The sequence below is a fragment of the Equus caballus genome, chromosome 7, assembly GCF_041296265.1.
Source record: "Equus caballus isolate H_3958 breed thoroughbred chromosome 7, TB-T2T, whole genome shotgun sequence".
NCBI classification, from domain to species: Eukaryota; Metazoa; Chordata; class Mammalia; order Perissodactyla; family Equidae; genus Equus; species Equus caballus.
Genome location: NC_091690.1, coordinates 4,421,624 through 4,554,918, shown reverse-complemented (window position 1 = coordinate 4,554,918; position 133,295 = coordinate 4,421,624). Strand labels below are relative to the sequence as shown.

At 55.4% G+C, this 133,295-nt stretch overlaps 12 protein-coding genes across 32 annotated transcripts; 7 read left to right on the top strand and 5 right to left on the bottom strand.

The window, feature by feature from the left end:
* Positions 1 to 12,885: 12,885 nt before the first annotated feature.
* TNFSF9 (TNF superfamily member 9) lies at positions 12,886 to 22,428 on the bottom strand. The gene is made up of 3 exons (XM_023644587.2): positions 15,675 to 22,428; positions 15,064 to 15,094; positions 12,886 to 13,981 (listed from the first exon to the last, which is right to left on the bottom strand). Exons 1-3 carry the CDS (start codon positions 15,942 to 15,944, stop codon positions 13,512 to 13,514), a joined length of 771 nt encoding a protein of 256 aa, XP_023500355.1. The 5' UTR covers positions 15,945 to 22,428; the 3' UTR covers positions 12,886 to 13,511.
* An 8,824-nt stretch (positions 22,429 to 31,252) lies between these two features.
* On the top strand, positions 31,253 to 36,580 carry TUBB4A (tubulin beta 4A class IVa). The gene is made up of 4 exons (XM_023644586.2): positions 31,253 to 31,507; positions 32,042 to 32,150; positions 32,241 to 32,351; positions 34,899 to 36,580. The coding sequence occupies exons 1-4, from the start codon at positions 31,451 to 31,453 to the stop codon at positions 35,954 to 35,956; spliced, it is 1,335 nt and encodes a 444-aa protein (XP_023500354.1). The 5' UTR covers positions 31,253 to 31,450; the 3' UTR covers positions 35,957 to 36,580.
* Positions 36,581 to 41,618: 5,038 nt separating this feature from the next.
* Positions 41,619 to 51,201, top strand: DENND1C (DENN domain containing 1C). Its single transcript, XM_001916888.6, has 24 exons — positions 41,619 to 41,814; positions 42,002 to 42,119; positions 43,476 to 43,540; positions 43,623 to 43,666; positions 43,759 to 43,808; positions 44,167 to 44,286; positions 44,370 to 44,439; positions 44,624 to 44,698; positions 44,794 to 44,859; positions 44,948 to 45,001; positions 45,115 to 45,225; positions 45,946 to 46,046; positions 46,145 to 46,190; positions 46,326 to 46,427; positions 46,517 to 46,642; positions 47,498 to 47,602; positions 48,463 to 48,553; positions 48,642 to 48,682; positions 48,902 to 48,973; positions 49,624 to 49,668; positions 49,738 to 49,845; positions 50,011 to 50,075; positions 50,217 to 50,424; positions 50,523 to 51,201. Exons 2-24 carry the CDS (start codon positions 42,103 to 42,105, stop codon positions 51,144 to 51,146), a joined length of 2,406 nt encoding a protein of 801 aa, XP_001916923.3. The 5' UTR covers positions 41,619 to 41,814; positions 42,002 to 42,102; the 3' UTR covers positions 51,147 to 51,201.
* On the bottom strand, positions 48,698 to 55,983 carry CRB3 (crumbs cell polarity complex component 3). 11 transcript variants are annotated; one of them, XM_023644585.2, is made up of 10 exons: positions 55,330 to 55,983; positions 55,167 to 55,259; positions 54,954 to 55,032; positions 54,482 to 54,669; positions 54,235 to 54,373; positions 53,929 to 54,156; positions 53,549 to 53,708; positions 52,753 to 52,823; positions 52,072 to 52,215; positions 48,698 to 51,722 (listed from the first exon to the last, which is right to left on the bottom strand). In XM_023644585.2, exons 7-10 carry the CDS (start codon positions 53,637 to 53,639, stop codon positions 51,651 to 51,653), a joined length of 378 nt encoding a protein of 125 aa, XP_023500353.1. In that variant the 5' UTR covers positions 53,640 to 53,708; positions 53,929 to 54,156; positions 54,235 to 54,373; positions 54,482 to 54,669; positions 54,954 to 55,032; positions 55,167 to 55,259; positions 55,330 to 55,983; the 3' UTR covers positions 48,698 to 51,650. The 11 variants fall into 11 exon arrangements, with proteins under 11 accessions (XP_023500353.1, XP_070128678.1, XP_023500352.1 ...); XM_070272577.1 differs by having other exon boundaries at positions 55,151 to 55,259; positions 55,366 to 55,983; XM_023644584.2 differs by having other exon boundaries at positions 55,151 to 55,246; positions 55,316 to 55,966.
* Positions 55,984 to 56,609: 626 nt separating this feature from the next.
* SLC25A23 (solute carrier family 25 member 23) lies at positions 56,610 to 70,453 on the top strand. Of its 3 annotated transcripts, none has more exons than XM_023644576.2 (10): positions 56,610 to 56,903; positions 57,991 to 58,117; positions 58,697 to 58,784; positions 59,056 to 59,167; positions 60,116 to 60,274; positions 60,361 to 60,513; positions 60,670 to 60,777; positions 61,562 to 61,729; positions 65,262 to 65,412; positions 70,110 to 70,453. In XM_023644576.2, exons 1-10 carry the CDS (start codon positions 56,748 to 56,750, stop codon positions 70,349 to 70,351), a joined length of 1,464 nt encoding a protein of 487 aa, XP_023500344.1. In that variant the 5' UTR covers positions 56,610 to 56,747; the 3' UTR covers positions 70,352 to 70,453. The 3 variants fall into 3 exon arrangements, with proteins under 3 accessions (XP_023500344.1, XP_023500345.1, XP_023500346.1); XM_023644577.2 differs by lacking the exon at positions 70,110 to 70,453 and adding an exon at positions 66,414 to 68,330; XM_023644578.2 differs by lacking the exon at positions 70,110 to 70,453 and adding an exon at positions 65,606 to 65,995.
* A 1,738-nt stretch (positions 70,454 to 72,191) lies between these two features.
* Positions 72,192 to 78,086, top strand: SLC25A41 (solute carrier family 25 member 41). 2 transcript variants are annotated; one of them, XM_023644579.2, is made up of 7 exons: positions 72,192 to 72,549; positions 72,733 to 72,888; positions 73,393 to 73,545; positions 73,806 to 73,868; positions 76,453 to 76,620; positions 76,718 to 76,865; positions 77,641 to 78,086. In XM_023644579.2, the coding sequence occupies exons 1-7, from the start codon at positions 72,337 to 72,339 to the stop codon at positions 77,811 to 77,813; spliced, it is 1,074 nt and encodes a 357-aa protein (XP_023500347.1). In that variant the 5' UTR covers positions 72,192 to 72,336; the 3' UTR covers positions 77,814 to 78,086. The 2 variants fall into 2 exon arrangements, with proteins under 2 accessions (XP_023500347.1, XP_001495747.3); XM_001495697.6 differs by having other exon boundaries at positions 73,761 to 73,868.
* A 1,299-nt stretch (positions 78,087 to 79,385) lies between these two features.
* KHSRP (KH-type splicing regulatory protein) lies at positions 79,386 to 90,813 on the top strand. 4 transcript variants are annotated; one of them, XR_011440395.1, is made up of 20 exons: positions 79,386 to 79,763; positions 81,471 to 81,567; positions 82,208 to 82,246; positions 82,599 to 82,638; positions 83,539 to 83,588; positions 83,840 to 83,911; positions 84,706 to 84,763; positions 85,043 to 85,217; positions 85,420 to 85,518; positions 85,902 to 86,000; positions 86,136 to 86,238; positions 86,954 to 87,054; positions 87,164 to 87,308; positions 87,395 to 87,555; positions 87,643 to 87,752; positions 88,152 to 88,240; positions 88,326 to 88,526; positions 88,617 to 88,694; positions 88,770 to 89,203; positions 90,674 to 90,813. XR_011440395.1 is itself a non-coding variant. In XM_023644573.2 (20 exons), the coding sequence occupies exons 1-20, from the start codon at positions 79,506 to 79,508 to the stop codon at positions 90,011 to 90,013; spliced, it is 2,145 nt and encodes a 714-aa protein (XP_023500341.1). In that variant the 5' UTR covers positions 79,386 to 79,505; the 3' UTR covers positions 90,014 to 90,813. The 4 variants fall into 4 exon arrangements, 3 of the variants coding, with proteins under 3 accessions (XP_023500341.1, XP_023500340.1, XP_070128670.1); XM_023644573.2 differs by having other exon boundaries at positions 88,770 to 88,930; positions 90,005 to 90,813; XM_070272569.1 differs by lacking the exon at positions 90,674 to 90,813 and having other exon boundaries at positions 79,387 to 79,525; positions 79,670 to 79,763; positions 88,770 to 89,224.
* Positions 90,034 to 106,172, bottom strand: LOC100065586 (adenylate kinase isoenzyme 1). Of its 2 annotated transcripts, none has more exons than XM_001496127.5 (6): positions 106,058 to 106,172; positions 104,142 to 104,341; positions 103,186 to 103,299; positions 92,714 to 92,908; positions 91,822 to 91,970; positions 90,034 to 90,304 (listed from the first exon to the last, which is right to left on the bottom strand). In XM_001496127.5, exons 2-5 carry the CDS (start codon positions 104,307 to 104,309, stop codon positions 91,902 to 91,904), a joined length of 546 nt encoding a protein of 181 aa, XP_001496177.2. In that variant the 5' UTR covers positions 104,310 to 104,341; positions 106,058 to 106,172; the 3' UTR covers positions 90,034 to 90,304; positions 91,822 to 91,901. The 2 variants fall into 2 exon arrangements, with proteins under 2 accessions (XP_001496177.2, XP_005611547.1); XM_005611490.4 differs by lacking the exon at positions 106,058 to 106,172 and adding an exon at positions 105,550 to 105,821.
* On the top strand, positions 105,710 to 116,375 carry GTF2F1 (general transcription factor IIF subunit 1). Its single transcript, XM_001495585.5, has 12 exons — positions 105,710 to 106,411; positions 106,495 to 106,541; positions 107,081 to 107,153; positions 110,952 to 111,145; positions 111,943 to 112,113; positions 113,721 to 113,905; positions 114,488 to 114,641; positions 114,728 to 114,909; positions 115,030 to 115,103; positions 115,180 to 115,318; positions 115,524 to 115,641; positions 115,732 to 116,375. Exons 1-12 carry the CDS (start codon positions 106,400 to 106,402, stop codon positions 115,934 to 115,936), a joined length of 1,554 nt encoding a protein of 517 aa, XP_001495635.1. The 5' UTR covers positions 105,710 to 106,399; the 3' UTR covers positions 115,937 to 116,375.
* A 2,280-nt stretch (positions 116,376 to 118,655) lies between these two features.
* Positions 118,656 to 119,900, top strand: PSPN (persephin). 2 transcript variants are annotated; one of them, XM_070272572.1, is made up of 3 exons: positions 118,656 to 118,773; positions 119,192 to 119,360; positions 119,447 to 119,900. In XM_070272572.1, exons 1-3 carry the CDS (start codon positions 118,720 to 118,722, stop codon positions 119,752 to 119,754), a joined length of 531 nt encoding a protein of 176 aa, XP_070128673.1. In that variant the 5' UTR covers positions 118,656 to 118,719; the 3' UTR covers positions 119,755 to 119,900. The 2 variants fall into 2 exon arrangements, with proteins under 2 accessions (XP_070128673.1, XP_070128674.1); XM_070272573.1 differs by having other exon boundaries at positions 118,683 to 118,876.
* A 123-nt stretch (positions 119,901 to 120,023) lies between these two features.
* Positions 120,024 to 121,813, bottom strand: ALKBH7 (alkB homolog 7). Of its 2 annotated transcripts, none has more exons than XM_023644569.2 (4): positions 121,503 to 121,813; positions 120,654 to 120,827; positions 120,435 to 120,559; positions 120,024 to 120,248 (listed from the first exon to the last, which is right to left on the bottom strand). In XM_023644569.2, exons 1-4 carry the CDS (start codon positions 121,704 to 121,706, stop codon positions 120,086 to 120,088), a joined length of 666 nt encoding a protein of 221 aa, XP_023500337.1. In that variant the 5' UTR covers positions 121,707 to 121,813; the 3' UTR covers positions 120,024 to 120,085. The 2 variants fall into 2 exon arrangements, with proteins under 2 accessions (XP_023500337.1, XP_070128672.1); XM_070272571.1 differs by having other exon boundaries at positions 120,454 to 120,559; positions 121,503 to 121,770.
* Positions 121,814 to 123,554: 1,741 nt separating this feature from the next.
* CLPP (caseinolytic mitochondrial matrix peptidase proteolytic subunit) lies at positions 123,555 to 132,973 on the bottom strand. Of its 2 annotated transcripts, XM_023644568.2 has the most exons (8): positions 132,879 to 132,973; positions 130,780 to 130,884; positions 127,631 to 127,963; positions 127,449 to 127,520; positions 126,852 to 126,948; positions 125,895 to 126,082; positions 124,979 to 125,084; positions 123,555 to 123,901 (listed from the first exon to the last, which is right to left on the bottom strand). In XM_023644568.2, the coding sequence occupies exons 3-8, from the start codon at positions 127,814 to 127,816 to the stop codon at positions 123,732 to 123,734; spliced, it is 819 nt and encodes a 272-aa protein (XP_023500336.1). In that variant the 5' UTR covers positions 127,817 to 127,963; positions 130,780 to 130,884; positions 132,879 to 132,973; the 3' UTR covers positions 123,555 to 123,731. The 2 variants fall into 2 exon arrangements, with proteins under 2 accessions (XP_023500336.1, XP_070128671.1); XM_070272570.1 differs by having other exon boundaries at positions 127,631 to 130,884.
* Between the last annotated feature and the right edge of the window lie 322 nt (positions 132,974 to 133,295).

Here is a 133,295-nt window from a genome sequence, read left to right as displayed (position 1 = left end):
GCTTCATGGAGGTGGCTTTTTTTCTCTCCAGAAAAGAATTTCTGCCTTTTCTGCCTCGGTCAAGACTACCCTTGGTGTGGGGGTTCTTTTTATCCAGTTTTCAGTTCTCTCTCAGGGGCAATTTTTCCAATAATAGTTGTAACCTGGTTGTGTTCATGGGAGGAGGTGAGTTCAGAGTCTGCCTATGCTGCCATCTTGACAGGATGTCTGCTCAGATTTTTCTATCTCTTCATGATTCGATCTTGATAGATTGTATGTGTCTAGGAGTTTATCAATTTCTTCTAAGACATACAACTTATTAACATACAATTGTTCATAGTAGTCTCTTAGGATCCTTTATATTTCTGTGTATCAGTTATAATGTCTCCTCTTTCATTTCTGATTTTATTTATTTGAGTCTCCTCTCTTTTTTTCTAAGTCAGTCTAGATAAAGGTTGTCAATTTTGTTTGTCTTTTTAAAGAAACTACCTCTTATTTGTGTTCATCTTTTCTATTGTTTTTCTAGTGTCTGTTTCATCTGTTTCATTTATTTCTCTCTTATCTTTGTTTTTTCCTTCCTTCTGCTAACATTGGGCTTAGTTTGTTATTCTTTTTCTAGTTCCTTGAGATGCCAAGTTGGGTTGTTTATTTGAGATCTTTCTTCTTAATGTAAATATTTATCCCTATAAACTTCACTCTTAGAACTGCTTTTCTGAATCCCATAAGTTTTGGTATTCTATATTTCTATCTTCACTTATTTCATAATATTTTTATATTTTCCTTTTGATTTCTTCTTTGAATCATTGGTTTTTCAGGAGTGTGTTAACTAGTTTCCACATATTTGTGAATTTTCCAATTTTCCTCCCATTACCAATTTCTAGTTTCATACCACTGTGGTTGGAAAAGGTACTTGATATGATTTCAATCTTCTTAAATGTGTTAAGACTTATTTTTTGGCCTAACATATGATCTGTCTTGGAGAATTATCTGTGTATGCTAGAGGACAATGTGGATTATGCACAATGGATGTGTATTTCACCTATTCTATTAAATGAAATATCTTGAATATTCTGTTAGGTCCATTTAGGCTGAAATATAGTTCAAGTCCAATGTTTTCTTATTCATTTTCTGTCTGGATAATCCACTCATTGTTGAAAGTGGGGTATAAAATCCTCCACTATTATCGCATTGCTGTCTATTTCTCCCTTCAGACTTTTAAATGTTTGCATAATATATTTAGGTGCTTCGATGTTCAATTATATTTATAATTGTTATACCCTCCTCTTGTAGGCAACACATAGATGGGTCTTTTCATTGTTATCTATTCAGCCACCCTATGTCTTTTGATTGGAGAATTTAGTCCATTTACAGTTAGAGTAATTATTGATAGGTAAGGACTTACCATTGGCATCTTGTTGATTGTTTTCTTGCTGTTTTGCAGTTCCTTTCTTCCTTTCTTCCTCTCTTACTGTCTTCCTTCATGATTTGATGATTTTCCTTAGCGCTATGCTTTGATTCTTTTCTCTTTATTGTTAGTGTATCTACTATTGGATTTTGCTTTGTGGTTATCATGAGGCTTACATGATACATTTTATAACAGTCTGTTTTAAGCTGATTACAATTTGCCTTCAATCACATAAAAAACTCTATTCTTTTACTTCCCCCTCACCATATTTATGGGGTTTTTTCCTGCTTTTTCTCTCCAATTCCCCCCAGTACAAAGTTGTATATTTTTAGTTGTGGGTCCTTCTAGTTGTGGCCTGTAGGACGCCACCTCAGCATAGCTGAATGAGCATAACCATGTCCGCGCCCTGGATCCGAACCAGCAAAATCCTGGGCTGCCAAAGTGGAGTGCACAAGCTTAACCACTAGGCCACAGGGCCGGCCCCCATATTCATGTTTTGATATCACAATTTACATCTTTTTATATTGTGTATCTATTAACAAATCATTGTAGCTATAGCTGTGTTTAATACTTTTGTCTTTTAACGTTTACACTAGAGTTAAGTGATTTACATACAAACATTACAGTACTGAGGCATTCTGAATTTCATTATATACTTAACTTTACCAGTGTGTTTTATATTTTCATGTTTTCATGTTACTAATTAGCATCCTTTCACTTCAGCTTGAAGAATTCCTTTTAACATTTCTTGTAAGGCAGTTCTATTGGTGACGAACTCCCTCAGCTTTTGTTTGTCTAGGAAAGCCTGTATTTCGCCTTCAAGGCTGAAGGACAGCATTTCCAGGTAAATTATTCTTGGTTCGTAGTTTTTTCTTTTAGTTCTTTGACTACATAATCGCATTCTCTCCCGACCTGCAAGTTTTCTGCTGAGAAACCTTTTGATGGCTTTCTGGGAACTCCCTTGTATGTAATGAGTTTCTTTTCTCTTGCTGCTTTCAACATTCTCTCTTTGTGATTTTTGAGAATCTGATTATAGTGTGTCGTGTCAAAGACCTTTTTGGGTTGAATCTGTTTGGGGATCCGTGAGTTTCATGTACCTGGATGTCCAATCTGTCCCCAGATTTAGGAAGTTTTCAGCCACTATTTCTTTAAATAAGCTTCCTTCCCCCTTTCTCCATCTCTTCTCCTTCTGGGACTCCCATAATGCATAAATTGTTTCATTTGATGGTGTCCTGTATTTCACATAGGATTTCTTCAATCTTTTTCATTCCCTTTTATCCTCCGACTGTATAATTTCAAATTACCTGTCTTCAAATTCACAGATTCTTCTGCGTGATCAAGTCTTACGTGATGCTCTCTACCGAATTATTTCATCTCAAATATTGTATTCTTCGGCTCCAGAATTTCTGTTTGGTTCCTTCTTATGATTTCTCTCTCTTTCTTTCTCTCTCTCTCTCTCTCTCTGTTGAGCCTCACATTTTGTTCATGTATTATTTTCCCAGTTTCATTGAATTCTCTATCTCTGTTCTCTTGTAGCTCACTAAGCTTCCTTAAAACAATTATTTTGAATTCCCTGTTGCGCAATTTGTAGATTTCTATTTCTTTGGGATTGGTTACTGAAAAATTATTGTGTCCCTTTGGAGGTGTCATGCTTCCTTGAAGTCTTGCGTTGATATCTTCACATTTGTAGATGGAGTCACCTCCTCCAATCTTTACTGACTGGCTTCAGGAGAGAAATACCTTCACTAGTCAGCCCAATTAAGGATTCTGAGGCTTTCTCAGACTTTTTCTTTGGATGTGCACACTCCCCACTTTGTGTTCCCTCTTGGGGGGTGGGGGTGGATTCTTAAGATTCAATGCCTTCTCTCGGTCCTGCAAGCCAGTCCAGGCACTGAGAGCCTCTTGTCTGCTTTCCCTAGGGTGACACCCTGAAGTGCTCGAGCTTGATGTTTTTCTCCTTACTCACACATATTTATTGAGATGCATCAGGCACTGTTCTTGTTGCCTGGGATTCACCAGTGAACTTCAGTGAACAGAAATTCTTGCCCTCACAGAACACACACTCTAGCAAGTCAAAGGTTGGTCTAGCTGGTCGAAAGCTCATCCTACATACTAGACTCTGTCACCTCCTAGAACAACAAGATGAATCACCTCATTAAATCTTCCTAACAACTCTTCAGGGTAGTATGGCAGATGGTGTTTTCCAAAGATGACCGCCATAACATCTCCCATGCCAACAGGCCTTTCTGCGATTGGAACTTACCCCTCCAAAGCCAATTTCTCCACTTGTTGAATCTGGGAGGGCCCTGAAGAAGGTTAGCTCAACAGCAGAAGGTGAAAGTGACTTTTGAGTATAGTGTTGAACTGTTCTGGAGACTTTCACTTCCTCATTCTTGGAATCCAGCTGCAAGGCGAGCCCATGATGCTGCAAGAAGCCCAAGTCACATAGAGAAGACAAGGGTGGGTGCATCATTTGATACTCCCAGCTGAGCTGAGCCTTCACACCATCCAGCTTGGGTGAAACACACCTGTGAGTGAACAAGCTACCAGATGATTCCAGCTGCCAGTAATTCAAGTCACCTCCAACTATTTGAATCATCCTAGCTGAGCCCTAGACATTGTGGTGAAGAAAATAAGTCATTCCCACTCTACCCTGCCCTGACTCCTGACCCACTGAATCCCTGAGCATAATAAAATGGTTGTTGTTTTCTGCCACTAAGTTGGAGGGATTTGGTATGTAGCATTGTGTAACTGGTATACACTAAAAAGATAAAACAGAGCCAGTCGTGAATAGTGAATTGATGGGGGAGCTCTTTTAAATTGGGTATCAAGTAAGGAGATGGCTTTGGAGCTGAGGACTAAATGATGAAAAGCAATCTACATGGGAAGATCTGAGAGAGGAGTTTTCCAGGCAGAAGGAGCAGCCAGAACAGAAGCCTTGAGGCAGGAATATACCTGGCATGTATAGAAACAGCCAAGAGGCCCATCATGGCTGGAAGAGACTGAGGGCGAGCGTAGGAGGAGGTGAGGTCAGGGGGGTGAAAGGGGAAAATGGGGCAAGATCTTATGGGCTGAAGTGAGGAGCTGAGTTTTTTTTCTATGGGTAATGGAAATCCATTTAAAGTCACTGAAGCAGCCCCTAATGCTAACCAGTACTGCCCACATTTCTCCACTTCTATCAAGCTGCACAATCACCATGCAAGCCCAAGTCAACAAAATCTTTCTCCTAAAAGCCTCCACCAGCCTCCCAAATGTGTTCCTGCTTCCAATTTCTCCACCACAGTCCTAGCTTAAAATACTCCACTGGCTTTATACTGAAGGTAGAAAAATGGCTATGCTCCTAAATTCACACAGGAGGCCCTCATAATATCTCTAACCTCATTCCCTAACACTATCCACCGCACTACTCCCCTCTAACCACACTGGTTTTTCTGGGCCCCTAACATACCTGGCTTGTTCCCACCTCAGGGCCTTTGCACTTGCTGTGCCCTCTGCCTGGAATGTTTTCTTCCAAGATATTCCCCTGGCTGAATTTTCGCCATCATTCAAATCTCAGCTCATCTGTTTCCTTCTAAGAGAAGATAGCCCAGGCCACTATTTAAAAACAGACCTCCTTCACTCTCTAGGACATCCTCCTGTATATTTCTTTCATAACATTTGTGATAGTTAATTTTATGTGTCAACTTGGCTAGGCCAGGACACCCAGATATTTGGCTAGACATCATCCTAAATGTTGTTGTGAAGGTGTTTTTTTAGATGGGATTGATATTTAAATCAGTAGACTTTGAATAAAGTAGATTACCCTCCATAATGTGGTGGGCCTCGTCCAATCTGTTGAAGACCTTAAGAGAAAAAAACTGTGGTTTCTGGAAGGAAGAAGGAATTCTGCCCCCAGAAGGCCTTTGAATTCGAGACGGCAACATCCACTCTTCCCCGCGTCTCCAGTCTGCTGGGCTGACCTGTAGATTTCAGACTGACAAGGCCTCACAGTTGCGTAAGCCATTTCCTTAAAATAAATCTCTATCTATATATACACATCCTATTGGTTCTGTTTCTCTGGAGAACCATGACTAAGCACTTATACAATTTAAAATTATTGTATTTAGGGATTATCCAGAACAGAGATCAGCAGCGTTTTTCTGTAAAGGTCCAGATAGTAAACCTTGTAGGTGTCATGGGCCATCCAGTCTCTGTCATAGCTACTCGACTTTGCCGCTGTAGCTTGAAAGCAACTACAGAAAATATATAAACAAATGATCAGGGCTGTGTTCTAATGAACCTTCACTTACAAAAACAGAAAATGGGCTACAGCTTACCAACTCCAGAATTAAACCACCTGAGAACACCAAGTCTTTCTTCCTTTTTTTTTTTTTTTTTTTGTGGTGATAAAGATAGGCCCTGAGCTAACATCTGTTTCCTCCCCAAAGCCCCAGTACATAGTTGTATATCTTAGTTGTAAGTCCTTCTGGTTCTTCTATGTGAGAGCCCCCACAGCGTGGTTTGATGAGCGGTGTGTAGGTCTGTGCCCAGGATCCAAACCCGGGCCACTGAAGTGGAGCACATGAGCTTAACCACTCGGCCACTGAGCTGGCCCCCCAAGTCTCTCTTCTTTACCCTTATTGCCAGCACCTACAAAAATGCTGGCACATTAAAAACCTTCAGTAAACATGTGTTGAATAAATAAATGAGTGAATGAAAAAGTATTCTTTAATCTCTCTCTGGCGAGTCAACTCCTTTGCACATTTGACATCTTTAAACTTTAATGAGCAACGGTATTTAATCTTTAAACTTTCATAATGTCCCTGAAAGCTTGATAATGGAGGATTTTACTCAGATTTCAAGGAGTGTCCTAACAGATTTTATTATTGGTGCTTTTAAATATCTCTCAACCTAAAATAATATAAAACCTTTCTAGGGAAATGAGTTAAATCTATTCTGGGGTCTTTTGTTTGTTGTATTAGCTCTGTTTCTTCAGGTATCGGTTCTTTTCTGCGGTTGTGGAGTTCGGAATGTCTCGTTCATGGTGTTGATTTCGTCACACGCCTGGCAATACTTTGTTGTCTGCTCATTTTTGTGTTTGAAAATTCCAGTTCTCTCCTCTGTGCTATTTACTAGAACTTGACTCAGGAGAGGAATACTGGTAACCTGACATTTTATATCCACTGATTTAGCCTGAGGGTGAAATATATCGTTGGATCTGTTTAAAAGATGGACCAGAGAATAGGGTAAAGCGAATTCACCCACCTTCCATGTCTTTTTCTATGTAATCACCTTGATAAATGCCCCAAAACTTCCTCCCATTTCTCGAATCCACTCATGCTACATTTGGAATTTCCTAGAACTGCCCCAGCCTCTCAGGTTGTGCTTCCCTCTGCTTTCATTCTTAGTCATCCTCATCTTGCCTAACTCATCTTAAATGAACGATTCCAATTTACATTCACAACATGGTGGGAGGAAGGAAGGGGAGACAGCAAATGACAGAGCAAACGGGGCAAAATATTAACAACTGGTGAATCTGGATAAAGGATATCGGGGTGTTCTTGGTACTCTTGTCACTCAAGCAACTTTTCTTTAAATCTGAAATTGTTTCCAAATATTAACTATTTTTTTTATAAAACTGTCTCTATAGGCAATCTCAAATTCTTCACTTGTCACTAGTTTCTCAGACCACTCTGATGCAACTTGATCCACTCACGCCCCTGAAAGCAGCTCTTATAAAATCACTCGTGATTCTGATGATTCAAAATCCGGTAAATATTTTCAGTTCCATCTCAACTGACTCTCAGCAGTACCGGACACCAATGACCACGACTTCCTTCTCGAAACAGAGTCGTTGGAATCCGACTTTCCTCCTTCCTGTCTGGCTGCCACTTCGCAGGGTTTTGGGCATACCTGACCTCCCACGGAAACTACATATATTGGAGTTCCTCAGGGCTTCATCTCAGACCCTCTTTTCTGCTACCTTGTTACTTGTTTTTCTAAGAGATCTCATCCTTGCCCAAAACGTTCATTCTATAAATATAGCAACAACTCTCAAATTTCCATCCCAGCCAAAGAGCTTTCATAGCTACAGAATCGACTCAATATTCCCACATGGTCACTTCAATGGCACCTGGAAAGTCCACATATCCCAAGCTGGCCTATGATCTTCCAGGATCCCCAATCCGTAAATGCCTCCACCTTCTATCCAGTTGTATGAGTCAAAAGTCTAGGCTCGCCCCCTCTTCTCCATCTTGTCCATATTCAAAGTACGGCCAATGCCTATTCCTTCTATTGTCTATGTCTTGTATGCATTCATTGCCTCTCCATCTTCAAAGCCAGCACTCCAACCCAAACCTCCCACCATCTCTCACTTGGGTAATTCCATGGGCCTCTTTGTCTCCACTCTACCTCCCATCCAAACTCTTCACCCCTGCCAGATCGATCTAGTTCTAACAAGCTACTCTGGTTTCTTGTCTTCATAATACTCCGTTGCTTTCAGGATAAAGCTTTGGGCTGGCATCCATGAGCCTGCATGGGCTGACTCCCTTATCCCCATCGCACACCACTCAAATCACTCTCCTACTTCTGGCCCTTTGCACGTGCCAGAACTCACTACCTAGGACTCACTTCCCCAAACCCTCTCTTAACCTGATGCACTTCAGACCTTAGATGCCATCTCTCCATGACCCTATCGATGTAATAATAACATCAGCTCCACGTATTGAATCAAGTGCCAGGCACTGTGCTATTTAACCCTTTAGCTGACTTAATACCCCCAAGAGACCATGAGACACAAAATTTTTTCCAGTTTTACAATTGAAGACACTAGGCCCAGAGAGATAAAGTCACTTGCCCAATGATGCACAGCTTAGCTAGCACTGGCAGAACCAGGGCTTGAACTCAGCTCTGCATGACTCTAAAATGCATGCTCTGCATGATCCAGCAATCCCACTTCTGGGCATATATCCAAAAGAATTGAAATCAGGATCCCAAAGAGATGTCTGCATTCCCATGTTCACTGAAGCATTATTCACAATAGCCAAGATATGGAAGCAACCTAAATGTCCATTGACAGATGAATGGATAAAGAAAATGTGGTGATCCATACAATGGAATATTATTTGGCCTTAAAAAAGAAAGAAATGCTGCCAAATGCCACAACATGGATGAACCTGGAGGGCGTTATGATAAGTGAAATAAGCCAGTCACAAAAGGACAAATATTGCATGCTTCCTCTTATATGAAGTATCTAAAATTTCAACTTCATAGAAACAGAGAGTAGAATGGTTGTTGCCAGAAGCTGGGGGAGGAGAAAACTGGGAGTTGTTGTCCAACGGGTACAGGGTTTCAGTTATACAAGATGGATAAGTTCTTGAGATCTGCCCCACAACATTGTGCCCAAGTTAACAATACTGTACTGTGCCTTTAAAATTTTGTTAAGAAGGTAGGTTTCATGTGAAGTGTCCTTAGAACAACTGAAAAAAAGAACTATGCTCTACAGACCTATCTCCATGTCTTCCTCACTGTACTGCTCTCGACACACACACACGCACATGAGAAGCAGGTGCAAGGCTTGGGGCTCTTCCGCTCTGCCTCCCTCATTGGAGACTCATCCTACAGGGATGCTGGGATGGGAGGAGCTAAGAGCGGCTCCAGACTCATCCCCATCCTGGGCAGCAGGAGTTTCCTGAGTAGACCAAGCCAGAGTCTGTGGGTAGCAAGAAAGGGACGAGAAGCAGCCTTGACCCTTTGCAGAAGGATTGGACAAAAGGGCTTGGGAAATGCCCTCTGAGAAACCTCAGACTGGAAACGCCCCCTCCAGAGGAGTACACCCACTCTGATGGTGTGGGCGCATCATGGCGCCATAACACCCCTACGTCTTATAAATGATCTTAATTCGCATGCTAACCCCTCATACAAGTCCACATTGCCTGATCCCAACCTCCAGACACCAGACGTGTTTTGGAATCCAGAATTTACAAGAGGAGTATATTAGCCCCTCCAAGAGCTTCTAGGATAGCACTCAATAATCAAGCATATTCATATCCCTGCTTATATGAGTATTCAGGCTCAGGAATAAGTAACGACCATAAACACATTCACATGGGTTCGGTTAATTTGGGCTTCCAATGGAGTCATGCAAATTTTTCTGTTTGGGGATTTTTAGAGTCGTGGATGCAGGATTATGAAGCTGTGCTTGTCTTTACAACACCTCATCTTGGTGTAATTGCCTTTGTTACTTTGTAAACCCCATCTTGGCAAGGGTGTCTTCCCAACGTCACAGTTGTGTCATCGTAACCCCCTCTTCTGTGAACTGTTGCTTCTTTGTAACACACCCGTGTGTCATTGTAGAACTCCGTCTGAATATTGGTGTGTCACTACTTGAGAATTCCGCATTTGCATTGTTTTCTTTTTGTTACAACTCCTTAGCGCACCCTCCTATTTTCACTACATACTGTCTCTCTATTGCTGGCTTTGTCGATCAACTTTTCAACATCCCAGTTGTATCCCTGTGTTTTCGTAACATCATTTCTGTATATTTGAGGGTCCCTCTAATAATAGTCAAAATTTATTGAGTGCTTATCAAGAGCCAGGCACTGTGCGCTGAGGGTATATTAAAGGTATCAACTTCTGCAACCTTCCGTATTGGTCTGCTAGGGCTGTCATAACAAAGTGCCACAAATGGGACAGCTCAAACAGCAGAAAATGTTTTGTTTTTTTTTTTTTTTGCAGTTCTAGAGGCCAGAAGCCCAAAATCAAAGTGTTGGTAGGGTTGGCTCCTTCTGACGGCTGTGAGGGAAGATCTGTTACAGGCCCGACTCCTTGATCTTTAGATGGTCATTTCCACATTCACGTGGCGTTCTTCCTGTGTTTGCATGTGCGTGTCCATCTCCAAATTTCCCCTTTTGACAAAGATGCCAGTCATATCGGATTAGGGCCCAGTCTAATGACCTCATTTTAATTTAATTATCTCTGTAAAGGCCCTATCTCCAAATACAGTCACATTCTGAGGTCCTGGGGCTTAGGAATTCAACATACAAATAGGGGTACACAATTCAACCCAAATTTTTGTGTATTCTATGAGGTCGCCTGGAAGTGACCAGGGTTGCAGGAAGTCCAGCTGTAGAATTCACACTGCCAGTCACTCTACCCGTTATTGGCTGTGTGACTTGGGCTGACCTCCCTGGGCCTCAGTTTCCTTGCTTGTGAACTGGGGCTAAAAATGGAATCATACCTACCTGATGGAGTCGCTGAAAAGCAGTCAGTGTGTGGGACCAATAAGCATGAATAAATGTCAACCGTGGTTATTGTCACTATTGTAGAATTCCATCTGCACACCTTGGGTCTTGGTAATATCCTACATTATGGGGCCCAAGCATCCTTACTGTGTCCTCCCAAAATTCACATCTTTCCTGGAACCTCAGAATGTGACCTTATTTGGAAATAGGGTCTTTGCAGATATAATTAATTGAATTAAGAAGCAGGCATACAGGGGTTGAGTGAGCCCTGCATCCGATATGATCAGTGTCCTTATAAGAAGAAGAGAAGAGAAACAGACAGAGACACACAGAGGGAAAATGGCCACACGACAGGATGGAGGCAGAGATGCGAGTGAAGCAGCTAGCTGCAAGGCATGCAAGAATTACCAACACCCACCAGAAGCTGGAAGAGGCAGGAAAGGATTCTTTCCTAGAGCCTTTGCAGAGGGCATGGCCTGGCTGACACCTTGATCTTGGACTTCCAGCCTCCAGAACTGTGAGACAATAAATGTGTGTTGTTTTAAGCCACTCAGTTTGTGGCACTTTGTTAGGGCAGACATAGGAAACTAATGCATAGGTATCTCATGTCACTGGGAAGAGGCAGGTCAGAAACTAGGTCGCTCCTCGGTCTCCCTAGAGCTCTGTGGTCTCATCTGTGAATTCCTGCACGCCTTCCTCCTCTCCTCTCTCTCTGCACATGGGACATTCCACGCTTATCTCTCACATACACCTTCCCATTCCTGACTAATACCGTCTCTGAGGCCAGACCTGCCCACATTCCTGCAGAGGAGATCCGATTGGCCCAGCTTGAATCATGCGTCCCCCCGGTCCAATCAGCTGCACCAGAGGAGTAGCATCACCTGGTGCCAAGGATGCTATGCAAAACAGGCAACAACCACAGTGTAGCCAGTCACTGACCAATCAGATTTGACGCTGGCCCCTGGACCAAGAGTTCTCAGGACCACTCTGCCTCCATCAACCCCGCAGGTGCACTGGCTTTTAAGGCTTTGGATGCTGGGTCACAGGGCCATCCTAGGGGTCCAGAGGAAGCCTCCAGCAATGGGGACGGGGAGTAACGGGCACTTGCCAACTAGTATGGGGCTAGTTTAATAACTTAATGACCGGTATGGCCATACTCATGGGTGTCAGCTCAGTGTCAGCTCTGCCCACTCAAGAGGGAGTAGGGAAGAAACCCTTTGAGAAGGGGTAGCGATGGGTCAGGCAAATGACATTTACCTCCACATCGAAATCTTCACTTCCCATCCCATACACTCCTGTCTCGCCAGTGCAGGCCAAGCTCTCTCACCTCTGCTTCCCTCATCCCCATCCTTCCTAAGTCCCATCAAGGTCCCCTGCTCCATGGAGATTTCTGTCCACCCCAGCCCCTTTTGTCCTATGTCTGTAAGGAGCTAAGTCCAGCTGGTTTATATGGGCCAGTGGGCAGAAGAGCCACATGGCAGGGAAATTATGGGGCTGGGGGAACTGGCCCCATCTGGAGATAAAGAGGGACAGTGGTGTGCTGGTAAATGTTTAACAACCAGCTCTCTCTGGTGGAGGGGGGGGGGGGGACAAATTTATTGGCATAAGTGATGTGTAGGACGCAATTTCCAAAAATAAAACGTGAAATACTCTGCATTGCAAATTCCATACAATCAACTGATTCTCACAGACGGCCTTCTGATTGTTCCTCCTTTTGTCCCCAGAGCCCACCTGTAATTGCAACTGACAAACGAGTGAAGGTAGGTTGATATTTTCCTTAAAGACTAAGAAGAAATGGAACAACAAAGATGGATGTCCGTATTCACTTGCTTGTCAATGACATGAGGCACTTCTTTGCTAAATCAGATGATGGTTTGAAAACTCTAGATGAGGACTTCCTCAATTTTTTCATGTGCTATTCACAAGGCAACAGCTACAGACAAGACACACTTTTAAGTCTGATCTCCATAATAACATCCCTTTCTCCAGCACTTTGAATATAGGCGATCAAGAAACAATAAATCACTTGACTTGGTTCCCAGGGTGTAAATACTCACCATGGCCAATTGTAAGTGGCCAGCGTGATGTCACTGAACGCACATTGGCCATCAATGTCCTGCAGAACAGCATTAGGCAGGATTTCCAGAACCAGGTACGACAGAGGCAAATCACAAATGAGAATAAATAACAAAATCCCGAAGGCATAGGGTAGTTATGAAGTCTCAAGATAACTCACATTGTCTGGCACAGAGTAAATAAATAGTCAATACAGAGTGGTCATTAGGTTTATAAATATTTTATTATCCAGTACTTTGCACTATCTCATGCTCTCCCATCTGGCCCAGACACAAGGGGTTGCACACAATCAGTGTCAAGCCAGCTAGCTGACTGTCAGCTTGGCCAAAGCTGGGGGTTTTGTCTCTCTTGTTCACAGCTGTGTCCCCAACACCTAAAACAGTGCCTGATACACAGTAGTTGCTCAGTAAAAGTTGCATGAATGAATGAAGCTCACACAGCATAGAGCTACGCAGACCCCCAAAAGCTAGCCCGTGAATCCCATAGGGGGGCTGGGAATGAGTCTTTATTTCTCATATATTAACATAAATAAGGATGGGGGGGGCTGATGTTTCTCTAGCCCTGCACAGTGCCCAGCATGTGGCAGACGCTCAATAAATATAAACCGAATGGATTAATATAAAGTACACCATCTGAGCTCAGGCTCAGAATAAATACCAAGAATGAGGCAGGGGTGATAAAGTGATCTGCAGAGTCCTCGAGGAGGGGTGAGCAGCAGGAAGTCCCTGCCCGGCCTGGTGAGGTAGAGTAGCTGGGCCCCATCGACAGGGGCCCCAACAAAGGCAGACAGGATTCAGTCTCCATCCAGAGGATGGTACCCAGGCCCGGTGTCACGTGGGCAGCGGTGAGGGGAGTCCAGCGGGGGCCACGCGGAAGAGGCCCAAGAAGGTGGCGCCTTGTACAAGCTGCCAGGTAGGGGGCGCCCCAGCCGCCGCGGGCAGGTGGACGTTCAGCAGGTGGACGCTCAGGCGCTGGCCGGCGCCCAGATGCAACAGACTGCCCCGGAAACCGACCGCCCGCGAGTCCCGGGCACCCGAGGAGGGAGGTGGCAGGTCCAAGGTCATGGCCAGGGCGGCGGCCCCAGTGCGCGGCGGCTTCAGGCGCAGAGCAGCGGAGACCGAGCCGGAGCCAGCGCTGGCCACCACGCGTTGCAGTTCCAGGTGCAAGAAGACATAGTAGACGCCGGCCTCGGCCACCACCAGCTCTTGCGTGCTCTCGTCGTAGCTCAGGCCAGGTGCCAGGGACACACCTGCCAGGCCCGGGTCGCTGTGCCAGCGCAGGAGCCCTTTGGTCAACCTGACTGTGGAAGGAAAGGAGGGTGCACTGAGCGTGGCAGCGGGACAGGGCGCATGCAGCCCTGGGGATGCGGACGGGGCTCTGAGCAAAGGTGGGGAGGGGTCTCTGAGGGAGGAAAGAGGTTCCCAGGGGGAGGTGGGGCTGGGGAATGAAAAGAGGGGATAGAAAGGAAGAAGGGCTTTCGAGAGAGGACTGTGAGGAAAAGAGAGGGTGGGGAGAGGAGGGGACAGAGGGAGAGATCCCTGGGACCCAGGAAAGCAGAAAGGAGGTGAGCAAGAGAAGATGCAATGATGCCATGCAGAAGGAGGGAGGCGAGTCTGACGGGGGAGGGGCTGAGGGAGGGGGTCAGAGGACTCCTAGCGATGGAAGGAAGGAGGCGGTTTGGAGACGGAGGTGTGGGTGATGGGGGAGCGGGGGAGGGGAGGGAGGCAGGCTGGGGGAGGGGTCAGAGGGAGGGTCCCGGAGGCTGCCACGAAGGAGGAAAATTTCGTGAGGAAGGATTGGAAAACTAGGGGACTTTGGGGAGGGGGCGGGGGGGAGAGAACTGCGAGAACACTGAGAAAGGAAAAGGGACAGGAAGAGGGGGGGAGGAGGGGACTCCCGAAGGAGAAGAGAGGATGGGGAAGAGGTGTCTGTAAGAGAGGAAGAGGGAGGGGGAGGGGTGGGGAGGAGGGTCTCTAGAAAGCGGAGGAGTAGAGGGGAGGGGAAGGGATGGAGTCGAGGGTCTCCAAAAAGGAGAAAGGCAGGGGGAAGGGGGTGGGGGGGGGAGCGTCTCAAGAAAGGGGAGATGAAGGGAGTTAGGGGAGGGACTCTGGAAGGAGGAGGTGAGAGAGGATGGCGGGAAGGCCCCGGATCTCTGGACGGGCGCGCGGCGGGATCTGAGAGAGCCCGGGTCTGAGGTGGGCACAGACGCGGGTCAGAGGAGGAGGACATCCAGAGAGGGTCAGAGTTCAAAGAAGAGCGGGGACAGCTTTCAGAGAGAGGGGAGAAAGGGTCAGATTGGGGGGGTCTCCCTCTCCCGGGACTCCTCCTTAGGGCCCCCCCCCCCTCCAACCCAGGCGGTAGGAAACAGCGCAGGACACTCACCATCCTGAGCCACCAGCTGCGCGAACACGCCCTGCGGAGGGAGGAAAGGCAAAAAGTGAGTGGCAGCTCCCCCTTCCCGCGCCTGCATCCCCTGGAAAGTGGGGGGGGGGGGGGGGTCCCCGGGGTCTGCGCAGACCTTGAGCCTTCGCTCCCCTCCAAAAGAACACACCCACACACACACACACACCCGAAGGTGGCAGCCCAGCTAGCCCCAACCCGTGCCGTCTGCAAGGACAGCACACGGAGGATTCCGGAGGGAAAAGAGGACAGATTCCCTCCAGTGGCCCTTGGAACAGGGAAATCTTGGGAGGGAAAGGGGAGACCCCAGGGGTCCGGAAGAAAACTGAGGCTCTCCGGGAGTCCCCTCAGTAGTTCGGAGAAGTGCGCCGCGGGCTCCGCGATGGAGAAAGGGGTCCCCTCTGAGGCCCGGGATACAGATGGGCTTTCACAGGGGTGTGGGATGAAAAGGGCGCCCCCTGACGTCCTGGATAAAGAAAAGGAGCCTTCGGGGGGTCCTTCCACCCTTGGCCCCGGGGGTGCGGGATGGAGAAAGGGTCCCAGACGGGGAATAGGGGGTCTCCCCACGAGGCCCAAGTCGGAGCGTGTCTCACCTGCAGCGTGTTGGGGAGGCGGGCGCTGGCGTCCGGCGGCAGCTCCGGGACCTCGGGGAGTCTCGAGCTGGGCGCGGGGCCCGGGCTGGGGCCGGACGAGGCGGGGGCGCCGGGCAGAGCCCAGGCGCGGACCGCGCAGAAGGCACAGGCGCCGGCGAACAGCAGTAGCGCGGCGCTCAGCGCCCAGGGCAGCGAGCGCCAGGCGCGGCCCGGGGGCGCCGGGGACCGCTGGGCCTCGGGATCCGGGTTGGCGCTGGTGTTGGAGACCATGGCCGGCGGCAAGGGGCTGGAGCCAAGGTCGGGTGCTCCTCGCTTTATAGCGAATCCGGAAGCCCCGCTTTCCGGGGCGGAGCTGGTGGGGATGCGGGCGCCCCGCCTGGTCCATTCCCGCGCGCCCCGCCCAGCCCCCTCCACCTTCCGTCCGAACTCTCCCTGACTTTCTCTCTGGATTTCTCCAGCTCTCCGTCTCCTTTCTCCCTCTCGCCCTCCGTGCTCTGGCGCACTGCTTCCCCTTGGTCTCGACTAGTTACCCGTCTCCCCAGTTCTCTCTCCGTCTCCTCCTCTTTGTCCCTTGGGGTGCCCCTTTGTAATTCTGTGTCTTTCCTTTTCTCTCTTGCGTGTCTCGCTCTGTCTCTACTGATTGTCTCTGCGTTGGGTCGCAGGAATCTTTCTGTCCCTCTGCCTCATTGTTTCTGTGTTTGTGACTCTGTCTCTGACCCTCCCTGTCTCTGTCTCTCTGTGTCTCTCCTTGTCTCTCTCTGTCTCTGACTCTCACTTTCTGAGTCTCTGTGACTCTCTTTGTCTCTTTCCCCTCTTTGTAACTCCCTAGCCCCCCATCACTGGGGCTCCCCCTGGGAGCCCCAAAATCCAGCACTTCTGCAAAGGGGTCTTCAGAGGACAAACCCCTTCTCCTCCGGAGCGTAAGCCCCGCAGCGGAACCCTGAGTGCCATGCTCAGTCCTCCCCCCACCCTCCCCCACCTTTCCAGGACCCCTGGGCCTTCCCAGGCCTGCCCACACCCACCCACCCAGACACTTCCCGTCAGGAGCCCCCTTTGGACCCCACAAGCAGAAGGCTGGAGAGTCCAAGTGGAGAAATTCCCCTCGCAGGAAAGGGACAGTCTTGAATGAGGCAAAGGAAACTCAAACTTCCCTTTGCTCTCCCCTGGTGGAGGCGGGGGCGGGGAGGAGGAGAGGCAGAGAAGCGGCCAAAACTTGGCCCCAAAAGAGGAAGCAACCCTAGATTGAGAGATGGACAGCCCTGGAAAAGTCCTGGCCTCCCGCAGAAGCCCTGCTCTGCCTAGACCACCCAGGTGGATACTGGCCCACAGCCTGACTCTCTCAAGGTCTTACTTTCCCTTTGGAAAATTGGAGGGCGGACCAGGCAATCGATGTCAACCCTCCGCCAGCAGCCCAGGAAATGTGGGGGAATTTTGGTTCAACTAAACAAGTATGGATGCTGGCCCTGTGGTAGATCCTGTATCAGGCCTCGCTGGGGAATTACCGGGAGAAAGCCATGATGACGTTGATACACAGGTGTTAAGTACTTCCGTTATCAGAAGGGTTGATAAAGCGTTGATACACAGGTGTTAAGTACTTCCGTTATCAGAAGGGTTGATAAAGCGTGAGCCCCAAGCCAGCATCGCCTGGGGACTTATTAACGATGCAAATTTCTAGCACCTTAAATTAGACCTATTGACAGGGATCTTTGTTTGAATGAACGTTCCAGAAGGTTCTCAGGCTCCCTCAAGTTATAGAACTCACTGCATGGTACCAAGGTTATTCCTTTGCACCTGCTGTCCCCCTGCCTGGGATGTCCTTTCCCCAGACGGGCGGCCAACAGACACCCTCTTGCCGCTCACGTCTCCGTTCCGACCGCCCTTCTAGGTGAAGACGATGAATTGGGCACCAGCGTCTACTTTCACTGTCTCCTGAGACCCCATTGCAGTGACAGTTAAGTCATTGTTGTCAAGCCTAAACCAAAATTGGAAGCCAGCAGGGCGGAAAGCCAGAAAAATTTTCCTAGCAGAATCCTACCACCGATACCGGTGAAGACTGGGGTAGTAGTGACCTCCACCAGCTCCGAAAGAGAGTGTGGTAGGTGGCAGCTAAAAATAGAAGACTTGTCTGAAAGTAATTACCCAATAGCCGCACCAGCTCTTCTTTCCATCAGGGTGGAAAAGAGCTGTCCGGTTTTGGTTTTTCTGTTTTTGTTTTTTGTTTTGTTTTGTTTTTTGGTGAGGAAGATTGGCTCGGAACTAACACCTGTTGCCAATTTCCTCCTTTTGCCTGAGGCGGATTGTGGAAGAGCAAATATCTGTGCCCATCTTCCTCCATTTTGTATGTGGGACGCCACCACAGCGTGGCTTGATGAGTGGTGTGTAGGGTAGAAAGCAGGAATGTTAAGCAAAATTGTGAATTTGAATGCAGGAGCTGAAAATTCCTGTACCTCCACCCTCATCCTCACTCAGCATCCAGGACCTAGAAGATGGCATGGAGAAAGACTCCCCCCGCCCCCAAGAAATCTGACCAACGAGGCAGAAAGACTTAAAGATGCTGAGGCCAAAGGACCCTCCCCTGCTTTATCACGCTGCCAAGAAGCTCACAGGCCACCAGCCAATCTGTTGGTTATTCAGCCCCGCCATACAGTAGGTGAGAGCCAAAAAGACAAAAATGAAAGTGTCGCTCCCTTAGGTCCTGGTCACACCATCAAATTTCCTTACTAACAGTTTCCACCATCTAAAATATTTTTGTTCATTCGCTTACTTGCTTACAATCATTTTCCACCACGAAATTAACTGCTGAAGAGAAGCATCCTAGTCAGTCACGTTCCCACTCGACCGCCAGTGCCTAGAAAATTGCAGACTTCAATAATAATCATCGAGGAATGAATGAATCAATGAAATCTAGCATAATAGTTAACCGCATGGGCTCCAGACGTCAGTGAACTACCGCTCTTGAACTAGGAATTTTTCCTTTGACTGGTTTTGGCTTTAAGTGGCTGGAAAAAAAAGTCAAAAGAAGAATATTTGATGACCTCTGCAAGGTATATGGAATTCACATTTCCATAAATAAAATGTTATCGGCACAAAGTCATGCTCATTCATTTGCATATACAATACTCTAGCAGAGTGGAGTAGCTGCCACACAGACTGTCTCGCCAGCAAAGGCAAAAGTATTTACACTCTCTGATCCCTTTCAGGAAAATATTTGCCACCTCTGTTCTAGAATGTTGAATTTCAGTTCTCAAATGTCTTGCTGTGTGATCTTGGGCAAACTGCTTCACCTCTCTGAGCCTCACTGCTCACATCTGTTCAATGGGAATAACAGTCAATCTCAAAGAGTGGTTGAGAGCTTGCTGTGGGCAGAGCCAGGCATGTAGTGAATGCTTAATAAAGGTGAGCTGGCATGGTTATGATCACTGAATCTTTTCTATATCTCTGGTACACCAGCACCCCCAAAATGGGGATGCAGAAACCAAGACTCCAAAAGCTGAAGTCACTTAGCCGGGGACTCACAGCGACTGTTCTGAACAGCTCTCTGTCCTCCGAAAGGCTTGGCAGAGTTCTGTACGCCCCCTCGACCGAGGGGAAACAAGGCCTAGCAGCCCGCGGAAGGCTCAGGCCGCAGCCAGGGAGCACCATGACGCGCTGCTGTGGTCGGCACATATGAGCCAGGTGGCCCCACCCACCATAAAGCTCTCAGCATCATCCTTCTAGCACCCCCACGTTCTGTGGAGTCACACCTCTGTACTCAGCTGTCTCCCCAAGGCGAGCGTGGGCTGGGTCCTCACCCTCCCCACCACAGGGCTCAAGAGAGCCATTGGGCAGGAAGCAGTTGGAGGGGAGAGCACCCCTATCCCACTCGGAGGCCCAGGGAACAGGTGCCTCCTCCGGGAGGTATGCCTTGATTTTTTTCTAGCAAAACTCATCTCCTCTCTCTGGGTTCCTGACTGTCCCCCATCCCATATGCGGCCTTCCCCAGTGTCAACCCTTAGCTGGCCTGGATCCTCTGGCTCCCCCAGGGCAGAGGCAAGCCTCATGGAGGACGTCAGTGATGTTTGTTGAGTAAGATCACAAAAAAGAGAGCCAGCGAGTGAGCGAGGGGCCAAATGGGGGTGTGAGAACTGAGCAAAGAAGAAAAAAGGGAAGGAAAGAATCAAGGGAGATCGGTCTTGAGCTGTGGGAGGGTTAACAAGGGTTGAAGGAGGAAGGAGATACAGAGAGGGGGATTGTGTGGTCAAGTTAAGTGAGTTGCTGGAACAGCCGGATCCCGAGTCTCCTGGGCCCTGGAAAGGGCAGGAAAATCCAGGCTCGCATGTGAGTGTGTGCACCCTTGTGCAGTATTGTGTAAATGCTGCACGGCATGGAGGTGCAGAGCAATTAAGCCTTGCAGAGTTGGGGTGCATACTCAGCTGCCCTGGAGATGTGTGTTTCCAATGCAATGTTGTGTGTTCAGGGTTGAGGAACGGGGGTCCATATGTGCACAGCTGTGTTTCTAGTTGAGGAACAGCCACAGCACGAGATCCAACCCACCTGGCTTCAAATCCTAGCTCTGCTTGTTGCTAGTTGCATGATCTTGAGCAAATTCTTTCCCCTGTGTGTGCCTCAGTTTCCCCATCTGTGAAGCGTGCCTAACACCAGTGACCACCTCACTGTGATCACAGGGAGAACAGAGAGCCAGAATAGCACCTGGCACACAGTAGTGCTCTCAAGGGTGAGCCATCCTTGCTGCAGTGTGGTGTGACACTGTAACAGTTTGGCATCTCCGTGTGACCGTGCATAGGGGTTGATCTCGTGAATGGACCACCAGTGTCCAAAAACTACTGTGGACATCTGGGCAAAAAGATAGACAGGCAGGAATGTCTGCTGCCAAAATGTTCAGAAATAAAATGAGCAAAACAGTCATCGAAAGAGAAATAGTCATATGATGGCTCGCAGAATCAGTTCTGCGATCAGTCGTGGAATAGGTTGAGTCATCTCTTTGGGGCTCGATAGAGATCTTTAAGAACTAAGAAAACAAAGATGCAGGATGCTAAGCATAGAATGCGGCTTTTGTTTCAGAGCAGAGATATATCTGCACAGCACATTGGTGGAAGGGATATAAACAACTGGGGGACTCGGGGGTGAGAGAACGTGGTCCTTTCACTATGTATATTTTTTGCTCACTTGCATTTTCCGTGTGTTACTGTTTTGCATTGTTTTGGTTTTTTGATGCCTAGCGCAGAATCAGGTGTGCACACATAAAGAAAGAAACCAGTGGCCTGAGCTGAGTGGAAGAAGGGAAAATTTAGCACCAGTGACATCAAAGGCAGGAAATAGTGTTTTCCTGATAAGGGGCAGTGGAAGGACATAGGAATGGGGAAGACCCAAGCAGACCAGGGCGGAGCCCTGGGGACACCTCGCAGGGGCCAGAGCATGAGAAGTCAGCTCATTCTGCTGGGAAGCAAGCCAGACTTCAGGGGAGGAAGTCCCAGCAGGGCTGGCTGCCACCTGGAAGGGACTCTCCGACTCCGCCAGGGAGGCCACCAGACAGACAGTTAGACACACGGGTCCAAAAGACACCCCCCATATACAATCACACAAACTGAGACAGATACACACTCACACTCTCCCACACACACAGAGAGACACATAACTGAACACATAATCATAGATACACAACAGCAGCCACCAAAAGCTAGCCAACAAGCACACACAAGGACACACACTGGGACACAAGAGATACATATTCTGGGCATATACGACCAAACACACAGAGACGAGAAGCACAACTGCAGACACACAATCGCACACCTACCAAAACAGATGTGGAGATACACAACTGGCACATACAGTCGCACACTGAAACACAAGCACAGGTGCACAAGAGCACACACGTGGACACACCCACACCCACTAACCCATAAACAGCTTCGGAGAGACTCAAACGCCCTGGGCTATGCAGAAACACACAACATCAGACACCCAGAGACCACTGAAGGCACCCATGTCACACGCTAAAGCAGGTTGACCTGGAGAGACACCCAGAGCACTTGAAACGAAGACACAAAGTACAAGGGAACAGGGGCCAGCTCCGTGGCCGAGAGGTTAAGTTGGCGCGCTCCGCTGCGGGCGGCCCAGGGTTCGGATCCTGGGCGCGGACGTGGCACCACTCGTCAGGCCATGTTGAGGTGGCGTCCCACATCCCACAACTAGAAGCACATGCGACTAAGATATACAACTGTGTACAGGCGGGGTTTGGGGAGATAAAGCAGAAAAAAAAAAAAAGATTGGCAACAGTTGTTAGCCCAGGTGGCAATCTTAAAAAAAAAAAAGTACAAGGGAACACAACCAACGGAAACCCAGGCCCCATCCTTCGAATCGCCCAAGATCCACCATCCCCTAGAGGGGACTCTGGCTTTCTTTCGGGGGACCCGTCCCTCCCTCCCTTGAAGAACCTCTGGGTCCGTTTTCCTGGCAGCGGCCCCGGTGGAGGCCGCGGGCGCCCCCTGGTGGACCAGGCGCCTCAGTCCAGGGCTTTACGGAGTCGGGGGATGGGGGTCCAGGCTGAAGGGAGGAAAAGGTGCTGCCAGGTCTTTGACCTCAAATGCAAAGCGGAGCGGAGAGAAGGGCGGTCGGAGCCGCACCAGACAGCGCCTCGGACTCGGGGACAGAGCCGGGGAAGCGAGATTGGAACGAAAGACCCTCACCCGCCTCCACCGGTGCAGCTCCGCGTCCCCGCCCTAAGCGCGCAGCTCCCGGGACAGCAAAAGCTGCAGCGAACGGCGAGGTGGATTCCCATTGGTCGGCGCCCGGCGGGGCGGGGCGGCCTTTGACGCAGAGGGAAGGGTCCCCGCCCACCCAGCCAGGGCTCTCAGCCAGAAAATGACCACCAGGGAATCGCCCAAGATCTGGAATGCCCCGCACGGAGACCGCCGGCCCAGAAGGATTATCACTAACTCCGATGTGACTTTGACCCGCGGGACCCTGAGAAAAGTGGCCTGCACCCTCCAGGGCAGACCCCCGTCTCCCAAGCCCTGTCTGCTCCCCAGCCCCGCCCACTTCCCTGTCAATCTCCCTAGGCCACTCCCACTTCCCCAGCCATCAGCTTCCCAGGCCTTACCCACTCCCTAGCCCCGCCTACTTTCCCGTCATCCTCCCTACACCCCGCCCACTCCTCAGCCATCAGCTTCCCAGGCCTTGCCCACTCCCTAGCCCCGCCTACTTTCCCATCATCCTCCCTAGGCCCCGCCCACTCCCCCAGCCATCAGCCTCCCAGGCCTTGCCCACTGTCCAGTCCTGCCCACTTCCCTGTCAATCTCCCTGGGCCCTGCCCACTTCCCCCCCACTCCCTAGCCCCGCCTACTTTCCCATCATCCTCCCTAGGCCCCGCCCACTCCCCCATCTATCAGCCTCCCAGGCCTTGCCCACTCTCCAGTCCCGCCCACTTCCCCGGTCAATCTCCCTAGGCCCCACCCACTTCCCCCACCATCAGCCTCCCAGGCCCTGCCCACTCTCCTGCCCCACCCACTTTCTATCTTTCTCAGTTGAGCACCACCCTCTCCCCAGGCTCTGCCCTTCTGTCGTCTCCTATGTAAAATCCTCGCCCCTTTCCTGGGTTTCACCTTTCCAGAGCCCTGCACCCCCTTCCCAGTCCAAGCCTTCGACCCATCCCCATCCCTAGTCTGACTTCCCTGGGGACTTCACGACCCGTGGGTCTCTGGCCATTTTGTCTCCTTCCATTAGGCCCTGCCCCTTTCGTCCCGCCCTACCTTCTTCCAGGCCCCACCCACAAAATCAGACCCTACCCCAAAGCCGTCAAGTCCCTGGTGTGGGATGGGGGCCCCTCACTAAGGTGAGGGAGAGAGATCTCAGCTTCACCGGCCCCGCCCATCCTGGGGAAGGCCACGCCCCTTGGCCGTCTAAGCACCGCAGTGCAATGGGACCCCGCCCCTGCCCACCTGGGTCTTCCCCCTCCGGGCCCTCCTCTCCCACTGTGGCCCCACCTGGCTCAGGAGTTCTGATCCCAGTCGGTCCACACCGTCGCCCACCACGCACGGTCTTGGCCTTGCCCGAACTGGTGATCCGGTACCAGTGCCTGTGGCCAGGGGACCTGCACGGACACCCCTGGGCCATCAGCTCCTGACACCCAAGGGGCGTGGCGAGGTCTGTCTGCCTGGCTGTCTTGATCCGAGGATCGCTGGACTGGAGGCTGGCTGTCTGCCCTGGTGTGTGTACTTGAGCCGTGTGTCTTCACATCTGTGTGTTCACCAGCGTGTTTCTGGGACGGTGCTGACGTCCACATGTGGCTGTGCATCTTTCTTTTTTTTTTCAGACTATCCTATGACTTTATTTTCTCCCTTCCACCATTTATTTTCAGTCTTTCACATAATTGTATTTACGATATGTCTTTTGGAGTTGTGTATCTGGGTCTGTCTGTGTGTCTGCAGGTGGGGAGGATGTCTATTTGCATTGTGTATCTCTGTGTATGTTTGACTGTGTGTATGTTGTTCGCGAGTCCCTGGTTCTATCTGTGTGTCTGTGTGTCTGGGGGTGGTCTGTGGTGTACTTATATCCATGTGAATGTATGATTCTCCGTGTGTGTGTGCTTGTGCATGTGTGTGTGCACGCGTGCGTGCATCTGAGTCTATATTTAGGTCTAGCCATGTCTGTAGTGGGGTCTGAGTGTAGAGCATATCTGTGTATATCTGTATGTGTTTGTGTGTGTGTGTGTCTTTGGGTCTCTGTGTTGTGTTGTTGTGTTATGTGTTGTACTGGCTTGGGGGAGGTGTGTTTACTGTGGGTGACCCCTATGTGTGCACTTAGTCTATGGGAACCTGTGACTATGCATTTGGGTTGGGGTGTATCTCACGGCATTTATGTAACTGGGTGTGTGTCTGAGTCTGTATGGGCCTCTGTGTATTGTGGGTATATGGTTGCATTGTGTCTGTATGTGTGTTATCTGAATCTGTGTGTCTGGGTCAGACTGTGCGGTTGTATTGTGTAATTGTGTATGTCAGACTCTGTGTGTGTGTATCTGTGTGGCCTGAGCTTGCCTAGGGTCTAGATGTGTGGCCGGCATATGCCAGCACCCCCCAACTCCCCAGTGGGCAGAGCTAGTGACCAAAGCCCCCTAGCCAGGGACGGGAGGCCAGGCTGGGACACTAGTATTGTCCTTTCAGTGCAGGAAGGGAGTTGGGGGCTGTGGAGGCTGGGTTCCAGCTGCCTAGCTCCACCAGACTTCAGTGGTGACAGAATGACAGAGTCAAGAGAAGGGTGGGAGGCCTGGGGTAGGCTTTTAGGGGTGTGAACCTGACAGAGAGCCCGGCACCTGCTGAATACAGGCCCCCCTGCCCTCCTGACTTGAGGATGGTGATGTCTGGTGAGGGGCCCCGGCCCCTGCTCAACACAACATTCGCACCAATATCTCTCAGCTCAATCAGCTACAGAGCCTTAGATATAGGCATGAACACACACAGAGCCCAGACAGAACCACACTTGCACACCAGCACAACCCACACATCCATGGACACACTGCATAATCTCACACACGCACAGATCACAGACAGATGCACACCCATCCAGGTGTGTACCCGTGTGCACCACAAACACCTATTCACACCACATATACACATGGTGCATGATATGTGCATGCACCAAGACACACACATCTCCATTCACGTACATCCCTGAGCCCACAGGTGCACATACCACGCCATACACACACACACACACACACACACTTCCACAAACACATGGTCACATATGTGCAAAGACATGAAGATTCACACACACCAAGAAAGACACACAAGAAAAATCAAAGCCAGACTCACAGCTGTGCACAAATACACACGCACCAGGAAACATCCATCCACGTACACCCGTATATCCACACTAGGAAACATACATGCACGGAGACATACTCAGGTAGCAGGTAACATAGACTTAGATATCCATAAGCACATACACACATGAACACATATTCACAGATGCAGAGACACACAGAGCCACCACCACAGCCTTGCTGCCCTCCCCCCATGACCAGGCTGTGGAGACACAGGAAGGACAGCCTGGCCAGAAGACCTAAGGAGAGTAAGCCTCAGTGAACCACCATGAGCATGGTCTTCTCTGACCCTACAGTCAGCATCCCCACCGTGCTGAGCGAGAGCGGTCTGCTAGCCCCCCACATCCGTGGCTTCTTTTGCAATGACACCATTATCAAATACCTCCCGGGTGGCCCATTACATCATCAAGGACTCGGTCCCCATCACCATGAGCTTCTTCATCTCCATCTTCACGGTGAGGACTGGTCATTCTTACCGCACGTGGTGGTGACATGCCATGGGCAAGCTTCACCCCCTTTGCTGGCAGAGTGAAAGCCCTGCCCACTGTAGGCCTAAGGAAGGACGAAGGACTACCCCAGTTCCTACTGAAATGGGAAATCTCGTTGCTCGATGGCGTGGAAGAACTCTTTTCCTTGAGGAAGACATAGGGCTCACCCCTTGTTGACATAGACTAGAAGAAACCCTCGCCTCTCTGCCTTGGGCCTGGAGCAGAGGGAGTCCAGCCCCTTCCCCCAATGGACAGGGAGCCCTCATCCCTTATATTCCTAAAGCAGGAAGCTGTCCTGCCCCTTTTCTGGGGAGTTGGGAAAGCTCCCCCTTTCAAACACAGAGGGAACATCCTGCCTCTTTCTCCTGGTGGAAGGGGAAGTCCCACCATTTTCAGGCATTTAAGAGGAAGTCCATTTTTTTCCTGGTATAACAGGAAGTCCCGCTCCTTTAGATATCGGATAGGAAGTCCTATGTCTGACATAAACTAGGAAGACGTCTCACCTCTTTTCCTTGTATAACAGGAAGTCCTGCCCCTTTAGATATGGGATAGGAAATTCTATGTCTGACATAAGCTAGGGAGATGTCCCACCTCTTTTCTTTATATAACAGGAAGCCCCGCCCCTTTAGATATGGGATAGGAAGTCCTGTGTCTGACATAAACTAGGGAGATGTCCCACCTCTTTTCTTTATATAACAGGAAGTCCCGCCCCTTTAGATATGGGATAGGAAGTCCTGTGTCTGACATAAACTAGGGAGATGTCCCACCTCTTTTCTTTATATAACAGGAAGTCCCGCCCCTTTAGGTATGGGATAGGAAGTCCTGTGTCTGACATAAAATAGGGGGATGTCCCACCCCTTTCCTTGGTGAGATGGGATGCTATGTCCCTCGCCTTGGTGAAATAGGAAATGTGTCCATTTCAGGTACAGCGGTGGGAGAAGTCGCCCATTTTGGTGGCGCGATGAAATGAGAAGCTGCACCCTTGTGCCCCACTTGGTGGGAAACCATACCGTCCTTTCTACACAAAGTGGGAAATGCAACCTGTCTGAGAGCGAGGGTTGGGGATTTCCCACTCTTGCGGCCTCTCCCCCCAGCACTCAGCAGCGATCCCTGCCCCCTCCAAGGCGGCCCCACAGATCAGCCTGGGAGAGATGATCCGTGTCCCGAGCCTGCAGCTGAGCACAATGGCCTCCATGAGCAGCGCCTCCGTGGCCATGGTCTACAAGCAGCTGGGAGCCTTCCTGTTTGGTGGCATGGCCACCTCCTCCCTGACCAGCATCACCAAGAGGACTACAGGTCACCCTCAGCCCCACTTCCTGGCCATTTGCCTGCCAGAGCCGCCCTCCAGAGTACCTGCATGACCAGTTACACCTGCACCAGGCACCCCAAAGATGTCCTCCATGGCAGGCGAGCAGGTGGGCGGGGAGGGAGACCCAGGAAGCTCCCAATCCCAGCTGATGTCAGCACTGCCCACCCCCCATCCCCCAGGAAATCCTTCTGCTCTGAGCACGCCTCCTTCGGGATGTACTCCATGGTGTATCTGGTGAGGAGTGTTGGCGGGAGGCAGGCCACATACTCAGCATGGCCAGAGAATGCTCCATTGTCCCCCCCCCCACCCACCCCCCATGCTTGGTGCCAGCAGCGCTGGGCACGGCTTCCAGAGAGCTTCTGTGTGCTCCCAGAGTTGGAAGGGCAAGAACAGGGAGGGCCTATCTTCTCTTAAGACTTATTCAGCATCTCTGCCTCAGAACAGCTACTTCCAGAACCCTGCGTCTCCCCCTCCTTGCAGCTGGAAACAGCCGTGCCAGGCTAGGTCCATGCCTAGGGATGGGCTCTGCCAGGAGCAAGGGGAAGGGAAATAGGACCCAGTAGAGGTGTAAGGCTAAGGTCTGGGTGGCGAGGTGGCCGGAGGAGCGAGGGAGCCTCTGGGAAGTAGCTGATGACCCACGGACCCAGTGGACAAAGAGAGCACAGATTCGTGGAAGCAGATGGCACACACTGGAGCCAGCCCAGAGCACCCGGGCACCATGGTGGGCAGACACAATGACACAGACAGAGGCCCAGGCCACGGAGCACGTGACAGTCACCCGGCTGCCTTCACAACAGCAACATTTTCTTCCTGAAAGATGACCCATTCAACTGCCAACCTATTTTTTTTTTAAGACCAAGTAACAAAATAATTTCAGCTTCCTGTAGCGATAAAAGAGCAAAATCTTTGAAGCTGGCATGTAAGGGCTCCATTCCCAGCCTTGACTGCGTGTGACACTGGGTGAGATATTCAACCTCCTGCGGCCTCAGTTTCCTCATCTGTAAAATGGGCGTGCAAACAGCTCCCGTCTCCCAGGGTTGTGGTTTCATGAGTTAAAATATAAACAAGCTGATATACTCGAAGCACATAGATCTGGCTTAAAGGTCACTGTGATTAATAACAGGCAAGACAGACTCCCTCTGTCCCCTGGGGGGGTTGGGGGATGGGGTGCATGTCAGCAATGCCTAGAGGCACACAGATGGGGCGACAGTGTGGCTCCCCGTGTGGCAGACCACACACAGCTAGGAGACAGGTCTTCCCCCAGTTTTGCAGACCCCGGAAAAGGCGGCAGTTTCACGAGCAGAACGTTGTGTGTCTCGGGGAATTCTCTTGCATCTTGAGTCTTCCCCGGGTCTCTCCCTAGAGCACACAGCAGCCCCTTGTCCATTCTTCTTGCTCGTACCGAGGAAGTAAATTTAGCTCGGTGTTTCAAAATGAGATTTTTCTTTTTTCTGTTTTCCATTTCAAAATCAGGAGCCCAGCCCCTGCTTTTTGAGGGCTCCCCGGTTCCCACGCACAGGGTCTCGCTTGCACTGCTGGGGAAATCTTTCAACATCTTACCATTCTCCCGACACTAGCACGTGGTCAATGGCATCAAGCTCTCTTAAGGTGATGGTTGTGGAGGCCACAGCCAATACCCTCTATAGAGGCTGAAATCCGTTTCTATACAAAACTGGCAAAGTAGAATGTCTTACCTCAGGCCATGGCTGCCCAAGGTCGGAAAGGCAGGGGTGGCACAAAAAGGCAGCCCCGGGGTGGAGTCCCTGGTGACTGGCTCCCAGTGCTCCAAGGAGCTGCCCGCCCGCCCTCCAGCTCTAGGATGGGGACCATCCAGCTCCTTTTCTTGTCCCTGGCTCTGTTCACCCTGGATCTCGGACTATCGGCACCACCCCTCTGATACGACCTTTGGATTCCTACAGGGAGCCCTGATGGCTTTCTCCGGGGTAGATGATGCTATGCGGCGCTTGGGTACCAGGGGGGGTCTGCCTGCCTGGGAGCCATGGGTACACCTGGCCCTCCACCTGCCAGGTTAGGAGCCGAGCAAAGGCCAGACTAGGGAGGGGCCAGTCACGGGGTGCAGGTAAGGTCAGCCCACCCCAAACCCCTCCCCCTTTCATCCCCAAAGGCTTTCTACATCTCCAGCCTTTCTACATCTTGGGCGATGCCAGGTCCCAGCAGCTCCAGATGCTAGAAGGCCGCCTGGCTCCTGCTCCCCAACCTCTTCCCGCTTCCCCCACCCTGGATTCCTCCCCTGAGGGCCATCAGGGGAACACAGCGATGCCCTGAGGCAGAGAAAGATAGAGGGTCCCCATGGCAAGGCCTGTACTCTCCCAGGAGCGGTCCCTTCCCAGTAGACGCAACCCAAGAAGCTCCGCCTCTCTGAAGCTAGCCCACGCCCCACATCAGCCCCGCTCTAGTGGAGTGACACAGGGAACCCCATTTTCCCAAATCAGCCCCTCCCAGCAGGGCCACTTGCACTTTTATATCTTTCTGACTCTTGATACATTAAAAAATGAAGAGCGTTTACGAGTTTTCGATATATATTAATATGGGTGGGTGGACCTTGTTTTTCCATCTGGGCACCATGCCTCACGGGTCAATTGTAACATGTGCGTTGGGTAATAACCGCCAAAGTCCAAATCAGGGTTTCTCGACCTTGGCCTTGGTGACGTTGTCATTTGGGGTGAGATCATTATTTGCCATCGGAGGCTGTCCTGTGCTCTGTACAATGTTTAGCACCATCCACCCACTAGATGCCAGGAGCACACGCATGCACCCCATCCAGGCACGACAACCAAAAATGTCTCCAGACATTGCCAGGTGTCCCCTGGGGGCAGAATCACCCCCGGGGTTGGGAAACACTGGTCAAAATTAAGAGGTCACTGGTGAATGTGTTGTCCCAGCCATAGAGCGGACCGGGCTGGCCCCAGCCCCACCCCACAGTAGCCACGGGGAATGAGGAGGAGGCTCCCGGGCAGCGCGCTGGAGGCTGCCAGCAGAAGGTGGCCCCAAGAGGCCTGGCCTTTGGTTCAGGGGCAACACGGGAAGTTTTATCCAGCCCCCGATAATAATTGTAACCCTAGTAGCTACAATTTATCGTTTATTCCCGGCGAGGGGGAACTGGGCCCATCTTGATAACCGGGCCACCTCATTGGACGGTTCCAGCCGGCCCAGAGGGCGGGCATCCTTGGCTGCCCCATCTTGCAGAAGAGGAAATTCAGCCATAGAGAGGCAAAGCGGCCCAGCAAGGTCACAGAGCTAATAAACGCGAAGGGAGTGCGATGACTTGGAATAAATTACAACACTGGAGCAGAGAGGCGCCCGATCCGAGGGGAGCAGGGCAGCCCCTCCCAACATGTCATCCAGCCCTATGTCTGCATTAAGCCTTGATGTTCGACCCCAGGCAAGGCTGGAGGTGACCCCACCCGCCGTGGACCCCCAAGCCCAACAGAGGTGTCCTGGGGGAGCCATCGGCTCCCACAAGCATCCCCAGACGGGGAAGGAAAATCGAGGACCCCTCCCCCCAAAACAGATCGCAACGCCAGAGCTCCCAGCTGGGCTCCACGAGGAGCCCTCCCAGTTAATGCAAGGGTTCTGGCGAATGAGACCTAAATGGAATGGGGAGGGTTGCTGCGGACAGGGAAACTGAGGCAGGGCCGCCGAGGGGGGCGGCGGGGGGAGGTGTGGAGGAGAGGCAGGACCGCCCCGCGGCTTGTTCACTGGGCGCTCTCCCTCCCCCGCCCGATTGTTGCAAAGCCCGGGTCGCCAAGCCAGGCTGGGGTCGGGGAGGGGTGCGGTGGGCAGGGGGAGATGATACTGACGGCGCCTGAGGGGGCTCACCCCCACGGCCCGGGTTGGGGGCGCATGGGACACCAGCAAGCCCCAGCCTGCGACCCCGGGGGTCTCCAGGCTGCTGGGGAGGGAGGTCCCTCCACCCCCCGCCCCCGCCGCACCCTCCGTCCGGGGGCGGGACCAGGGGGCGGAGCGGGCCGGCGACCGGCCGTGACGCGGGCCCCGCCCGCTCATATAGAGGCGGCCCCGGGGCGCAGGGACCGTGCTTCGCCGCCGCCGCCGCCGCCGCGTCCACCACCAGCCCCGCCGCCGCAGCCCCAGCATCCGCATCCCCGCCTACGCGTCCCCCACCAGCGCCACCGCCATGCGGGAGATCGTGCACCTGCAGGCCGGCCAGTGCGGCAATCAGATCGGAGCTAAGGTGCGCGGGGGACGGGCCCGGGGAGACGACGGAGGAGAGCAGAGCGGAGCCCTCGAGCCCCGCAGAGCTCCCCCACCTTGGGCCTTTTGGGGGACGGGGTCCCCAGGAGGCTAGCACCCCGGGGACGGTGGGGGAGGGGCGCGGGGGGAAGGCCAGACTGGGAACAAAGAGGCCGATGGGGGTGGGGCCCAGGCTCCTGTCCGCTGGCCGCAGCTGGCTTCACAGCTGGCCCTCTGTCCCCTGCACACGCACAAAGAGACCGCGCCCCTCCCCGCGGCTGCAGTCAGGGCGCGCTGACACCAGCCCACTTGGCTGGGGTGGTGACTCTGCTCCACCCCGCCCCCACCTCTCCCTTCTTGCTGCCTCATCCTTGTCTCCCCCCTCCACCCCTTGCCTCTAAGTCCCCCATTCACCTTGCTGGGGGGCAGGTGGCAGCTAAGGAGGTGGCTGGGGGTCCCGCGCCCAGGGAGGCAGGGGCAGGCCTGACGGTGGCGGTCCCCGTCTCTCCATCCTTACCACCACCACCCTGTCTAGTTTTGGGAGGTGATCAGTGATGAGCATGGCATTGACCCCACCGGCACTTACCACGGGGACAGTGACCTGCAGCTGGAGAGGATCAACGTGTACTACAATGAGGCCACAGGTAAGACACAGGGGCATCTGCGGGGCTGGGAGGGGACGGGATGCTGGTTCCTGGCGCTCGCCCCAGCTGCCGCCATCTGCTTCCCTGCAGGAGGAAATTATGTGCCCAGAGCCGTGCTGGTGGACCTGGAGCCGGGCACCATGGACTCCGTCCGCTCCGGCCCCTTCGGCCAGATCTTTCGGCCTGACAACTTTGTTTTCGGTGAGTCATCAGCGTGGAGCACAGGCATGGGTGGGCCCTCGTTCCTTTCGCCTCCGAATGCTTGATGAAAGTTCTCTACCCCCAGCATCCGAGATGACAGCGACCGCGGGGGCCCAGTGCGGGAGGCGGGACGGGCAGTCAGGGCTGTGATGGGGGGCACACACACACAGGCCGCTGTGGGAGCCCAGGGGAGACATCTGATGGGGGGGGAAGGCTTCCTGGAGGAGATGGCATTTTATTTAACAGTATGGACAAGGGCCGTCCTGGTGGTGCAGTGGTCAAGTGCGCACGTTCCCCTTTGGTGGCCCGGGGTTCGGCAGTTCGGATCCTGGGTGTGGACATGGCACTGCTTGGCAAGCCGTGCTGTGGCAGGCATCCCACATATAAAGTAGAGGGAGATGGGCACGGATGTTAGCTCAGAGCCAGTCTTCCTCAGCAAAAAGAGGAGGATTGGCAGCAGATGTTAGCTCAGGGCTAATCTTCCTCAACAAAATTAAAATAAAATAAAACAGTATGGACAGGAGCCAGACTGCCCGGATGCAAATGTCACCTCTGCCCGTTTATGCCTTCGACACTTACTGAGCACCTCCTGTATACCATACCTACTGTATCTCCTGGGGATACAGCAGAGAACGACCTGGACAAAGCCGTCTGTCCTCCTGCAGCTGACAGCCTGGTGGAGGGAGATGAGATGCGAAGAGACATAAGTAAGACTCAGCCATTGAGTGAGCTCGGTGACTTTGGGTGGCCTCCTCAATCGCTGTGTGCCTCAGTTTCCTCACCTTTAAAACAAAAATTACAAAAAGACCTACTCTTGTCAGGATTGCAAAGCTTAAACCTGTTAATACGTGTAAAGAACTTAGAATTGGGCCTAGCCCAGGGGAAAAGGTAAATAAGCATTGGTTGTCGTTTTTATTATCCTTATCATTATTAATGTCTGCAGCCCTGAAGATGAGTAGGACGTGGGCTGACCAGGGGACATTAAAGGGAAGAAAGTGTGCAAGACAGAGGGAACAGCCTATGCGAAGACAATGAGCACATTTGCAACACTCAGATTCAAGGGGCACGCACACTCTATGAACCTCCTTCTAGGAAACCCTTTCTGGGCCTGCTAGGTCAGGCTGGCTGCACTCCCCGACTTGGCCTCAGGCCCCAGGCTCCACCCTCCCCCAGCACCCCAGCACCTCTCCTCCTTGGAGCACGGTAGTTTAGAGTCTGGAGTCTAGAGTTTGCTGGGACAAGCTGTGTGACCTTGGACAAGTGACTTCCCATCTCTGGTCTCTGCAAAGATTCAGCAAGATAATGACGCTGCTGTGTGCATATGGCGCACAATAGGTGCTCAAGAAATGGATGTGGAAAGACTAAATGAGGTTGGCCAAAGGATGTGAGGGCTCCTAGGGTGACCATGGGTGGCCCCAGTCGGGCCTCTGGGAGGCAGGGCTGGGGTGGGTGGTGATGAAAGTGCTGACTCAGGAGCCAGACCACCTGGTTCAAACTGTTCTCTCTGAGGAGATGACGTTAAACAGAGACCTGAAGGAAGAGTCAGCCATGTGAGTACCTGGGGGGAGAGCATTCCAGGCAGAGGGAACCGCCAGTGAAAATGGCCTGGGGCCAGACCGGGCCTGGCATGTTGGAGGAACAGCGAGGAGGCCCGTGTGGCTGGAGCAGAGAGAGTGAGGGAGGGCAAGGAGGGGACGGGGCAGGTCATGCCCGGCCTGGGGGGGCTACAGGGAGGACTCGCTTCTCCGCATCACGGGAGGGGGAGCCTGGAGGGCTGTGGGCAGAGGAGGGCGGCCGACCCAGGGCTCCCGGGCGCCCTCTGGTGGGGGCTGCAGGGAGGACAGACCATGGTAGGGGCCAGTCCAGGTGAGGGACGATGGAGCCTGACCAGAGTGGAGGCAGAGGAAGGGGCGAGAAGAAATGTTACCTGTTCACAAAAATACCAGCCGATGTTCTCACGCTCATCCTTGTCCTCCTGGAGCGTGTGCTCCCCTGCGCGATTACAGACAATAATCATGATTAGTAAGACGACACAAGTTTGTTGGGGCAATGGAGAAAAATAAAGCAAGGAAGAGGAATAAGAAACGGGAGCGGGTGCCGTTCTGTGTAGGGTGATCAGAGAGGGCCTTGCTGAGGGGGACAAAGTCCTGAGGGAGATAAGAGAGGGGCCATGTGGGTCTCTGGGGGAAGAGCATTCCAGGCTAAGAGAACAGCCCGTGCAAAGGCCCTGGGGCAGGACCGGGTCTGGCATGCTGGAGGAACAGTGAGGAGGCCTGTGTAGCTGGAGCAGAGGGACTGAGGGGGCAAGAGGGAGGAGAGAGGGCAGGGCCTGGTGGGCTTGTGCTGGAAGATGGGAGTCCTGGGGTGATTTTGAGCTAAGGTGGGACATGATTCGATTTAGGACCCTTCTGGCTGCTGGGCGAAGCGGGGCAAGGATGGAAGCAGAGAGAACAGTTACCTTATGCCACTCCTAGGATGGCTGTGGGTGCGGTTGAGGGCGGACTCTCCCCATAACTGCCCGCCCGTCCCCTCGCCTTCCCCCTCCAGGCCAGTCCGGAGCCGGCAACAACTGGGCCAAGGGCCACTACACAGAGGGCGCGGAGCTGGTGGACGCCGTCCTCGACGTGGTCCGGAAGGAGGCGGAGAGCTGCGACTGCCTCCAGGGCTTCCAGCTGACCCACTCGCTGGGCGGGGGCACGGGCTCGGGCATGGGCACGCTGCTCATCAGCAAGATCCGGGAGGAGTTCCCGGACAGGATCATGAACACCTTCAGCGTGGTGCCCTCGCCCAAGGTGTCGGACACGGTGGTGGAGCCCTACAACGCCACCCTGTCCGTGCACCAGCTGGTGGAGAACACCGATGAGACCTACTGCATCGACAACGAGGCCCTGTACGACATCTGCTTCCGCACCCTGAAACTCACCACCCCCACTTACGGGGACCTCAATCACCTGGTGTCGGCCACCATGAGCGGGGTCACCACCTGCCTGCGCTTCCCAGGCCAGCTGAACGCCGACCTGCGCAAGCTGGCCGTGAACATGGTGCCCTTCCCTCGCCTGCACTTCTTCATGCCCGGCTTCGCCCCGCTGACCAGCCGGGGCAGCCAGCAGTACCGGGCTCTGACGGTGCCCGAGCTCACCCAGCAGATGTTCGACGCCAAGAACATGATGGCCGCCTGCGACCCCCGGCACGGCCGCTACCTGACGGTGGCCGCGGTGTTCAGGGGCCGCATGTCCATGAAGGAGGTGGACGAGCAGATGCTGAGCGTGCAGAGCAAGAACAGCAGCTACTTCGTGGAGTGGATCCCCAACAACGTGAAGACGGCCGTGTGCGACATCCCGCCCCGCGGCCTGAAGATGGCCGCCACCTTCATCGGCAACAGCACGGCCATCCAGGAGCTGTTCAAGCGCATCTCGGAGCAGTTCACGGCCATGTTCCGGCGCAAGGCCTTCCTGCACTGGTACACGGGCGAGGGCATGGACGAGATGGAGTTCACCGAGGCCGAGAGCAACATGAACGACCTGGTGTCCGAGTACCAGCAGTACCAGGACGCCACGGCCGAGGAGGGCGAGTTCGAGGAGGAGGCCGAGGAGGAGGTGGCCTAGGGCCCTCCGGTTCATTTCATGTCCGCCCCCCTGCTAGGCTGCCGACCTCTGACCCCCCAGAGCCCCCCTCCCACCCCGTGAACCCCACTTCCCCTCTGGCCCTATGACCTTCACTTCTCCTCCGACCTTGACCGACCTTTCACCCTTGAGCCCCACTTTCTCTCCAGCCCCCTTGAGCTGTTCCAACTTCCACCTCCCCGTGAACCCTGCTTCACCTCTGACCCCGCAAACCCCGCCTTTAACTCCATGAACTCTCCCTCACCCCTGACCTCCCCATCACCTTTGACCTGCCCCACAAACCCCATGGCACCCGCAGGCTTAGAAGACCTAGTTTACTTTTGACCCCTCCCTCTGAGCCTCCCTTCGCCTCCAGCCTTGCCTCCCCTTTGACCCCTGGGCTCCACCTCCCCTCTGACCCCACCTTCTCCCTGGCTCGTTTGAACCCCCTGTTTCCTCCCTGAACCCACGCCCCTGAGCTCCCACCGACCTTGGCTTTCCAGGGCTGGTGGAAGGTTGCAGCTGGGAGAAAGAGAAACCCTGGAGCATGTGGGCAGGAGAGGCCGTGCCCCCGACCCGACCCTCTCTCTTCCCCCCATCTCACCTTCAATAAAGAAATTAACTGTTGTCCTGCTGTGTTTCCGCGGAGTGCATTTTTCATCCCCCCGTGGGAGGGCTGGCAAGTGAGAGCTGCCCCCTACGGATGGAGGTGGACACTGAAGGGACATCTAATCTGGGGGTTGGGGGGAAGCGGGGCAGAGATTTCAGAGTCAGACAGGCCAGGCCAGCTCTCTGGTGCTGAGTAAGCCACTTGCCCTCTCGGAGCCTCGATTTGCTCACCAGGAGAATGGGGTCACAGGGGATCATTCATGATCCCCACACACCCACCTCCGGGATGTTTGTGAGGATTCTGGAAAAGTCGTGGGCACACAGCCTGGCATGGAGTGGGTGCTTGGCGAAGAAGCTGCTACCGTTCTCTATGGGGCATCTTGCAAGTATGCAAAGCAGGAGGGGCGAATGTCTAAGGAAGGATGCTGGGAGATGGCAGCCTGGACCAGCAGCCGAGGAACAGAATAACAGTCACTAACACATAGGGAGCGTTTCGATGGCCTGGTGCGTGCTTCATCTCATGAGACCTCACACCGACCCCGTGAGCTCTGAGCTTTTATCTCCTTTCAATGAAGGTTTAGAGAGACAAAGTCTATCAGTTAATTTTCGCTGCGTGACAAAGTATCCCCAAAAGTCAAGGGGCTTAAACCAACCACAGTTATTTATTTTGCTGCCAAAGCTACAACTCGGTCAGGGCCTCAGCAGAGCAGCTTGTCTCTGCTTCCCGTGGCATCAGCTGGAGAACCTCATCTGGAGGCCGAGGGATCTATTTTCAAGGGGATTCACTCACGTGGCTGCCAAGTTGATGCCAACTATCGGCTGGGGGCTCAGCGGGGGCAGGTGGAAGGAGGGCGCCAGTATCTCTCCACAGTCTCATGACCTGGCAGCTAGGTTCCCCAACAGCAAATATCCCAGGAGAGCAAGGAGGAATGCATTGCATTTTTCTGACCTAGCTCCAGAAGCCACATAGTGTCCTCTGGCTTTCTGATCAAGGGGGTCACAAGGGCTTGTCCAGGTTCACAGGAATGGGATATAGACTCCGCCTCTTGAAGGTAGAGAGGCAAGACTTCAGAAGAGCATGTGGGGCGGGAGATAGGCTGTGGCTATCCTTGGAAATCACAATTTGCCACACAAAGTCTCTTGCCCACGGTCCCATGGCTATGAAGTGGTGAGCTGGGGTTCAAACCCTGACAGTTTCATTCTAGAACTCCGATTCAACTCTGTCGGCCAGAGTTCAGTGTGGGGACAATTTGAGGCATGTTAAACAGAAAGGGATTCAATACAGGGATTGATGGACTTACACTATCGTTGCAGGGGCTGAGAGAGTGGGCTGAAGGCCAGTGCTTCTTAAACTTTAGTGTGCAAAGAATCACCCAGGACACAGCTTCCTGGGCCCCATCCTAGAGTTTTTGATTCAGTAGATGTGGGGAGTGGGGCCCAAGATTCTGCTTTTTTTAAATATATATATTTTTTTTTTTTTTTTTTTTTTTTTGCTGAGGAAGATTAGCCCTGAGCTATCATCTGTTCCAATCATCCTCTGCTTTGTATGTAGGTCACCACCACAGTGTGGCTGATGAGTGGTGTAAGTCCACACCTGGGATCCGAACCTGCAAACCCGGGCCACCAAAGGAGAGTTCGCCAAACTTAACCACCACGCCATGGGGACAGCCCTGGACTTTGCATTTTTAACAAGCTCTCGGGTGATGCTGATGATGCTGCCTATGAGACCATGTTTTGAGTAGCCCTGGAATAGGTCAAAGCGCCACAGAGCTGAGCCACCAGGGGGCTGCTTCCCCTGCTCGGTGAGAAAGGCAAAGAATCAGGATGCTACCAGAGCTAACGAGTTCAAGAACACCTCCCAACACCCACAGAGCCGAGATAGGTCCACTGGAATGCCGAACAGAAATTACTAGAATGAACATAAAACAAATTTACTTAAATATCCAGCAGGATACACACACACACACAGGGTTCTGCCTCACTTCTACCTTCCAGATCTCTCAGGAGCATTTCTGATTGGTGGAACCAATTCTCCATCCGGGACCAGAGCTGCAAGGGATTCTGGGAGATGTAGTTTTGTTTTTTTCATTTCCCAGCTTCTGCCCTACAAGGAAGGCAAATCAGAAAGGCTAGAAGGCGGAGAGGAGAGATGCTCAGAGCCAATCGACTGTTTCCACCACACTCTAGGCTAGACCACCAGACCCAGACTGGGGCCCCAGCACTCTTAGTGGGTCCCACTGCAGCCAGGAGGAAGGAGAAGCCTGGGGAAGACATCCATCCCACAGTAACTGTCCTCTCAGCAGGCCCAGCACAGCGCTGGGTGGGAGAGCAGAAAGACAATGGACCAGGCAGTGGACTTGGCTCTCTTTATAATCTCCAACCTAACGTGGTCACACAAGAACTCCCTATTCTGCCCCCAAAACATCCCCTTCCCCTGATAAATGGCACCACCCCATTGCTCAAATCCCAAACCAAGGAGTTCAGCCTTGACTCCTAGTTTCCTATACGCAACACACTCTTTGTATCTTTTGCTGAGTCCAGTTGCTCTGTCTCCAAAACGTATCCCAAATCTGATCTCTTCTTTCTACCTGTCTATACTCTGGTATAAGCCACCATTATTGCTCATGACGACAACCCCTCCAGTCGCTTCCCTGGGCTCTCTGCTGCCACCCCTGCCCCCTGCAGTGTGCAGGGTCCTCCTTCCACAGCAGCCAGAGAGGAGCCTTTACACGCAGATAAGTATCTATCCTTCCTTTGCTCAAAACCATCCCACGACTCCTATCTTACTCAGACTGAAACCCAGTTCCCACCTTGGTCTCCACCCCTTGCTGACTACATCCCCGTCATCCTCCCCCTCATCCATTAAGCTGAAACTACAGTGGCCTTCTTTCTGTGCTCGACCATATCAAACTCAATTCAACCTCAGGGCCTTTGCACATGCTGTTCCTGCTGCTTCCTTCCGCAGATGCGTGCATGGCTGGCCCCTTCTCATCTACAGCTTTCAGTTTGATAACGGCTCCTCAGAGAAGCCTATCCTGCAACTCTGAATTAGCACCCACTCGCTCTCCATTAGCTATCTCGTTTCATTTTACTGATAGCACCCATCGCTAACTCAGATTATCTTATCCATTTGTATACTTGTTTCTTTTATCTGTTCCCTTCCTTCCCCACCGGAATGTAAGCTTCATGAGGACAGGAATCTTGTCTACCTTGGTCACCACGTGGGTAGGACAGCTTGATGTAACACAGGCCCTCAGTAATTATTTGTTGAATAAATGAGCAAGTGAATGAACAAGGCTTCATGACATCCAGGAGGTGTTTTGTTTTTCTCATTTTAAAATGAGAAAATGGAGGCCTAGAGAGTTTAGAAGGGGACTTCTAAGATGACCCCTAATGATCCCCATCTCCTTTAGTCATGTTCCTCTGAGATTCCCTCTCTTGAATGTGGGCTGGACCTGATGATGGCTTCTGACCAACAGGATATGGCAAAGACGATGGGCTGACACTTCCAAGACTGGGTTCCAAAAGATTGTGACTTCTGTCTGGATGAAGTCTCTATTCCCTTCTCACCTTGCTCACTTTGGTGAAGCAAGCAGTGTGTTGGAAGGTCCACGTGGCAAAGAAGGGAGGGCAGCCTTTGGCCAACAGCCAGCAAGGACCTGAGGTCCTCAGTCCAATAGCCCGCAACTAACTGAATCCTGCCAACAGCCACAGAGTGAGCTTGGCAGCACGTCTTTCTCCAGTCGAGACTTCAGACGAGACCACAGCCCAACGGACACCTTATTACAGCGGAGAGACCCTTCAGCAGAGGACCCGACTGTGTGGTGCCCAGAGTCTGACCCATAGAAACTGTCAGACAACATATTTGTGTTCTCTTAAGCCATTAACTTCAGGACAACTTGTTACATGGCAATAAATTACTAATACAGAGAGACCAAATGACGCCTAAGGTCACACAGACATTAAAGAACTGAGTCAGGTCTTGAACCCAGGTGTCTCTGACACCAAAATCATTCTCTTAACCACTTAGCTGAACTGCCTCCCATAATAATAGACAGAACATATAAAAAACTTGATTCAGGGGGCTGGCCCACTTGGCATAGAGGTTCACGTATTCTGCTTTGGTGGCCCAGGGCTCACCAGTTCGGATCCCGGGCACAGACCTACACACTGCTCATCAAGCCATGCTGTGGCGGGCGTCCCACATACAAAGCAGAGGAAGATGGGCACGGATGTTAGCTCAGGGCCAGTCTTCCTCAGCAAAAAAGAGGAGGATTGGCAGCAGATGTTAACTAAGGGCTAATCTTCCTGAAAAAACAAAAACAAAAACAAAAAAACTTGATTCAGGTCTGCTCTCAAAAACATTTTCCTTGAATTCTCTCATCGAACCTTTATGGCATCTCTGAAACAGGCACCATGTCTACCTATGTTACAGATACAGCAACCGACGTGCAGAGAGCATTCTGCTTTGAGGTCACCCACCAGAGATATGAATTCTTTTATCCCCACCCAGTGGGTTTGCCATTGGGTATTTGTCCTGAATTGGAGTGAACTGCAGACATGAAGCGGGCCTCAGAGGTCTCTGCAGCCTCCATGCCCATCTTACTCCATTTAGACTGCGACAGCAGAATACCAGAGACTGAGTGGTTCATAAACAATGTATATTTACTTTTCACAGTCCTAGAGTCTGGAAGGCCAAGATCAAGGTGCTGGCAGATTCTGTGTCTGGTGAGGACGCACTTCCTGGTCATAGATGGCGTCTTCTTGCTGCGTCCTCACAGGTAGAGGGACAAGGGAGCCCTCTGGGGTCTCTGTTATAAAGCCACTAATCGCATACACGAGGGCGCCACCTTCAAGATCTAATCATCTCCCAAAGGCCTCCACCTCGTAATCCCATCACCTTGGGCGTTAGGATTTAACATATAAATTTGGGGGGGACACACATTCAGTCTGTCGCAAGGTCCAAGAGTAGGTCTCTGTGCCCGTCTGCTGTGTGTGACTGTTCTAGCCTGTCTGTGTTCGTCACTTCCTGGCTCTGTGTGTGTGTGTGTTGTCTGTGTGTCCCTGTTCTGACTGCTGTCTGTCCACCTCCGGAGCTCCCCTGTGTCCACTCTCAGGCCCGGCTCCCTCTGGTGGTCCTACAGGGAATGGCCAGTGAGGATGGACCAAAGGAAAGAAGTAAAGTTGAGAGAAGAGGAAGCATTTCAGGCAAAATCTGAATCCTTGGCTGCCATAGAGAGGAGAAGCCTTGGGTGCGATGGCGGGCATCAGAGGTGGCCCGGGCTGGCAGGATAGGGCTGGGGGTCTGCCCTGGAGCCTGCATCACCTATTGCCCACCCATCCCGGGGAAGGCTCCGAGGCAGGATGCCTGGGTCTCTCACAGCGGTGGGGGCGGGGGCCTCCCTCTGGGGACGTCACCCGTTAAACTTCCTCTCTCAGCCACACAGGAAGCTGAGCCGGCTCAGGGCTCAGCCCCGAGCAAGCACGGGCCCCCAGGACCCCCGGGGAAAGGGACCCGCCGGGCCGGGCCTGCAGGGACCATGGGATCCGAAGCTGAGTAAGAGCCGCCCCCTCCCCCATCTTCTGGACCACGTTTCCCAGACCAGGCCGGGGCTGGGGCCAAGGGGAAAGGGGCTGGGGCAGGCCCCGGAGGGACCAAGGGCTACAGGGCAGGTGGCCGGAACTGGGGCAGGACTCCCGGCTGGCCTATAGGATGGACTTAGGGATACTCAGGCCACTGTCGGCCGCTCCTCTCTCTCTCTCTCTCTCTCTCTCTCTTTCTGGCTCTGTGTAACTAAGCTTGTAACTCCCAGCATGCACCTCTTGGTGTATCTGAGTGATGGAGAGCATGGCTTCCGGGGGTCAGCAGGGTAGGGGGAGGACTGCGTGTGTCTGTGCGCATGCATGATTGTGTGGGACTGGTGTCAGCTTGAGAACAAAGTGCCGGGGGGTCCCCATGGCAGGGGCTGTGTATCAGCAGTCAGACCCCAGCCTCTTCCTCTGTGGCCCTCCAGGTCTCACCGTCGCTCTCTCTGAGCCCGCCTCCCAGCATCCTCTGTGCCGTCGGTGGAGGGGGGAACAGGGGAAGGCAGAGATTGCCGGGCTCACGGAGGGAGCAGGCATGCCGCCCTCCGTTCTCTGATGAGAAATTCAGGGTCAACCCCCGGGCCCCCGTGAAGTCTCCCACCCAGAGACGCATGGGCAGGGCTTCTTGCCTTTAAGACCAAGGGGTCTGCTCGCATTAAGCCAGTCACACTCGCAGCCACGCAAGGAAGCGTGGATGTTATTTGCCCTCACACCGGCTCAGTCCCGCCTGACACATACACTGGACAGTGTCATCCCTTCAGGCAGACACGGGAGAGAACGACAAACACACACACACCTGCATGCTCACATAAGTCATGCACACAGCCACACACACACACACACACACACACTCATGTAAGTCATGTACACACACATGAAAGCTTACCCAAGTCATGTACACACACACAGCTGCGTGCTCACACAAGTCATGCACACAGCCACGCGCACACACACACATGCTCATACAAGTTACACACACACACACATGCTCACACAAGTCATGCACACAGATACACACACACTTGTATGCTCTAAGTCATGCACACACGAGCACATCCACATGCTCACACAAGTCATGCACACACACACACAGTCACACTCTCTCACTTCAGTCCTGCTCCCAGTTGGGCACACGCAGTCAACAGCATTGCATGCACAGCCAAACACAGCTACACCCTCACTGCCACCACCCCAAGGGGGCATGCACACACATTTGCACCAGTCACACACGCACACATAATCACACACACATGCAGACCCCACACAAACACAACCACACACCCAGAAGCGAGTCCCTGGACCCACTGAGCCCTTTCCTGTCCCACAGAGGGGGTCCCCCAGCTGTGTTTGACTGGTTCTTCGAAGCAGCCTGTCCTGCCTCCCTGCAGGAAGGTGAGTTGGGGGCATCAGGTGGGGGCGGGGAGATGGAGGGTGGGCCGGGGGCCCTGAACATCAAGGCCTGCTCTCCCTGCAGACCCCCCCATCCTGCGGCAGTTCCCCCCGGACTTCAGGGACCAGGTACGCAGGCTGGCTCCTTGCTCCCCTTGGGGGAGGGGCCTCCATGGCTCGGACAGGGAGGGGCCAAGCAGTGCGTGCTTCTCTCCACGCAGGACGCTATGCAGATGGTGCCTAAATTCTGCTTCCCTTTTGATGTGGAAAGGTACGAAAGGAAGCGGACACCCAAGGACCCAGGGACTCAGACCTCTCAGGGAGCCCCAGGTTCAAACACCCAGGGACCCTAGGGGCCCTGAGACTCAGACACCCAGGGACTCAGATGCTCACACTCGGGGGCCCCGACAACTAGCGACCTACACATGCAGGGACCAATTTACCCAGCTACTCAGGTACCTAGGACTCACAGATCCAGGGCCTCAGGCACTCAAGGACCCCAACAACCAGGGACCTCTACACCCAAGGCCCCAGACCAGTGGACACAGTACTAGGAGCATTGTTGAGGGGTAGGGTGGGGGTCAAGGAGCAGGGCCTGCCAGGTTTCTGAGAGCCTGTCCTGCCTCCAGGGAGCCCCCCAGCCCCGCTGTACAGCATTTCACCTTCGCCCTCACGGACCTGACCGGCACCCGCAGATTTGGTTTCTGCCGCCTGCGGGCTGGCGCCCACAGCTGTCTCTGCATCCTCAGGTGTGGGATATGGGGTCTGGGGGGAGGGGCCGGAAGGGCCTCGGCGAGGGGCACTTCCTGGAACCTGTGTCCTCTCTCCACAGCCACCTGCCTTGGTTCGAGGTGTTCTACAAGCTGCTGAACACAGTGGGGGACCTCCTGGCCCAGGACCAAGTGAGCTGAGCCCACTTCCCGCTCCCACGGGAGTCCCCGCCCCCGCCCCACCAAGCCCCCAGCCAGGCTCAGAATCCCCAGGCCTGGCCAGAGCCCCTCGGCTCCTCCCAGACCACCCAGCCTGAGTCCAGGCCGTCAGAATCCCCAACCCATATTCGAGCTCAGACACCCCACCCCCACCCAGGTCTCGGAGGCCGAGGACCTTCTTCTAAATCTGCAGCAGCAGCCCCTGCCGGGGACCTCAGTGGGGCCGGAGCTGGTGAGTAGTCCCCAGCGCCTGGGCTTCGAACCTCAGGCAGATGGGGAGGCTGCACCCCAGCCCTGAGGACCCACACGGCTACACTTCTCCCCCAGGGAGGCGAGGTGACGATCTCCAGCGCGCACAGCATCCCGCCCCCTGCCCCGGGGAACAGCAAGCCGGTGAGCCCAGTTGGGGACCTGGGAAGGTGGGGCACCCAGGTGAGGCCACCCCCTGACAGATCGGTCTCCCCGCCAATCCGCCCACCAGCTTTCCTGCTTCGTGGCCCCCGACTCCGGCCGCCTGCCGTCCATTCCTGAGAACGTGAGTGGACACCTGGGAGGGGGACATCTGGGGGCGGGGAGAGGTCCCGAAACCCGGAGGGGGCTGTCGCATCCTGTGGTCCCCCGCGCCCAGCGCTCCTCTCTGCTCCTCAGAGGAACCTGACGGAGCTGGTGGTGGCAGTGACCGACGAGAACATCGTGGGGCTGTTCGCCGCGCTCCTGGCGGAACGAAGGGTGCTGCTCACCTCCAGCAAGCTGAGCACTGTGAGGCGGGGCCAGCCGGACCCAGGGAGGGGCCAAGGCCTGGCTAAGCCCCTGGGGGCGGGACAACGGGGGTGACTCCTAGCTTCAAGCCCACCGCTTGCGACCCTAGGGCAAGGTCCTGACTCTGCCCCTAGCGGGGGAATCAGAGCTGGCTGTGCTGTGGCTCCTCCTCTTTGGGAGCGCTGAGTCCAGATTCCACCCTACTATGGGCCAGGACAAGCCTGGCCCCACCCCTCTGCGGGGTGAGGTCGAGGAACGCTGAATTCCAGCTCTGACCCTGGGGGAGGATGGGGACCAGGGTGTGGGGGGGCGGGTGGAACTTACACGCTGGCTCCACCCCTAGGGGCGGGGCAAGGGCGGGCGCAATCCTAGCTCCACCTCTTTTGGGGGTGGAGTCCGTGGGCTGAGTCGTTGATCTACGCCTACCGATTGGAGGGTTGCATATTAGCTCCGCCCCCTAAAAGGAGAGATTAGGATTTGCTGAGTCCTGGCTCCACCCGCTCCAAGCACCCTCGTTTGTTGAGTTCTTGGTCTCCACATTCCTAAAGAAGTCTGGGTTTTCGCCTCTTACCCAGTAGAGGGTGGGAAAAGGGTGGGGGCGGAGGGGACAGGAGACTGGAGATATGCGAAATGGAGCCGGGAGAACCATCATCCCAGAGAGGGTCCTTGAAGCTGGGGGTCCAGGCCCTGACTCCACGGCCCCCCACCCGTCGTCTCCAGTTGACCTCATGCGTCCACGCATCCTGCGCCCTCCTGTACCCCATGCGCTGGGAGCACGTGCTGATACCCACGCTGCCGCCGCACCTGCTGGACTACTGCTGGTGAGGGGCGGGGTCTGGGGAGGGGCAGGGCCTGGGGTGGCGAGAGTGTCAGACCCGGGAGTGGCGCCTGCATGACCTGCCCCCTCGGTGGTCCGCAGCGCGCCCATGCCCTACCTCATTGGAGTACACGCCAGTCTCGCCGAGGTGAGTGGGAGCGGACCTGGACCGCGGGGACGGGCGGGGATCCCTCCCTCCGCATCCCCAGATACCCTCCCCCGCCAGGGATGCTCCGATTCTGAGCGGCGGTCCCTCCTCCCCACCTCCCCGCACCTCATACAGAGAGTGCGGGAGAAAGCCCTGGAGGACGTCGTGATGATGAACGTGGACTCCAACACCTTGGAGACGCCCTTCGATGACGTGCAGGCGCTGCCCCCAGACGTGGTCAGTGTCGCCCCCTTCCACCCTCCTGCCGCGTCCGGGAGGCGGACGCCCCACATCCGCCCTCTCAGCGCCGCCCCCTTGTCCTCCAGGTGTCCCTGCTGAGGCTGCGGCTAAGAAAGGTCGCGCTGGCGCCCGGGGAAGGGGTGTCCCGTCTCTTCCTCAAAGCCCAGGCCTTGCTGTTTGGGGGCTACCGCGATGCGCTCGTCTGCAGCCCGGTGAGCAGTGGGGACGCCGAGGGAGACGCCTTGTGGGTCCCTGAAGGGTTCAGAATAATAGTGACACCTAGCTTTATGGCGTATTTACCCTGTGCCTCCATTCGCTCATCTGTAAAACGGGATCCCCATGGCACCCACCCGAAAGAGTGGTATGAGTCAGTGAATAAGCCTATGCAGAATGCTTGGACAGTGCCTGGCACATGTGAGCACTCGAAAAATGCCAGGTTTTACTATTCCTATCATCTCATCGAATGCTCACAACAGTATTATGAGAGGGACACTCTTACGATCCCGTCTTACATATGAGGAAACCGAGGCCTGGAGAGGTCCCACCGCCGGTGACTGTTGAAGCCAGGACTTCGGTCTGCTGACTTAACCTTCCCCTCCAGTTTCTCACAGCTATTCTATAAAAACTTTGGGGCATTCTATCCTTTGAGCATCTGATGTTCCTGTCAGCTCTGCCCTGACAATACGTCTCGAATCTCCCCATTTGTCCTCCTCTGTCCGCCCTGGTCTGGTCCGCATTATTGCTTGCCTGGATCAAGGCGCTCGCCTCGCCCGTGAGTCTCCTCTCGCAGGCTCCCACCTTCGCCCTCCACCATCTCTCCTCTCCGCAGAGGGCTCCTGGGAGTCCCTGAGCCAGGGCTCCGCCCTCCTCTGCCCACAGCCCTCCAGGGCTCCCACCACCCTCGGGGTCAAAGCCCAAGTCCTCCTCGCGGCCCAGGAGTGCAAGGAGGGCACTGCACAAGATCAGGCACACAGCAGGAGCTCAATCAATGTTTGCTACATAGAAATATGGTAGAATGAGGGTCCAGGAGAACAGCGGGGAGCTCGGGACGCGGGTCCTTCTTCCAGGGCCAGCCTGTGACATTCAGCGAAGACGCCTTCTTGGCCCAGAAACCCGGGGCGCCCCTGCAGGCCTTCCACCAGCGGGCTGTGCACCTGCAGCTATTCAAACAGGTGCGCCTGAGGGCGGGGCTGGGGCCGGAGGGGTGGGGCTGGGGGCGCAGACTCCCGAGTCCCTGAGGGCGGGGCTGGGGCCGGAGGGGCGGAGCTGGGGGCGCAGACTCCCGGGTCGCCGGGGGCGGGGCTGGGGCCGGAGGGGTGGGGCTGGGGCCGGAGGGGCGGGGCTGGCGGCAGACGTCTAGGTCCTATGGGCGGGGCTAGAGTTGGTCCCTCGACATCCCCCACCCTAGGGCCTCCAGGTTGCAGGAGGCAGGACTGAACTCTTGGGTTCCTAAAGATGGGAACCCCCAACCTGAGTTCCTGAGGGATAAGATCTACTTCTAGGCCCCTGAGAAGATTGGGGTGGGGTCAGATTCTTGGGTCCCTAAAAGGGGAGCCTCCTGGGTCGAGGGTGGGGGTCCAGACAGCGCTCCCTTTGAGGGGAGGAGGAGGCGGGCCGGGACTCCTGGGCCCTAGAGACGTGGGAGGAAAGTGGAGCCGAACCCCTCGGTTCTTGGGAGAAGCTGGGCTGGACTCCAGGCTCCTTCAGTGCGGGGATGGGTCGTAGGGTCCCTGCAGGTGGGGTCGACTTCTTCCAGGGTCACTGAGAGGAGGTGAGCGGGTCTGGAGTAGCGCAGTCTGACTTCCGGGTCCCTGTGAGGGGCGGGGTTTGGCCCCTAAGGACAGGTCCCGACTCTGGGGGTGGGGAGAGTGTTGGACCTCTGCCTTCCTGAGGTGGACTCCAGATTCCTGGGTCCTGGGGGTGGGCCAGGGATGGCTTCTACGCCCGGAAGACGAACGGTCTCCTAGCTCTCAAATTCAGACGTGTCGGTGGCAACCAGGCTTCTGATTTTGACCCATCCCTCCACCCTCAGTTCATTGAAGGCCGGCTGGAGAAACTCAACACAGGAGAGGGCTTCTCAGACCTCTTTGAGCAGGAGATCACCTGCACTGAGGCCTCCTCAGGTGAGCCCTGCACCTAGCCCGGAGCCCCCACCCCACCAGCGCCCCAGCCAGAGCCTGCGTTCCATGACCACCTCTTCCCTCACTCCAGGCACCCTTCGCTCCTATCAGCTCTGGGCGGACAACTTAAAGGTAAGTAACACCAAATACTTGTTTAGGGTTTATTATTGAATTAATTTAATCCCATAACAGTCCCCTGGTAGGATCATCATTTTGCTCATTTATACATAGATGTGAAGAAATCAGAGACGGTGAGGGCCTTGTCCAGCGTCACACAGCCCCGGGTGGGGAGGTGGGGTCTGGGGTAACCCCAGATGCCCAAGCCTCTCCCCCTTGGTGTTCTCTTCCCAGAAAGGTGGTGGCACCCTCCTACATTCAGTCAAGGCCAAGACTCAACCAGCCGTCAAAAACATGTACCGCTCGGTGAGGCTAAGCTAGACAGGCCACTTATGGGGATGGCAAAGGCGAGGAGACAGAGGACATTTCCACCCCTCACAGAGACATTTTAACCCCCCATTTAAAGTGCAAACATTTTTATCTGAACTGAACCAGCAGTTAAACCATTAACAATTCTTCCCACTTTTATTTTCCATTTACCACACTTGTTTTGGTCAGGATCCTCTGTCCTGTTTAAAATGGACAACCAGGATTCATTGGCGAGCATCTTTTGTCCTTTGCGGGCACTACCATCCCAGCTCCCGCCCTTGTGGGTTTTTTTTCCTCCCAAGCCCAGAAGTTTCCCAGGGCCAACATTCACAGTTCCCAACGTCTCCATTAGATTTTCTTCTTCGCCTGGTTTTTGAAGACTGACGCGTTTTTATGATGCTCTGTTTTTGCCACTCCCCATTTCATTTGGGGGTTATTTCCTCCAGGCACATTCCTTTTGTATTAGTCAAAAGGGTGAGAGTTTGGGCGGACTTCCTAGGTGGGATGGGGGAATTGTGAATATATTTATGACACGCACCACAAATAGATGGCAAGACGTAGCTGTCCTTGGGGACGGAGGTGCTGGGTCCCCGAATGTCTAGGGTCAAATCGCTCTTGAGTCTGATTCTCTTTTGGCTCCTCCGTAGGCCAAGAGTGGGTTGAGGAGCATGCAGAGTCTTCTGATGTACAAGGTAAAAGCCGATGACCAATGGGCAGGGGGGAGTGGGGTACGGGCTCCTGGCTTACCCACCCTCTTCTAGGATGGGGCCTCTGTCCTGCACAGAGGGGGCTCCATGAGGGCCCCAACCCTCACCAGCCGCTCAGATCGCCTGCAGCAGCGCCTACCCATCACCCAGCACTTTGGACAGGTTAAGACTCCCCCACCCCCATCCCAACACGCCCCTGGAAGTGCCACCAAGTCCTCTCCCATCATCAGCCTCCTTCCAGTCATCTTGCCCCACCCACATCCCACAGGCCCCTGATCCCATAGCTCCTGGGGCCTCACACCCACCCCTCACATCTGTCCTTTGCAGAACCGGCCTCTTCGCCCCAGCAGGAGAATCCGGCTGGAAGAGAGACCTGAATCGCTGGGGGAGAGGTAAGGTTGAAAGATGGGGAAGGGGGCAATGTTGCAAGCGGGAGGCCAGCACTGATGAAGAGGGTGGTCCCCCTCCAGAGTAGCGGGACCAGGCCTGGGGATCTCAGGCTGGCATATCCGAGGCTGTCCATCTTCCCTCAGGACACCCCCTCTGAGCCCTGAGGATGCTCTGGACCCGTGGGCGGAGGAAACTCTGGACAGCAGCTTCCTGGGGTCCGGAGAAGAACTGGATTTGCTGAGCGAGATTCTGGACAGTCTGAGCATGGGAGCCACGAGGACAGGCAGCCTGCGGCCCAGCCAGAGTTTAGACTGCTGCCACAGAGGGGACCTGGACAGCTGCCTCAGCCTGGTGAGAGCCCCCAGTCCTCTCCCATCTGCCCAGCACGCTTGCCAGCCCCTCCGGCATCTCAAGGCCAGCAACTTGCTCATCTCCCCATCCCCACCCAGCCTGACATACCAGAAGGACCAAGATGGCAAGCAGATGATGAGAAACCGCCAGACCCCGAGCCCCTGTCCCTGCCTGCTAGACTGTCATCGCTGCACACCCCCCAGCCTTCGGACGCCACAAGCCTCTCCAAGAATCCCAGTTCCCAGCTGCCCTCAGAGGCCAGCCAAGAAACCTTTTCTCCATCTTCAACAGCATCGACAGACCCCAGCAGCCAAGGGGACCCCGAACCCTCTCTCCCGGAGCCCCATCCTCTAATCCTGGATCTCTCCCCTCCCCACAAGGCAGTCGAGGATCCCACAGCCCAGGAGAGCCCCTGCTCCCAGCTGTCCACAGCATGCCCCCAGCCCAGCCCTCCAGAAGACCCCCATATTCTAGTCCCCACAAAGCCTCTCTTGGATACTCCCCGGACATCCGCACCCCTTCATTCTTCCTCGGATCCCGGTTCCCTAGAAAACTCCAGAGCCCAGCCTTCTGAGGTCCTGCTGGCAGAGCACGCTCACCTCCAGCCCCCCAAGGAGCCAGAAGCTCCCAGATCCTCTGCTGCACCGGCTAGCCACGGTCAGGAGCCCCAGGCCAGGAGCCGGCCCCGAGTCGCTGAACTCAAAAAGTGTTTTGAAAGTTAAGGAGCAGGGTCTGGAGGACACTCCAGTCCCTCAATAAAACAGCAAGAACCCAAAACTGGTTTTTTTTCTGGTGAGTTTATCTGGGGGCCCTCTCTTAGCTTAAAAACCCATCGTATCCACCATCTTCCCTTCTGGAGCAGCCACCAGCTGGCTCCTAGGTAGGGTTAAGAGCACCTCCCTTCCAGGAAGCGCTCCCAGCCCCTAGGACCCTCGAAACCTGACCATCCATCTCTCAACAGCCTACGAACCCTGCATTGGTCACCTCCATCTAGGCTAATTCCTGCCCCCAGCAGATCAAAAAAAGGTTTAATTATATCTCACTACCAATTATATATATATATATATATATAAAGTGAGCAGTCTTGCCCTCAGGGGCAAAGTCTATGAAGCACCTTTTTCCCTTCTATTCTTAAGTGCTGGGTGGGTTTTTGGCCCAGAGAGGGCTCTACCTTCCCCCAAGGTCACACAGCCAGGAAGGGTGATGGATAGAGAAAGGAGACAGCCCTAGATGGGCAGGCAGCCCCGCACCGTCTCCTTGGAGTCCTGGGCAGCCCGGGCCTCGGCTGCGTGGGAGAACTGAAAGGAAAGGAGAGGCGGTGGTCGGGCCTGTGTGGCAGCAGGACAGACGGCCGGGTGAAGATGGTACAGCAAGCGGGGAGGCGGGTCCCCAGCCCCGGCACCCCCAACTGCAGGCCAAGGCAAGCAGAGGTGGCATGCTTTGCAGAGCCCGCCCAGCAGGTGCCCCGTGGCCCCCCAAGTCCTCCAGAATCATCAGAAGCCGGTGTCTCGGTGGCGGCGGCTGTGCGTGAGCGAGCGCCGGGCAGTCCTGGGTAGGGATGGCGGCTGCGGCCGGCACCACCATTCAGATGAGCCGCTCCTCGGGCGGCAGCTTGAGGTTGGGGGGTGGTGGCACGCGGGCACCCACCTGCTCCTCACTGCTGGGCCGGTAGGTGCCCTCTGTCTGCCGTTTCTCCCGCAGTTTCCGCACCAGCAGGACCAGCCCCACTGCCAGGAGCAGGACGGCCAGGAGGGAGAAGACCACGATGATAGCAGTGATGGCCCCCTGAGACTGAGGGAGAGGGGACAGGGGTGACCCACCTCAACCTGGGATGCCCGCCCCGCCACCCCCTCCCCCCGACCTGACCTGAGAAGCATTCAGGGGTCCTCATCCTCTAACACCTGCCACTTTTCACGATCTGGCTCCTCCACCCAGGATTCCTGATCCCCATCTCCCATATCTGGGCCTCCCAGGCACCCCCTCCTGCCATGTCTGGGATCCCCCTTTGAAGCAACCTGCTTCAAAGTGGGGCTTCTAGCTCCCCCCTCCCCCATGCCTGAGAGGCATATGGGGCTCCCACCCCCCTACGCTTACCATGTATGGTATTCATGTCCACCCCTTTCCTGGGGCTCTTGGTCTCCCTCATCTGGGGCCCTGGGTCTCCCCATTCATCATGCTGGTATTCAGGTCTCTCCCACTTGGGGCTCACCAATGTCTCCCCCTACCCTGACCTGCCACCTCTGGGGGTCTGGGCCCCTCCTCCTGTGACATGTGGGACTCCTGAAGAACATCCCTGCTGCCCTCCTCCCACATATACCCCCAACTCACCAGGGCCCTATTGGAGCCAGGGTCAGGGTCGGGGGTCGTAGTGGTGCCGTTACTTGTAGTGGAGCTCGACACTGTGGGGAGCGGGCATGGAGAGGATAAATGAGCCCCATTTATTCCTATCTAGTCGCATCTGCACCTTCCTTGGGCATGCCCCCGTCAGAACCCTGCCCGAGTCATCCACTCTTGTAGTAGAGACTGGATGCCTGGCAGGTAGGGGCCGGCTCAGCTGTTTTTGCTTCTCCAGCGGCCGGTAGCCCAGCAGAGTCCAGCAGCCGGTAATCAGTGGGGGCTGAGTTGGGGGCTATTAAAATGGATGGTGTCTGGAAGCCCAGAGCTCCCCTCCCCACCCCCACACCTCTCTGGCTGTCCCTCGGCCCTTAAGGATCTGGGCGGATGCTGCATTTCCCTGGAGTGTCTGACTCACACCTCCCCGAAGGCTGAATTGGACTAGGACCGAATGGCCCAGTGCACACCTATGGCCAGCCTTGGGCAACCTGGGCTGGGGGCCCCAGGCAGGGCTCCTCCTGGCTCCCAGCCTGCCAAAACCCTCAACCAGCCTGAGACTCAGGTAGGCAGGCCTCCACGCCCCCCTGCTCACAATCCCACCCCCTCAGGAACTCAGGAATTCTCCTCGACCAACTCTGACCGACCAATTCTGACCGTCCGAGGAAGGACTCTGAAGTTCTAAGTCCCCAGTGACCCTGTAGACTTCTGCCCCCAAGGCACCCCCCCCCCCACCTGCACCTCCCCATTCCTCGACTTCTCAGTGTCCCAGGTACCCAGCGTCGGTACCTACTTTGCCCCCAGACCTGGCCCCAGCGGGCCGGCAGCAGCGGCAGGCCGAGCGCCAGGAGCAGCCCCAGGCCGGGGCGACGGGCTGGTGGCATCGGGGACGGGGCTTCTCGCGCGCGCAGCTCCTACCGCATCTCGGGCTGGCGGTACCTGCGGCCCGGCACCTGCGGGCGGGAGAAGGAGAAAGGCTGGGACGTGGGGGAGGGGGCTGGACCGGGCGCAGGCCCAGAGGAGGGGCGACCCGCGCCGGGCACCCTGGAGTCCCGCCCCGCCCCCGCGGCCAGAGGTCAGAGATTAAAGATTAACTTGGGGCGGCGCGTTCCTGGTCTGGGGAAAGGGGAGAGGAGGGGGCGGCAGGCCACGCCGCGCACCCTGCCGCCCTACCTGGCCCTGGCGCCTTCGACTTCGCTCAGGTTCTCGATGCAGGTCCCTCTCTGGACCCCTCGGTGCGTCCGTCGGTGGCTCGATCGGGCTCCTCCAGCTCCGCCCGCTCACGTGACCCGGAAAGTTTAGTCACTCACCTGGGAGGGGAGCGCACTTCCGGCTTGTGCACCTGAGCCCAGATGAGAGGGCGGAGCCAAGCTGGGGGGTGGGGCCGCGCAGCAGGCGCACCTGTAACAGGAATCCAATCCTATAAGGGGGAGGAGTCAAAAGGGGCGGGAGCGCGCAGGTTTCAGAGGGACCTCCTACCTGGATGGCGGGCGCGTCTGTAAGATCGCACAGGTGCGGAGACACCCTGGGCACGGAGACATCGGGGTATGAGGCACTGCTGTCTGAGGCAGACTCGGATGGGGAGCCTCTGATGAAAAAACACCCGGGTGGTACACACCTGCGTGGGAGCAAACCTGTATGGAAGACCTCTGCATTGAACCATATCTATTTGGAGTATAGCTGAATGGAAGCACACCTGTGTGGGGAACAGCTGTAGCGAACACACCTGCGTTATAACACCTGGGGCCAGCCGGGTGACACTGGTTAAGTTCGCGCGCTCCGCTTCAGCGGCTGGGGGTTCGCCGGTTCAGATCCTGGGCGCAGACTTACACACAACTCAAGCCATGCTGTGGCGGCGTCCCACGTAGAGGAACTCGGGACGCTTACAACGAGGATACACAACTATGTACAGGGCTTTGGGGAGAAACAAAAAAAGGAAGGTTGGCAACAGATCTTAGCTCAGGACCAATCTTCTTCACCAAAAAAAAAAAAAAAAGACCACCCTGACATAGGCTACAGCTGTTTTGGAAACACATCTGTATTCCCACTTATGAAATGAACAATACTTGTGTGAGGAATTCCTGTGTGAAAAAGTGTTGGAAAGACCTGTATGAGACACACTTGCATTTAAGTAACCTATTTGGGACCCAATTATATGGAAACAGAACTATGTGGCTTAATACTCAACTGGAACACACCTGTGGGGGGGCCGTATCATGCATTCCTGTTGAGAAACATCCCCGAGAGGTGAAGGAAACAGCCTCGTCTCAGGAACATCTGCATAGAATTGAGCTCAGATGAGCGGAAGACCTGAGAACGTCTGCATGGGGCTCGCTCACACTGAGGCACATCTGGGGGCGGGGGCGGGTCCGGGCGCAGCAGGACACAGGCTCACCTGTACAGAGGCCCACCTGTCGAGGATGCACTTGTGAAACACCTGTTTGGGGCATCTCCTTGGGAAAACATCTGTATCCTCCATGTTGTAGGGCACCTGGAAGGAGCGCCTGTGAATGAAAACATCCGTGAGGGAGGGGACGAGGCTTGTTTGTCTGGGACGCACCTGTTGGAGCACACCTGTCTGGGCAGAAGGTGAGTGGGAACCAAACGCGCCTTCTTCGCAGCTGTGCCTTTGCATAGAAGACCATGATACTAAGACGTCTCCCTCCTGGGTACTCCAGAGTGACAGTTAAGGAATATCAGTCGCTTCTCGGGTATGGCATCGTGGGTCAGAATCCCATGTCTGCTTAAATCTCCGCTTTGTTCCTTCCTGGGCGTGTGGCCTGGGGAGAGCAGCTTAACCACCTGTTTCCTCATCTGTGAAGTGGGAAAGCCAATCCCACCGACCTGACAGGGTTTGGGCGAGGACGATGCGACAGGTGAGTGAAAGGTCTGGCACCGAATTCACGTTACTGTTCATTATTATTATCAAGCGGTCTGGGCGCCCCTCCCCCTAACGGTGAATCGAGAAACTGCGCCCGAAACCAGCGGGAGGGACTGTCGGCAGGTGCAGGGAGCGCGACAAGCTGAGGCCCCGCCTCCAGCGCTCAGCCCCTCAGTCCTCATCCCCAGCCGCGCCTGGGACACTGAGACCCTCCAGGTTGGTCCGGAGAGAGCAGTCAGCCGGGCATCTGGATCCGGCCGCGGCCCCTTTAAGGCTGCGAGGCGAGCCCGGGGCCGCGCAGCCCCAGGCAGCCCCGGGGTCAGCGGGGAGGCCCCGCCCAGGTGGGTGGGCGAGAAGGGGCGGGCGGGCGCAGCGCTCGCGGCTCTGGCCAATAGGAAGCCGACTCGGCAGCCGCGCCGCATGTTGATCTTCCGTTTCCCTGTCGGAGAGGGACCGAGAAAGGAGGCGCGCGGGCGGGATGAAGGCGGAGAGGGAGAGCGCCGCGTCTTGATCTTCTGTTTCTGTGGCCGAGTCGGGAATGTGAAATGAGCGGGCGGGCAGGTGGAGGGGTAGATGGCGCAGAGTCGGTTCTTGAGAATGTCTGGGGAAAGCGAGAACTTTAGTTCCTGAAGAGGATTAGGAGGGAGGGAGGTTAAGTGGAAGGGGATTACGTAATCCAATCTCTGACATATCCCTACCCTGCCCCCTTGGGCAGAGGGTAAACTGAGGCACGCAGAGACGGAACTCTAAAAGCAGAACTGAGACTACTGGTCTCTCTCGCGCCTCTTCCCAGAATGAACCCCGGTGCCCCCTAGGCTGTGCAACACCGGAGCATCCCTGACATCTCTCCGCACACCACCCCCCCCCAGCACCGCCCCCAGCCCCCTCCCCCCAATGCGGGTCGGGGGAGGAGACGCAAGTTCTGGAGCGGGCGACGACGGCTAGCAGTCACCGCCTCCTGCAAGTGCCAGAGCCAGGCGGGCAGCGCAGAGGCTGCGGTGGCCGTGGCCCCGGAGCTGGCCCTGCGGGGCCCCTGGGGGGGGAGGGGGAACCGCCAAGCCCCCGCTGAGGCCGCCGCTGCCGGGCCTCCCCTCCCCCCCGGGCGGGCGCCATGCGGGGGGGCCCGGGCGACGCGGAGCGGAGGCAGCGCTGGAGTCGCCTCTTCGAGGAGCTGGACAGGAACAAGGATGGCCGCGTGGACGTGCACGAGTTGCGCCAGGGATTGGCCCGGCTGGGCGCGGGCGACCCGGACCGCAGCGCCCAACAGGTATCCCCACCGGGACCCCCGCCTGGCGCGCTGCGCTCGGGTCCTGAGCGCACCGGGGAACGCGAGCCCCTGAATGGAGCGCCCGGACTGCCGGTGGCTGGACTCCGAGACCTGTGCCCAGCCTGGGCGTCTCTGTCCCCTTCCCCCAGCCCACCCGTGTCTGGGCCTAACCCGACTCTCTCAAAACAGGGCCACCGAGGCCCCAGGCCTGCAGCTGGGCTGCCAACACCCGGTCCCCTCCCTCCCCGGGGGTGGGGGATGTCTGCCAGGGAATGGAGCGGTCAGCTTTCCTGCCCACTTCCCTGGACACACCCTCCTCTGAACTCTTTGCACAGCCCAAGACACGGCCTGCTCCCACTTCCAGGAGACACGCCCGCCCCTCCCACCTCCCCCTCCTCTGGGCAGCACTGCCCTCCCGGCCAGCTGCCCCAGCCGCTGGATTTACATTCCCTCTTCTGCCCTTTCCTGTGCCTGTCTCAATGCTCCAGGCTGCCCAAGCGAAGGACCAATCCTGCCTGAGACCACCCTCAGTTGGGGGTGTACCTGTCAGGCAGGAACTTGTTCCGGAGCCCATGCCGATGTCCCCATACACCTGTAGCCCCAGATGCCCCTGGAGCAGCATCCTAAGGTCTCCCGTCCAACCTCCCACATTCCAGATGGGCAAACAGAGCCCTCGAGGCTGCTCTGCTGTGACCTGTCGCTGCCCCGAGCTGTCTCTAATAGGAGCTCCCGAGACTGCCATGTGGACAGGTTTTTATAAGAGCCAGCTGGGGAGACAGGCTTGCAGAGACAAGAGCCCATGGCTTCCTACCACTCCCCAGCTCTGTAACCTTGAACAAGGTTCTTGACCTTGAAGAGCCTCGGTTTGCTGGCCAGGAAAATTGGATGACCGCTGTGCACCTCACAGACCTACTGTGGCAGTGGGCAGCTTGCTGAGCAGCAAGCTGGTGGAGGAGGGGGTGACTTCCCCCGGTCCCTGTCCTCTAGGGGCGGAGGGCCCCGGGTTCCTGGCGTATAAGCTCATCATGCTCCCTCCAGATCGGGGAGCAGACTCCTGGAGCTCCCTCTGACCCTTCTCCCCTGCCAGGGCATCTCCCATGAGGGCGACACTGACCCCGATGGTGGGCTTGACCTGGAGGAGTTTACCCGCTACCTGCAGGAGCGAGAGCAGCGTCTGCTGCTTCTTTTCCACAGTCTGGACCGGAATCAGGACGGTAAGGCCCAAGGATGGGGCTATGCGGGCCCTGGAGACACCAGCGGGGTGAGAATTGGCAGAGCTTGGAGGAAAGGGGAGGGTGACATCTCCCTGATGACTCATAGGCTATTTTGGGAGCTCTCCTCACCCCCACCTAGGTAGTTCGGGGCCCAGCAGGCCCATCGCACCTCCTTTCCCTTCTGGGGTGGGACCCTTATTATTATCCTTATTTTTCTAAGGGATAAAGATCCCCCGCTATGGCTCCTGGGTCTCCTATAAGACATAGACACCCCTCATAGCTTCTTCTGGGTCCCCAATATTGCCTCACGATGCCCTGTGACATAGAGACCCCCATCATTATTTCTGGATTCATTTTTTCATTCATTCATGGAACAGAGGACCACCCCCCAACATTGCTTACTTCCACCTTTCTTATCCCAATGGGTCAGGGACCCCCCACCCCCACCCCTCCTGCAAACCTCACCCTGGGGTCCCACCTCCCCTGGTCTTGCTGGACCATCCCCATTCCACGCTGTCCTGCTCCTCATTCCCAGGGTCCCCACACACACCCCCTTCCCACCTCGGTTCCCCTCTCCAGGTCATATCGATGTCTCTGAGATCCAGCAGAGTTTCAAAGCTCTGGGCATTTCCATCTCGCTGGAGCAGGCGGAGAAAATTCTGCACAGGTGAGTAGCTGGGGGTCAGAATCCCAGGATCCCTCAGCCACCTTGAGCCTCTGGACCCCAGACCCAACGCAGGGTGGGGGGAGCCAGGAAGCTGGGCTTCAGAGGCAGGCAGATCTTGGGCCAGCCTCTTCACCTCTCTGAGCCTCAGTTTCCCTCTCTGTGAAATGGCAAGCTTTCAGTGCAGAGGATCTCAATCGACCCCCAAAACCGACGGAAACCTCACTCCAACCCACCCCCAGCCCCAGGCACTGATTCTGTCCCACTCTCCCAGCATGGACCGTGACGGCACCATGACCATCGACTGGCAAGAGTGGCGAGACCACTTCCTGTTGCATCCGCTGGAGAACGTGGAGGACGTGCTCTATTTCTGGAAGCATTCCACGGTGAGGTGGGGGCGGCCTTCCTCGCCTGGGGGCTGGGCTCCCTTCCCCCCCCCCCGGGGGCCTTGCTCTAGTCTCCCCAGGACAAGGAAGGGCTGGGTCAAGACTCAGGAGGAGGAGCCACTGGGAGCACCCAAAGGATGAGGCTCAGTTCCTGTCCTCCTCCATTTGGGGCTCAGGGGACCCCCCCCCCGGGGAAGTCTCTGCTATGGGATTGGAGCCCTGCAGACTTACTGTGGCGCCTCTGGGGACTGGCTGTGGGGCATCTGGCTCCTCACAACCCACACAGCTGGCCTTGTTCTGGTTTCTGTCTGCCTCAGCAAAGGATTCTGGGACTGGAAAGACAAGTTAGAGATCCCCTATCTTCAGAGGGTCCAGTGGGATCCACCAGAAGGTGGAGGAAGGAGATGTCTAGATTGCCATTTCCTGGGTGGAAATCCCTGGGCGATGCTTGTGGCAGGATCTGATGGCCTCTGGAGGGGATCCATCTGTGGGATCTGGTGAGATCCTCTTGGGAGATCCAGAGATTCTCACCCTGGGGGACCCAAGGAGGGGTCAGTTTAAAGTCTATAAGAGGACTCTGGGGTGGGGGGTGATCTCTGTGGAGGGGATCCCTGTGGGATCTGGTGCGACCCCAGGAGGGATCTGCTGAGCTCCTTATGTGCGAGGTCCCTGGTAGGATCTCGTGTGGCCCTGGAGGGATCTTTATGGGGCAGAGTCTTGGGTGGGATCTCTAGGTGCAATTTCAGGGTGGCCCCTAGGAAAGATGTTGCCATCTTATGTGGGAGACTCCCATGTTGGATGTTTCCATGGGATCCGGTCAGAGTCCAAGAGGGATCTCCTGGGCTCTCCCAGCAAAATTCACTGGTGGACTTTCTGGGGGGCCTGGAATTCGCGGGGGAGATGCCCCCATTTAGGACTGCATGACACCCCCAGCCCCTGCCTCTTCAGGTCCTGGACATTGGCGAGTGCCTGACTGTCCCCGACGAGTTCTCAGAGCAGGAGAAGCTGAGCGGCATGTGGTGGAAGCAGCTGGTGGCGGGCGCGGTGGCGGGCGCTGTGTCTCGGACAGGCACCGCCCCTCTGGACCGCCTCAAGGTCTTCATGCAGGTGAGGGGGCCTGGAGGAACCCCCACCTCCTCCTGGGCCTGGGCCCCCCGGAGGGGACCCCAAGGCCACCTCGTCTCCCCGCGCAGGTCCACGCCTCCAAGACCAACCGGCTGAATATCTTGGGGGGCCTACGGAGCATGATCCGAGAAGGGGGTGTGCGTTCCCTGTGGCGTGGCAACGGGATCAACGTGCTCAAGATTGCCCCTGAGTCGGCTATCAAGTTCATGGCCTATGAGCAGGTGGGGGCAGGCATGGGGAGCCGGGGGGCTGCACAGGAGGAGCTGCAGGATTGGCTGGGGGTGTGGGGGTGTCTGTGGGTCCCCGGGAGTGGGCATCTGCTCCTGCATGGCAGGCTCAACCCTGAGGTCCTACCCACCCATCTCTCCCACCCTCAGATCAAGTGGGCCATCCGGGGACAGCAGGAGACGCTGCACGTGCAGGAGCGCTTTGTGGCTGGCTCCCTGGCTGGCGCCACGGCCCAAACCATCATTTACCCCATGGAGGTGAGAAGGAGGGACCATGGCAGAGACCCCATTGCAGGATGGGGGACCTGCAATAACCATATCATGCTGTGGCGTGATAAGCATTGGGATGGTAACTTTCCCTCTTCTTGATTCGCACTGCAGCTCACTAGAGCAATGCTGTTTCATGTGTCATCTGTCCGGGGATCACAATTTGGATTTATAAATGAAGTCTGGATGTGCAGTTCAGGGCCAGTATGGTGGCTTCAAAGTGTTAGAGACCCAGTGTCCTTCCCTCTACCTTGTTGTTCTACCATCTCAGCATGGAGCACCCACCTCATGAACCAAAATGGCTGCTTGGGCTCCAGTCATCACAGCCACATTCCAGTCAAGAAGGAAGAATAGACAAAAGAAAGAACACCTCCCTGCCTTTAACGATGCATTTTGAATGTCGCACATACTTCTCCTTCTTCTGTTTCGTTGGCTAGGACTTAGTCACATGGCCACACACCTAGGGAAACGGAGAAATGTAGTATTTATTTCTAGATGCTGTGCGTTTGCTGAAAATTACAGTTTCTATTATTAAGGAAGATGGGCCAAGATATTGAGAGACAGTGAGCAGTGGCTGCCACATGCGACTCTGAGAGGTGTCACCATCTAAGTATAGAATTTAGGGATCATAGAAGATTCTAGAGAAACTGAGGTTTTTTTAATTCACTTATTTTCTGGGTATCTCCTTCCAGGAGTAGCTATTTCTAGGTGTCCTCATTCCTGGAATTAGTGATGGTGGAGTTAGCTTTTCCAAGGAAAACTGGGTTCTCCCCAGGTGCTGAAGACACGGCTGACCCTTCGCCGGACGGGCCAGTACAAGGGGCTTCTGGACTGTGCGCGGCGGATCCTGGAGCACGAAGGGCCCCGCGCCTTCTACCGTGGATACCTGCCCAACGTGCTGGGCATCATACCCTACGCGGGCATCGACCTGGCCGTCTACGAGGTCTGTGGGCAGCCTGCCCCTCCCTTCCTTCTTCTCCTCTCTGGGACCTGTCCACGGGACACCCCCTTCCCATGGGCTGACTCATTCAACCTCCAGAGCTAGTGGGGACAATCCTGGGGTGCAGAAGCGCCAAGGACATTGGGATCCTGAGGAACCCCTTCAGCCTTGGACTCCCCCACTCTCCCACCTCCTCCTGCAAGAACCTTCCATTTGCAGTTCAGCCTGCCAGGGTCTCAGGACACGTGAAAGCTGGGGACCCCCCTAGCCCATGGGATCACGGGAGCAGGCAAAGATGGGCTTCAGAATTGCCCATTTCCCCCAAAACATGTGTGGCACCCAGCTTCTCTCTCCAGACTGCTGTCATCTTCAGGGCCTGCCCATTTCGGTGTCTGCTCTCACCATAAAAAACCAGACCCGGTGACAGCATCATGGCATCTTTCTGAGGAGAGCAGCAACGGGAAATGATTGCTTTTTCTCTCCTAGCAGCTTCATTCATTGCTTTTCTCTTCTCCTGGTGGGACCACCAGATGCTCCCAATTCGCACAGCCCCAGACGTCCCCAGGCATCCCCTTAAATCTGTGCATCCAGGACAGGGCCAGCTTCATGGGGAGGCAACCTGAGCAGGCACCAGGGACCCCACAGTCAGAAGGGCCAGCTCTTGGTTCACGCCATATTGAGATTGCTAGTAATCTTTGAACAAAAGACCTCAAGTATTTTTATTTTGCACTGGGCCCTGCTAATTAGGTAGCTGGTTCCAATCGAAGAGACTCTGTGCCTGCCAGCCATCCCCGCCCCCCATACCATCCAGCATCTATGCAGCCAGCTGAGACAAGGACTTCGCTCATTCATTCATTTGATCATTCATTCATTGGCTTGATCGCTTAGCAACTATTTGTGAAGCGTCCATAGGTGCTGGGCCCCGCACCGGTCGTTCCAGATACGGCAACTGGTGTGAACATCACAATTCGCGCCCTCCTGGGGCATCCACTCCGATGAGCGAGGAAGTCAGTCAACCAGCAAATAAGTAGTTTCAGATCCTGATAAGTTCTCAGAAGATAATAAGACCAGATGTGTCATCGAAAGTAAGAGTGGGTGGAGGGGGGTTTAGGAAACCCTCTGAGAGGTGGCGTTGGAACGATGAATTGAGCACATTACCAAGAGCGGGTGTGGACAAGGCAGGGAGCACAGTGCGTGCAAAGCTCTGGGAGCAGGAACGAATTTGGCCTGTTGGAGGAGTGGCAGTCTTGAATTCCTAGAGCTGACTGAAGAGTTAGCAAGGACTCAGGGCTGAAGATAGATTTTGGGTTTATCCTAAATGCAATAGGAAGCCATTGAGGGTCATGAGCAGAAATAAGACGCAACCTTCTTTAATCCATTCTTCACCAAAAAAGGGAGTTCGGAGGTCTAAGCAGTTTGAGGAGCCCTGTGCCCTCTTGGAGTTTCAAAATCTACGTCAGTCCCTTAAAGGCTCTGAGAAGTCCCGCAGAAAAGTGATTTAACTTTCTTTTTTTCAGCCCGGTGTGGGCTGTACTTATCCAGTGATCAGAACGTCTTTTCAACAGAACAGCTCTAAAAACTCATTAAACATCTGTTTAGCAAGTGCTGTTCCAGACCCCAAAGAAGGCTATTTAAAATTGTAAGGGCAATAATGGTAAAAACTCTTGCTTCTTATGTTCCCATTCCATGCCTGGGCCAGACATCACTAATCCATCACCACATGGGGTCCCTCTCAACACAATTCTGGGCCGCCGTTATCAATGGATTAGAATTGACACGGGAGATGAAACCTGAGTCACTCCAGTGCCCAAAGCCAAAAAGACAATCCTGTCTTTGTAGAAGGCCGCCCTAAAGACCAAGGGCACAGCTCAGGACCCGGGTGTGGCTCTGAATGTCGATTGGCACCTTTATTTTGTGGTTTGGGGTGAATAACTTCCCTCCAGCCTCAGTTTCTCATCAACAAGTGGGCATTAGAATAGTACCTGTCTTGGTCTGAGGTCTTCCAGAAGCAGGGAGTGAGGACAAGTGGTTTTTCCGGGAGGTAGTAAGACAGGGAGGGGAACGGAGCCAAAACAGAGAGAATGTATTAGTCCCCTAGGGCTGCCTAGGCAAGTACCACAAACTGGGTGGTGCCAAAGAACGGAAATTTATTGTCACAGTTATGGAGGCCAGAGGCCCCAGTCAAGGTCTCGGCAGGGCCATGCTCCCTCTGAAACCTGTAGGAAAGGGTCATTCCTTGCTTCTCTCCCAGCTTCCGGTGGTGGCTGGCAATCCTTGGCTTGCAGACCCATCCCTCTAATGACTGCCTCTGTCGCCATGTGGCTGTCATCTCCCTGTGTCTCTGTCTCTGTTTCTCCCCTCTTCTTCTAAGGACACCGGTCATATTTAGTTAAGGGCCCACCCAACTCCAGGATGAACTTGTCTTAACTCATTGCATCTGCAAAGACCCTCTTTGCAAAGAAAGGCACCATCTGAGGGTCCTGGGGGTTAGCACTCCAACCTGTCTTTTCGAGGGGATGCAGCTGAACCCATAACAGCGCGTTAGGAAGCAAGGTACCACGGCGGGCAGGTGGAGGTGAATTCCGATGGAGACCTCGGGGAGGCAGCATAGAACGTGTGCCACCAGAGAGGAAGGGAGCTGGGGTATTGATACACCAAATCGGTCATTTGGAGGTTGCTTCTGGGGGTGCGCATTCCCCAGCACTTCCTGCCTATTCCTACGTGCTCAGAGCAGCTTTGCCTGGGACCAGAGAAGGTCCTCAGGCCGTGCTGTGGATGCTGGCAGCTGGAAGTGGGCAGATTTGAGCTGAAATGGTAAGGGATAAGGGTGGGGTGCCCACCTCGGAGAGTGTATGAGTCCCCGTGGCGGCTATAACTAAGGACCCCAAACTTAGTGGCTTAAAAGAGCATCCATGAATTATCTCACAGTTATGAAGGGCAGAGGTGCACCATGGGCCTCCCCGAACTAAAATCAAGGTGTCGCGGGGCTGGATCCTTCTGAGGTTCCAGGGGAGCATCTGTTTCCGTCCTTTTCAAGTTTCTAGTGATCTCCTGCATGCCTCGGCCGGTGGGCCCTTTCTCCACCTTCAAAGCCAGCAGCATAGCGTCTTCCACCCTCTCTCTGTCTCTCTGGCCTCTGCCTCTGTTGTCACATCTCCTTCTCTGACTCTTTCAAGGAGCCTTGTGATGACATTGGACCAACCTGGATGTACTCCAGGGTCATCTTCCATCTCAAGGTCTTTCACTTAATCGTATCTGCAAAGTCCCTTTTGCCACATAAGGTCCCACATTCACAGGTTCCAGGGGCTAGGGCGTGGACAGTAGGGGGCCCGTCATTCCACGTACCATAGAGGGTCGAGGTGAGAACTGAGTGAGAGAATGCAGGTAAGGTTTGCATGGCACCTAGGAGGTACTGAGTGCTCAGCTGGTACCGGCCGTGACGGGATCCAGAAGCCAATCAGCAGGGGCCTCTGAACCCGGGGTCCTGGTGTCGTTCTCCTCCAACCCACCCTGCTTCCTTCTTCACCCCTGCCAGACCCTGAAGAACCAATGGCTTCAGCAGTACAGCCACGACTCGGCAGACCCGGGCATCCTCGTGCTCCTGGCCTGCGGCACCATCTCCAGCACCTGTGGCCAGATAGCCAGTTACCCCCTGGCCCTGGTCCGGACCCGCATGCAGGCCCAAGGTGAGGCCTGGGCGGGAGGATGGGGAAGGAAAGATCTCAAGAGTTGGGTCCCACCTCCCCGTCCCCAGCTCCTCCTCCCGTGTAGACAGAGGTCCTCCTGGCTTTAGATGGCCTTGACTAAAGTCCCTACCTTTCTCTGGGCCTCAGTTTACCCATTTGAAACATTAGAATGGGAGCGCTTTATCCTAACTAGGAGAACAGAGGCAGCGGGTGCCGGAGGAGCTCCCCAGCAATCTTAGCTGAGAGGCTGCTATTGGCAGACGGCTGGCCGGCCAGGCTGGTAACTCGAGCTCTAATTTGCAAGGCTGGGTTATAGTGGGGGAGAGGCCAGGAACCGGGTAAGGAGGGGCAGGTCCAGGCTGCTTATTGTTTTATCATTTTTCTCTGTCTTTTTTTTCTTTATGGGTTTCTTTTTTTCTTTCCCCCTCCTCCCCCTGAATCTGTTTTGAGAATTTCCTCGGGAATATTTGTGTTTTGTGTTTTTTGCTGGGGGGGTGGTTGCCTAAGGCTGGGTCCCCCCACCGTCACAGAGCTCACAGGCTGGGAAGGAAGGAAGATGCTGAATAAATCATTCCACAGTTAAGTATGGATTTAGGGTTGAATAAAGGGGAGAAGGAGGAGCCGGACTTAGACTGGGGCACCAAGGAGGGCTCCCCTCAAGAGCTGGCTTTCAAATGGAGTTTGGGAGGATGCGTAAGAGTTAGCTGGGAGAAGAGGAAGGGAATTGAGTTCCAGGAAGAGTAAAGTTCTGGGCCCTCTCCCACCACACACATGCATACCTGCTGTGTTTCTAATGGACCCCAAACTTGGGCCCTCCAGGTTAGGGTGCAAAGGTGAGCCGCCAATTCTAAGGCCAGTAGAAGTCCTGACGCTGAGTGGTAGGTCCTGCTTTTAGTCTAATCATCTTCCCTCTTGCTGCACTGACCATCTTGTCCAGCCTTGGGGGGGCAAGAGGGGAAAGTGAGAGGGGGGACCTTACCTGGTCTCCCACCCCCTCCCAGCCTCCGTCGAGGGCGGCCCCCAGCTCTCCATGCTGGGTCTACTCCATCACATCCTGTCCCAGGAGGGCGTGCGGGGCCTCTACCGGGGCATTGCCCCCAACTTCATGAAGGTTATCCCAGCTGTGAGCATCTCCTATGTAGTCTACGAGAACATGAAGCAGGCCCTGGGGGTCACGTCCAGGTGAGGGACCCAGAGCCTGTCCCCCACAAGATCCTTCACCTCAATCGTGATGCTCCCTACACCTCAGCCACTGGAACCTGATGGCCCAGCCAGTGGGTCCCAGGTCCCCCCACACTCAAACCACAGGTCCCCACACTTCAGCCACGGGTCCTGCACGCCCACATCCCAGCTACTTGATCCCGTGTTTTCTTGTCCCCGCACACACACTGGGTCCTGGACCTCCATGTCTTAACCACTGGATCCCCCACAACCCTGCTAATGGATCCTGATACCCCAGCCCCAGGAGCACATCACCCCATATCTGATTGCCCAGACCCCAGCTGCCTCAGGCACCAGATCCAGTGTCCCCACGCAGCACTGGATCCCAGATCCCCAGCCCCACTGGTGGATCCCAGATCCCTACGCTTCAAGCTCTGGATCTCCCAGCTCTGCCACTGGATTCTGGATATCAAGAAACCTCAGCCACCGGATCCTGACAATGCAATGCCTGGATCCCGGGGCCCCAACCACTGGATCTCAGATCCCCTCACCCCAACCACTGGATTCCTGAATTCCTTTACCTCGACACTGGGTCCTGGATCCCTCTGCTTCGACTGCCGGATCCCTACATTTCAACCACTACACCCTCAACCCCCAACCACTGGATCCCAGATGCCCAACCACCAACCCGCCAGATCCTAAAGCCACTGGCAGAGCGAGTGGGTCCTGGCCACCCTAACTGCTGGATCTCAGATCCCTTCGTCGCAGGAATCGGATCCCGAAACCTCACCCCTAGGAGGCAGACCCTGACACCTCCAGGCAATGGATCCCAACATCATAACCCCTGGTTTCTGACTTGAACCCCCCAAGCACTGGATCCTAACTGCTCAGACCACCAAGTCAAGATCCCAAAGGGCCAATGGTAGCATCCTAGAGCCCACGAGCCCCCGCATCAGGCACACACTAGAGCCCGGAGACCCCTCCCCATGACATGAATCCCATAGTCTAGGGAGCCTGCAGCTGGCCCAGGTCCTGGCCTCCCAGGTCCAGAAAACCCACAGGACTCGGCCAAGGTCCTGACCCTGCAAGCTGCCCCTCCCATGCCCTGCACAGACCCCGGATCCCCCCACCTCCCAGCATGACCACAGCTCTGCGCCCTATGGAGAAACTGCTCCCTCAAGAGCCTCCCCCCCACAACGCTCTGCAGCATCTCCCACCCCCGATAACAGCTGATAACCCTCCTCAGAGCCTGGGTCCCTCTGCGGGATCCAGTTGCTCCTTCTTGGTGGCTGGCAAAGAGGGAAACTGAGGCCAGGGACACATTAAGGGGACCCTCCGCAGGCTTCAGCGTTGGAAGCCAGGAGCAAGTCTATAGAGACCACCCTTCCCTAAACCCAAGCAGCCAATTATGCAAAAACAAACAGGCCAAATGCCCCCAAACTCACACCAGGTCTATTTTTCTACCAGAGAGGAGCAGACATCCCGCCCCCCAACTAACCCAAGCCCCCAGCCCACCCCCTACACTCTGCACTTTAGAGTTGGATTCTGAGCTTAGGAGAGTTGGGGGGCCCCCTCGCTCCACTCCTCCCAAGTCCTTGGGGAACCCCAGTAAAGGACTGTGAAAGAGGAACTGGGATGTTTGGGGGAGCTGGAGGGCCCCTCCCAAGTCTTCCCCCTCCCCCCACCTCCACCGTGGCCCACCTCCTGCCCGTGTGTGTTATTTCAAAGGCAAAGAACAAAAGGAACACATTTTCTAAGCTCTTCTACTGTGGTTTTTACTGAAAAGGGGTGGGTGGATGTGGGACCACCTCAAATGCCCACAGGGAGGGGTCGTGGGTCGTCACCCGTCACGCACAGTTCCAGGAGACCAGAAAATGACTCCCTCTTTGGGCCTCAGTTTCCACATCTGTAAATCGGGGGCACGGAGAAGTCCACATTCATGAGCCCTTCTAATTTTTCCTGTAGTTTTTTTTTTTTTTTTTTCCTAATCACACAGTGTGTTAGTTTCCTGGCGCTCCTGCAATAAACTAGCGCAAACTGGAGCTTACATTTTTTTTAGATTGATATATTTTTTTATTGTGGCAAAATATACATAACACTTACCATTTTAACCATTTTAAGTGCACCATTTAGCAGCATGAAGCACATTCACACGGTTGTGCCACCAGCCCCTCCATCCATCTCCAGAACTTTCCATCTCCCCAAACGGAAGCTCTGTCCCCATGAAACACTGACTCCTGCCCCTTCCCCAGCCCCTGGCCCCCCATCCACTTTCTGTCTCTGTGGATGTGGCTCCTCTGGGGACCTCCTGTGAGTGGATCACACAGTGTGTGTCCCTCTGTGTCTGGCTCACGTCCCTGAGCATCATGCCCTCCAGGTCCGTCCACATTGGAGCAGGTGTCAGGATCTCCTTCCTTTTCAAGGCTGAATGACATTTCATTCTCTGGATGGACCATATTTTGTTTATCCACTAATCTGTCAAAGGACACTTGGGGTGTTCCCATCTTTTGGTTATTGTGAATAGAAAACAACAGAAATTTATTCTCTCACGGTTCTAGAAGGCAGAAATCCAAAATTTAGGTGTTGGCAGGACCATGCTCCCTCTGAAAACTCGAGGGGCAGGTCCTTCCTTGCGTCTTCCTAGCCTCTGGTGGCTGCTGGTCATTCTTGGTGTTCCCTGGCTTATAGAACCACCACTCCAATTTCTGCCTGTCTTCACAGGACCAAACTTTTTCCTATGTGGACGATGATGTCTCTCCAAGGTGTCCGCCAACGACCTCTGCCTCTTAGTAGTTGCATTTTTTTTTTTTTTTTGAGGAAGATTAGCCCTGAGCTAACATCTGCTGCCAATCCTCCTCTTTTTGCTGAGGAAGACTGGCCCTGAGCTAACATCCATGCCCATCTTCCTCTACTTTATATGTGGGACGCCTGCCACAGCATGGCGTGCCAAGCAGTGCCATGCCCACACCCGGGATCCAAACCCGTGAACCCCGGGCCGCCGAAGCGGAACGTGCGCACTTAACCACTGTGCCGCTGGGGCGGCCCCAGTAGTTGCATTCCTGTGTAGTCCCCTCTCTCGTTGTACCAACATGGGTCTGTACAACCAAGAGAACACAGTTGTGCATCGCTTCATGAAGGGATCCGTTCTGAGAAATGTGTCACTAGGCGATTTTGTTGTGCCATCATCAGAGAGCGTGCTTACACAAACCTAGATGGTACAGCCTCCTACACGCTTAGGCTCTATGGTATTCATCTTACGGGATCAGCATCGTAAATGTGGCCCGTTGTTGACCGAAACATCATTACATGGCACGTGACTATACAGCAGAAGTGACGATACATTAATTCAAAGGTTAGGTTATAAAAAGACGCCACAGCTTGTTTGTGTCTTAAGCTATGGTTTGCGGGGGAGCGATCATTTGTTACGCGGCAATAGCTAACTGATACACATACACGTCATAGACATGATTTCTCACACACTCAAGTAAGGATCAAGCCTTGCTAACTATTTTGTATTTTTATTTCCTTTGAATTAGGTCCTTGGGATCAATTCCCAGAAGGGGAATGGCTGAGTCAAAGGATACGACTATCTCAGGGTTGCAGCACCAGAAAAACTGTGTGCAATATACACAGCTACAAACAAGCAATTGACATGACCAGTTTTACTGCAGCCATATCAGCACTGAGCGTTACCACTTACTTTCATTTAATCGAGCCAGCGAACATCCATTTTCTTGTCCACATTCCTATATCCCATTTCATGATGGCTGGGATCTAGAAGGCTCTGCTGTCTGATATGCAGTGTGACATTGGACAGGCTGCTTTTCTCTTTCGAAGCCTCAGATTCCCCCACCTGCAAAATAAAGGGCATTTCCACTGACATCTTTAAAGGCAGAAAAACTTACATTTATCAAGCGAGTACTATGTACCCTGGCTCTGTGCTCATCCCTCTAGTGTCTTATCTCATTCACTTATTCACGTATTTATTGAACACCTACTTTGTGCCAGACCCAGTTCTGGGCACAGGATACAGAAGGGCCTGAAACAGACAAACATCGCTGTTCTCACAGACCCTGCCTCCCAGTGGGGAGAGACGAATAATAAGAAACATATGTGAGCAACTATACAGCAGTGGAGAAAGCAAAGGCACTATGGGGAAAAATTAAGGACGGAAGGAGGGTAAGAAATCCTGCAAGGCAGAGTTTATGTTTTAAACAAGGTGGTCAGAGAAGGGCTCCCAGAGATGACATCTGAATACAGATTAAAAGATGGTGAGGGAGGGAGCCTTAGGGATGACTAGGGAAACAGCATGCCAGGCAGAGGGAACAGCTTGTGCAAAGGCCCTGGGGCAGGATCGTGCTTACTGTGTTGGAGGAACATTGAGGAGGCCTATGTGGCTGGAGCAGAGAGAGTGAGGAGGAGGGAGGGCGGGGAGGGGACGGGGCAGGTCGTTTGTGGCCTGGGGGGCTGCGAGAAGGACTCAGCTTCAAGCCAGAAGGACTCAACTGTGTCCCACCCCAGGAGGGAGCCTGGAGGGGTGTGGGCAGAGGAGAGCCAGCCCTGACTCAGGTGCTCACATGCGCCCTCTGGTGGGTGCTGTTGGGAGGACAGATTGGAGGATGAGGGCCGGAGCTGGGGACCGGGGCTGAGGCACCTGCACTGATCTAGGTGAGGCGATGACCGGGCCGGACCAGGGTGGTGGCCGTGGATATGGTAAAATGCAACCAGTTTCTAGATATATTTTGAAGGTTAAGTTCACAGGATTTGATGACACCGTGTGGGCATGAAACCGGGGAACCGAGGATGACATCAAGGTTTTTTACCCAAACACCTGGGAGGATGGAAGTGCCCTCAGAGAAGACTCTCACTCGATCCTATTGACAACACTAGGCCGTGGAGTTTACCGTTACTTCCAATTTCCAGATGGGGAAACTGAAGCTCAGAGAAGTAAAGCAGATACTCCAAGGTCACACAGCAAGAAGTGTCCGAGACGGGATTCAAACCCAGGTCCTTCTCACTCCGAACCTATGCCTGTCTTACTTTGGGGACCAACTGTGTCCCTCTCTCCTAGAGCTCCAGAGCCTCCCCATCCTCCTTCATTTCCATCTCCTATTGCCGTGACAACAAAATGCGGTGTGTTTCGTTTCCTATGGCTGCTGTCACAAAGGACCACAAACATGGTGGCTTGAAACAACACACATGTATTCTTCTGGAGGTCAGGAGCCTGACATGGGTCTCACGGAGCTACAATCAAGCTGTGCACAGGGCTGTGTTCCTTCTCCAGGGAGAATTGGCTGCCTGGCCTTTTCCAGCCTCTAAAGGCCTCCTGCAGCCCACGGCTCGTGGCCCTTCCTCCGTCTTCAAAGCCAGCAATGGCCGCCCAAGTCTTCCTCACATTGAGTCACTCCGATGCCTCCTCTTCTGCCTCCCCTTTTCCCTTTAAGGACTCATGAGGTTACATTGGGCCCACCCCAGTTAATCCAGAATCATCTCTCCATCTCCCCGTCAGCGGGTTAGCATCCTTAATTCCATCTGTGAAAGGAGTCCTCCCCTTGCTGAGGATGGACACCACACGTTCACAGGGGCGGAGGGATTAAGAAGTGGACTTTTTTGGGGGACAGACCCTCCCTCTGCCCGCCATATCCAGTGAGGTCACAAGGGCCTCTGTGACCTCATCAATTCCCTGGTACCCAAATTTACAAGATGCCCCTCCCACATGATTGCTAAGGATTTGAACCTAGATGTCTGGACCTTCCAGCTGCCATGGGGGCCCAACCTGAGGAAGCTCAGGGGCCTTTCTCGAGGGTCCAGACCCTGTTGAGGACAGTCAAGGCCTCACTCAGCAAAGCTGAGCCCCTGCCCCCGCCCCCACCCCCTCCCCCACCCCTCCCCTGGAACCCAGGCTGCACGCATGTGTACGGGTATGTGTTTGGGCACGTGGGTGAAAATAATTTGGAGCATCTCCCATCACAGCAGGTGAGCTTGGGAACCACGGGTCTCCCGGGACCCCCAGCCTGTCCCATCTGCATGGCCCACACCCCTTCAAGCAGACCAAGAATTCCACCTTGAAGCAGTGGGGCCTCTCATGGGGGGCGGTGGGGAGGGGGTTCTGGAGATGTGTCCGGCTGAGTCTGGGTGGGAGCTGGGTCTGCCCCTCAGGTGCTGGACACGGGAGAGCAGCTGATGGTCCCCGTGGAGGTCCTGGAGCTGGATAACGCGGGGGCCTTGTGGAAGTTTCTGCTCTCGGGAGCCATGACTGGGGCGGTGTCTCGCACCGGGACGGCCCCTCTGGACCGCGCCAAGGTGTACATGCAGGTGCGTGGGGAGCCCGGCCAGCGCCGGAGCCATCGAGGTGGGGATGGACGGAGGTGGAGCTGATGGAGCTCAGGCTGGGGGTGAGGGTGCAACTGGAAACAGGCATGAGGGTGCGGTTGGGACACGGGTTGGAGTTAGAAGATGCTGAATGGAGACGGGGTGGGAGCTGGAGTTGGGGTGACGACTCGATGCCCCGTGGGGATGGGGTGGAGATCGGGGAATCGGGGCTGGGGTCTTTGGATGGCTCTGATGACAAAACAGGACTGCAGAGGAGAGGAAGATGAGGCATGAAATGGGAACGAGGGTCAGTGTTGGGTTTGGGTCTGGCCTGCATTACACAATTCCAGCCAGGGAAGGAGCTGGAGAAGGAACGGGGATGGGAGCGGGTACGGTTGGGGTTGGGTGGCTGAGGACAGGATGGGGTTGAGCACCAGGCTGGGATGGGGATGGAGATGGGGAGGAGGGGGGGCTCCTCACAGAGCTGCGGGGCCTCCCTACCCCCAGGTCTACTCCTCCAAGACGAACTTCTTGAACCTGCTGGGGGGGCTACGGAGCATGGTCCAGGAGGGCGGCTTCCGTTCCCTTTGGCGGGGCAACGGTATCAACGTCCTCAAGATTGCCCCCGAATACGCCATCAAGTTCTCCACGTTTGAACGGGTAGGGGGATGGGCTATGGGCTGCTTTCTCTAGCCCACCCTCAACCCCAAACCTCTCCTATAGCCCCCTCCCCGCCACCAAAGCCCAGATCCTTATCCAAGACACACTTTCACCCTCCACGACCCAGACCTCTGCCCCTGGATGGGTTTCAGGTAGAAGGATGGTTAGCTCACACTAACCGCCTCACCACCTCACGCTCCTCTCTCCTGTCCCAGTGTAAGAATTACTTCTGCGGAGTACATGAGTCTCCACCCTTTCAGGAACGACTCCTGGCTGGCTCCCTCGCCGTGGCCACCTCCCAGACGCTCATCAACCCCATGGAGGTGAGAAAATCTCGGCCCCGTTGCTGAAACACGAGGAAAATTCATTGCCAGCTGCTGCTGCTGCTTCCTCCATCTTCATCTTCTTCCTCCTCCCCCTTCTCCTCTTTTCCTTCTTCACGTGAGATGCGTATCAAACGTTTATTCCAGATGGCTACCCAGTCACCAACACTATTTACTATTTACTGAATGATCTGAGATGCCACTTTTGTAATTGACTAAGTTCCGGGATATATTTGGGCTTATTTCTGGCTTTTTTCTTCTTGTTGCTCTGGTGTCTGTTCACGCACTAGTATTTTTAATTTTTAATGAATAGACTTTATTTTGTAGAGCAGGTCAACGTTTACAGAAAAATTAAGCGGAAAATAGAGGGTTCCCATATACCTCTCTCTCGATATATACAAAGTTTTCACTGTTATTAACACCTTACATTAGGGAGACCATTTATTGCAATTGATGAGCCAATATTGATACATTGTTACTAATTTATCACGCTTCAATCTCGCGCTGTATCTTTCTATGAGTTTTGACAATGTTTAATGACATGTATCCACCATTACTGTATCAGAGTAGTTTCACAGCCCTAAAAATCTCCTGTGCCCCACCTATTCCTCCCTCCTTCCTTTCCCCCAATCCCTGATTATTTTACCATCTGTAGAGTTTTGCCTTCTGTCTGAATTTATTTATTTATTTTTTTGGTGAGGAAGATTGGCCCTGAGCTAACATCTGTGCCAATCTTCCTCTATTTTTTATGAGGGATGCCACCACAGCATGGCTTGACAAGCAGTGCTAGGTCCACGCCTGGGATCTGAACCTGAGAACCCCAGGCCGCTAAAGCAGAGCGCACCAAACTTAACCACTACACCACTGGGCCGGCCCCTGTCTTTAATTTTTGAGGCTTGATATTGTTTTATCATTCTCCATCCCTGCTCTTTTTTTTTTTTAGTCAATTTTGCAGACTATTCTCCTCTGTTGATTTTTCTATAGAAACTTCACAAGCAACATGTCTAGTCGAGAAAACAAAATCACCTACTGGCATGTTTTACTGGGGTGGTGTTCAATTCATAAATATGCTTAGAGGTATTGCCATCTGTATGATGTTGGGTCGAATATCCAAAAACACTTCCATTTTCTCAAGTCTCCTTTAGGTCCTTTAATGGTCTTTTAAAGTTTTCTTCATATAATTTTCGTCTCGTTAAGTTTCTTTCAAAGTGTATTAATTTTCGATTGTTGCATAATAAATTACCACTCTTGGTAGCTTTAAATGATACAGATTTACTATCTCATTGTTTCTGTGGGTCATCTCTGGGCACTGGCTTGTCAGGTCCTCTGCTCGGGGTTTCATGAGGAGGAAATCAAGGTGTCGCTACTAACGAAGCCATCTGAGGCTCAGATCCTCTGCCAAGCTCCTGGGTTCTTGGCAGAATTCAGTTTCTTATGGTTGTAGGACTGAGGTCCTGAGCTCCTAGAGGCCACCCTCTGTTTCCTGCCATGTGGTCCTCTCCACAAGAGTTTACTTGTTTTGTTTTTTTCTTTAAATATTCAAATCCAGAATTTTTTTTTTTTAGGTATCCTTTTTGGTGAGGAAGCTTGACCCTGAGCTAACATCTGTTGCCAATCTTCCCTTTTTTTTTTTCTTCTCCCCAAAGCCCCAGTACAAAGTTGTATATCCTAGTTGTAAGTCATTCTAGCTCTTCTACGTGGGATGCCGTCACAGCCTCACCTGATGAGCAGTGTGCAGGTCCATGCCCAGGATCCAAACTGGGGAACCCTAGGCCGCCAAAGTGGAATGCGCAAGCTTAACCAGCCAGCTACGGGGCCAGCCCCAGTTTGCTTAAGACCAACCAGAAAGTGTCTCTGAGTCTTCCAATCTCTCTGACTTCTGGCTCTGAGTCTCAAAAGACTCTCTTTCAAAAGGTGTGCCTGATTAGGTATGGCCCACCAGGGACAATTTTTCCTGATTCACTTAAAGTCAACTGCTTAGGGGCCTTCATTACATCTGCAAAATCCCTTCACCTTTGCCATATCATGTAACCTGATCAGGGGAGGGATATCCCATTGTATTCACAGGTCCAGCCCTTGCTCACAGTGTGTGTGGGGGGGGGGGGGGGGGTGGATTAGAGCATGCATACCAGGGGGGTGGGAATTTTGGGGACTACCTTAGAATTTGGCCTACCACACTTGGTGTTCTGTCTTTTTTGCACCTAGCAGAGTTGCAAAAATTTTTATATTGGGGCATTTCATAAAAATTCCAAATTTTTGGCTTCTTTTGGGAAACTGGCAGATCTGGCCACCGAGGGCTCATACTTCCACGGTGCTATGTGTATGGCTGGTGCTAGGTGGAAGTTGCCACAGACCTCACTCAGCTCACATCGCTTCCCTTCCCTCTTGACCCCTGTCACCCTTGAGCTTCTGGCCGCTGGGCTGAGAGCACACACAGGCCAAGGGAGCTGAGGCTCTGGGTTTGAAACCCAGCTGTGCACATTCCTGAGCAGCTTCCTCGTTTGCAGATGGGACGGTGGCCACTGTGGAGGGTTCTTTGGGAGGATTAAAGCAAATAAGCCGTCTTACTCCTCACCCTCCCCAGGTGCTGAAGACACGGCTGACCCTGCGCCGGACAGGCCAGTACAAGGGGCTTCTGGACTGTGCCAGGCAGATCCTGGAGCGGGAAGGCACGAGGGCCCTCTATCGTGGCTACCTGCCCAACATGCTGGGCATCATCCCATATGCCTGCACCGACCTGGCCGTCTACGAGGTAGGGGTCCCTCGGGGTGGGGGCGGTGGGGGGCGTGGCACCGGGGGCGTGAACCCAGGCATGTAATGAGCTTCCTCCTGGCCCCTTTCTCTTGTAGACGCTCAGGTGCTTCTGGCTGAAGTCAGGCAGGGACATGCAGGACCCTAGTGGCCTGGTCAGTCTGTCGTCCGTGACGCTGTCCACGACCTGTGGCCAGATGGCCAGTTACCCACTGACTTTGGTGCGCACCAGGATGCAGGCCCAAGGTCAGCCTGGCCCTGGTGGCCCCTGCGCATGCCCCTCACCCATTGCCTCAGCTCTGGATGTTTTCGTGTCCCAAAACTGACCCCCAAACCGCCCACATCTGTTCCTGGCCACCTTTGCTGACACCCGAACCCACCACGACTTACACTCACCCCCAAATCTGATCCTGGCCCTCAAATGAACCCTACAGATCACTAAAGTGAACACCCATCTCTCGACCGGCCCCGACAACTCACCCCAATTACGACCCAGGTCCAAAACTCAAGACATATATTCCCCAAATGACCTCCAAACTTTTTCAAATCAGATCCAGCCCTCAACTGGCTCCAAAAGTCGAAATGGCTCCTAAATTGGCCGAATCTGACCCTTAGATGTCCCAAAATTCAAAACCACTTCCGCCACTACCCTGAGAACTCCCCAAATGTGACTTCCCCAAATGGACTGTCAGCCCCTAAACCAATTTACAAACATCCAAACAGGTGCTTAGCCCACTACCCTCATCTTGAAAATGTCCCCAAATGACCCCTTAGCACATTCTCCAAATCTCCAGATCTTAGAAATTCTCTCTCAAATAAGCCCAGATGTTCTCTAAGATGTTCCTGAAAGTGAGTCCTAAAATGCCGGCCCCTCACTCTCCCCAAACACCTTTTCAACTGACCCCAGGACCCTTGCCCCTGGCTTTGCCCTCATTCCCCAACATTTCAGCCCCTCCCAACCCCCACCCAGGAGGCTGGGTCGTCTCTGGCTGAGGCCCTGATCTTGCCCCTGTCTCCGCAGACACCATGGAGGGCTCAAACCCCACCATGCGTGGAGTCTTCCAGCGGATCCTGGCCCAGCAGGGCTGGCCCGGGCTGTACCGAGGCATGACCCCCACGTTACTGAAGGTGTTGCCGGCAGGTGGCATCAGCTGCATGGTGTACGAAGCCATGAAGAAGACCCTGGGGGTATAGACAGTGAACTAGGTGATACACCCTGGGCAGAAATGGACAGGAGGATCCAGTGTCCCTTGGCCCCAGTGAGCCCTCCAAGCTTGGGCCCCGGGGCAGTTTTTGTCAAGAGAAGCAGGCTGGGAGCCTGGGTCAGAAGATTCCTGGGGCCCCCTCCCCAGGGTGCAGCCGGGGACTAGTCCGGACTCCAGTTTGGCTCCTTGTGGCCTCTCCTGGCTCCAGGGCGAAAGGGTGAATGTGGAGACCACCAGGAGTAAAGAGATGGTTTCTGCTGGACGTGTCTGGGGATACTTGGGTGGAGGAGGGGGGCTGGGGACCTGGATGCCTGGGTCCAAGACAGCAGCTGGATATCTGAAATCTCTGGCTCCAAGAGGGGAGCTGGGAACCCGGGCTTCCTGGAGGAGGGCTGGGCCCCTCGGTCCTGAGTGGGAACTGGAAGCCTGGATGATGCCTGGCTCCAGGAGAGAAGTTGAAGGCTCGGATTGGAGCTTGGAGCTCGGCTCCCGGGACCTTATGTGAAGCGGGTGTGGGGTGTGGAATTAGGGTCTGGGATCCCTCGGTCCTGGGAGCGAACCAATGGCCCCAGACCCTTGAGTTCGGGAGGCAGCTGAGTCCGTGAGTCCTGGAAGGGAAGTGGGGGGCTCCAGATCCCTGGGTGGAAAGAGGAGAACAGGTACAGGGGATCCCTGGGTTTCCTCCTGCTCTCTGGCCACCCCCATCCCCGGAAGCACCCTATCTCCAAGGCCTCAAGCCGGCCACGTGCCCGGCCTAGCCAGCCAGGCTCCTGGGGCGCTAACCCAGACGTCAGGCCTGAATCCCGGCAGCCGGTCGCTGCCGCCCACGTCGGCTGCCATTCACTCCCGCTCCGGCTAATCCCCGCTAGCCTCCGGCGGCCGGCTCCGCCCCAATGCAGGTGCCCTTCCATTGGCTCCCACCAAAGCTGGGCACCTTCACTTCCTTCACTGCCATTTGTCCGAAGTGGTGTCAGTCACCTTACACCCGCCCCCGTCGCTCAGCCATTGGCTTAGAAGTCAGGGCTGGAAAAGGATTCTGGTTAACAGAAGAAGCAATCTAGCCCAAAGCCAAGCGCATCCCCCAGAACTCGTCGGGGATTGGATTAAATTGACTGCCAATCTTCACAACAACCGCCTTCCGCGTGTCCTCATTGGTTTGCGTACACGACTATCTCACCGGGCGCCCGCCCAGCCCGTTCAAAGCGGCCTTTCGCCAGGCCCGCTCCTTCCTGTCCGCTTGACTCTTCGGAGCCCGGCAATCCGGCTCTGAAGCCGCCCCGCGATTCTGAAACTCCCGCTTCATTGGGCCTCCCGGCTTCTCGGATCGCCTCGATTTGCCCTCCCAGCGCCGGCAGCCCGCAGCCCATTGCCTCCGAGAGCTGTCGGTCACGCGGCGCCTCCCGCCCACTGCGTCTCGCGGCGCTCCAATTGGCCGCCCGCCTCCGGAGCCCGCGATTGGTGTCCTGGGAGCGGCGGCCGCCTCCCATTGGCCTGGCGGCACCGTCCGTCACGCCGGCGGCGGGAGGGGCGTCCTTCTCCCCCCTCGTCGTCTTCCCAGCCGCTGGCTTCCCAGAGTGCTCCGCGGCCGTGTGGAGCGAGGCCTTGTTCCCGCGTTGAGCCGCCGCCGCCGCCGCCTCCTCCTCAGCTTCAGCCTCCGCGCCAGGCCCGGCCCCGCCGCGCCATGTCGGACTACAGCACCGGAGGACCCCCGCCCGGGCCACCGCCGCCCGCCGGCGGAGGCGGGGGTTCCGGGGGAGCAGGGGGCGCCGGGGGAGGCCCTCCGCCGGGCCCGCCGGGCGCGGGGGACCGGGGCGGCGGCGGCCCGGGCGGCGGCGGCCCGGGCGGGGGGTCGGCCGGGGGCCCCTCGCAGCCGCCCGGCGGGGGCGGCCCGGGGATCCGCAAGGACGCCTTCGCCGACGCCGTCCAGCGGGCCCGTCAGGTGAGGAGGCCGCGGGCCCGAGGGGCGCGCGCGCGCGCGCGCGCGGGCGGGGGAGGGGGCGGGGTCACGTGCGCGCGCGCGGGGTCGCGGTGGGGGGGGGGCCGGGGCCGCCGCGGGGTCACGTGGGGCGGGAGGCCGCGGCCGGGGCGCCTCGAGGGCGGTTGACCCCTTGCAGGGGAAGGGGCGTTCGGGGGGGGGTCCCTCGGAGCGGCCCCGGGGTGTGCAGGGGCGCGGGGACTCACTTTGGGGGCCCCCGTTTAGGATCCACGAGGGTTTGCCCCGCTCTCCTGGAAGCAGAGGGTCTGTTTCCCGCGGGGAAGGTCTTGCCTGGCCCCCAGGTCCCCATCGGGGCACTGAGCCCTGTTTCCCCCCAGCCCAGCCCCATTTCTGCCCGCTCCCCAGGATCGAAGGACTTTGAGGGGGAAAGTTCTTCTTCTCGCGCCTGGAAAGTGGAAAGGGGACCTTTCTGCTGCCAGAGTGGCCGGGCACTTAGGCGATATGGAGAGGGTGGGCATAAGGGGCTGGCTCTCGTGGATGCTTCCGGTGGCTTGAAAGCGTGGTCTGTCTCTTTGGGGGAAGGAGGGGAGGGTCCCCTCACTGTGTTTCGAGGGGAGATGACAACAGAGAGGTGTCACATGCTGGTGTCGCTGACCGCCCCAGCTCCATTTGTGGCCTCCCCACCGCCCTGGCGGGGAGGAGGCCGGTGGCAGGCTAGGACTTTGCCGCCTCTTTCAGGAAGCAGACGATCGAGTGCGTTCTAGGGGATTGTCCCAGTGCCTCCAGGGCAGGGTGGGAGGTCCCGTTAGGTGGACGCCCTGTTTCTGCCCCGGGTCATCTGTGGCTTTGTCACCTCTGGAGTGGGATCCACCTGGGTGCTGACAGAGCTGAGCTGTCTTGTTTAAGAAGTATCTACAACTGGGGGGGGTGATGGTGGCGTCTGTTGAGGTGGGGTAGGGCTTCATTTGGGCATCCTGTGAGCTTCGGCTCAAAGTGTTAAAAAAGAGAAAGAGAGATGAAAAGATAGAGCTGTAGCTCATGGTTTGTGTTTTTCTGGAAAATTTGTAATCACCCCATAAGTAGACTCCTGTTTTGAGTTTCTTGGATTGGGGTTTATTTGAAGTTGCTCTTCTTGTGTCTAGAATGTAACATGTGGTCCAAAAGCATCTTTTGTTTTGGTCCAATGAAGATTTCAGGTGCCTTGAAGCTAAAACTTCCCCAAGATTTTGTTCCACAAATGCAAAGATTTTGAGGGTGAAGGAGGTAAAGGGAATGCTCCTGAGCATCCCAGAAGGACCGGCCGCAGTCACACTTTCTGGATCTCTGTGCTGGGCACTCGGGCAAGGAAGTGTCTGGAAGTTCTCCCTGGTGGAGATGAGCTGAGGAGCCTCCCGGGCTCCCGTTCCGTTTACCTCTAGGACGAGTCAGTGTGGGCTACAGTCTGGCCACAAACAATTTAAGTACAAATCACACAGAGAAAGGGAGTTTTGAAATTCCTGGATAGCTCTTGAACTCTGAGGCCTTAGATGAAAACTCTTTCTAGAATGTCTTAAGCAACAGTCTCTTTCTTAAATCAGGGGAAGGCCACTCCCGGGCCAGGCAGCAAGAGCTCTCGGGTTCTCCTGAGCCGGAGGTGTTCTGAGTTGATCTGGGCCCCACGGAGGATTGGTTTTGGTGGTAATTCTTCTGTGCTTGCAACTTTATTTCTAGATTGCAGCCAAAATTGGGGGCGACGCTGCTACGACAGTGAATAACAGCACTCCGGATTTTGGTTTTGGGGGCCAAAAGAGACAGCTCGAGGATGGAGGTAACTGCCTGCCAGGAGTGGGGCGGGGGGTAGAGAGCGAGGGGCCTTTGTCTGTGCGGGGTCCAGAAGACGGGAGGCCTGCTGCCATTTGGTCTTTGAAACCCTCAGCAGTCCCAGCTTTGTTCGTTCTTTTTGTTTGGTCTGCCGCCCTGACGTATCAGGTGGCTGAGAGGAGGGCAGGCTGATTGTGACCGGGTCTAAGTTGTAAGTTCTCCAGACCGTCCCTCCCCTTCTGGTGGGCTGGGGACATGCTGGTGGTCTTATCGCGGCCCCGCAGAAGCAAAGGGTGGCCGGCCCTGGGGCACGCAGCATGGCGCACAGGAGCCAAAAGGATGGACTCTGCGATCAGCCACACTGCTTTCAGCGGGGACCCCCTGCCCCCCAGGCGGGTCCCGCCCTCGGCTGGGGGGACTCGGTGCAGCCATTGGTGTGCCCCCATTATAAAGGGCTGCTTTACCCTGCGTGCCGGTGGCAGGGGCGCTGAAGTTTGGACCCCCTCTGGGCTGGGTCCCTGCCATGCTCCTGTCTCAGCTGTGGTGTTGGGGGAGGGGGATTGGGCCGGGACATGTGGCTCCAGCGTCGGGTTTGAGGCAGCTGGGGGTGGGTGGGAGCTTCATCTGACAGCCCCTCTCTCTCACAGACCAGCCGGAGAGCAAGAAGCTCGCTTCCCAGGGAGACTGTAAGTCCACCGCGCGACTCAGGCAGAGGGCAGCCTCGGGGGCGCGAGAGGCTTGTCGGAAGCAGGAGCTAGAAGCACTGAGCAGACAGCACTTCTCCTTTATGGAGGCTCTAGGTTTTCATCCTCGGGGGCCCAAGAGCTTTAGGGGTCCCGGAACCCCCAGAAATTGAGGCGGAGATACTGGGTGCATCTGCTGTTGGGAGGAGGGTCCCGTAGTGCTCAGGTGCCGGGGAAGCTCAGAAGCACTGTCACAAGTGCTGGTCGCCCGTGCGGGCAGGAGGACCTGGGGCCAGCAGCGCGCGGGTCCCAAAGAGGAGCCAGGCCAATCTTCCTTTCGCTTTTCTCTCTGCAGCCATCAGTTCTCAACTGGGACCCATCCACCCTCCCCCCAGGTGAGCTGAGCTTCTGTCCATTGTCTTTGGCCTGTCTTACCGACCTGGGACAGTGGGTCTGGGGTCTGCGCCGTTTAGGGCCTTGTCTCCATTGCTGGTCAACCACTGAGGGGGCGTACGGGCAGAGGAGCTGCATTCGTCCCTCGTACGTCCTTGTCTGGGCCATAAGAAGGAGGAGGTTCTGGTCATCAGCCGTGATGACATAGGGCTTGTCTCTGCGCCCTATTGCTTCTTTTGTGGGGTGGGGACATGGGAGCACAGACATCCATCTTCCTAGAGGAAGCTGGGGACTGGCCTTGGTTTTTGCATCTGTCTTCTGCAGGGGCTTGTTCCCTGAGCTGGTGGAGCTGGGGGTCTCTCCTCCCTCCCTGCCCCGATGACCTCGGTCGTCTGACTTAAAATCCTTTCTGAAAGACCACGTTGTTTGGTTTTTTAACAGGCTGGAAGTTTTGCAAAATAACGATAAAAACGACTTACTAGGAAAATGAAATAAAAAAGATAACTGAATGTTTGTCTTTTTTAAGTAAAGTCAACAGGTGTGAAATGACTCGATCAGATTGCCATCAAAGTGTTTAGGGCTTGCTCTCACCCTGAGTCAGTGGGGCAGCACCAGTCCAGGGGCCATGCTGCCCCAAGCCCAGCCTCTCGTGGCCCGGATGGGGAAACTGAGGCCTTGAGAGGTGGAGTGACTTGCTGTGGGGAGACAGAGCCCCGTGCCATAGTCAGACTCAGCTCAGGCCTGTGGGTTCTTGGTCCCATGTTAGAGGAAGCAGGGTCAGAGGCCATTGGTGTCGAGGGCCCCCAGGGGCAGGGGCTGTTGTGCTAGGAGACCGTGTGGCCCTTCCGTCCCCCTCCACTTCTTTTCCGCTTGAGACTGACTTTCATCGTCTGTCTTTGCAGGACTTCGATGACAGAAGAGTACAGGGTCCCCGACGGCATGGTGGGACTAAGTGAGTGTGGGTCACCGTGCTCAGGGACACCCATTCTCCACCCCTCTCGGGGCCAGGGTCTGGGGAGCACCTGCGGCCCAGAAGCTTTCAGTCTGAGGCCTCCCATGTTCTGCTCTCACCCATTCTCTCTGGGTTGGGGGCATGGCAGAGCTCTCCACGGGGAGCTACCCCCTTAACACCAGCGGGGCGGGAACCCCTGCTACTGTCTTCAGTGCTGTCAGTCTCTGATTTTCTCCCTTCTCTCCACCTAGTCATTGGCAGAGGAGGCGAACAGATCAACAAAATCCAGCAGGATTCAGGCTGCAAGGTCCAGATTTCTCCAGGTACGAGAGAGCCAGACTCGTGCTAGCATGGGCACTGGGCTGGGCCCACGGCAGGCTTAGGTCTCTGTGCTTTGTAAATAACCCCCTAACTCGCTGTGACTGGAGAGAAGTGACACGGGGGGCTTGTGTTTGTTGAGCGCTTTCTGTGTGCCAGGCTCAGCGCAGTAGCTCAACTGGTACAGCGCCTCGAGGCTAGCTGCAACTGTTGTTTTCTTTCATTCTACAATTGGCGGGGAGGGCTCTGTGGAAGATGTAGAATCGACAGAGAATCTGGTCCAGACCCTGCTCTGAAACATTTGGTTAAGCCGCCCCGTAAACTAAACTAGTGGAAAGTTGGCGTGAATACGTGAGGGTCGGGGGTGCGGTAGATAGAACAGCTTGGAGGGCTGGCCTGGGTTTCCGTCCCGGTTCTTCTGCTCACCTGCCTGCGCCTACTGGGCAGGGGTTCCTGAAGATAGGTCTAGTGCATGTGGAGTTGTTGGCTGGGAGGGGTGCTGTGATCATCAGGGGTGGGGGGAGTGGCCCAGGTTTTGGACCTTCTGGAATCGGCCTTTCCTTCCACTTTGTCTTTTTCTTTAAAAGTTTTGACTCCCTTCTGGACTCGAAGCTTCCTGACCTTAGCCTTGCATATTGCAGCCTCCCAGGTGTTTGGGGAGGTAAACTGATTTGTCAGGCTGCTGAGTGGCGGGAGAAGTGGCCGCTGGTTGTTCTGGAAGTTTCCTCACCCCCCTAGAAGGCCTTTCTAGTGTCCTCAGATCCAGGAAGGCATTGATCTTATTTCCTTTTGTCTCCAGACAGCGGCGGCCTGCCCGAGCGCAGTGTGTCCTTGACAGGAGCCCCGGAGTCCGTCCAGTAAGTCCCTGGCTGGGCCTGTCACCACGATGAGCGAGCGGGCAGCAGCCCTCTCGGTCCCTTTGAAAGTTGGGGTTGACTTGCACGCCATGGCCCTCAACCCCCGCCGTCTCCAGAGGGGTGTGCTGACACACGGATTCCTCCGCCTCCTAAGATCTGGGAAACCTGGCCCGGATTGCCGCAGACGCATGTGTTCCAGTCGCCTCCTTCTCTTTGAGCTGGGGGGCCGCTGGGCCAGTGTTCCTTCAGGTGATAGCATTCTGCTCTTCCCCTTCCCAGGAAAGCAAAGATGATGCTGGATGACATCGTCTCTCGGGGTCGTGGCGGCCCCCCAGGACAGTTCCATGACAACGCCAACGGCGGCCAGAACGGCACGGTACAGGAGATTATGATTCCTGCCGGGAAGGCTGGCCTGGTCATTGGCAAAGGCGGGGAGACGATTAAGCAGCTGCAGGTGAGGGGGTAGGAGGACAGCAGCCCCTTCCATCCCAGGAGAGTTCCCTTCCTGTGTGTGTGTCTCACATGCACACACACACAGGCACATTGACTGCTTGGCTGGAGTCTTTTGTCCTTGGGGTCGCGCCCGCCCCACGCGTGCGCCAGCCCCGGGAAGTCCCGTGGAAGCCCAGCCCTGACAGTCAGCATTACTTGCACAGGAGCGAGCTGGAGTGAAGATGATTTTAATTCAAGACGGTTCCCAGAACACAAACGTGGACAAACCTCTCCGGATCATTGGGGATCCTTACAAAGTGCAGGTGGGTGCACCCTCGGGGCTGGGGCTGCTGGAGAAGCGAGGCCGGCGAGTCAGCAGGGGTCTGCCTTTGCTGGAGACTATGATCGAGCGTAGGGTGGAGAGGTTTTGAAGAGCGCTGGCTTTGAAGTGAGCGCAGAACTCAGGTCCTGGTGCTGAACTCTTTCCTCTCAGTCGTTGGTGCGCGAGCAAGCGGCCTAAACCCTTGAGCTTCCGTTTTCTTATCTGGAAAATGTGGGTGCAGGTCGTGCCTGCCTCTCAGGGTGGCAGATAAAGTGCTCAGCCCACGTGTGTCGGTCCTCAGCCCCGTGACCCCTCAGGACGGGGGACGCTGGCGGGCGGGGGCAGCCAGACTCGCCACGTGCGCCATACCCTGTGTGTTTGCAGCAAGCTTGCGAGATGGTGATGGACATCCTTCGGGAGCGTGACCAGGGCGGCTTTGGGGACCGGAATGAGTATGGATCCCGGATTGGCGGGGGCATTGACGTGAGTACAGGCCTCCAGCCCATGGATGGAGGGCCTTGGCGTGGGGATGGCTCTTCTCCTGGCCGTTGGGCAGCAGAGGGCAGCAGAGCTGCCAGGGTAGAACCCAACTGACCCTGTGCCTCCCTCCCTCCTCAGGTGCCAGTGCCCAGGCATTCTGTCGGTGTGGTCATCGGCCGGAGCGGAGAGATGATCAAGAAGATCCAGAATGACGCCGGTGTGCGGATACAGTTCAAGCAAGGTCAGGGCCCAGCTCAGGAGATGAGCCAGGCGGCAGGGCGTGGGCAGCCACTTCTGTCCTTGTAGGAGCACTTAGGCTCCGTTTAGGCTCCGTTGCGGGCAGCTTGGCACCGCGGTTAGCCTGTTCAGCCTCTTTGCGGGGCCTCGTGACTCCTAGACCAGTCGTGAGGACGTGCTGTGTCTCCTTCCATGAGACAGCCACGTGAGAGTCCACGATGGGCAGACATTCCAGGTCCAGAGGGAGTGTTTTCCTCTGCCGTCAAGTGTCCCCTTCCGCCTCTCCACCCCATGGCCCCTCCCACCACGGCAGCCGGGGTGCCCTGCGCTGGGTCAGCTGGCTCCCCCAGCTTCCAGCTCCTGCCAGGCCTCAGGGAGCGGCTCTGGGTGGCAGGTGTGTGCAGGGCGGGCCTTCATTTACTCTTCAGAGATTCGTTGCTCTGAGTTCCGTGAGAGGCGTCCGTCAGCTTTGGGGGTGCCAAGCATAGACGGGAGCCTCAGCCGCCAACTGCCGTGGCTGCTCGGCTTCCTTCTTGGGAACTGAGCCCGCCGGCCTCCTTCCCGGCTCCCAAGTACGGGGCCTGCGGCTGGCGGCACTGAGTCTGAGCTATTTCAGACTGCCCCCTTGGCGCGGCAGTGCCCGGGGAGGCAGTGCTCTAAGGCTGTGGGGTTGTGCTTCTCATAAATCCCTCTCTCTGCTCTCTGGGTGCTTGCCTCAGATGACGGGACGGGTCCCGAGAAGATCGCTCACATAATGGGGCCCCCGGACCGGTGCGAGCATGCAGCACGGATCATCAATGACCTCCTCCAAAGCCTCAGGGTGGGTGACGGGGCCATGGGGAGGGGCTGGTGTGGGCCGAGGGGGCAGCCGGCCCTCCCAGGAGCCGGGCTGGCTTCCTGCCTTGATCCTCCATCTCTCTGTCTTGCAGAGTGGGCCCCCAGGCCCTCCAGGGGGTCCTGGCATGCCCCCAGGGGGCCGGGGCCGAGGAAGGGGCCAGGGCAACTGGGGCCCGCCTGGCGGGGAGATGACCTTCTCCATCCCCACGCACAAGTGCGGGCTGGTCATCGGCCGAGGTGAGTAGGGACCCCCCGTACCATGTGCCATCCCTCCCCCGCGCTATCCTCCCACCCTCCCTTCACTGCCTGGGACCCCCCCACAGGTGGCGAGAACGTGAAAGCCATAAACCAGCAGACGGGCGCCTTCGTCGAGATCTCCCGGCAGCTGCCGCCCAACGGGGACCCCAACTTCAAACTGTTCATCATCCGCGGCTCACCCCAGCAGATCGACCATGCCAAGCAGCTCATCGAGGAGAAGATTGAGGTGGGCTCAGGGAGGGTGCTGGGAGCCTGAGCTCGGCTCCTGTCTCCCTCCCTCCCCACTGACCTTGTCCCATTCTCCATTTTCCAGGGTCCCCTCTGCCCAGTCGGACCAGGCCCTGGGGGTCCAGGCCCTGCCGGCCCCATGGGGCCCTTCAACCCCGGGCCCTTCAATCAGGGGCCTCCCGGGGCTCCCCCTCAGTGAGTATTCTCTCAGCTTCCTGGGATTTGGGATGTAGGGGTGGCTGTGTTGGCAAGAAGAGCAACCGGCCTCGTTTCCTTTTGCCACTGAGAGGGCCATCCTGCCTTCTGGAAGTTCTCATTGTGCAGGCCGCAAACACGGCCGTCCAGCTCGTCTTACAGGTGCCGTATTTAAGCAGCCGTCAGTGCCGATCCTAGCCTCCTAGTGTAATCCGGGTATTTGAATTTGGGGACTCGCACGTCCTTGGGCGCACGTAGCTGGTGTCCTCACGCCTTTCTCTGGGCGAGGAGCCTGTGGCTCTGCGCAGGCCGTGGTCAGGGCCTGGCCCACTTCCTCCTGGCCATCCTGCCCCTTGGAGCAGCCCCAGCTCACCTGTCCCCCTCTTTCTTGCCCCGCAGTGCTGGAGGCCCCCCTCCTCACCAGTACCCACCCCAGGGCTGGGGCAATACCTACCCCCAGTGGCAACCGCCTGCTCCTCATGACCCAAGTAAGTAAAGCCGCCCGGGCAGGGGGCAGGACGGGGCCTGGGCGCCAAGGGGCCGCCCCTCAGCCCGCCCTTCCACCTCCCGCAGACAAAGCCGCTGCGGCTGCTGCAGACCCCAACGCCGCCTGGGCCGCCTACTACTCACACTACTACCAGCAGCCTCCAGGCCCTGTGCCCGGCCCCGCACCGGCCCCCGCGGCCCCACCCACCCAGGGCGAGCCCCCTCAGCCCCCGCCCACCGGCCAATCGGACTACACTAAGGCCTGGGAAGAGTATTACAAAAAGATCGGTGAGTGTGCGGCCGCAGGGGCTCCTGGCAGCCAGAGGGAGCGGGAGGGCTGCGGCCGGGCCGGCTCTGACCTCTTCGGGGCCTCCGCAGGCCAGCAGCCCCAGCAGCCCGGAGCACCCCCGCAGCAGGACTACACGAAAGCCTGGGAGGAGTACTACAAGAAGCAAGGTGAGCCGGGGGCCGCAGGGCAGGGTCGGGCCCGCTCTCCCCAGCCACCTGCACTCACCCTCTGCACCCCCATAGCTCAAGTGGCCAGCGGAGGGGGTCCGGGAGCACCGCCAGGCTCCCAGCCGGACTACAGCGCCGCCTGGGCTGAATATTACAGACAGCAGGCCGCTTACTACGGACAGACTCCAGGTCCTGGCGGCCCCCAGCCTCCACCCACACAGCAGGGACAGCAGCAGGCAAGTGGGAATTGCCACCCTCCTCCTCCTCCTTTTTCCTTCCAACCCCCGGCCACCGTCCATCCTGCCTTAGTGGGTAGCGCCGGAAATCCCTTCCCCTGCGGGGTGTGTCCTTGATGCCTGCAGCGGGGGCCGTGTGGCCAGAGGTCTCCGGGAGTCCCCGTGAGCCGGGGGACGTGTGCGCTGGGTCCACGAAGAGGCCTCCCTCCGCCGGCCCGCTTGTTCCTGTGTAACGCTGTTGTGATGCTGGGGGAGAGCGGAAGCAAACGCCAGGTGGAACTGTGGAACTGGTGGGTAGTCCTGGGGGTGGGGCAGGCCATCGCTCCAACATTGATCGCCGTCCTGGCTGCTAACTCGCTCACTCAAAATCTGGCCACTTGGGAAGAAAACGGATCTGTTTTCCCCTCTTCTGCATTACTTTTTTGGGTTTTGTTCTTTTTAGTCTTTATTTTTAAACCCACGATCTTTCCCCGTGTCCAAGTGACTGTGTGTGTTGCCGGCGGCCCCCGCGGGGGTCAGCCCTGGCTCTGGCAGGTCTCGGGGAGCCTGCCCAGGGGCCCGGCCTCGGGACCCCGCACTCCCTCCGCCAGGGCCTGGCTGCCTCTGCCTGCGCGCCCGCCTCTGTGTCCCGGTCTTGTCTGTGAAGTGGGCATGACGATCGCTGCCACCTTCCAACCTACCTCACAGGGGTGTTGTGGGGACACCGTGATCTCTGAGATTGTTCATGTTGTGATGCGCCGGGAGCCGCCCGCCTTCCTGAAGACAGAGGGCACCCTTCTCCCTCCAGACCCTAAGCGCTTCTCCCCCCCTCTCCCCCTCTCTCTCTGTCCTTCTGCGGCCCCTGCTTCTCTCCTCCCTGCCTTGGTGTCACTCTCTCTCTCATCAGGAGCCAGTCTGACTTCAGCCGAGTCCCCAGAGCACTTGACTAGACAGTTACAAACACATCCTTCCAGCCTGAGCTCACCACAGGCCCGGGAGAGGGGCTTCCTGGCCCCTGCTCGCCACCGTCCCCTCGTCTCCCGGCCCCACTCCCCTCCCCGTAGTGACCAATTCCTATCTCTTCCCTCTCCGCAGGCTCAATGAATCGAATGAATGTGAACTTCTTCATCTGTGAAAATCTTTTATTATTTTTCCATTTTGTTCTGTTTGGGGGCTTTTTTTTGGTTTCTTTTTTTTCCTCCGTTTGGCGAGAGAGCGACGGCTGCCGTGGGGGGTGCGGGGGAGCCCTCACTGTGAGTGGCTCGGAGGTCACTGCACGGGCAACGCCGGGCTCTCGCTCTCTCGCTCATTCTGTGTGTCTCACATGCTTTTTTTCCTTTCAAAATTCGGATCCTTATGTTGAGCCAGCCATAGAAGATAGCGAGAACTAAATCTCTGCAAAAAAAGAAAAAAAGAAAAAAAAATTTAAAAGCAAAACCTATAAAATTATATATATATATATAAAAATCTCTATACCTCCCCAGCCTTCCTGAAACTGCCTTTTTCAGGGGAAAGCAATTCATTTTCTCCCTCCCACCCTCGGCCCTCTTCGTGTTTTTAAAATAAACTTTTGAAAAGGAAACAAAGTCCCTCTTGCTATTTCTTTTTTTCTAGTTAGAGCTGGAACATTCCCTGGACCAGGTGTTGCTCTTGCAGGAAAGCCCCCCGCCCCTCAGTGAGCCCCTCGGCCTCTGCTCCTCCTCTCTCTCCTCCTCCCACCCCGCTCGGCTCCCCCCGCGGCCCCTCCCATCCCCCCACCCCCAGGACTGGTCTGTCGTGTTTCATCTGTTCAAGAGGACATTGAAACTGAAAACAAATTGAGAACAAAACAAACAAAAAAATTGTATGGCAGTTTTTACTTTTTATCGCTCGTTTTTAACTTCACAAATAAATGATAAAACCTCCCCGTGTCTGCTGGGTGCCGTCTCTCTCTCTCTCTCTCTCTTTTTTTCTCCCTTTCTCCTTCTCCCCCTCTCTCCCCCCTCCTCCCCCTGTAGAGTTTTGAAGCAGCTGTTCGTTCTTTATAGATGTTGTAAAAGCCTGATAATGGTGATTGGAAATTACAAGCTTTGTGTTGTGTTTTACCTTTTTTTTTTTTTTTAAGAAAACAGAATTACAAGAGAAAATAGTTTTTTGCAGGCGCGTTGTGCTTTCCTAACTCCCCCCCACCCCCCCGTTTTTTTTTGGTTAAATAAAAGTGCTTTTTGTCTAACGCTGCGTGCTGGCCGCAGTTGTGTTCATAGAGTTGAAGTGGAACGAGGCTGGCCGAGGAACGTGGGGTCTGGCCCCCCAGAGACTTGCCCCTTCTGGTCTTGCCCTGCAGGAAGGGAACGGGCTGAGCCCCTGCGGTGCAGCCTTCCCCCATCCTCCTTAGCCCTCTGGGGACTTGGGGAGCAAGGCACCCAGGGGCTCCCCAGGGACAGGTGTTCCCATGGCTGCAGTCTGCCACCACAGCAAACCCAGGCCGTGCCTCACGGGAGTCGACCTGGCTGTGGCCTATTTCCTTAGCGAGCCTGAGGTGGCAGCCTGGCCTGTGCATGGCAATGGTGCGGTTCCAGTGCCTGATGGCAGGCCCTGGCCTCCCAAGGACGAGGAGAGAGATGGGAGAGGGAGCTGAGGGGCCACCTGAGCTGTCTGACCCGGGCGCGGTCATCTGGAGGCATCCCGTGTGACTGGAGTGTTCATTTTGGACTTGTGGTTGAATAGCAACGCTTACAAGTGAGGTTTCACACTGAGAATCGGGGTGCACAGCAGCCCCCACAACCTTCCAAGTTTGTTAGCAATGTGTCCAATGGGAGTGTTTGTTGGTGGCCTGCTTCCAGTCGGGCCAGGAAGAGGGGTGCTGTCGCTCTGGGGTCCCCTGGGCAGTGGGCTCAGATTAGAACCCGGGGTCCCCTCCCCAGACGTCTTACCTCCTGGGCACTGTGCCCCCTGATGAGCCCCGTGCGGGTCCCCAGGGGACAGGGAGGCAGAGCCCCCACCGCCTTGCCTCTCACTGCAGGCTTTCGATGACGGAGCAGCACTTAGCAAAAATGTTTTCTGGAGCTTCTTCTGCCAAGATCTGGGGGGGAGGAGCAGGAGGGGTCAGTTCAGAGTCACAGCAGGGACACTGTCCACCCCTCTGACAAGGGGGAACAGGTTCGCAGGTCTATCAGGTGCTGATAAAGAAGCAGGAGGTGCAGCCCCAGGGCCGAGCAAGTGAGGACAGAGGGAACTGGGTCAGGAAGGCTGCAACACAAGGCCACGTGTTACTAACGGCTGGTCACTCGGCCACAAAAGCTGTGCGGAGAAGCTGTCCCTCGGAACAGGCCACGGGAGGGAGGAGTGTGCGGGGCCTCGCCCAGTGGCCCTTCCGTCCCGTCCTCGTTGGCTGGAGCTGGTTCCACGGGGCCTCGCAGTCCCTCAGCAGCCTCACCTCACTCACCTTCAGTCGGGATGGGATGGGAGCATCAGCAAAGTTCCCCATCTTCCTAACAGTGAAAAGTACGGGAACTGGGGGGGGCGGGGGCTCCCCTAAGAATGAAGATATCCCTGTTTTCCACCTTGAGAATCTGCACGGCTGGGTTTGAGTTGAGCTGCGGGCCACCAGTTGTCATAACACATTTTGTAGACACGTTCTAAAATGTATTTAATTTTGCAGTTTGGGAGCCAGTCGTTCTCTTTAGACCTTAAACGTTGTCCTAGCTGGGAGGCCGCAGCCCAAGCCCCAACTGCCGAATGGAGGAAGTGGGATTGCCCTGGGCTGCCTCAGCTGCACCTGCCCCCCCGGGGCTGGGCGGTGCCCGGCAAGCAGGGGGCACCTACGTTTCGGAGCAGGTTCTTCTGCTGGTAGAAGGTCAGGACGGGCTCGCTCATGGTGTAGTGCGTCTCCAGGCGCTGGCGGATGGCCGACTCGCAGTCATCTGCCCGGCGCTCCACCTGGCCCCGGCACAGCGCTCTCTGGACCATCGTCTCCATGGAACAGTCAAACACGATGACGATGTTGGGGGCCCGGCCCACCTAGGCATCCACAGACGGGGCTGGGTGAGGAAGAGGCTGGTGGGCACGGTGGCCCCCTGTGCCCCCACAGAGGTGGGGAATCTAGGATTGTATGGGCTGGGAAAGAAATCGGGCCCCCCGAGTCCATTTTCTTAGTTCCGAGTTTTCGTTTGACATGTTTATTTTTTGGCTGGGTAGGACATTGGTGGAGCTCATAAGCCAAACTACACCTACAGGAAAGAGGGAAGTCTCCTTACTGTCCCCAGCCGCCCAGTTTCACACTCCCTGGAGGCAAGCAGGCTGTCTGTCTTTTGTGTCTCCTTCAGGAGCTATTTTAGGCATATAATGTATAAGCAAATCTGGTTCTCAAATTCTTTTTCCTCCTTTTTTTATATAAACAGTGAAGACTCTGCTTTACATGCACTAGAACTGGAGATGGTTCCATACTGGCACATTAGGAGGTTCCTGGTTCTTTTTAACCGCCATATAGTATTCTGCTGCACGAAGGTACCATAATTTACTTAACTAGTTCCTCATTGATGGGTATTTAAATTGAAAGATTCCTTTTAAGATGGATTGAAGCCATTTTCTCTTGCCTTCCTCTTGCCCAGACACTTTCACTGGGGAAGGCATGAGGGGCCCTGGCTCACAGCTCCACCCCACACCATCGATCTGCCCTCCCTGACCGGCCCCCCATCAGGGAGACCTTCTTGGCTCTCCAGGGCTGCCCACTGTGAGCTCCACCTCCTCCTACTTCCTCCGAAATTTTCTTATAGAACAGAATCCAACAGCACATTAAAAAAAATCACAACCGGGGGCTGGCCCTGTGGCCAAGTGGTTAAGTTCGTGCGCTCCGCTGCAGGTGGCCCAGTGTTTTGTTGGTTTGAATCCTGGGTGCGGGACATGGCACTGCTCATCAAACCATTCTGAGGCAGCGTCCCACATGCCACAACTAGAAGGACCCACAGCAAAGAACATACAACTATGTATTGGGGGGCTTTGGGGAGAAAAAGGAAAAAATAAAATCTTTAATAAAAAAAAAAATCACAACCAAGTGGGATTCATCCCAGGAAAGCAAGGATGGTTCAATACAATTTACTGTATTAAAATCTTAAGTTAAAAAGTCATATGCACATCCTCAAACACGGAAAGGGCAACTGACAAAATTCAGCACGCATTCGTGATTATAAAAAAAAAAATCACCAGGAAATGATAAATTTATCTTCAGCCAGCATGTTACTTAATGGAAACTTGCTTTCCCACTAAAGTCAGGAACGAGACAAAATTGTCCACTTGCCACTACGACTTGGTGAGCGATGAGAGGGCTGGCCACTGCAACGAGACGAAAGGAAGCAATTCAAGAAACCACAACTGGAAAGGAAGAAGTAAAACCATGTCTGTTTGCAGACGATGTGATTACATTTCTGGAAAACCCAAAAAAATCAACAGATAAACTAGTACAGACTTGAGAGAATTCGATAAGGTAACTGGATATAGCATTAACATACGGGAGTCAATAGCCTACAAGAGTACAAAAATCCCCACTTAGAAATAAAGAAGAAGGCCCCATTTATACAGCAACAAAAATAAAGTATAAGATACTCAGGCAAAACTTTTCCAAAAATGTGCAAAGTCTTAAGGAAGATCTTTAAGGAAAACTTCAATAAAATATTCCTAAGTGACTCAAAAGGGGACTTGAACGAAAAGATGATATAAATGTTCTTGGGTTAGGAAGACGACATTATATAGGGGCCGAGTCTTCCTAAATTAGTTGATGATTTCAGTGTGACCCAAATGTGATAACATATATTTAGTGGATTTGGGTTGATTCTAACATTCATATACAAAAATAAATAAGCAGGAATGGCCAGGAGAACCTAGGCAAGAAATACAGCCGTGGGCAGTGGGGCGGGGAGGGGGCATTCAACCCTACCAGATAGAACCTAATGAAGCCGCCATAATTAAAACAGCAGTGCACGAGTGGACAGACAGACCCCTGGAACAGAAGGGAAAGTGCAGAAATAGACCCGAGTGATTATGGAAAGTTGGTGTATGGCTAGGGTGACGTCGCAAGTCAATGGAGAAAGGACAGACTTCATCTAAATGATGCTGGGACAACTGGACCACAATTTGGGAAAAGATGAAATTGAATCCTTACCTCATTCCAAAAACCAGGATACATTCCAGATGGATCAGAGATCTAAATGTAAGAAAGAAGACCATCCAAGTACTAAAGAAACCGTGGATGAATTCCCTTCTAACTTAAGACTGGAAAAATTGCAACCTGTATCGAAAACGGCTAATATCCCTAATAGATAAAGAGTTCCTAAAAATCAAGAAGAAACAGACCAAGTTAGGGGGAAAAAATGAGCAAAAGATATCAGAGTGAGTTCCCAGAAAAAGAAAGGAAAATGGCCCCTAAACTTTGGAAAAGATGCTGGACCTCACTCATAGCAAGAGAAAGGCCCATTTCAAACAATCTTGAAAGACCATTTCACACCTAAGCAGGCTGACACAAACCAGAAGTTTCGCAGCACCCTCGTGGGTGTGGCTGTGAGGAAATGGGCACTTTCGTCCCTTGCTGGTGGCAATGCAGAATGAAGAGGAGTGCGGTGCTATCTAGCAAAACCATCTATGCATCTCTCTCATCAGCCATGCCACTCCTACGAACCCATCCTACAGATGCTAGCAAAAATAGGAGACACCATGCGAAGGTTCGTTAGTGCGGTGCTGGCCGTGATGGCAAAAGACTGCAGACAGCTTACTGTCTGTCATTAAGGTGTCCAACAACGTACACGGCCACACAATGGAATACTAGCTGTAAAAAGGAACGAGGGCATCTCTTGATGCTGGTATGAGGCCTTCAGGATATGTTGTAGTTAAAAAAAAAAAGGGAAGACAAGTATATATAGAATGCTAGTTTTTGTGTGAGAAGGAAGGTCATACACACACACACACACCTGCTTTATATTTGCAAAAAGAAACACCAGAAGGACAAACCAGAAACGAACGAGCATGGTTGCCTATGGGGAAAGGAGGGGACAATTTGGGACAGGGACGATGGAGACAAGCTCTCTCTGGACATCCCTTTTTCTGTGGCTTTGACTTTGGAATCACGCTTAATATCAAAAACCAAACGGAAACGACTGTGTGTCAATGTCATACCACAGCTACACAGAGAAGAGAATTATTTCAAGCGACCTGGTGTTTTTATTATCCATCCACAGTGAGACCTATTATAAGAACAGCCAGAGCTGCGAAGAAATCTTAAACTTCCTTCCGTAGTTTGACTTTCAGGAGTTAATACTGACCTATTATTTGGAAACCGTTTTGCATCTAATGGAAAAATGCAAATGAGTGTGTTCATGGTTTTAGAAACGAAAATGTTTCGGGAAAGAGAAAAGAGAAGGAAAAACACCGTGATGTGAAGTGTGAACTGGAAATATTCAGTATGAACTTGCGGTTATTTGTTTTTCCTTTCGCAAGTGTGTGTTTCCTAGCTCCGTTCACTGGAAAGGCCTGGAAACGATGACAACCCCAAGAGCAATGAGTAGCCCGGGCACCCACGTTGGAGAAATGGCCAATTCCGGGACTGGGCAGGAAACGTGAAGGGCGGGGATGGGAAGCCTTGAGCCAGAAAGCAAGAGGACAATGAGGACAATGTGAAGAGGGGCTGTGTCTGGAAGGACACAGTGTCAGCCTGAAAGGGTTCCTCTTGGCCAAAGACGTGACAGCTTGAGCAGCAGCAACAACGAGAATACTGCCATTGATTGGAACCCATTAAATAGCGGAAGAAGCACGAGTTCGTAATGAGAGAGAGCGAACAAAATAACAAAATAACGAGCTTCGTTTCACCATCAGAAGTGACTGGGACACTAACTTCTTAGTCTGAACAGCGGCCGTGCAACGGAAGGAGTTAAGCGTTTATCCCACTCAGCTGGAGGAACTGTGTCTCACGATGAGCCAGTGGCTCTCGCCGAGGCAGGGAAGTTCTTTAGGGAAGAATTTCCAGCAAATCAATGTGGAAAACACGATCAGAAGAGAAAATTATAAGTTTGCAACATCAAATGAAATAGCTGATTCAGATCAGCAATGAATGAAACCATGAGGGAAGAGGTCCATGGGGGCATTTTACAGCCGTCACTGTCGGACCCTGTACAGGTTTGCGAGGGCTGTCACAACCAAGTGCCATACACCGGGGGACTCGACAGAAATTCTGTTTTCCCTCAGCCCTGGAGGCTGGAAGTCCGAGATCAAGGTGTCGGCAGGGTTGGTTCCCTCTGACCTCCGAGACCTGTCTCCACGGCGTGTAGAGGGCCACCTCTTCCCTGTGTCCTCACGTGGTCGTCCCTCTGTGCATGTCTGTGTCCTCATCTCTTCTTCTAAGGACACCAGTCAGACTCGGGGGGGACCCACCCTAATGACCTCTTAAACACCTCTTGAAAGACCCATCTCCAAACACAGTCACCTTCTGGGGTCCTGGGATTTAGCGCTTCAACATAAGAATTTGGAGGGACTCCAATCAGTCCACGACAGACCTCTTCCTAGAAGTGTGACAACCGGGCAGATAGGAGCCTCTTGAAATGATGCAATACAAAAAAGTGTCTGATCACAGCAGGCCACACAGCACCGCCAAGCAGGGGACAGACCAAACCATCGAGGAACAGAGAATGTCACAGCCCCACCAGCATCAGAATTGGACAGAAAATGAACTCTGCGAGCACTGTGTCTCCCACCTTCTCAAGTCGGCCACCTGGACCCTGGTGAACATTCAGGGAGCTGATCCTTTTTTTTTTCTTGCTGAGGAAGATTCTCCCTGAGCTAACATCCATGTCCATCTTCCTCTATTTTGTATGTGGGTCGCCGCCACAGCACGGCTGATGAGTGGTGTAGGTCCACGTCTGGGATCTGAATCCGAGAACCCAGACCGCTGAAGCAGAGCATGCCAAACTTAACCACTCCGCCACGAGGCCAGCCCCCGATTCCTCTTAAATAACACATTTGAATACTTGTAAAAAATGAAATGACCACAGGAAGTGGTGTACCCACAACATGACTAACAATAATGTACAACTGAAATCTCACAAGGTTGTAATCTATCATAATATTAATAAAAAAATAAATAAATAAACTGACCACAGCAAAGGGATGACTAAACATTGCTGTGCCTGACTCACTGCCTATGAAGTGTGCTTGAAAAATGGAATCTGAGGGGCCGCCCCGTGGCCGAGTGGTTAAGTTCACGTGCTCAGCTTCTGCGGCCCAGGATTTCGGTGGTTCGAATCCTGGGCACAGACACGGCACCGCTCATAAGGCCACGCTGAGGTGGCGTCCCACATGCCACAACTAGAAGGACCCACAACTAAAATATACAACTGTGTACTACGGGGATTTGGGGAGAAAAAGCAGAAAAAAAAAATGGAATCTGAGTCCCGAAGCTGACTCAAGACACACCACCAATTTACAGGAAACGCAGAGGAGAGAGGAACACAGTAAGAAATACTTTGCAATCAGCAGAATCCGCGATATGCGAAATAAAGAGAACGAAAGACTCGGTTTCTTAATAAATAAAACTGCAAGGAAAAAAAAAAGAGAGAGAGAGAGATGGGAGGAGCACGTCACCTACAGATGCCAAGAAACATCAGAGAGAGCCGCCAATGGCAGTGGGTCACCCTTACTTAAATCCTGATGAAAACAGGATGTAAGAAGAGACAGCCTTTGAGATGTTCACAGAAATTGGAATACTGATGGGTTATTTGATGGCTTGAAGGATATTAAGGTGTGCTAATGGGAATGTTACAATTGTACAAAAGTCTTCATCTTTTTAGAACTGTATGTTCAAACATTTATAGGTGAAAAAAAAAAGCAGATGTATTGAACCTCAATCCGAACACGCCTGTAGTTAACGTGTAGAGGGTGAATGAAGGATAGAAGGAGACAAGTTAAATAATACCATGAGAGGCCGGCCCAGTGGAGTAGTGGTTAAGTTCACATGCTCCACTTTGACGGCCTGAGGTTCGTGGGTTCGGATCCCAGGCACGGACCTGGCCCTGCTCATCCAGCCACAATGTGGCAGCGTCCCACATATAAAATAGAGGAAGACTGGCACAGATGTTAGCTCAGAGACAATCTTCCTTGAGCAAAAAGAGGAAGATTTGCAACAGATGTTAGCTCAGGGCCAATCTTCCTCACCAAAAAAAAATAATAATAATTAAAAAAAAATATCGTGAGGAAGGAAGCACTTGGAAAAATCGCAAACACAAGACTTTGTACAGGATAATTAACCCAGATTTTCAATGAGTCAAGGGCAGCAGGAAGCCCAGAGGACTGCCTGTCTTGGGTTAGGAGAGATCTAGCAAGGCGTGGACCTCATTGTACTCGAAATGCAACCAACTTGGCATCAAAGAGACATTTTTAAGACAGTGGGAAAATGTGAATGTGGACTGGCCATCAGTTGGTCTCAAGAAATTCACACTCATCATCCCGGATGCAGTGGGACGAGAAACACCCACGATGGGATCCGGGATATGCTTCAAAACACATCCTCGGGAATGGCGACCAGACACGTTGGCCTGGATCAAGTAGCGTGGCCAGGCCGTGGTAATGGCTTCATCTGGCTGTGTGGAGATTCCTGCGCCCAGCCCAATTTTGTGCGGGTAGGAAATGTGGCATCGCGGAAACACCAAAGATTTCCTTGCTGGCTGTTCCGCTCAGGAAGCATCGAGCACAAAGGCCGCCAACACTTCTCTTTCCTGGTGAGGTCTGCGACCCGGGGTCTCCATTCTCTCCCGCGCTTCGGAGCACGACGCTTTGTGGGGTAAATGTTCATCGACTGACTTTAGCCGAAGTTTTCCAGACTACATTCCTGTTCACGGCCAGCGCTGTTATTTAAGACTCTGAATTCCCCCACCTTCCTTTTTCTACTTTCTTTTTTTTTAAAGGCAGTGATGGCAGTTTGGTAGGTGGAAAGTGACTGTCACTTGCTGTGAAGGAAACTGTAAAAACTAATACACATCAACGCTAGCACCCTGGTTCTGATACTGGACGCCGGATGAAGGGCACGAGGGGACCTGTCTCCCACCTTGGCAATTTCCCGTTAGGCTCTAATTCATAAAAAGTTTTTAAAAATATGTAATTATCTGAAAATGTTCTTCCGTGAACCCCAGAACATGGTCTTTTGTCCCTTGGGGCAGGTGACACTTTGGGAGAAACATTGGCCCAGATAACGGGCCCCCTGTCCCTGGGTGTTGTTGGGAGACCGATCACAGATGCTGTAACACACTCCAGCCTGACTGGAGTCAGCGGAGCTGCCCCTGCATTGTCTGGTCCTCCCCACTGCCCCTTGAGCGCAGTGCTTCCTGGGGGCTTCCCGCATATTCACTCGACATGCGGCCCACCCCGGGCCAGGCCGGGCCCTCAGCAAACAGCCATGGGCCTCCCGCCCTGGAGCTCGTGTTCTCAGCACAGGGGCAGAGGAACCTGATGCAAACTCGGGAAGAGACGGGAAACTGTCCTGGGAGTAAGTTCCACCCCCACGGAGGAGATGCTTGTAGCCTTTCTGTCCACGCTCGTGGAACATGGGGAAACTGAGGCTCGGAGGGCCGACCCGTTCATGCGGGCTGCATGCGGATGGAGAAAGTGGCTGAGTGTGATTTGAGCCCGTCTCACGGGGTCCAAAGCCAGTGCCTGAGCGAGGCTGGCCCCACTCCCTTCCTTCCCCACCTTCCCTCCTTGGGCCTCAGTTTCCCCAGCTGCAAAATGGGGGCGTTGGTCTCCTGGGAACGTGGAGGTGGCGTCCACCGGTGGCCTCCTGTGAATTTCAGCATGTTGGCCCCAAAGAGCTCACGGGGGGTGGTGTTTTGAGTGTCCTCAGAGACAGCAGGAACGAAAAAGGGAAGAATTCCTAGGTACCATGTTCTTGTGGTTCTTGTGGACGTCTGTTCTGGAGCTCCAGCCTCAAGCCAGACCGACTCGCCCCAAACAGAGATGGTCTAAACAGACGCAGGAGCCGGTGGGATCAGAGCTGGGGGATCCGGGGACACCTTCCAACGCAGGCTCTGAGGCAGGGGCCGCCACAAACTCAAAGGCCTCACGGAGATCTAGAAAATTCTCCTCAAAGAAAACGCACTCTCGTAACACAGAGCCCTGTTGTCTTTCATGTTCTCACTCTGACAGCCACCCGAGTGCAGGAGGAAAGCCCGTGTTCTGTTCCTGTTAGCGTGAAGCCACAAGGCAAGCAGGATCCTAAATGGCGGATGACGCCCAGCCTCCATGATGCAGGAACTGCGTGCAGGGGGACCACGGCCAAGTGGAGAGGGCACACCCCATCTCCGGTAGAATGGTGGCATGGTTAAAATGGGGGGCTCGCAGCTTGAATCCCGGGCTTAAGTCCTGCCTCCACCACATAAACTGTGTGACTCTGGGCAAGCACCCCGATCCCTCTTTGAAAAATCAGGGTCCTAACACTGCGAGACATGTTCTTCTGGAATGTTCCAGAAGATCCAAGTTCATCCGTGCAGCATGTCAAGAACAGCGCTGGGCTGGGTAAAAAGCTCAGGACGAAAGGCCAGCCTGGTGGCATAGTGGTTAAGTTTGTGCGCTCCACTATGGCAGCCCAGGGTTTGGGGATTTGGACCCCAGGTGTGGACCTAAACACTGCTCATCAAGCCACGCTGTGGTGGCATCCCACATACAAAATAGAGGAGGACTGGCATGGATGTTAGCTCAGGGCCAATCTTCCTCACAAAAAATATCTTTAGGGGCCGGCCCAGTGGCGCAGCGGTTAAGTGCGCACGTTCTGCTTCAGTGGCCCCGAGTTCGCAGGTTTGGATCCTGGGTGTGGACATGGCACCACTTGACACGCCATGCTGTGGTAGGCGTCCCACATATAAAGTAGAGGAAGATGGGCACGGATGTGAGCTCAGGGCCAGGCTTCCTCAAAAAGAAAAAAAAAATTTAATAATAATAAACCTAAGCCTTTAAAGGAAAAAAAAAAGCTCAGGACGAGTTCATACTGCTGTTGCTATGGGGACATGCAGGCCCCACGTTGCCAAGTCAGGCAGTTTTCAAGAGAGGCTGGAGTTTTTGTGGCATCTCCCAATTTTTGAAGGTTGGCCACTAACTTATGAAAAAAAAAAAAGCGTTAAACACTGCAGAGTCCAAACTGGACACATCGGTGGGCCAAACGGGGCTCGAGGAGCAGGAGGTTGGAGCCTCTGTTCCCAGTCTTGGGGCCACTCGTGGAGTCTGTTCAGCTGGCATTTACGACCAGGCGCTGGCCCAGAGCGGCCGAGGGCAGAGAAATCCGCCACCCGGCCTTTGCCCTCGGAGCTCCCAGACCAGGAGAGGGAGCTCATTATCTTCATCACAATGAGCCCGACAGACCGGCTTCAATGGACGTGGGAACAAAGGGCAGGGCCCCACCCGTGCATGGGGACAGCTGCCCCAGCCCCGTGACCTTTGTCTGACACCCTCAGTGCACCTTGCTCCTCCGAAGGCATTTCCCCTCGAAGCCCGCCAGTTCCAGGAAAGCCTGGAGGCCTGCACGCTGCCACAGTTTCTCTCTCCCTGCTCAGCCATTTCCAGATGCTCCGGTCCCAGCCGTTCGGGGGCCCGGATGGGCCTTTCCCTAAAGTCAGCGAGGCTGGGGTGTAAAATAACCTGGAGAAATTCGCTCTGACTTGCCTGGCGCCGGCTGGCTCCTCTTCACCATCGCTCGGTTCCCCCACGTCCCCGCTTCAAGGGGGCCACCTGGACCACCCAAACCCCACCCCTCTGGGACGGCATTCTGTCTTCCGTTCTTCCCTGGGCTAACCGCTACCAGAAATTTCTCTGTTCTGCACATTCATGGATTGCTCCCAGCCTGTCTGTTGGCATCTTAAGAGCAGCCACCGCGTCTGTCTCGTGAACTCCCGAGGACAGAGCCTGTTCTCAAGAACTATCTGGAGACAGATGGTTGAATCAATAGACGAATGACCAAATATATTCCATCTTTACGGCCCAGAGATGATGCTAAACCCACTTGCCACTCTGGGCAAACAGTTTATCTCCCGGGTGTCAGGAACTGTGCAGGAAGATAGTGAAATGACTTTGTCCCTGCCCTCAGAGAGCTCACCAGCTACTCACCCCCGTTCTAGAAGCTTCCAACAATCTCCTGACTGTCCCTTGATAATAGAAAACTCTATTTCCCTCTCGTCATCTCCTCTCTACGGAGTCACCCCTTCGGATCTCCATCCAAGGTCAGGGGGAAGGAACAGCCTCGTGCCTCGCCACCCCTCCCACACTCTCGGGTCACTCACGATGCGCTCGAACTCCTTAGCCTGCTTCAGCTCCCGGGGGAAGCCGTCGATGAGGAAGCCCCGGCTCTCCGGGCAGGACAGCATGTTGTCGCTGATCATATCTAGGATGACACCCTGGGAAGGAAAGGGGTGACTGGACTCAGTGCCCGGGGGCCCCTCACCCACGCGGTCACCTCGGTCTGCCTCGGCGTGGACCTCAGGTGAATTCCGGGAACACCTGCCCCGCCCGGCGCCCAGGCTTCTGAATCTGCTCTGAGGCCCTGGGGCCTCCGGAAACACTTGTGACCATCTGCTGGGCGGGGGTCTGCCATGTCCCAGGCCTGCTGGTCTCATTTACTCATTACTACCACTGACAGGTAGGTCCTGGCTGGCTTCATTTTACAGATGAAGAAAAGAGTGCAGAAAGGCAATGATATATGCCCAGGGTCACAAAGGAAATAAATACTAGCCAATTTTATTGAGCACTTTTTTTTTTTTTTTGAGGAAGATTTAGCCCTGGGCTAACATCTGCTGCCAATTCTTCTCTTTTTTGCTGAGGAAGACTGGCCCTGAGCTCACATCCATGCCCATCTTCCTTTACTTTCTATGTGGGACGCCTACCACAGCATGGCTTGCTGAGCGGTGCCATGTCCGCACCTGGGATCCAAACCGGCGAACCCTGGGCCACCGAATCGGAACCTGCTCACTTAACCACTGCACCACCAGCCAGCCCTAAGCGCTTCTTAAATGCCAGGCACTCTGCCAAGTGCTTTACAGGGATGACGTCATCCAACCATCACCACTGCAGATTTTGGCTGGGGGTCCAGCTGGTCTCCCATTTGATGGCTGAGGACCCGGAGGCTTAGCCCAACAAACCAGGTGCCAGGCCAGGAGCCACGGCCCCCACGGGGCCTTCCCAGGAGGTTCGTCCCCACCTACCCGGCTCTTCCCTCTGCCCCTGCACCCTGATCGCTCACCGTGGGCACCAGGAGCCCCTGCAGCATGATGTCACGGATCTTCCGGCCCCGCCGGCTGCCGCACTGGGCCTCCTGCCGCAGCAGCTGGCCCAGCCCCACGTGGCAGAAGCCGTACTTGGTCGCCATGTTCTTGCACTGCGTCCCTTTGCCGCAGCCTGGGCCGCCCATCACGAAGATGATCAGAGGGGACTTGAGAATGTCTGCAGTGCCCAGGGAAGAGGGAGAGGGGTTGGTGCCTGTAGGGGCCACCGATGTGACGGTGTCCAGGGCTCTGTGCGTTTCCTTGGGTGACACTGGACACAGGTCTGCAGGCATGCCCACTTTTGCCCTGGGGTGGCATCTGGGGGTGCGCGTGCATGCCCAATGGTATACCCAGGCATGTCACGCGTTAGGGCTGCTGGCGGCTTGCTGTGAAGGAGGATGTGACCCTGAGCAGGCCAGGCCCTTTGCACGTAGCATCTCCTTGACGTATCCTAACGACTCTATCATCCCATTCACAGTTGAGAAACTGAGGCCCAGAGCGGGGCCGGGACTTGCCCATCCCCCTGACTCATCCGATACCACCCTCCCCTTCCTTCACTCCGGTCCAGTCCCCGTGGCCTCCTTTCTGTCCCTTGAACTTGCCAAACGCATCCCTCCCTTTCTGTTCCCTCCACCCAGGAAGTCCCTGCCCCACTGCCTTCCGGTCACAGCTCAGCCATCAGGCCTACTCTGAGCTCCGTCTGAAGAACCTCCCCGCCATCGTTCCCTGTCTCAGAACCCCATTTCCTCCTCAGCGACGGCCACCACCAGTAATGATTCTGCCTGTTGACTTGTTCTTGTCTCCCCAGCCAGACTCTGTTCTCCGTGAGGACAAGGACTATTTCTGTCTCGCTTGTCCCTACATTACTAGTAGATGGCACAGTTCCTGACACAGAGTAGTGGGTGAGGAATAAATAACTGTCCACGGCTACCAGACCCGTCTAGGGAGTACGTAGTTAATGTGGCAATTTCGGTGTCTTGCTTCTGGCCCCCTTGGCTTAACCAACTCCTATGCATCCCGCAGGGCCCAGCTGAAACCTCCCCTCTTCCCTGAGCCCTCAGAGCCGGCAGCCCTTTCCCTGTGGCAGCCCTGCTCCCTACTGGGTTGCAGATACTATTTTCTGAGACTGTCTCCTCCACTACACTGTCATCTCCAAGAGGATAGGGAGCTGGTTGGACACATTCACCGTGGATTGCCCAGAACGCGCTCGAGCGGATCAATGAATGGCTGCTCCGTGAGCATGCGCAGTTGTGTTACTACCACAGTCGGGGCGGGAGCGGGGCGTGTGCACACCCAGACTTGGGGGATGGGGCACTGGTACCTCCCCCCTGCCCTCCGCAGCCTCCTTCCCTTCGCCCAGTAAGCCAGCCACCCCTGCGACGTTACCCTTCTCCTGGGGCCTCAGGGGCCTGCCCATCTGGGGCAGCTTGGACCTGCACAGACCCATCCCGCTGGCGGCCCGTGGGGTGGTCGCGCCCCATCCCCACCCAGGCCCTGACCCCTCCCTGCTCGGCTCAACGTCACAAGGGCCCCGGCCCGATCATTTAGTGAGATGACGGGGACCCCCGGGGCAGGGGGAGGAAATGAACCCCAAAGAGGCTCGGGGGAGCTGCTTCGGCTGGGAGCAACCGAGAAGGCCTCCGTTGCTATGGTGACGCGGCCTCCTTGGACTGACTTCCGGAGTGGGGTGGCGCATGCGCAAAGCGCCCGAGAGAGGGCGAGGGGAGCTGGTTTCTCCCTCCCGTCCCAGCATGCCCCGCGGTCTGAGAGCGCTGACGACACGGTGAGGCGACCTCAAGCGTCAGGATCAGATTGCCCGCGCCATATAGAGAGGTCAGCGAGAGCGCCAGCGACAGAGGCCGCTTCCTTTAGCTCAGACTCTGCCTGGGCTTACCGTTCTGAAAAGGGACGGGGGCACAGGTGACAGCGCGTCGACGGGTCCACGACCGCGGAGGAGGTTGCCATCGCGACGCGGCCAGCGGGAGAGTTTCGCTTCCGGGTTAGGCGGCGGCGCAGGCGCAGACGCTGCAGTCGCGACCGCCGTCGGTGACGGCCCGCAGAGCTCCGCTTCCGGGTGGATTTTCCCAGGATCGGCGGCGTGTCGGGCTCGGGCTCCTCGATCGGGGCCAGAGAGGAGACACCGCGAGGGCGGCTTCCCCGGGACTGAGGGACGCGGACCCCGCGGGACGCCAGAAGGACCCCGATCGGGCTGGACCCGAGCCACAGACCATCGCCCATGGCGGCCCTGGTGAGTGTGCGGCGGGGTTCGGGAGAGTCCCGGCGGCGGCCTCTGCAGCCCCTCACTCACCGCCCCGCCTGCTCTCCCCGCAGGGCCCCGGCAACCAGAATGTCACCGAGTATGTCGTTCGAGTTCCCAAGTAAGTCCCTGACCGCACCACCCACTACCCCCAAAAAGCGATTAGAACCCTGCCGAGCCTCCAGGCGGGCACGACCTGAAGCGGGGCTGGGCTGGAGCTGAGGCCTCCCTATGGGCATCCCTGGTTTTTGAACGGAAGGATGAATGAATGCATCAGTAGGTTCATGCGCAGTACGATGCAGCCCCCTGGCCCAGCATCTCCTCTGCCGGGAATGCCTTTTCCCGAGCTGTGACCCCACGACTCCTGTGGATCCTACAAAACCCAGTTCTAGTATTTTACTCCTCCAGGAAGCATTCCCTGCGTGCCCGCCCCCCTCCCCAGGGTCGAGTTCCCGGTTATCCCTACATCTTGGGTTCCCACCTTCTGCTCTTCTGCATGGGGTCGGGAGAGTAGGATCCGGCTTCCCTGATACACTGGGAACCTTTGGGGTCTTTGGTGGGTCCCCAGCATCGGCCGGCACAAAGGGCTGAGCCAGGGAGGGTTTGTTGAATGAATGATGGATTGGTTGATTGAGCACTGCCTCTTCTTGCCCACTCCAGAAACACAACTAAAAAATATAATATCATGGCCTTCAATGCAGCTGATAAAGTCAACTTTGCGACGTGGAATCAAGTAAGTCCTGGTTCGGAGAGCGTGAGAGAACCCGATCCTGGGCTTGGCGGTTGTAATAGTCACTAAGACATAGTTTCCTCAGCTCTCCCTGAGTGGAGGTGAAATGATGACTGAGGCACAGGCTGGGCTACTGGACATCCTGTAAGATTTGTCAGGCCCCACAGGAGGCCTTCTCCTAAAAGGAGAACATATGGAAGTTGTGCCCGTTGATGGGCATTTTGGGCCTAGATTTATCTGGGCAAGAGAGGGGGCTGCATTCTACAGATGGTCTCAGGTGCCCCGTTGCCCGAGGCTCTGGGAAGGACTTTGGAAGCTGTCTGAGTCTGTTCGGGAGAGATCGCGTGGCTTGCAAACAACAGAAAGTTAATGCTCACACTTCTGGAGGCTGGGTGTCCAAGATGAAGGTGCCAGCAGATTTGGTGTTTGGGGAGGGTGTGCATCCTCATTCATGGCTGGGCGCCTTTTCACTGTGTCCTCACGTGGCAGAAGGGGCAAGGGAGCATTGGGGGATCCTTTATAAGGACCGTAATCCCACTCACAAGGGCTCCACCCTCACCTCCCAAGGCCCCTCCTCCTGATTCCATCACCTTGGGGGTTAGGTTTCAACATAGGCATCTTAGGGGGACACGAGCATTGAGTGTATCGCAGAAGCCGTTAAAGGGTTTTAAACAGGGAAGTCGTAAAGTGGCTGCTGTGGGGTCAGGGGCCGATAAAGGGAGGCCACAGCTCTGATCCTGGTGAGCGATGGTGGGGCCTGGGGCACGTGGCACTTGTGAGAAGCGGTTGGATTCTAGTGTGTTCTGGAAGTGGAGCCAACAGGGTTTGTTGACAGATTGGATGTTGAGGTTACAGTAAGGACCAGAGCAGAGTTACAGACCACGCCGTTCACCGAGATGGGGAGGGCTGGGGAAGGTGCAGTTCGGATGGAGCATTTGGGAATTCCCTTCCGGGCATCTTACAGTCCAGCCGCTTGTTAGGCCTCAAGGAGGCGACAGCGACTTAGCAGTTGGAGATCTGGGTTGGGAGACTGGGTGGAGGATCTCTGTGTTTTGGGGTGGCAGTTAAAGCCCCAGAGACTGACCCCGCTTAGCAGAGGAGTTGGCCAGAAGTCTGAAGACACCAGCTTCACACCCTCCCACCACTGGGTGACTCTTACTGCTCATCGTATTTATGAACAGTCTTGTCTTTTTTTTTTTTTTTTTAAAGATTTTATTTTTTCCTCTTTCTCCCCAAAGCCCCCCAGTACATAGTTGTATATTCTTTGTTGTGGGTCCTTCTAGTTGTGGCATGTGGGATGCTGCCTCAGCGTGGCCTGATGAGCAGTGCCATGTCCGCGCCCAGGATTCGAACCAATGAAACACTGGGCCGCCTGCAGCGGAGCGTGCGAACTTAACCACTCGGCCACGGGGCCAGCCCCGAGCACTCTTGTCTTTTGACTATTTTAAAACATCACCTCTTGGGGTAGACTCTGTGGCCTGGTGGTTAAGTTCGGTGCGCTCTGCTTCGGCGGCCCAGGTTTGGTTCCCGGACACAGACCTACAACACTTGTCAGTGGCCATGCTGTGGTGGCGACCCACATACAAAAGGGAGGGAGCTCAGAGTGAATCTTCCTCAGCAAAAAAACAAAAGCAAAAACAGAAGCACACTGCTGCCTCCACTTGAGCCAGTGAGAGGCGATAGCTCCCTGCCAGTGTGGACACTCCAGCTGTACACACATTCATACACAAACTAACACACTTTTACCCTCTCCCCCAACCCCTGGCCTTGTCTGCATTATGCAGAGAGGGTGCAATGTTTTCAAACCCCTGATGCCTCAGTCGGGGGACACTCTCTATTGCTGATCGTCCACTAGAGATGGAAGCCACCTTTGGGGACACCCTGCCCCAGACACTCTTCACCCAGAGGAGGAAGTTGATAAATATTCTGGGAACACACCACCCCCCGTCCCTCATCAAGCAGGAGAGCACCCCCCAACCCTAGAGAACCCAGAGGAGCATGTCCCCTAGTCACTCACCTGTGCCCTTGGAGGAGCCATCCCCCTCGTCACCAGTCACCTAGAGGAGGTACAGCGCCTGCATAGTTATCACCTCATGAGCCCTGTGACCTCCCAGCCACTAGTAACTCTGGGGGTTACACGTGTCCTTTCCGTAATCATCATGGGGGGCCTCTCTCTGTCACTAGTCACCCCTTGGTTTTTGTTTTTTTGGTTTTTTTTTTTTTGAGGAAGATCAGCCCTGAGCTAACATCTGCCACCAATCCTCCTCTTTTTTGCTGAGGAAGACTGGCCGTGAGCTCACATCTGTGCCCATCTTCCTCTATTTTCTATGTGGGACGCCTACCACAGCATGGCGTGCCACGCGGTGCCATGTCCACACCCGGGATCCGAACCAGCAAACCCCAGGCGGCCAAAGTGGAACGTGCACACTTAACCACTGTGCCACCAGGCCAGCCCTGATCACCCCTTGTTTTTGTCACCTGGGGGTCATCCCCCCCTAAAAACCTAAGCACAGAGATGCATTCCCCTAAGATTCTCATTACCTGAGGGGCACACTCCCAAAAAAACGAAGGGGAGGACTACATTCCCTGGAGAAACTCATCTCCTGAGGTTGCCACCCCTTTATCACTAATCACCCCGGCGGGGGGGGGGTACAGTCCTCTAAACACCCATGAGTCCCTCACTAGTCACTCATCACCCACAGGCAACTTTTTGGCAAAAACCCCCTCCGAACGCATTCTCTCAGCAGCCGCCCCCTGAGACCCTCCCCTGGGCTGAGGGTGAACAGGCCAGACGGGCCCTGCCGTCCGAGGGTGACTGCTTTTTTTTAAGGGCCAGCTAATAATGATGTTCAGCTTTGTCAGCCAGACAGTCTCTATTGCAACTACTCAACTCTGCCGTTAGACTTCCGTCAATGAATGGGCATGCCTGTGTGCCAATAAAACTTTATTCACAAAAACAGGTGGCCAGGGGCCAGTCCCGTGGCTGAGTGGTTAAAGGTCCATGCGCTCCACTTTGGCAGCCCGGGGTTCACAGGTTCGGATACCAGGCACGAACCTGCTCCACTCATCGGCCATGCTGTGGAGGCGTTCCATTCCTCAAGCAAAAAAAGAGGAGGATTGGCGATGGATATTAGCTCAGGGCAAATCTTCCTCACCAAAAAAAAAAAAAGAAAACAAAAACAGATGGCCAGCCCACAGGCCATAGGTTTCCACTCCACTTCCTGGAAGCTTGTAGGGTCTTTTTGTCCTCGAGGTCTGAAGTCTCTCGACAGTGGGAAGTATTGTGGGTCACCTTGCCTTCTTCAGTTAATGTGTCTTGGCACTTGTTCCGTACGGCTGCCTCCTCTTTTTGGCTGCACCACACTCGATTGTACGGAGGAACCCCGGTGTATTTAAGCCGTTCCCCATTGGCGTGCGTTTAGATTCACTTCCAGTTTTTGGCGGCAGCAAGCTGTGCAGCAGTAAATAACCCTGTGGGCATGTCGTTTCCTCCTCCGCCGTCTGGAGGAGGATCCCTGGGGTAAGCAGTACGTGCATTTTGAAATTTAATATCCTGCTAACTTGCCCAGAGATTGCAGTTTGGAAAACCTCAGCCTTAACTTTTCATTTGGAAATAATTACAAACTTAAAAAGAGCAAAAACGGACACAGTACAAGGCGTAACTCATCTCGCTCCGCCCGGGTTCGCGGGTGCCCTTTTGCCCAGGAGAGAGTTGGCTTTGAGGGTCTGTGGCTCAGCCTGGGGGGAGTCGAGGGGGCAGGCACCCCCATGAGAGGTTCTGCTTCCTGCCCACCCCCCCAGGCCCGGCTGGAGCGGGACCTGAGCAACAAGAAGATTTACCAGGAGGAGGAGATGCCCGAGTCGGGTGCGGGCAGCGAGTTCAACCGCAAGCTGCGGGAGGAGGCTCGGAGGAAGAAATACGGCATCGTCCTCAAGGAGTTTCGGCCGGAGGACCAGCCCTGGCTGCTGCGCGTCAACGGCAAATCGGGCAGAAAGTAGGTGGGGGCGGCGGGGGCCCGCCTGCATCCCCCTCGCGCCCTCACTCTGCTGGGGGGACATCTCTGAACTTCCATGTCCCATCTGTGCAGCGAGGGTGACAGCATCCTTCCTCGTAGGGTTTTATTTGTGGAGATGCACTGAGTGGATGCTCGTGCAGGAGCGCTGAGGGCCAGGATGCAGGAGGCCTGGGGACCCGCACAGCAGGGGCCACCGGGGGCCTGGGGGCGTGATCACAGGGACACAGGTCAGGTGGATGAAGGGTGCGTCAGGCACAGCGGCACACACAAAGGCACCAAGTGGCCAGCTGAGCCCCAGGGACTGTCACAGCATGTGACAGTGACAGAGGGCGAGTGGATCGCACAGCATAGTGATGCCAGGATGCAGCCGCTCTGTGGGCAGGCTGGGGCCCAGGGTTGTAGGCGGGGAAGGGGCATTAAGATTGCCCAGACTTTTAAGGCAGAAGAGGGCGAGGGCAGAGGCCGGGAGGAGGCCAGCAGTGGTTCAGGCTCAAGGAGTCTGACCACAGGGTCTGTGCCCTTCGTGGCTCATCTAACAGTCCTTCCAGAAAGGACCACGCTACGTGCAACACGGAGCCCTGAGCTGGCCCTGCGTGGTGGGGAGTGCTGGCCCGGCTCTCGACATGGAGGGCCAGCTTCAGACAGTTGAAGGGCTAGCCTCCCAGTCTCGGATTTTGCTCCGAGATCCCAGGTCGCTCTGGAGGGTGGCAGGCCTGGGGTTTCAGGCAGGCGGGGGCTGGTTGGGAGGGCCAGACAGTGACCCCGGCTCCCTGCAGGTTCAAGGGCATCAAGAAGGGAGGCGTGACAGAGAACACGTCCTACTACATCTTCACCCAGTGCCCCGATGGGGCCTTCGAGGCCTTCCCCGTGCACAACTGGTACAACTTCACGCCGCTGGCCCGGCACCGCACGCTCACCGCCGAGGAGGCCGAGGAGGAGTGGGAGAGGTGAGTAGGGCGGGGCCGGGAGGGAGGCGGGATGCCCATGTTGTCACCTCTGATTCCCCAGCGGGGAACCAAAGCGATTGGATGTGGGGTGTGTCACCATAGCTTTGTGCCCAGCTGGGAGCTGGGGACTCTGGGGATCAAGTCAGACCCCCACCAGACCCTCAGGGAGCTCCCAGTGCAGTGGGGAGACAGACGTGAAACCCTTGGGGACACACAGGGCAGTGCGAGTGCCAGGGAGGTGGTGGCTGAGCTGAGCCCTGAGCAGGAATTGGCAGAGCAGGGGGCTGTCTCCCCGGCCGGCTGGGCTTCCCCCAGGCAGGCGGTCCCGTGGCTGGATCCACTGCAGGTAAAATACGTATAACCTAAAATTTACCTGTTTAACAATTTTTAAGGGTACAACTCAGCAGCGTGAAGCACATCCACATGCTTGTGCCATCATCCCCTCCATCCGTCTCCAGAACTTTCCATCTCCCCAAACTGAAGCTCTGTCTCCATGAAACACTGACTCCCACCCCTCCCCCAGCCCCTGGCCCCCCATCCACTTTCTGTCTCTGTGGCTGTGGCTCCTCTGGGGACCTCCTGTGAGTGGACCACACAGTGTGTGTCCTTCTGTGTCTGGCTCACGTCACTGAGCATCACGTCCTCCAGGTCCCTCCACATAGCAAATATTAGTGCTTCATTTCTTTTTTAAAAAAAAAAAAAATTAGGGGCCAGCCTGGTGGCACAGCGGTTAAGTGAGCACATTCTGCTTCGGTGGCCCAGGGTTTGCCGGTTTGGATCCCGGGTGTGGGCATGGCACTGCGTGGCACACTATTCTGTGGCAGGCATCCCACATATAAAGTAGAGGAAGATGGGCACGGATCTTCCTCAGCAAAAAGAGGAGGATTGGCAGCAGATGTTAGCTCAGGGCTGATCTTCCTCAGAAAAAAAAACATTAAAACATTTTACAATTGTAATAAAAACCAAAAGTTATCATCCTAACCATTTTTAATCATACCATTTGGTAGTGTTTTTTATTAATTTTTTTTTTTTGAGGACGGTTAGTCCTGAGCTAACATCTGTCCCCATCCTCCTCTACGTTATATGTGGGACACCTGCCACAGAGTGGTTAGATAAGCGGTGTGTAGGTCTGCACCCGGGATCCAAACCGGTGAACCCTGGGCTGCCGAAGCAGAGCACGTGAATTTAACCGCTGTGCCACCAGGCCGGCGCCAGTAGCGTTAGGTACATTCACATCCTTGTACAACAGAGCTTCCTTCTTTTTACGTTACCCATGAATTTTGCTCATGCTTTTAGATACAGTCCTAAGACTCTCATTTAGTATGGTCTCATTTTTAAAAAACTTTCATCACTATGGTCCGTGGAAACACCAGTATCCCTTGTTGTGAAAAAGAAGGCCCCCATCAACTCCAGTAAAAACAGACGGCCGTGAATACGTTGTGCAGACTCTGTTGCCTGACAAAGGCCCTGAGCCCGAGAGGGGCTGGGACGCCAACACCACACCACACCTCCTCCTCGAGGGACGCGGGGCAGAGAGGGCACTGGAGAAGGGCCGGCCCCTGGAGGAGGCCCGTTGTCAGCCCGCGCGCCCCTGCCCCCGCCCACAGGAGGAACAAGGTCCTAAACCACTTCAGCATCATGCAGCAGCGGCGGCTCAAGGACCAGGATCAGGACGAGGAGGGCGAGCAGAAGGAGAGGCGTGGCCATAAGAAGGCCAGCGAGCTGCGCATCCACGACCTGGAGGACGACCTGGAGATGTCATCCGACGACAGCGAGGCCAGCGGCGAGGAGGGTGAGGCCAGTGGAGCCCCCAGGCGGCTGGCGTGGGCGGCGCAGCCCCCAGATCTGTGCCACGTAGCAGTTTACCACAGCGGCTGAGTGAGGACACGGGGAGGTGAATGCCACGGAAGGAAAAGTGGGGTCACTCACAGTGCCCCTGGAAACGGGAGTGGGCACAGCGCGCCACACAGGGGGGTTGGAGGCAGCTAGGAGCGACAGGAAGGCCTTGCCCACAGCCTCTGTGGGGGTTTCCGTGGAAAGGCAAAGCAGGGCAGGGTGAGCCCTTTGAATAATTCCAGCGGGCTCTGGGCGACAAGGCTGGTCCCCAGTTGTCCGGTCTGGCCCTGGGGTGACCCGGGGCAGGGATAGTGGCCCTGGGAGTGAGGGTTAGAGAAAGGGAGTGGCCGGGGGTGTAGAGTTGGCAGGGGTTGTTGGTTTCCGCCTGAGAGCTGTGCCTCTTGGCGAGCCCTTTGCGTGCTTCACGAATTGGCTGGTCCTGGGCATCTCCCCATCGGCAAGGCCCCCGAGATGTGCAGACGTCATCGAATATACCAAGCATGTGAGCGCCCAGCCCAGCCCCGCTCCACTTCCCCAGGTGGCAGAGCCCCCAAGGCCAAGAAGAAGGCGCCGCCCGGCAAGGCAGGCAGGAAAAAGAAGAAGAAGAAGGGGTCGGATGACGAGGCCTTCGAGGACAGCGATGACGGTGACTTCGAGGGCCAGGAGGTGGACTACATGTCCGACGGCTCCAGGTGAGGCAGGCGGGAGGCGGGTGTGGGACCCTGGGCCGGCCTGGCGGACGCGCCCACTCACCCTCTGCCCGCTCTCTGTCTTACAGCAGCTCCCAGGACGAGCTGGAGGGCAAGCCCAAGGTCCCCCAGCAGGAGGAGGGCCCCAAGGGCGTCGACGAGCAGAGTGAGAGCAGCGAGGAGAGCGAGGAGGAGAAGCCGCCCGAGGAGGACAAGGAAGAGGAGGAGGAGAAGAAGGCACCCACGCCTCAGGAGAAGAAGCGGAGGAAAGGTGGGCTCGGCATTCGAGGCTCCAGGCGCCCCTACTCCCTCCCAGACCCCCCGTATGTGATAGAGCTGAGGGTGGGCCCAGGGCTGTCCGGTCCTGATGCCCCTCCTCCACCCCGTGCAGACAGCAGTGACGAGTCGGACAGCTCGGAGGAGAGCGACATCGACAGCGAGGCCTCCTCGGCCCTCTTCATGGCGGTAAGGCCCAGCCTGGGGTGGGCGGCGGATGGAGTGTCTCTTTCCAGACTCACATCCCCAGCCCTGATCTCTGCAGAAAAAGAAGACGCCCCCCAAGAGGGAGCGGAAACCGTCAGGAGGCAGCTCGCGGGGCAACAGCCGGCCTGGCACGCCCAGCACAGAGAGCGCCAACACCTCCTCGACGCTGCGGGCCGCCGCCACCAAGCTGGAGCAGGGTGAGCGGCCTTCCTGTCCCACTCGCCCCACCATGACCTCTTGACCTCTGTCCTTGGTCTCCCCGTTCAGCATTGGGAGTGAGGCCAGATCGGAGGGCAGAGGCCCATCTGCCCCGAGCCCCTTCTCCCCATAATCCTGCACCGCTGGCCTGGGGCCCCCCAGGGGTCCAGCTCCCAGCCCCAAGACTCAGCCCCGTTCCCACAGGGAAGCGGACCAGTGAGACGCCGACGGCCAAGCGGTTGAGGCTGGACGCCGGGCCACAGAGCCTGTCCGGGAAGTCGACCCCCCAGCCCCAGTCCGGGAAGTCGACCCCTAGCAGCGGGTAAGTTGGCAAGGGTGGCAGGGGCCAGGCCAGGGTGCAGGGGAGCCCCTCGCTGATGCCCGCCTCCCCACCCTCCACTCGGCTCCTCAGGGACGTGCAGGTGACCGAGGACGCCGTGCGCCGCTACCTGACGCGGAAGCCCATGACCACCAAGGACCTGCTGAAGAAGTTCCAGACCAAGAAGACGGGCCTGAGCAGCGAGCAGACGGTCAACGTGCTGGCGCAGATCCTGAAGCGCCTCAACCCCGAGCGCAAGATGATCAGCGACAAGATGCACTTCTCCCTCAAGGAGTGAGCAGCAGGCCCACCCTCCCGCCCAATAAACAGGCTCTAGTCTCTAGAACGTTCCGGCTCCTAAATTCCGCACGCTCGCCGCCTCGCGTCCCGCTGCACATCTGTCACCCTCCTCCTTGAATCCCGGGCGCCCCAGTGTTACCCATTCTGGAAAAACCTGAGCAGTGTTCTCCTCAATTTACTCCTCTCACCCTCTCTAGTTCCTCCTTCTGGAACCTTCAGACGCCTCTCAGAACTCTTCCTCGCTTTATTGCTCAACCTCTGTCTCATTGGCTGAGCCTCTGCCGCACGCTGGGTGATTTCCTCGGCTCTGTCTTCCATTTCGCTAGCACTCCCTCCAGCTGTGGCCTGTCCACCGCTAACCCATGAAATGCAGGCACAGCTCAGAGATATAGCGGGTTCGGTTCCAGACTATCACAATAAAGCAGATAGTGCAATAACGTGAGTCACACGAAATCTTTGGTTTCCCAGTGCATATAAAAATTACGTTTAGGGGGCCAGCCCCGAGGCCGAGTGGTTAGGTTTGCACGCTCTGCTTCGGCGGCCCAGGGTTTTGCTGGTTTGGATCCTGGACGTGGACATGGCACCACTCAACAGGCCACACTGAGGCGGCGTCCCACATGCCACAACTAGAAGGACCCACAACTAAAATATACAACTATGTGCTGGGGGGATTTGGGGAGAAAAAGCAATTGAAAAAAGAAATATTGGCAACAGTTGTTAGCTCAGGTGCCAATCTTTAAAAAAACAAAAAGAACTATGTTTATACTGTAGTCTTTTCCGTGTGCAATAACATTCTGTCTTAAAAACAACATAGCTACCTTACTTAAGAAATACTTTATTGCTAAAAAACGCTAACCGTCATCTGAGCCTTCAGCGAGTCGTAATCCTTTTGCTGGAGGCAGGTCTTGTAAAAAACGCAGTATGTGCAGAGCGCACTAAGGCCACGTCTGCCTGTCCCTAGTTTTGGTGACTATTTTCCAGTTCTCAAAATCATCTTCGTTGTTTTTAGATGGGCCCGTCTGTTTTGACAGTGTCCTGCCCCTTCTGCTTCTGACCCCTTCTTTCACATTTTGACCTTACGCATCCTTGTCTTAGAGTCTCTGCCAGACACAGGTCGTATCTCAAGCCACGGGCATCCTTTCGTATCGTCTGACTCCCTTTCATGGCTGATTCTGTGTAATTTCGGACGTGACTCCTGGCCAGCCCGGGGCCTCTATCTGCCGGCCTCCTGGGTGGTCTGTTCTGCAGGCAGGTCCTTCCCCATGGCTGTGGCTTTGCCCCAGGAGCCTGGCCTCGGCCAGTTTGGGGTGCGGGCCTCAGCTCCAGGGCCCTGTCTCTACGTGGCCACAAAACCCACACCCCTTGGTTGCTGACGTTGGCACCTGGGCCCGCCCTGCTTTTCAACCTTCCAGGGGCTGAGCTTTCTGGGGCTTCCCTTATTTTCTTACAAGCTGGTGACGCATTTCTTTTATCCAGCATTGGCAGGTGTGCCGTAGTGGGGGGGCTGTTGGGGTTTGTGGGCAGTAAGATTTCCGGAAGCGGAATTTGGCAGCACTCGCTACTTTTGGACCCGTCTTCCGAGCGATCGGCTGGGGGCCGGATGTCGGGTCTCCGTCTTGCCGGTGGCTGGAAAGTGCAGGTGGAAACTTCCCCACCCCGTTCCACAGACCCTTGGCTGCCGAGTGGGAATGCCTGGGATGTCAGGTTAATTCCTAGGAATGTCCCAGGTCGGTCCAAGCTCCCTCCCCACCCTTCCGCCAGGCCTTTTGGGGGACAGCAGGCACGAAGCCCTCGCGCCTCGCCCTGGCAGTTCCCCCCATGCCCTCCCTGCCACGCGGACCACGGTCCAAGCCCCCCCCTGCCAGGCCAGGCCATGCGCCCTGGCGGTCAGGAGCAGGGGCCTTGCATTGAGCAGGACCTGGGTTCAAATCCCGGTTTTTCTTAATTGTGGGTGACTCTGAACGTGTGATGTCTTTTTGTCTGAAAGTCACCTTCATATTCGTAAGCACTGCAATGAGAACCACCACACCAGAACTGGCAAAGGGATCCGCTGGGGATGGAGTTCCCGTCATTCCCAGGCTTTGGCTGAAACGAAACCTGCGACGGGCGCGTCCCCGAAGGTTTCCTGGGTCAGAGGGATGCGGCTGACAGTTTCAGCGGCCAGTGCTCAACTGTGACCAGTATACGCCCCTGCCCGCAGCGCGGGACGGGCCTGAGTCCCAGACGCCCCCCAGCCGTGGGGAAGCGGACTTCCCACTTCCCACAAGAGTTTTGCCACCCGGGTGCAGAGCCCCATCCGAGTTGGAACCCACTCTCCTCTGCGTGAGATTGAGCATCTTCAAACGCACATAAGCCGTTTGTATTTCCTTTGCCTCAAAACCTCTCGCAAGCTCCTCAGTGCCCGGCACCCCGTTAAACACTAAATGCACCGTCTGTCTGTCCTCAGAACCCCATGGGGGGCACTCTGATTAGCCCCCTTCATGGGTGACGAAGGGAGACTCACTTCCCTGGGTCACGGGCCGGGCATGGAAGTCACCGGAATGTGCCGCTGGCCCGGAGCCCCAGTTGGGTGCAACCTCCCCTCCCACCCCAGGATGCGGCTGGATCCCAGGGGCCTCAGGTCGGCCTTCTAGAGACCGGAGGCCCTGCAGAGTGAGCTTCCCGTCCCTCGTGTCCCAGCTTTGGCTGTCCCCGGGGCCTCTCCCTCTTCCTGTTTTGACACTGGCCCAGCCCAGCCCGGAGACACAGGCATGAAGCCTTAATCCTCCTGGAGGGGCCGTGATGGAGGATTCTGTCAGTTCGCCCACTGCCAGCCCGCCTCTTCCCCGCACACAGGTCCGCTCCACCTGGCACACAACGCGGGGGCTCCTGAGCCCCAGCGCCCAGCCTGAGCGGGGAGGGCCCCACGGAGCCCCCCATGCCTCCTTCTAGACAGCAGGTGGGGTGGGGACCCTGCTGCCCGCCCTGGGCTTGGCCCTGGCTGCCGGCACAACACTCATAAATCAGGGGGCGGAGGGGGTGTCGGAAACGGGCCTGTGGAATGTCTGCATGGGGTGGGGGGGTGGGCCCTTAACTCTTAGAAGGACGAGGTGTGGGGCAGAGGGAGCCGGCCTGCCTGGGCCCGAAGATGTAAGAGATGAGCTGATGGGGGACACGGGGCTCTGGTCCCCAAGCAGCGGCCGGCAGCGAAGAGGTTACTCCCCCAGCCCAGGCAGGGGGATAAATGGAGGGCTTGGGGCATCCCCACCCTTAGGACCTGCCTGTCACCATGGCCACAGGAAGACTCCTGCTCTGCTCTCTGCTGCTCCTGTCGCTGCAGCTGGGCCTCGGTGGGGACCCTGGTGCTCGGGGAGCTCTGGTGGCGGAGGGACAGCTCCTGTCTGAGCTGGCAGCACACAGAGGGACCCAGAAGCCACAGCTGGGTAAGGACCCCCAGGACCCTGCGTGACTCCCCAACTCCTTCCCGCCCAGACCCTGTCCGCTGTCAGCCATCCCTTGTCTCCCGCAGGTGCCCGCCTGCGCCGAGCCGCGGCCAGCCAGTGCCAGCTGTGGAGCCTGTCCCTGCCCGTGGCAGAGCTGGGCCTGGGCTACACGTCGGAGGAGACGGTCATCTTCCGCTACTGTGCCGGCAGCTGTCCCCGCGGCGCCCGCACCCAGCACGGCCTGACGCTGGCCCGGCTGAGGGGCCAGGGCCGAGCCCACGGCGGGCCCTGCTGCCAGCCCACCCGCTACGCTGATGTCGCCTTCCTCGATGACCGCCACCGCTGGCAGCGGCTGCCCCAGCTCTCGGCGGCTGCCTGCGGCTGTGGTGGCTGAGGATGCCTGGCTAGAGGTCCTGCAGCCACACGACAAGCGCTGCTGACTTATTTCTTGGAGATACGGATGCCGAGAAGACGAGAAGGGGGGGTGGGCTGGGGCCACAGCAAGGGGCACAATAAAGTAAATTGCTCCTGTGGCCTCGTAACTGTGTGTTCAGCCGGGATGTGCCGTGACCCTGCCAGCTTAGCTCCCGGGTGTGGGCAGGTGGGGTCCTGGGCTGCCCCCAGGGATCCCAGCAAACGGCCAGTGCGAGGAAGGCCAGCGTGTCCATTGTCCAACTTTATTCACAAACTCGGGGCCTCTGAGAAGCTGGGGAAGGGGCTGGGGGTCAGCAGGCTGGGGGTGGCTGCCCCGGCCCCCCTGGACCCATCCCCTCGGGGAGGGAGCGGCAGATCACAGAGATGCGTCGGCCCCGGGGAACCCGACGCTCCCCGAAAAAGGACTCTTCGTCCCGAAGGATCTCGTGGGAGAAGTCATAACGGGCCGAGCCCCTGCAAGAGAACACAGAGGCTGTGGCTGTGGGGGCGGTGAGGGCAGCCCTGGGTCCAGGCCGCCTGACTGCCGAGGGGGGAATGGTAGTGTTGGCTGTGAGCACTGAGTGGGAGAAGGGGCTCAAAGCGCTGGGAGGGGCGTCTGACCCGTTACTGGTGGGTGGGGGCTCCCTGGCTGGGTGGTACCTAAGGATGTACAGGGAACCTGGCTCCAGCAAGAGTTCCAGCCACTCCCCCGGCTCCTGGGTGTGCACCAGCCGCATGACACTGGGAGACAGCAGGGACAGGCCGGCGATGGTGGCTCCGCAGAACTGGAAGAGGGGGCATGGTGGTGGCTCAGGCTCTGGTCTGGCTGGACCCCCCGTCCCCCAAGCTGGGAGCTCCAAGGGGCCGGGTTCTGCCCACCTTGACGCTGTCCACGTGCGGCTTGATGTAGCCCCGAGGCTCCAGGTCCAGCACATGCACCGGGGACAGCAGGGTCTGGCCAGGGCCGAAGGCAGCTGCCTGCATGCGCTGCAGGATGGCCCGGCTTGCCTCTGACCAGCGCGACTTTTCTGTCTCTCGGAAGCCGTGGATGGCCTACACGGAGAGCTCAGGTCAAGCCTGGACGCTCCCAGGAGGAACAGGGAAACTGAGGCACGGGGCGGTGGGGGGCTGCAGAGTGCAGAGCAAAGGGCTGATTTTCCCAGCTGACCCTTGACCCTACCCTTATTACCCCAATAGGCTTGATTCTATCTCCCCGAAGGGTCTCAAATCTAGCTCTGGCCTCAGTCCTTTGTACTCACCCTCAGACTCCAATTTCAGTCCCAGATCCTTTCCCCGCCCCAATATTCAATTCTGTCTCCGCCCACTTTATCCCACCCAACTCCCCTGTCTCCGCCCCCAACAGGTGACCCTCCCTCATCTCGCTCCACACCTGTTGTGCCTCTAGCCTAGGTCCTGCCCCCCAAACATCCCTCAGTTCCAGGTCCTGCCTCCAGTGAAGGCCCCGCCTTCATCTCCAAAGCGCTTTCCCTGCCCATCAAGGGCCCCACGCTTCAAGACTCCGCCCCACTCCTCAGGCTCCGCCCCAGAAGTAGCCCCGCCCACCAGAGCTCTTTTCGTCCCCGCCCCTAATACCACAGGCCCCGCCCAAACGTAGCCCCGCCCCACTCCAGAGCGCCACTCCCCTGTCCCCGCCCCTAACGTCCCAGGCCCCGCCCCCGCCGTGGCCCCGCCCCCCCGCGGACCCGCCCCCTGCGCCGCCGGCCTCACCGCGTCCCAGTGATCGTATTCGTAGCGGCGGCGGCGCAGCTCGGGCTCCAGCTCGCGGCTGAGCGTCTCCTCCTCGGCCGCGCTCAGAAAGCCGGGCCGCACCACGGCCGCGTCCCGCAGGCGGCTCAGCACGGCCGGGCCCGAGCCCCGCACCCAGCCCGGCCCGGGCAGCGTCCGCAGCGCCAGCCGCCCGCTCCCGGCCATAGCCCCGGAGCGGGGTCGTGGAAGCTGCCAGGGTCAGGGCAACGCCCCCGCCTCAGAGCCATTGGCTGCGGCTGCGCCGAGCCCCTGCAGCGATTGGCTCGCCTCAGAGTCCCGCCTCTCGCTCAAGGTTACTGGCTGCTCCTCTTTCCGCCCTCTTAAGCGATTGGCTCTCCACAAAGCCCGCCTCCCCTCTAGCGCTATTGGGCGCCACTGCGCAGTAGCTTAGACTATTGGTTGTGCTGCAAGCCCGTCCTTTAGGGGGCGGGGGCGGGGGCACGGGGCGCAGACAATTCTGGCATGGGGTCAGAGATCAGAGGTCACAGAAGGATTTGGGCTCAGGCCGGCATTATGGAGTGGGCCAGGGCTAGAGGTTAAGGGTAGAGTATGCTCGGGCTGAGATGAAGGGGTCAAGGGTAGAGGGGTCAGGGGAGTGAAGTCAAGGCCAGGATTATGGGGTGGGGCCAAGTTTGTGGAGTTAGGGGTTGCGGTCAAAGGTCAAAGCGAGGCATCAGCCAGTTCATTTTTTACTGGATCGTTCCCACCGCGTCCGAACAGGCTGGCTCCCACCTTATAAACAAGATATAAACAAAAAACCCTCCTCCTAAAACTGTCCAGAATGAAAACTTCAACCAAATGTAACCGATGAATACAGCCAAATCGAAAGTCCTCTGAATTTAAAAAAACAAAACATTGACCCAATTCTCCCTCCAGCCACAGCCCCAGGTTCTCTGCTCTCCTCTTTACAGCAAAATTCCGGGAAGGACTTGTCCAGCTCCGATTGTCCCTCCCCTTCCTTCTGGGTCCACTCCACTCTGGCTTTTGTCCCCCACAGCCCTGAAAATGACCTTATTGAAGGCCACCTCTGACTTGCACGGTGCCAGGCCCGACAGCCAGTCCTCAGCCTGCCCGCTAAGTCATCGACATCCTGATGTCGCCTCCATTTCCATTCCCAGCGCGGACCCCAGACTTACCCATCCCCCCGGATGTCCGAGGCATGTCAAACATCAACTCCTGATCCAGCCTTCCCGTCTCAATAACTCTCCATCTTTCAATCAGCTTTGGGTCAAAATCTGGGAGTTTGGGGAGATGAGGTTCTATCTCCTATCTCACATCCCACCCGTCAGCTCTGCCTTTAAAACCCGGCTAGGATCTGACCTCTTCTCACCACCCAGCCAGGCCGTCAGCCTCCGTCTGGATTATTCCAAGCCTCCAAACTGGTCTCCAGGTTTATGTGCTTGCTGCATTCCTCCCGCTTCTCCGTGGGAGCCAGTCATCCTTTTCGTTCCTCTTCTCAAAACCCTCCGTGGCTCATCTCCCTCCTTGCTAAGAACTGCCAGGCCTTTTACGATCTGCCCTCCTGTTCCTTCCCCACTCTCCCCTTCACTCACTCCACTCCAGCCACCCCAGGCTCCTCGTGGTTCCATCCACGTGCCAGGCACAGTCCTACCCCAGGGCCTTTGCACATGCTCTGCCTGGGCTGCTCTGTCCCAAGACAGCAACCTGGCTCCCTCCCTCAGTCTTTGCTCAAGTGTCACCTTCTCAGCAAGCCCTTTGCAGGCCACCTCATCTAAAACTGTCACACACACATGCACCCTGCACACCTTTTTCCCTGATTTTTTCTTTTTAAACTGTCTAACCCCTCAAGAATAATTTCCTTGACGACAGGAATTTTTGTGTTTTCTTCACATTAGGTAGCAGCCTCTAGAACAGTATCCGGAATGTTGTCTTTGCTCAGCAGAGCGTGCTGAAGCGAGGGAGCTGAACGTTCAAGAACAGAAGGGAGCTCGTGGAAGGGCACACACGTGTGCAACGTGGTGCAGCAGGGAGCCAAGGTGCCACAGACGGGGAGCAAAGACTACAAAGATTTAATTTAAAATCACAGTGTCTCAGCCAGGATCCCCGCCCTCAGGGGCACCCCCAGATCCGGAGGTCCTCAAGGGGCCCCTGCAGGCTCAGCAGCGAGCGGTGGGTAGGGCTGCGGCCCGGCAGCCCCTCCACTGGCATCCGGAGGGGGAGGTCCGGCTCTCAGGCGCTCGCTGGGGCGGGTTCCGCCGCGGCCGCCCCCACGGGCTCCTTCTGCACCAGCTCAGGCTCGTCCTCCCCATCCTGCGGCGGGTGCACCAGCACCTTGTCCAGGATGCCGAACTCCTGGGCCTCCATGGGGCTCATGTAGCGGTCTCTCTCCATGGCCGACTCTGCGGGGTGGGGGGCGAGCGGCGGGACACATGCGGTTCAGAGGGAAGCCCTGAGCCCAGGTTTGAGTCCCCGTTCAGCCACTTCCTCCCCGTGTGACCTTGGCCTTCCCCGCTCTGTGCCTCAGTTTCCCCTATTTCAAAATGTTTTACTTCTTACTGTTGTATAATACAGGAAGGGGCACAGATCCTAAGTGGACACTGCAATGAATTTCAGACCGAACACAGCCACGTGGCCAGCACCCAGATCAACAAGTGCCACATGGCCAGACGTTCCCCCAGAAACCCCGCTGGGGCCCACTTTGAGTCGCTAACTCTACCTGCCTGTGATGGAGAAGTGTTCTCATTGCTCCACATCCCTGAAGGCATTTGGCGGCATCAGTATTTTCTATTTTAGCTGTTCTGGCGCACTGAAATAGTATCTCACTGTGCCCTTCATTTGCCTTTCCCTAATAATGAATGTGTGGCGCTTTTTTTTTTTTTTTTGCTGAGGAAGATTGGCCCTGAGCTACCATCTGTGCCCATCTTCCTCTATTTTGTATGTGGGTTGCCGCCACAGCATGGCTGCTGAGTGGTGTATGTCCAGGAACCAAACCCAGGCTGCCGAAGGGGAGGATGCCAAACTTAACCAGCAGGCCACGGGGCCAGCCCCTAAGAACGAATGTTTTTATCAAACATCCTCACTGAAGATGGTGAGCACCTTACGTTTCTTGGCCGTTTGGAATATTCTTTATTGAAGACCCTGTTCAAAACTTTTGACCTATTTCAATGAGGTTTCAGTGAGGATTCTGTGAATCTCATTTTAAAGGGCTTAGAACAGGGCTTCTCAAGTAGGGCTGGTTCTGACACCCCGGGGACCCTGGGCGACATCTGGGACAGTTTTGGTTGTCACAGTTGGAGGGTGCTGCTGGCCTCCGGTGGGGGGGCCAGGGACGCTGCCACACCTCGCACAGTGGCCAGGATGCCCCTGTCACAGAAAATGATCCAGCCTCGAGGGTCAACAGTGCTGAGGCCCAGAGGCCCTGGCTGAGCACACGGTCTGACCCGGACGTCCCAGGGTTCTGCCCGCAGGGCACTCACCAATAACCTGCAGACTCTGCTTGGTGTGCTTGGCATAGATGCTGTAAAGCTGCTTCTTCAGTTTCATGATCTCCTCTGCCTGGATGGCGATGTCCGTGGCTTGGCCCTGGGGGACGTCCAAAGGGAGGGGACAAGAAGAAGTTCTGAATCGGTGTCAGCCACTCAGAGGGAGGCTGGAGATGGGGACTCTGGACAGGAGCCCCCGGGGGCTTCAGGCTGCCAGTTTCCAGGCAGGTTATTGCCAGTCTCTCCACAATCTGCTTCCTCCTCACTACCACCAGGAAGCCTTCCTGTGTTAACTCTGTTTTCTTATTTTCTGCTTCAGGGGCCTCGCTGACTGGAAAGGTTGGCCCCTCCCAAGGCTAGCTAATTCCTAGAGAGAGCAAATGGCTCACCCACGAGCACACCTTTGACATGCAAACCAGCCAATCCGGAGCCCGCAGCCCCACTATGTCCTCTATGGGGCTCTCTCACTCAGGGCGACCACCCTCTGCCCTGATCACCTCAGGGCCAAGTGCCAGACAGCCAGGGCCAACCCCCACGCCCCAGAGCGTGCTGCAATTATTCAAACTACCCAATCCAAAGCCTGCTTATCTTCCTTCATCGGCTCTTCACAGCGGAAGCCACAGTAAAGGCTCCTGCCCACGTTCCCCGCTCCCTGTGCCCCCTGACCCACCCTGGTGCTTCCCCGTGTGGCCCTGCCTGGTTCACTGTGCCCCCTCCTCTTGGGATCTGTAAGTAACAAAGTGTCTTTTCAATGGCCGTGGTCTCCTGATCTGTTGGCCTCACCATGGCTAAATTATAATTAACCCACATTTTAATACACTGATACCCCAACAGGACGTCCGCCCCGTCGGTCCATCTGTTGAGACCCCATCCCTGGGCCCTGAAGCAGCTTGCAGGGCCTGGCACTCACCCGGGCGCCCCCGGAGGGTTGGTGGATCATGATGCGGGAGTTGGGGAGCGAGTGGCGCATGCCCGGGGTGCCGGCCGCGAGGAGCAGGGAGCCCATGCTGGCGGCCTGGCCCACGCACCACGTGCAGATAGGGTTCAGGATGTACTGCATCGTGTCGTAGATGGCCAGGCCCGAGGTCACCACGCCGCCTGCAGGTGGGAGCGCGAGTGAGGGGCTGTGCCGGCCCCTCCCACCATCCTTTCCCTGTTGCAGCCCCTGGTCCTGGGGGGGGGGGGGCAGATGACAGAAACAGGTAACACAGGGCCAGACAGGGGCAAAACGAGAGCACTCGCAAAAGAGTGCTCTCAGAGCCAACTGTTGCCACACATGCATGTGGGCCCGGGGGCACCCGATCCACCACATTTTCAAGAGAAACTAGAAATCGGGAGAGCGCAGTGGCTAAGAATGAAGGATCTGCAGCCAGCCTGCCTGGGGATGACCTCTAGCCCGGCAACTTATCATCTGTGTGGCTTTGGGCAAGTTACCCAGCCTCTCGGAGCCAGTGTCTCCTCTGAAATTGGAGATAAGTAAAAAGTACCTACCAATGAGGTCGCCCTGAGGACAAAATGAGTTAAAAGCGTATCAAGTGCTTAGAAAAGTGCCCAGCACAGTAAGCACTCACTCAAGATTAGCCAGTGTCCTTTTTTTTCCGGGGAGGTGGCGTATGTGTGGAATTTACCAATTTTAAAAGGTTGACAACCAGGTCAGGTTGGTAAAAAGGTGGGCTCGGCGGCCTGTTGGTGAACCTAGACTTGAAAGCAGGGAAAAGGCAGCTTTTGGAGGTTTTAAGATGCTTTTGGGGATTCTGAAAGAAGCTCTGCATCCTTCGTTTCCCCAGAAAGAGAATGTCCCTGACTCGGCGGCGTTGGCCCCCCGAGTCACCCAGTGCGGCCCCCCGCACCCGGGGCGGTGGCTCACCAGGGCTGTTTATGTACATGTGGATGGGCTTCTTGTTGCTTTCCGACTGCAGGAACAGAAGCTGCGCGATCACCAGGCTGGCCACGCTGTCATCGATCTGCAAGTGGGGAGGGCAGGGGTGTCCCCCGATGGGGGCCGGGGAGAGGGCTAAGGGAGGCAGTCATGGGGTGTCGGGGAACCAGGATGGGGGTCAGAGCCCAAGGAAGACGAGTCGGTAAGAATTCAGGACCCAGGGGGGGATGTGGGGGAGGGGTGGGGCCCAGGGGGTTTGGGGTACAGGACGTGGGAAGTCAGTGGGCTCAGTGCGCGGGAAGGGAAGGGGTCAGGAGGGCTGGGGAGAGGGAGTGGAGCCCAGGAATGGGGAGGCGGATCGTTGGTGAGGGAGGGAGGGAGAGCAGAGGGTTTGAGGAAGGGGTGGTGGGGCTGGGGGAGGGGTCAGAGGGCTTAGGTGCCCAGGAAAGGGGTGTCAGGTTGGGACCAGAGCGGAGCCAAGGGAGGATCGCGAAGGGGGAAAGGTCAGGGGGTCAAGGGGGTGGAGGAGGAGGCGCGCCCGGGGTGGGGGCCGGCGCAGGGGAGGATGGGGCGCGGGGTGCTCACCGGACCCATGACGCACACGATGCGCTCCCGCAGCAGCCGCGAGTAGATGTCATAGGCGCGCTCGCCGCGGCCCTGGGGAGGAAGATGGGGGTGAGAGTGAGGGTGAGGCTCACGGGCCAGCCGTGCCCCCAGCCCCGGTCCGCCCCCGCCCCCCGGGCCGGGTCCCCGCGCGGCCGCTGTACCGTCTGCTCCACCACGATGGGAATGAGCGGGAGAGCCCGGGCCGCCGTCGCGTGCAGGCTCCGACGCAGGACCAGGCCGCTCTCGGGCGCCCGCTGCGGGGGGAAGCGGGCGGCGAGGCGGGGCCCCAGCGCTGGGCACCTGCCTGCCGCCACCCGGGCCCCCCCCACCAACACTCCGGCCCACATCGCGTCGCACGGCCGCCCCGGCTTCCGTCCGATGGCCGAACTACAACTCCCGGCGTGCTTTGCGCCCTGGCGCTTGCTCACTACGCCGCCCGCTTCCGGGAAGCTGGGCGGACACGTTTAGGGGCGGGGCGAATCCGGGGGCGGAGCCTGAAGGGGGCGGGGCCAGAGCAGGGTCTGGAGACGGGCGGACCCGAAGTTTCAGAGCTGCCAGTTCTAGTCCCCGGCCCGACGAATTCGTTATTTCTTATTTTAAAAATCAACTCCGTTGTGTCCCCTGGGCCCTGGCCTCAACGAGCTTCCAGCCTGGTGGGGAGGACTCTTATGAGACCTTCCCAGCCATCTGTGGTCACGTGTGGAATAGAAAGAGGAACCCCAGGCTGAGGAGCCCAGGCATGGTGTTACAGACTCGGCCTGGGAGATCGATCTGGAAAAGTTTGCTAAGAGGAGCGGGTATTGGAGCTGGGCTTTGAAGGATGGATAGGAGTTTGTTAGGTGGAGAAAGTCATTCCTGGGAGAGGGAACAGAATGAGCAAAGGGACAGAAATAGGAAAGTTCCCAGTAGCACTTGGGACCTCTCTTTTCCCCTAGATCGTCTCAAGGTGGATTCTTTTTTATCTTTCAGCTCAAATGTCACCTTCTCAGAGTTGTCCCCTATTTTGTCCTCAGAGCCTAGGATGGTGCCTGATACACTGTAGGTGCTCATGAACCAAGAGATGAAAGGGTGACAAGGGAGGAAGTTTGGAGGCATCTGGCCCACGCACCAAGCTAGCTTAACCTCTGACTTGCTGTGTGATCTTAGGTGCATTGCTTGACCCCTCTGGGCCTGAAGTTTCTCATCTGGAAGATGGCGATGATCAAACCAGTCTCACAGGGAAGGATTTAAGGACAGCTGCTGCTGAGGCAGCCTACGGAAGTCACCTGAGTTCAAATTTTGGCCCCACTGCTTACTCGTTGTGTGTCCCTGAGCCTCAGTTTCCCATCTGTAAGATGGGGATAATGATAATAACCCTAGTCCTAGGGTTGTTGTGCATGAGGTCTCCAGGATGGGGCCTGGAATGTAGTAAGTACTCCGTTTGTATCAGCTATGGATGTGTATTAACTACTGAGGTGTTCAATCAGGAACCACGGAGGTCCAAGAAGTCTTCCCAAATGAGGGTCCTTTTGAAGTGGGTTTTGACAGATAGGTAGGAGTTCACCAGGCCGACAATGCTAGGCTCTAAACTGGATACTGGGTGTCCTAGGTAAGGGTAGCTTTTATACCCTCCATGCTCACAGGAGAGTCCCAGTCGGATGAGGAGATAGAGTCGGAGGTCCTGGAGGTCCCCCTGATGAAGGCCTCCCTGGCAGGGGTGGGAGGGGAAGGGAGAGCCAGCATTTGGGCGCTGGAAGTGGCATATCCCCAGCTGGGACTGAGGAGGTAAGGGGGCAGTGTGGGCTGTCCCAGTTTCTGCTGTGAGCCAGGTGGGTGTGGCCCCCAGGGCCCCAGCTCCCACCTGGCCCTGGGGAGAAGGGCCAGGCCATCAGATGCCACCACCCTGCACCCGCCCTGCCCTCACTGCCTCCTTTGTTTCACTGACCCCGCCTATCTATACCCTTCAGCCAGTTTTCACCTCCTCAGGTACCACCCTCGATGACGCCCTCCTTGGTGTCCTACTTTAGCCATGTCCCGTGCCCGCTCTGGCTTGTCATCCAGCAGTCCTAGTGGGTCTCTTCAAAGTTAATTGGGCCATGTCCCTCCCTTGCCTAAAACCCTCCCCTCGGCTGCCTAGCACCCCTGCCAACCTCCACACTCACCTCCTTGCACCTTCCCCTCCCCGATCTGCTGCAGTGGCGACACTGGTACAAAGCTTTTATGCCATGACGCTTATCCTTACTCTGAGCCATGTCTTCTGATATTTCCTATTCTCTGTTATCCTGTTCAATTCCATTTATTTAAATTGGGGTTTCTCAGCCTCGCCACTATGGGCATTCCGGGTGGGATAATTCTTGGTTGATGGGGAGGCTGTCCTGTGTGTTGTGGGGTGTGGAGCAGCGTCTCTGGCCTCCACCCGCTAGATGCCAGGAGAGCCCTCCCCCCATCACAACATCTGAAGATGTCGCAGACATTGCCGATGTCCCCACGGAGGGCAGAATGGCTCCCAGTTGAAAATCACTGATTTAGATTAAAGTGGGTAGAGATGTGAAATGGAAAGCACCTTTTGAACAGTACCTGGCGCGTTGTAGTGCTTTATTCTTCCAGACTTTGTTCGTATATTTTCAATGAATGAATAAGGGAAGGAAGGGAGCAAGGGAGAGAGGGAAGAAGATTTTGACTCTTGGCTACAAATGAGTAGAGAAAGGAAGGAAAGGTGGGAAGGAGAAGGGAGGGAGGGAGGAAGGAAGGAGGGAAAGAAGGAAGGAAGGGAGGGAGGGAGGGAGGGAGGGAGGGAGGGAGGGAGGGAGGGAGGAAGATTTTGACTGGGCTGCAGATGAGCTGGTCCTGCGGGTTTTCGGTTATCACTCTATGATCAGAGAGAAGCCCTGATCACAGTTGCCTTCTCTGAGATGAATGCCAAACAGGCCAACTGAATTGCCAAAGATTGAAAATTAAAAAAAGGACACAGGAACACCGAGGGCTGAAGAGGCCGTGGGTACATGGACTCCCCTGAACAGCCCAGGGACTTTGCTACTTCTCTGAAAACTAAGTTGACACCAAATTTCAAATTCGCACCATGCGCTTCTGGTGACTCATTTTTTTAGGAGATGATCAGAGCTGAGCACCCAGGTCTGGCCACGAGGCTGTTTACGGCAGAGCTGTTTATACACCTGTTGTTTTCATTAGTTATTGCTGTGTAACAAGCACCCCACGGACTTTGGGGTTTAGAACAACCACAGCTCGTCCTTTCTCACAATTGGGGCATCTAGACCGGGCGTGTCTGAGTGATTGTTCTCCATGTGGGGTTCGCTGGGGCTGGAATACTCACAGTGACCATTCTGCAGTCTCATAGCTGGAGCCTGACTGGGCTGGCTGAGCACCTCTCTCTCCACGTGGCTGCTTGGGCTTCCTCACAGTATGGAAGTCTTTACTTCTGAAAGAGCAAATGGAAGCTACCTATCTTCTTCTTCTTTTTTTGGTTTTTGAGGAAGATTGGCCCTGAGGAACCATCTGCTGCCAATCCTCCTCTTTTTTTTGCTGAGGAAGACTGGCCCTGAGCTAACATCCGTGCCCATCTTCCTCTACTTTATACGTGGGACTCCTACCACAGCATGGCTTGCCAAGTGGTGCAGTGTCCACACCCAGGATCCGAACCGGCGAACCCAGGGCCACCGAAACGGAATGTGTGCACTTAACCACTGCGCCACCGGGCCGGCCCCAACCTACCTATCTTTTTAAAAGCTTAGCCTGGAAGTCATATGACTGCTCTTCTGCCACACTGTGTCGGTCAGACCAAGTCACAAGACCAAACCCAGTTTCAAGGGGAGGGGGAGGGGAAATCGACTCTCGGCGTTAGGAGCGGTGGGGGCACACGGGATGGAAAGAATTGATGGTGGCCGTCTTTGGAGAGAGTCTACCATGTTACGTTAGCAAAGAATTGGAAATGGATGTCCAGAGAGAGGGGACTGATGAAATCATTTACATTTTTCAATAAAAAAATTGTCAAGCATCCATATTGTGGCATATCTGGGGTGGGTAGGGTGGCTCTATACCACCCCTTGCAGCTCACGCCTCAGCCATCCTTTTTGGGGGGGGGGGCCCTCCTCGTCTTCAAGATCCAAAATGGAGCATCCGCTGGCACAGGCCCCTTCCAAGAAGCTGGGTGGAGGAAGGGAGGAGAAAAACAGACAAGAGTGCCTGCCAGCCAATCTTGAAGCTACTTGTTCGTTGGCTGCATACGTTCCATCCTGTGGAAGACTCATAATTTATCAAACAGACCCTTCTTGATGGATGGCTTGTTGTGATGAAAGATTTCCTTCTCCCTTATCAGATTTGTCTTTTAAAGGCACTCTTCTGCCTTGGCAGGCCCCGGGATCTTCTTTATCACACCCCTTTGGGAATCTCATCTTGTCTCCTGGCTTTAAGCAACTGTGTATCCGGTGCCTCCCAAACTTATCTCTTCAGTCCAGGTCTCTCCCAGGCTCCAGAAGTCCCTCCCTCCTGTCTCCCCTTGGGTGTCTCATTAGGCTCCTCAAAATGAGCATATTTGAGCTGGATGATCGATCTTATCTCCAGCCCCCATGCCTCACTCCTTCATCCTTCCACTTGCTCATACCACGCAACTCGGAGCCATCCTTGATTCCTCTCTCTTCATGGCACCCAAAATCTGTTGGCTAATCCAGTTGGCTTGCCCTCCAAATTTACCCGGAACTCAACCCCTTCTTTGGACTCCCACAGCTGCCTCCCTGACCTGAGCCCTCATCATCTGTCGCCTGCATGGTTGTGGCCACCACCTCCCGTTTGTCCCCCCTTCTCCTCCTGCTCCCTTGCAAACTCTCCTCCCGGCAGGGGCCAAAGGAATCTTTTTAGAACCGAAGTGAGCTCATGTTAGTCTTCGAGAACCCTCGCATGGCTCCGTGCCACCCTCAACTCAAAGTCCTAATAATGAGCCCATAATGCTCTACACATGCTAGGAGATGCCTCCTTCTGCCCATGACTGTCTGACTTCACCTCCTCCTGCTCTCTTCTTGCCCATTCCACTGCAGCCACACTGGCCTCCTCGCTGTTCCTCTAACTCATCAGGCACACACCAGCCTCGGGGCCTTTGCCCTGGCTGTTCCCTCTGCCTGTAATGCTCTTCCCTCAGATACGCCCACAGCTCTCTCCTCACCTCCATCAAGCCCATGCTCATTGTCACCTTCTGACACCCCTATTTAAAACCACAGCCCCTGCCTTCATCTCCCAGCACAGCTTATCTATCTTCTCTGCTTTCTTTTTCTTTTCTTTCTTTCTTTCTTTTTTTTTTTTTTGAGGAAGATTAGCCCTGAGCTAACATCTGCTGCCAATCCTCCTCTTTTTGCTGAGGAAGCCTGGCCCTGAGCTAACATACGTGCCCATCTTCCTCTACTTTATATGTGGGACACCTACCACAGCATGGCTTGACAAGAGGTGCCGTGTCCACACCTGGGATCTGGACTGGTGAACCCTGGGCCACCGGAGCAGAACGTGGGAACTTAACTGCTGCGCCACCGGGCCGGCCCCTCTGCTTTATTTTTCTTTAGAGAATTTATTAGCATAGTATCTTCCTACTCAGTGTGCTCTTCCCGGACCAGCTGCATCAGCGTCAGCTGGGATCTTGTTGGCGGTGCAGACTCTTCAGCTCCAGCCCAGACATGCTGAATCAGAATTTGCACTTTCGCAAGTTCCCCGTGGGCTCCATATACACGCTGAAGTTTGAGAAGTGCTCCCATGTGACACCTTTACTGCTTGTTTTCTTTACTGTCTGTCTCCTCTTCTGAAACATAAGCTCACCAGAGCAAAGGTTTTTCTCTCTACCATTTTCAC

Coding starts and splice junctions, on each gene's coding strand:
- TNFSF9 (XM_023644587.2), bottom strand. CDS start 15,944: ATGGTCTCCAACACCAGCGCCAACCCGGATCCCGAGGCCCAGCGGTCC. Junction 15,095..15,674: donor GCCTCCCCAACACGCTGCAG/GTGAGACACGCT, acceptor CTCCCTCCGCAG/GGCGTGTTCGCGCAGCTGGT. Junction 13,982..15,063: donor GCAGCTGGTGGCTCAGGATG/GTGAGTGTCCTG, acceptor TTCCTTCCACAG/TCAGGTTGACCAAAGGGCTC.
- TUBB4A (XM_023644586.2), top strand. CDS start 31,451: ATGCGGGAGATCGTGCACCTGCAGGCCGGCCAGTGCGGCAATCAGATC. Junction 31,508..32,041: donor GCAATCAGATCGGAGCTAAG/GTGCGCGGGGGA, acceptor CACCCTGTCTAG/TTTTGGGAGGTGATCAGTGA. Junction 32,352..34,898: donor GCCTGACAACTTTGTTTTCG/GTGAGTCATCAG, acceptor TTCCCCCTCCAG/GCCAGTCCGGAGCCGGCAAC.
- DENND1C (XM_001916888.6), top strand. Junction 44,699..44,793: donor CCTCAGTGGGGCCGGAGCTG/GTGAGTAGTCCC, acceptor CTTCTCCCCCAG/GGAGGCGAGGTGACGATCTC. Junction 48,974..49,623: donor TCAAAAACATGTACCGCTCG/GTGAGGCTAAGC, acceptor GCTCCTCCGTAG/GCCAAGAGTGGGTTGAGGAG.
- CRB3 (XM_070272574.1), bottom strand. CDS start 53,639: ATGCCACCAGCCCGTCGCCCCGGCCTGGGGCTGCTCCTGGCGCTCGGC. Junction 52,824..53,548: donor GGGCCAGGTCTGGGGGCAAA/GTAGGTACCGAC, acceptor CGCTCCCCACAG/TGTCGAGCTCCACTACAAGT. Junction 51,723..52,071: donor GGCCCAGCAGTGAGGAGCAG/GTGGGTGCCCGC, acceptor CTTTCCTTTCAG/TTCTCCCACGCAGCCGAGGC.
- SLC25A23 (XM_023644576.2), top strand. CDS start 56,748: ATGCGGGGGGGCCCGGGCGACGCGGAGCGGAGGCAGCGCTGGAGTCGC. Junction 56,904..57,990: donor CGGACCGCAGCGCCCAACAG/GTATCCCCACCG, acceptor CTCCCCTGCCAG/GGCATCTCCCATGAGGGCGA. Junction 58,118..58,696: donor TCTGGACCGGAATCAGGACG/GTAAGGCCCAAG, acceptor TCCCCTCTCCAG/GTCATATCGATGTCTCTGAG.
- SLC25A41 (XM_001495697.6), top strand. CDS start 72,337: ATGGGGGCCCAACCTGAGGAAGCTCAGGGGCCTTTCTCGAGGGTCCAG. Junction 76,621..76,717: donor CCGACCTGGCCGTCTACGAG/GTAGGGGTCCCT, acceptor TTTCTCTTGTAG/ACGCTCAGGTGCTTCTGGCT. Junction 76,866..77,640: donor CACCAGGATGCAGGCCCAAG/GTCAGCCTGGCC, acceptor CTGTCTCCGCAG/ACACCATGGAGGGCTCAAAC.
- KHSRP (XM_023644572.2), top strand. CDS start 79,506: ATGTCGGACTACAGCACCGGAGGACCCCCGCCCGGGCCACCGCCGCCC. Junction 82,247..82,598: donor GCTCGCTTCCCAGGGAGACT/GTAAGTCCACCG, acceptor TTCTCTCTGCAG/CCATCAGTTCTCAACTGGGA. Junction 87,753..88,151: donor CCTCCCGGGGCTCCCCCTCA/GTGAGTATTCTC, acceptor CTTGCCCCGCAG/TGCTGGAGGCCCCCCTCCTC.
- LOC100065586 (XM_005611490.4), bottom strand. CDS start 105,610: ATGGGTCTGTGCAGGTCCAAGCTGCCCCAGATGGGCAGGCCCCTGAGG. Junction 104,342..105,549: donor CCTGAGGCCCCAGGAGAAGG/GTAACGTCGCAG, acceptor TGGGCACTGCAG/ACATTCTCAAGTCCCCTCTG. Junction 103,300..104,141: donor AGGGGCTCCTGGTGCCCACG/GTGAGCGATCAG, acceptor TTTCCTTCCCAG/GGTGTCATCCTAGATATGAT.
- GTF2F1 (XM_001495585.5), top strand. Junction 107,154..110,951: donor ACTTTGCGACGTGGAATCAA/GTAAGTCCTGGT, acceptor CCACCCCCCCAG/GCCCGGCTGGAGCGGGACCT. Junction 115,104..115,179: donor CCTCGGCCCTCTTCATGGCG/GTAAGGCCCAGC, acceptor TGATCTCTGCAG/AAAAAGAAGACGCCCCCCAA.
- PSPN (XM_070272572.1), top strand. CDS start 118,720: ATGGAGGATTCTGTCAGTTCGCCCACTGCCAGCCCGCCTCTTCCCCGC. Junction 118,774..119,191: donor CGCCTCTTCCCCGCACACAG/GTCCGCTCCACC, acceptor CCCCACCCTTAG/GACCTGCCTGTCACCATGGC. Junction 119,361..119,446: donor GACCCAGAAGCCACAGCTGG/GTAAGGACCCCC, acceptor TGTCTCCCGCAG/GTGCCCGCCTGCGCCGAGCC.
- ALKBH7 (XM_023644569.2), bottom strand. CDS start 121,706: ATGGCCGGGAGCGGGCGGCTGGCGCTGCGGACGCTGCCCGGGCCGGGC. Junction 120,828..121,502: donor AATACGATCACTGGGACGCG/GTGAGGCCGGCG, acceptor CTCTCCGTGTAG/GCCATCCACGGCTTCCGAGA. Junction 120,249..120,434: donor GGTTCCCTGTACATCCTTAG/GTACCACCCAGC, acceptor GTTCTCTTGCAG/GGGCTCGGCCCGTTATGACT.
- CLPP (XM_070272570.1), bottom strand. CDS start 127,816: ATGTGGGCCGGAGTGTTGGTGGGGGGGGCCCGGGTGGCGGCAGGCAGG. Junction 127,521..127,630: donor CCATCGTGGTGGAGCAGACG/GTACAGCGGCCG, acceptor CTTCCTCCCCAG/GGCCGCGGCGAGCGCGCCTA. Junction 126,949..127,448: donor TCGTGTGCGTCATGGGTCCG/GTGAGCACCCCG, acceptor CCCCACTTGCAG/ATCGATGACAGCGTGGCCAG.